At 32.8% G+C, this 107,863-nt stretch overlaps 12 protein-coding genes across 20 annotated transcripts; 6 read left to right on the top strand and 6 right to left on the bottom strand.

Moving 5' to 3' along the window:
* Window positions 1-1,929: 1,929 nt before the first annotated feature.
* Window positions 1,930-5,282, top strand: LOC114421111 (ABC transporter I family member 6, chloroplastic-like). Of its 2 annotated transcripts, XR_003668487.1 has the most exons (6): window positions 2,023-2,280; window positions 2,372-2,593; window positions 2,829-3,128; window positions 3,688-3,791; window positions 4,031-4,087; window positions 4,879-5,282. XR_003668487.1 is itself a non-coding variant. In XM_028386912.1 (5 exons), exons 1-4 carry the CDS (start codon window positions 2,023-2,025, stop codon window positions 3,775-3,777), a joined length of 870 nt encoding a protein of 289 aa, XP_028242713.1. In that variant the 5' UTR covers window positions 1,930-2,022; the 3' UTR covers window positions 3,778-3,791; window positions 4,031-4,048. The 2 variants fall into 2 exon arrangements, 1 of the variants encoding a protein (XP_028242713.1); XM_028386912.1 differs by lacking the exon at window positions 4,879-5,282 and having other exon boundaries at window positions 1,930-2,280; window positions 4,031-4,048.
* A 468-nt stretch (window positions 5,283-5,750) lies between these two features.
* On the bottom strand, window positions 5,751-14,420 carry LOC114421110 (homeobox-DDT domain protein RLT3-like). Its single transcript, XM_028386911.1, has 17 exons — window positions 14,288-14,420; window positions 13,724-14,059; window positions 13,189-13,247; window positions 12,878-13,105; window positions 12,681-12,758; window positions 12,382-12,598; window positions 12,160-12,260; window positions 10,779-10,865; window positions 10,517-10,648; window positions 10,227-10,367; window positions 9,511-9,633; window positions 8,964-9,416; window positions 8,406-8,774; window positions 7,610-8,227; window positions 7,107-7,211; window positions 6,801-7,002; window positions 5,751-6,217 (listed from the first exon to the last, which is right to left on the bottom strand). The coding sequence occupies exons 2-17, from the start codon at window positions 14,031-14,033 to the stop codon at window positions 6,195-6,197; spliced, it is 3,246 nt and encodes a 1,081-aa protein (XP_028242712.1). The 5' UTR covers window positions 14,034-14,059; window positions 14,288-14,420; the 3' UTR covers window positions 5,751-6,194.
* A 946-nt stretch (window positions 14,421-15,366) lies between these two features.
* Window positions 15,367-15,949, top strand: LOC114422499 (mitochondrial import receptor subunit TOM7-1-like). Its single transcript, XM_028388885.1, has one exon. The coding sequence runs from the start codon at window positions 15,422-15,424 to the stop codon at window positions 15,638-15,640; it is 219 nt and encodes a 72-aa protein (XP_028244686.1). The 5' UTR covers window positions 15,367-15,421; the 3' UTR covers window positions 15,641-15,949.
* Window positions 15,950-25,970: 10,021 nt separating this feature from the next.
* On the top strand, window positions 25,971-33,212 carry LOC114421109 (auxin response factor 19-like). Of its 3 annotated transcripts, XM_028386909.1 has the most exons (15): window positions 25,972-26,388; window positions 26,464-26,579; window positions 26,676-26,774; window positions 26,868-26,924; window positions 27,178-27,333; window positions 27,412-27,496; window positions 27,605-27,695; window positions 27,879-28,043; window positions 28,198-28,320; window positions 28,601-28,676; window positions 28,857-28,995; window positions 29,592-31,444; window positions 31,562-31,752; window positions 32,484-32,653; window positions 32,807-33,212. In XM_028386909.1, the coding sequence occupies exons 1-14, from the start codon at window positions 26,334-26,336 to the stop codon at window positions 32,617-32,619; spliced, it is 3,342 nt and encodes a 1,113-aa protein (XP_028242710.1). In that variant the 5' UTR covers window positions 25,972-26,333; the 3' UTR covers window positions 32,620-32,653; window positions 32,807-33,212. The 3 variants fall into 3 exon arrangements, with proteins under 3 accessions (XP_028242709.1, XP_028242710.1, XP_028242711.1); XM_028386908.1 differs by having other exon boundaries at window positions 25,971-26,388; window positions 32,484-33,212; XM_028386910.1 differs by lacking the exons at window positions 25,972-26,388; window positions 26,464-26,579; window positions 26,676-26,774; ... (1 more) ...; window positions 27,178-27,333; window positions 27,412-27,496 and having other exon boundaries at window positions 27,851-28,043; window positions 32,484-33,212.
* A 1,228-nt stretch (window positions 33,213-34,440) lies between these two features.
* LOC114421108 (DExH-box ATP-dependent RNA helicase DExH10-like) lies at window positions 34,441-43,564 on the top strand. The gene is made up of 16 exons (XM_028386906.1): window positions 34,441-35,511; window positions 36,609-36,923; window positions 37,005-37,109; window positions 37,199-37,267; window positions 37,476-37,643; window positions 37,733-37,804; window positions 37,908-38,024; window positions 38,302-38,484; window positions 38,598-38,756; window positions 39,297-39,386; window positions 39,489-39,581; window positions 39,874-40,027; window positions 40,126-40,274; window positions 40,347-40,442; window positions 41,415-41,507; window positions 43,066-43,564. The coding sequence occupies exons 1-16, from the start codon at window positions 34,555-34,557 to the stop codon at window positions 43,174-43,176; spliced, it is 2,931 nt and encodes a 976-aa protein (XP_028242707.1). The 5' UTR covers window positions 34,441-34,554; the 3' UTR covers window positions 43,177-43,564.
* A 2,940-nt stretch (window positions 43,565-46,504) lies between these two features.
* LOC114421106 (biotin carboxylase 1, chloroplastic-like) lies at window positions 46,505-54,157 on the top strand. Its single transcript, XM_028386904.1, has 17 exons — window positions 46,505-46,659; window positions 46,746-46,805; window positions 46,896-47,224; window positions 47,338-47,479; window positions 48,184-48,282; window positions 48,385-48,441; window positions 48,846-48,917; window positions 49,691-49,780; window positions 50,483-50,542; window positions 51,153-51,338; window positions 51,441-51,533; window positions 51,599-51,680; window positions 51,828-51,934; window positions 52,489-52,564; window positions 52,886-52,932; window positions 53,055-53,117; window positions 53,769-54,157. The coding sequence occupies exons 2-17, from the start codon at window positions 46,749-46,751 to the stop codon at window positions 53,826-53,828; spliced, it is 1,620 nt and encodes a 539-aa protein (XP_028242705.1). The 5' UTR covers window positions 46,505-46,659; window positions 46,746-46,748; the 3' UTR covers window positions 53,829-54,157.
* Window positions 54,158-54,503: 346 nt separating this feature from the next.
* LOC114421107 (U-box domain-containing protein 35-like) lies at window positions 54,504-58,407 on the bottom strand. Its single transcript, XM_028386905.1, has 10 exons — window positions 58,151-58,407; window positions 57,858-57,976; window positions 57,606-57,727; window positions 57,274-57,497; window positions 57,130-57,190; window positions 56,588-56,876; window positions 56,301-56,402; window positions 55,788-56,198; window positions 54,919-55,698; window positions 54,504-54,827 (listed from the first exon to the last, which is right to left on the bottom strand). The coding sequence occupies exons 1-10, from the start codon at window positions 58,326-58,328 to the stop codon at window positions 54,744-54,746; spliced, it is 2,370 nt and encodes a 789-aa protein (XP_028242706.1). The 5' UTR covers window positions 58,329-58,407; the 3' UTR covers window positions 54,504-54,743.
* A 1,876-nt stretch (window positions 58,408-60,283) lies between these two features.
* On the bottom strand, window positions 60,284-62,847 carry LOC114424682 (pollen receptor-like kinase 1). Its single transcript, XM_028391540.1, has 3 exons — window positions 62,063-62,847; window positions 61,350-61,943; window positions 60,284-61,238 (listed from the first exon to the last, which is right to left on the bottom strand). The coding sequence occupies exons 1-3, from the start codon at window positions 62,727-62,729 to the stop codon at window positions 60,601-60,603; spliced, it is 1,899 nt and encodes a 632-aa protein (XP_028247341.1). The 5' UTR covers window positions 62,730-62,847; the 3' UTR covers window positions 60,284-60,600.
* Window positions 62,848-63,966: 1,119 nt separating this feature from the next.
* On the bottom strand, window positions 63,967-68,811 carry LOC114421720 (tRNA pseudouridine synthase A-like). The gene is made up of 9 exons (XM_028387779.1): window positions 68,524-68,811; window positions 68,302-68,407; window positions 67,901-68,085; window positions 67,278-67,423; window positions 66,716-66,807; window positions 66,258-66,544; window positions 65,559-65,622; window positions 64,976-65,038; window positions 63,967-64,466 (listed from the first exon to the last, which is right to left on the bottom strand). The coding sequence occupies exons 1-9, from the start codon at window positions 68,721-68,723 to the stop codon at window positions 64,275-64,277; spliced, it is 1,335 nt and encodes a 444-aa protein (XP_028243580.1). The 5' UTR covers window positions 68,724-68,811; the 3' UTR covers window positions 63,967-64,274.
* An 8,399-nt stretch (window positions 68,812-77,210) lies between these two features.
* Window positions 77,211-82,387, top strand: LOC114421103 (26S proteasome regulatory subunit RPN13-like). 4 transcript variants are annotated; one of them, XM_028386902.1, is made up of 14 exons: window positions 77,211-77,387; window positions 77,544-77,603; window positions 77,950-78,042; window positions 78,137-78,196; window positions 78,478-78,516; window positions 78,598-78,672; window positions 78,764-78,830; window positions 79,186-79,252; window positions 80,281-80,381; window positions 80,469-80,492; window positions 81,021-81,115; window positions 81,188-81,265; window positions 81,354-81,408; window positions 82,034-82,387. In XM_028386902.1, exons 2-14 carry the CDS (start codon window positions 77,565-77,567, stop codon window positions 82,177-82,179), a joined length of 939 nt encoding a protein of 312 aa, XP_028242703.1. In that variant the 5' UTR covers window positions 77,211-77,387; window positions 77,544-77,564; the 3' UTR covers window positions 82,180-82,387. The 4 variants fall into 4 exon arrangements, with proteins under 4 accessions (XP_028242703.1, XP_028242700.1, XP_028242702.1 ...); XM_028386899.1 differs by having other exon boundaries at window positions 77,213-77,387; window positions 79,171-79,252; XM_028386901.1 differs by having other exon boundaries at window positions 77,214-77,387; window positions 79,171-79,252; window positions 82,037-82,387.
* A 724-nt stretch (window positions 82,388-83,111) lies between these two features.
* LOC114421102 (probable serine/threonine-protein kinase PBL17) lies at window positions 83,112-88,117 on the bottom strand. 2 transcript variants are annotated; one of them, XR_003668486.1, is made up of 7 exons: window positions 87,706-88,117; window positions 87,339-87,604; window positions 86,621-86,756; window positions 85,715-85,851; window positions 84,985-85,108; window positions 83,492-84,004; window positions 83,112-83,407 (listed from the first exon to the last, which is right to left on the bottom strand). XR_003668486.1 is itself a non-coding variant. In XM_028386898.1 (6 exons), the coding sequence occupies exons 1-6, from the start codon at window positions 87,782-87,784 to the stop codon at window positions 83,607-83,609; spliced, it is 1,140 nt and encodes a 379-aa protein (XP_028242699.1). In that variant the 5' UTR covers window positions 87,785-88,117; the 3' UTR covers window positions 83,112-83,606. The 2 variants fall into 2 exon arrangements, 1 of the variants encoding a protein (XP_028242699.1); XM_028386898.1 differs by having other exon boundaries at window positions 83,112-84,004.
* Window positions 88,118-90,066: 1,949 nt separating this feature from the next.
* LOC114421101 (lupeol synthase-like) lies at window positions 90,067-96,285 on the bottom strand. 2 transcript variants are annotated; one of them, XM_028386896.1, is made up of 18 exons: window positions 96,091-96,285; window positions 94,982-95,167; window positions 94,125-94,214; window positions 93,762-93,959; window positions 93,544-93,628; window positions 93,271-93,437; window positions 92,779-92,967; window positions 92,576-92,689; window positions 92,337-92,456; window positions 92,099-92,221; window positions 91,829-91,927; window positions 91,680-91,736; window positions 91,532-91,578; window positions 91,300-91,443; window positions 91,037-91,214; window positions 90,850-90,930; window positions 90,524-90,607; window positions 90,067-90,448 (listed from the first exon to the last, which is right to left on the bottom strand). In XM_028386896.1, exons 1-18 carry the CDS (start codon window positions 96,283-96,285, stop codon window positions 90,314-90,316), a joined length of 2,292 nt encoding a protein of 763 aa, XP_028242697.1. In that variant the 3' UTR covers window positions 90,067-90,313. The 2 variants fall into 2 exon arrangements, with proteins under 2 accessions (XP_028242697.1, XP_028242698.1); XM_028386897.1 differs by lacking the exons at window positions 94,982-95,167; window positions 96,091-96,285 and adding an exon at window positions 94,298-94,316.
* Window positions 96,286-107,863: the final 11,578 nt, after the last annotated feature.

Genomic DNA, 107,863 nt, shown 5'->3' with positions numbered 1-107,863 from the left:
CATTTAACTTTTAACATAATTATTATAAAATTTAATCCTTTTAAATATACAGTATCTTGTAACTGAACAACAATATAGAATTCTTTTATATTATCAATAAATTCCAATTAAATTCCTTTTACATTACATTCTCTTTGAATAAAATAGATAAATTTAAATATAAACATTTTTACATATTTTTTCCTTACTAAACAAGTATAAAGATATAAAATTTATGATGTACATGCATTATTATCCTAATATCTATCTATTTTACGCGATTTTTTTAATAGTATAAAATTAATAAGATGAGGTGAGATCTAGATAATGGCCTTTAATTAGGACATCTTCATTGGGAGTCGTTCTCCCGCTAGTACAAGTGGGACTCATTTATTTAAAATAGTTCGTTTGAAGAAAAAAAAAATAGAAGCATTTAAAATAATGAAAATGATATATAGTATTATAAAATTTTGTGTGTAGCGACTTGTCACTCACGTGAATTACATGATTAATATTTAATATTATAAAATGATATAATACCGATGTTATATTATATAAGATGTTTGATGTTTCTTGTTTCATGGGCTTGCTTGTTTTTTTTTGTTTTTTTTTTATATTTTAAAATTTTATTGAGCGGCTCAAGTTGATCACGCTGCTGATTAATTTATGAAAAATTGAATTTGAAAAAAAAAATTATCTAAGAATTCAACTCAAGTTATGCTCCAAATATACTTTAAAAGACTAACATTACAGTTGCTCCAAATGAAATTATGCCCAAATTTCTTAAACAAAATTTTAAATTAAGGTTTGTAGATAAAAAATATGATTAGAATAAAAGTTTCCACTGATCATGATAGAAATTAATTATTAATAAATTTCATAAATACTTGGTATTAAAAAATGTATTTTAAAAAACAAAGTTCGTAATTAATGCAATTAATGAATTCGAAATATTTATAATTTATTATGCGTGTCATTGACATTGTTCTTGAATATTTGATTTTTTTTATTATCAACAATTGCAATTTTACCGTCTACATTTTAAAATAAAGTTGATTACATTTTTAGTTTGTTTTTTTTTTTAAGTTTTAAACTAAATAAGCCATTTTGTTTTAAAATTAAGCAACTTTGATTTCTTGTTTTTCCCATAAAATCCTTAAATTATCATTTTCTATTCATTTTTTTTTACAAATTGAATAAATTAAATTAAACTAAGTCGTTGACAAAAAATAAAAATTACATCAAGTTTATCCGCTTCATTAGGTTTTCATTCTTTCTCATATTCACACAAATTTGAATATTCTCCTTGTATAAAGTGGTGATCTCCACTCTTTTTAGCATGCATATAGTATATCATTTTAGGCTTTTAAATTTAATATTAATTATATGGTTTAATAATATGTAACTAAATGCCATGATTCAATTTTCAATATGTATATTTTATCTTAAAAATTCAAAGATCCTAGCATTTTATAATTTATCATCTCTTTCAATTAATTATTTTCAACATCTTTTAATGAGAAATTCTTGTGTGGGCACAAGTGAAGAGAAATTTATATCTAATTAAATAAAATTAAAAAATTGCCGGTATGTAAAATCAGAAAATAAAAATTATTATTTTAGGAAATGAGTATTTTTTTTAAATCACTCAACTCAATTTAACCCAACTAACATGGTTACTAAAAATTAATAAGTAAATTCATACCAATTTAATTAAATTCAGGCTTAATTTTTTTTTAATTTAGTGTTTTTTTATTTTTATTATTATAATCTTCTTTCATTTTAATCATAGAATATAATTGTTTCATTTTTCAAAATACTTTTGAACATTAAAATAAGTGTTATATCAAGCCAGGAAAAAAAAACATAATGTCGGATTAGAACAATCTTTTTTTTTTTCAAAAACGAAAAATATAACCTTAAATTACATGAAAAAAGTGTATCTAAACCTTAAATTTAATTTGGATGGGTTGAAAGACTCAGACAAAACATTGAAAAGAATCAGAGCAAAAGAAAAGGGATTCTCTACGTATCAGTGCAGCGATGGCGTTATCCCTACTAATCCACTGTTCTCCCACCGTTAACCCTCTCCGACGATCCCCAAAACCCACCCTCCGCCGCGTCAACCACCGCGTCTGCGTGGCCAGCGCCGCCACTCCCCTCCTCCAAGTTAATGACTTGAGGGCCAAGATTGTCGAATCCAACGTCGACATTCTCCACGGCGTCAACCTCACCGTCAACCAAGGAGAGGTCCACGCCATCATGGGAAAAAACGGTTCCGGCAAAAGCACTTTTGCCAAGGTCACTGACTCACTTACTCACTTACCCTACCCTCTCTCATTCAATTGAAAAGAAAAAAGAAAGGATTTTTAAGTAATTGAACTGCATGCAGGTTCTTGTGGGGCACCCAGATTATGAAGTAACCGGAGGCAGTGTTGTTTTCAAAGGTGAGAATTTGCTTGAGATGGAACCTGAAGAAAGGTCTCTTGCGGGTCTCTTCATGAGTTTTCAATCCCCTGTTGAAATCCCCGGTGTTTCCAATGATCTATTTCTCGCCATGGCCTACAATGCTCGAATGAAAAAACTTGGTCGAGAAGAGGTTGGACCAATCGAGGTATTATATATGTTGATTGGATAAATTCAAGTCATTTAAGTGTTTGTCAAGAAGTTTATCCAAATAGGACTTTAGTATGAGGTCATTTTTCGTCATTGCATATTTTTTTTTTATTGTTAAATGTTAGTTTGTTAATTTTGTTAAAAATGTCATTGGGGGATTCGAACCCATGACTGGGCCAACCATATATCTCCTCATCATTGCATGTTATGATTGGGATTGGTTTTCGGTGCAGTTTTTACCTTACCTGATGGAGAAGCTTCAGCTTGTTAACATGAAGGCTGACTTTCTCAATAGGAATGTGAACCAAGGGTTCAGTGGCGGTGAACGCAAGCGCAATGAAATCTTGCAGCTTGCGGTTTTGGGGGCAGACTTGGCTATTTTGGATGAAATTGATTCTGGTTTGGATGTTGATGCGCTCAGGGATGTTGCCAATGCAGTTAATAGGATTCTCACCCCAGAAAAGTCCTTGTTGATGATAACTCATTATAGGCGGATTCTTGATCTTTTGAATCCTACACATGTCCATGTTATGGTAACTTTTAACTTACTATTGATCTTCAATATCATTGCAAGTTTTGAATTTGGAATATGTATGATACATGGGGTTTTCACTTTTGATTATTGGAATTAAGGTGCTGGTCCTATCACATTCTTTCTCCCCTTTTATTGGGATACTTTCATAGTTATCAATTCAAGTGAAGGATGAGCTTGACGAGGTAGATTTCCTAAAGTAGTTGACACAAACATGCTCTCTCTTCTAACTTTTCCAAAAGCTAAAAGGCATATCTTGATTTTAATTTACCAGAGAAGTTTAACTCATTTTACCTCACAATTTCTTCTCCTATAAGTATTAAGGACTTGTGATCTGTGAAGATGTTTATTCAAGCTTGGCTCTAGTGTAAAAGTCTTTGTTGATGTCATCTCATTTATGTACGTGTAAAGACATTTATAAGCCTTCTGATAGAATATTGTTTTTTCTTTCTTAGAAAGCAGCTCTAGACAGTGTATGGGAAACTGAATTTGTATATGTATTACGTCTATGGTGTGAAATAACATGAAAGGACTTCTCTTTTTCTTCTTAAAAAAATCAGGACAAAGGGAAAATTGCAAGGTCAGGCGACATATCGATGGTAGAAGCTATTGAGGCTGATGGATATGAAACAGTCTCTGCTTTAACATAATACAGCTAGTATCGGTATCTATTTGTGAATTTCCTGTCCTTGTTTCAGTTTAAATTAACTTTGATGTTGTTAATATTTGCATTAGTATCTATCTCAAGAGCATAGTTGGGAATTGACAGTATATAAACTTGGGGAAATGAACAAAAAATTCTTAATGGTAGTAGTGATATACTTTATTAATTGGTTTTATTTTCATGTTAATTTGAAATTTTTATTTGTTCTGGTTTGATTTTGGTTCTTGCTCCATACGCAGATGGCAGTATTGCATGGGCTGGCATTCAGTAGTTGCATCTAATGGAACTTTCTTCCGCAAGGATGAGTTTGGGAAATTTGATTGTTTCACTGCTGGATGTAGTTGAATAATATCTTTGTGTGAACTGGATATAATTTCATTTTGATTATTCAACCTGCCTTAGAAGTTAGAACAAAGCATGTTTCTAGGCAACAAAATTTTGTAATTTTCTATGGCTAGAATAGCAGATGCTGACCGTAAGGATGTAGATGTGGTGTTGATTACAATTAGTGAAGTCGTTCTTGTATCCATCTATCTAATGTTTTAGCATTTTTCCTGCAGTGTTAAGAATAGGGAAGCATTTAGCAACCAAATATTCTTTTATTTGCCTAATGCTTTATAAATTCATATTGAAAGGCCTGTTCCAAATTCTGAGCATTTCATTTAATTAGTTTGATCATAAAAAATTTCAAAAGTTTTTTTAATTTAGTTTCGTACTATGGACTTACTATAGATTGCTCAGTGTTTAATGATTACTGGTAGTGGTATTGGTAAATTTATTTGACTAAGCTAAATGATGAAACTTAGTAGTTGTTTTTGGCCCTTCAAACATTGGTTGATCTTATCAAGCAGTTTAGTATCGAGTTTGGCCGAGTCATTTGTTAAAGAAAAGTTGTCATGTTGCTAGTCTAAATCTGGATTGTAATTTTAATCATATATTCCTCTGCAAGACTTGTATATTAAAATAGAGTTTCTTTTTCTGATTATCTTTTTAAGAATGGGATGTTATAATAGTATATTTCAATTAATATCGCATACTTTTGATAAAATAAAACTTTCTTAAATTTCCAGTCTGTTTGTGTTGCACCTATGTAGTGAGGCAGTTGCACTAATATGCTGATGGCTCCTTTCATCTTTTCCCTTTCTTTGTTCCATTTTGAAAACGAGGAAGCAGACTGTCTAAAGCTCATGCTGACAGAGATGTTGATGTTTCTTGACTTGGGACGTATAGTCTTCTGGGTATTATTTCCGTAGGCTTTGATAGAGAAATATCGAAACTATTGAATTTTTCCTTTTTTTTTTTTGTTTTTAATGTAAGGGCCTTTTCATTGTTAAATATCAACTTGGGGCACACATGCCTCGTTTGCTGTAAATGCAGTAAGGATTGAAATAGCTGTCAAACTACATTAATATTAGCCACATTTTTGTTTTGGTATTGGCAGTTGGCCTAGCCTTTTCATGGGCATATTAAAAAACTTTAAATTATTGCTTTTAGAATATTCATCTATACACGTGATTTCAAAATATTTATGAATAATGATAGACAAGCTTCATCAGCATGCCCTTTTTGAGTTGTGAATTATTGCTTTGAGTTCTGATTTTTGCACACTTGCACGGTGCAAATATCCTATTAAATAATGATCTTTATATTATAAAGAATTCTCCCTCTACAACTCTTTCTTTTTAAAATTATTGCATCATATATTATAAATTGGGCAATATAAAAGTTTTACATTTTTTTATTTGGTTTTGCTAACTAGTGCCATAAGGGCAAGGCAATGGTTAAAAAAAAATGAGAAAACACTTATTGTGTAAATTATAGAAAAACACAAAAAAAAAATAGACAACACAATTTTATACATTTCAATTTTTTTTTCCTTTTTGGTTCCTTAACCTGTTCACTAAGGGCACTAGTCACTTGCCTTATTTAATTGAAGTTTAATAGATAAAAAAAATAGGATTGTTCCTTAAACTCTGTAATCCTCTCATAATATAAATTATTTTCAGTCAGTACATTATTCTGTAGGATACAAGGACAAAATTGATTTCTCGAACGAGAAGACTACAAACATCATGAAGCAAGAAAAATGGGTGACCTTGTAGAAACCAAGTGGGATTACGCACCAAAAAACTCGAGCTACCTAGTTTTTTTTTTATATATGGAAAAAATGTAAACCTATATACATCTGACCAACAAGATTGCCTGTATAAATCGGGGAGGGGAGGATAAATAAATAAATAAATAAAAAGCTTCGGCCAAATTGTAGTCGTTCTAAAAATTCAGAACCAAGTGAAGCCAGCACATGAATCGGGGCGTCAAGGAGCGGAACAGGTAGTTCCTTCATAGGTAGTTCTTTCATTTCAGTTCCAATATACGCATACACTTCAACAAACGTAAGTACAACTATCGCCAAGGACCATGCTGACCTGAAATAGAGAACCATGTACATATCTTAAGACCAGTTCGTTGAAAACATCTGTGACAACCCCAAATAAAATAAAAGGGGGAGAAAACACAATATAAAATAAATTACATTCCACCAGCATTTTTAAGTTTTCTTTTCTCTGATAAGATCTCTAATGACACCACAACAGTACGAATCACTATATAAAATTTTGAACATGAAAGCACCACAATTATCACCTAACTTCATATTTTTGAGCTTCCAAACAACCAAGAACAATTTGGCAACTTGGAATATTGACATGTCAGTAATTTTTCCAAGTAAAAAATACACACTGAAAGGGTACACACTTGGAAGTTGACAATTTTAAAGGAGGTTTCATCCTGCTATAGTTTATCATCTTCAAAATATCAGGATAGTGGGCAGAGAGGGATAAAGCAACAATCAGAAGCGCGTTAGGCATATATATCCTTAATTTTCAAGCAGATGTCCAAAAATCTAAACTAAGTGAAACTGTAACCAAAACAAAGTATAACAGCCTAAATGAGTATCTCGTGCCATGTGATTTGTTATTTCTTATAATATAGAAATTCTTTAACTCTTACTGGTTCCCTGTTTCTTCTGAAGATGGACTCTGTCCAGGTAGGGAGCAATTATGGCATCTAGCTTCACTAACCACAGAGCAAGGGCAGATGATGTATGGGGCATAGATGCAAAAGATGCAATGATTTCTTCAACCAGCCCATGCGGAAATTTGCATTGAAACAACCAGTCCTTATTGATGGCACCAACAAAATCAGCAAGAACCTATAAAATTTCAAATTCATAAGAAAATAGATTAAGTTAATTAAGACCAATAGAATTTTAGACGCTCCAGGAAATTCTATCAAACAGAAAGTTAAAACAAAAACCTGCAAAAGCTCCACTAAAGTTGAGGTGCGTCTGAGCCGTTTCACCCACAGTTTATGAGCAGACTTCCTCCAAGCACCAACCAGGGCATCTTCAGGCATAACAGACTGCACAAACAGTGGTGAAAGTAATGGGAAAAGATCATTAATCTTCAAAATGTCCACATGCTTGAAAAATATACATGTAAACCATGCGAAGTTTTCAATATAAAATATCAGAAAGTTGGAGCAAATAAAGAAATAGGGTATCACATTTAAGTATCAATTAATATCACGCTTATCTTGGATTAGAAGTAACATAAGTAAAATATTTTCTAGAACAGAGCATCCCTGTTCAAACAAAACCAAGTGGCACAAAAAATGAAGTATCAATTTTCCCGCACAAACCCCCAGCATTGCATATTTGCATTGCATTTGTGCCCTAAAAGGTCCAATTTAACAAAATAAGAAATCAATGCCAGTATGCAATGAATGATGAAAACTGAAGCATATGGATAACAACTCACCTCAATAGCATAAACTGCAGCTTTCAGTGATTGAATCTGTGATGGTAGCACTTTATGATTAGGAAATGTATTGCTGTCTTCTTTCTCCCTGCATGTGGCTATGTGGATTGCATATCTTTCTTCTAGATCAAAATCTAGCTCAAATGTCATATGGCAAATTTTACAGTGTCTCTCATCTCTCCAGTATAGATCATGACAACTCTTACATCTGGCAAGAGAGTCCAGATAAGACCTTTTACCATATTTTACAACATTGAGATCTGAATAAAAGGAATTCCAAATCCAAGTATCATATTCTTGAACACGGATCCATTTTTTAATTTGTTCCTCTCCTTTCTTTCCAGCTTTAATTACCACAGCCCCAGCAGATGGCAGAGAGTCTTTAGCAGTCTCAGTCAGGTTCAGGTTGTCTACATCAGATGCAGGAGAATAACTGTCATCAGTGACCATATCCAGTTCAGATTGATCAGAATGTGACATAGAACCCTTTCCAGTACTATTAACATTAATCCTGGACATAGATCTGCAAAGTGATGCTTGTCTCCTTTCCAAAGATTCAATAAGAAGAGCCTCCCGATTTCCTCTATCATCCAGAACCGACAATAAGGCACACAAGGCCTGCATACATACAGGTTAACCATATGCAAAAAAATTATAACACTAAAATAGTAATGCATACAATAGACACACTAGACAAATAAACATATGCATTTTTGGTTGTTTACTCTTCCATGTTTCCAATATATGTAACCAAAACATCTTCGCTTAGACAAATAAGAAAACCAAAGAAATTCACCTCCTCAGTATCAATAACCTCCCAGTGACCATCTTCAGAAGATTCAAAGTATATCCTCCTGTGGCCTGGATCATCTACATTACAAGGACCCAAGAAAAGCCAGTATCTATTGTACCGACGATCAGATCCCAAAAACACTGATTGAATAGGGTGCGAAATAGATGACCCTTTTCCCTTTTCAAAGGAAGCTTCACGACTATGGAGTCTTGAGATTAACGATGAGGAATCGACTGTACAGGGATCAGAATTCAAGTGTAATTTCTGGTTCCAAAGTGGCCCAGGTTTCTTTACTGCTGATCTCTTTATTTTAGCTCCAGACCCTTGTAATTGAATGCTAGAATTGCAATCAGCTGCAACTTTTGTCGAATCCTGTACGAAAAAGATAATTCAAAACTTAATATGATAAGACAACTTCATAAAACATCTTAGGGGATGTTTGGGAGTTGGAAGGGGAAGTGAGAGGAACGAAGACAATCCAAGGCCTATAACTTTAGTTTTATCAATTTAAAATTTCACTTTAATTTGGGGCGGGGGGTGCCTAGAAGTTTAGTATTTTACCTTCATCCTGATGCTGGATCCAGATGAAACAAGATCGGTTAAAGCCGCCAATGCATTCAATTTTTCTTCAATGTTCAAGTCCGAATATTCACTCTCCATCAGTCCTAATAGCCACGCTTCTCCTGGATGGCTCTCATCAATTTCAGTGTATACTTTCAGCATATTATTTTTATGACTGCTTGCACGCTTCAATTTTCTTATACTGGAGTTTATTGGATCACTTTCAAAATCGTCACCACTGCTACACGTATCAGTGTCATTAAGTTCATCATCAACACTACCAAAGTCCTCTGTATCTGAATGAGATTCATCACCATCCTTCATAACAGTGCTCATACGCAAACGGTATGCAGTTGACGAAATCTTTTCAAATAAAGTAATATCACTTGAAAGCGTGGAACATATTAAAGACTCGAGTTCCTCTGGGGTGCTGGCAAGGTTTAATTCAGCAATCTATATGGTATCAAAAAAACAGTTGAATTTTACCAGTAATATAGAGAAAGATTATAATCCAAATAAAATGAATCAGATAACAACAGTTAGTTACCTGCATTGACTTTGCCAGTTCAGCTACTTTGCATCCAATGTTTCCTCTCTCTGACAAGATGTTAAACAACTCACTCTTCAAGGTGCCAGGGCATAGACCATAGTTTACAAGAAGATTCAATTCCTATAAAACAAAAGCATAAGGCTAAACCTTAAAACCAAAGTAAGCACTAACTGAAAACTTGGACTGACATCCAAGAAAAGCATATTGAAAGCAACTGAACAACAAAAATTAACAAAACCTCCTTCAAGCATCTCTCACCATTTAAGATTAAATTTTGCACACTAGAAAATGCTGACTATTTATTCTCATTCCTAATAACTAGCCACGTAGATATTCATGATTGCATTTTTGAGATAAAGATACATGCCTTCATTGTTAACAGTTTTTTTTTTTAAAAAAAAAAGTGGCACTAAATAAATATCTTTTTTGAAACCTACTTTTTCCATGACTAAGTAAACATCTTGCATGTATTGCCTTTGGTTACATGACATATGATTCAAATATTATTTTACCTCAAAATCTGCCAAAGTAAACGACATACAAGAAAACAGATGTGCACCATTTATGATATGTCATAAGGCAGCTTATACAAAAATATGCACTAATCAAAAGCATCTACAATGTTTGATCTTATGCAAATACATACACATAATAATATAAACATATTCAAATCAAGTCAGATATAGAATAGGCTTGTTTGGACTTTGGAATACCTTGTTAAGGACCTCTCCACGTAAGGAACCTTGTTTTGAACCAAATCCAGAAGCAACCAGCACTTGATGGAGTATTTCTATCCAGGTAAGAGAATTTAGAGATCTTCTCCAGAAATCCAGGGAATATTCTTGACTTTCAACCTGACAAATCATTATTAAAATAAACACGCAATGAATTTGTATCTCAGCTAAAATAGATAAATGTTAGATTGTTGGTCATAATGTATTAAATATAGAAGACAAGAAGCATGTAATAATCCATAGCCTCCTAAGGAAACCCAGTAACTCACCGAGTGAAGCAATGCAAGAAAGTTACACGATTTATTTAAATGAGGTGAAAACCCATTAGTAAGCTCCACTTCAATGTCAGACACAAGAAGTGTGAGAAGGGCCACATGAATCTTGCCAAGTAACATTGAGTCCTGGAAAACACATGCAGTAAAGAGAGAGACATTTTGCATGTAACTTACAATTTCACATGACTCAGATAAGATTAAAATTAAACAAGAAAACTGAAAATGCTTCCAAAATGGGTCAAAGATGACATATTACCTTATCATGAAAGGCTTGAACAAACTCATCAAGGGTGAAGGGGCAAATATCAACAATTATAGCATATGTATAAATGAAGTGGAAAACCTGCCAAAATAGAAGTAGTTCTATGTCAAATTAAAGTTCTTTCAAAGAAATAACTTGTTTCTGTCACTTAACAAATAAATCCATCAGGGTAACTAATAAAATCCAAACATCAGTAATAATTCATCCAAGTTAAAACAAAAACCGGTAATGATTTGTCCGACAAATAACAAAGTGCTAGAATTAGGAAGAATTTCCTTCTCTTTCACATTATATAACCTATTATATTCATCATATGTTTAAATTCCAGAAGCCTAAACAAAATATAAAGAGAAGGAAGAATGTTGACCTCTAACCTTAGGTAGGTACTGTTAAAACAATAATGGTAGGAGGGATTCAAAAGAGGAGAACTAGTCATGGTCTCATACAGTGCAGAAGCAAGTACAATAACAGGAGGCGAGCAAAACCTCTTCCAATGGTGGGTTTGATGCTCCCCAGCATAAAAATTTCCAGGCATGGCTAGTTTTCAGTGGCAGGTGCAAAACACACCATGTGATCCTAGAAATGGAATCCCTCATCCCTCCTCCTTTATGATCAATAGCCTTGTAATTTTTTTAGGTGTTCTATGTGTTTTGGTGATGTCTGTCTCTGAAAACAGTTTAATTCCACCTAAAACACCTGTCAAATCTTTCACAGACAGGATGCAACAGAGGTGTAGGGCGCCCAACTCCAATGAGTTTCCAACTAACTCGAAACACTCACATACCTCTCCAAAATTCCCTTGTGTGTTCAAACCATCCAAATTATTAACAGACAATGGCTTGTTGGATTTCATGTGATCAGTGATTTCACCTTTTTAATCATGGCTGCAATGGAACTTTCAAAAGGAGGCAGAGAATGAGATGGTGATGGGAAGGTTGGGCTATGAGAGAAACCATCACCAGGAGAATCACAAAGAAAGCAAACCAATGCCGTGTAAATTTTCTTGAAAAATTATTTTATTTAAATTTTTTTATATAAACTACTACATCTTTTCATTTACTTTTACAAGTCTGTTGATTAAATTTTACATTTTTTCTAGCATGGCAACCTTTCTTCTGCATTGACCAGTATGTAATCCAACAAGAAACTACTCTGGATTTTGGATCTCCCACCATATAATACTGACAAAGGACAACACAGGTGAATTTTTAAGCTATTTGAGTAGTAAAAATTTATGTTATAGAAGAGAAACTTTAGTTGATGAGTGCATAAACACATCTGCACATAAGACAAGTACCACTATATAACAATTAAAAAATACATGTGCATTAACATAATCAGATCTTCCAAGTCATAACTGATTGATTATATGCACCTTAAATAATTTCTTCACAATTTCTGGAGATGAGTCCCAAGGTTGCAAATGGATAGGTTTCTTCATCTTGACAATATCTGGCGGAAACTTCACTAGCACATCTGTAAAAAGCCACATGCAATTAATGACTGGAATTAATCAGAACATTCCAGCTTCATAAAATCATTACTCATTTGAATATAACATAGAATACTGGTCAATTTCTGTTCCTTCCAAAATTACCTTTACAAAGTGAGCAGCCAACCATTCCACCGGCAGCAAGATGATCACAACACATAAACAGATTGGTTCCTTCTTGTAACTCCCTCAGCTCTAGCTCTTCATCATCAAATAACACTGAAATTCGATCAACTCCCTCCTCAGATATTGCACTATCCAAAGCTAGTTCACATTTTTCCTTTGGTGACTGATTCTGAGTCACATTTAGGTTCAAGTCCCCCTGCCAGATATGAGAAACTCAAAAAACTTGCCAAACCATTCAACAGTAAGCACAAAAATGCACATTCAACTTCTTTAATTACCACTCTTCTTTGCATGGTAAGTTTCCTCTTATCCTGCGATTTATTTCTCTTATTCTGCATTTTACTTTTTGGCGTTCCCTGTGCAGAAAGAAAAAAATCAAGATCTACTATTATAAACAAAAACTAGCATGCTCATTCATGTATTATAATAGGAAGAAAACAAAATGTGCATAATATTATGGGTTTAGATAACTCACATTCCTGTTTACTGTTTTCCATGACCTGTTCTCACGGACTGGTTTCGGTCCTGTAGAATTTGAGATTAGAGGAACTTCTTGGCCAGAAACGCCAAAACCAAATGGAAGGTCTCCAATATCAGGATTTGTTGCCCTCCAAACTGTCATCAGACCTTTGCCAATACCATGTTTCTTCACAGGTGCTTTCATATTACAATCAGCGAGACTTCGAGTTGCACTGTTGGGAACCTGAGGAAAGAGGACTTGTGACAAATGCAAAGGAATGTAAAAAGAAACATAAAAAAACTTTCTTGTTAAATACTAAAACTTACCTTCCTCCTTTTGGAGGACCCTTGGTCCTCTTCACAAGCAGAAATGAAATATTTGGGTCCTAATCAAACAAAGAGGAAATGGACAAAATAAGGCTAGTTATAAAAATTATAACAGTGAGACGTAAAAGACTAAAGAGAATAAAAGGAATACTTAGAATAATAATAGAAATGAAAGAAGAGGGAGAATGAGTATCTGTCAACCAAAAAACTATAGAATGGGCAGGTTTAAATGAGACTGGAAGGGTTGTTTGCATAGGTTTCGTAAACCTCTAAGAAGGTCAAATGCAATCTATTCTAAAATTTTAATTTCTAGACTTTATACTCCATACTGTACTGCTCGGGTTGTAATGCACAGTATTTTTAACAACTAAAGAAAAAAAAAATCCACTGAATCCGATCACCATTCATCACCAAAAAGGAATACCTTATGCCCCTATCTAATACCATGGTTCCACAACTATCTAATACAATAAGAGAAACAGAGGATTAAGTGTTGAGTACGAAGTATAATAACTATAAACCATTCGAAACGCACCAGAAGGAAGAAAATCAAATTCCTGACCAAGTGGAGGACCATCCTTCCGTAACACGCTGTTCACAATGTAATCGGTTGTAAACAGCTCCTGAAGGCCCTTACGTTTTTGCTTTTTCTTAACATTACTCGTCACAGCCATATCATATCTTGAAGTCGAAGAACCGTTTCTTGCAGCCGCAACAGCAGCAACACGCGATAGTACTTTTCCGCCACGTGGGCGAAATTCGTCGCGCGAACAAGCACGCGATGCCACTGTCAATCCATTTTCTCCCCTACCACTCTGCGCTATGTAACTATCATAGTCTTCCATCACCCTCAGTGTTCAGTGCTTCTCATCTGCGCCAAAATAAAAATTAGAAGAGAGTCGAAACTAGAGTTCAGAACTGATGCTGAAATGAATTTGCGGAGAAGATGTAATTGGTTGTTATGGCGATCAAAAAACGCTGGAAATCGTTGAATTCGGTTACGACAGTTGAGTGTTGTGGCGGTCTGTGGAGAAAGTGTGAAAGGAAAAAAATGGAAGGGAAAGAGAAGAGTGAATGGATAGAGATGTGAGAAACGTACCGCAATCAATTAGAGCTTCAGGAAACGAAATGAAATGAAGTGAAGTGAGTTGGAAGCAGAGGTGAGGATAATATACAGGAGAAGTAGGGTTTTGGGTTTTATGGAAGAAAGAGAAATATCTCTCTCATTTTACCAAACAACCCAGTCCCAGCCATTTTTTATGGGAACCAACCGAAATATCATACTGTTCTCTTTTATTGGGCTCCATTTCAGCCCACTCGACCAAATCAACGGCAATTACTTCCTACCCCTCCCATATTACTTCCTGCATCTAATTTAGAATGTCAAAATTTAAAGGTCTTTCTCTGAAATGTATATATATCTTTACATTTTGAAAAGACTTTTTCGGAATGTAATTTTATATTTCAGATTAAGTGTTTCAAAAGCTTAAACAACATTGAAGTTGAAAAAAGTAACTATCAAAATCAACTCATCACTAAACTTATAATAGCAAGAATAATTTAATTTAGACTAAGTAGTTTATCTACCACTTATAATAATTTTATTGATTTCTATTATAGTTAATAGTTACATGAAATATGTCAAATTTCTCCTAAGGGTCAACCTATAATTCAATATTAAGCTATTTTTTTCTTTTCCTCTCTCTCACCTTGATTTACTCACACCGTGCAAAGCAACTCCCTAATTATTTTAAAAGTTCTACCAACAATAATGTTTTAAACTTTTAATGATTGATAATGTTAAATGTATTTACATTGACAATACATGAATATTGAGCTCTTTAAGTACACTGATACTTTTGAAGATTGTTAATTTATCACTCTAGAAATAAAATGTAAGTAGAAAAGCAAAGATATTTAATTTATTAAAATATAAAATATACTCCGTATTTACCAAAAATTAGTAGGAGAGGGTTACCTTCACACTCAAAAAAAAAAGTGTTAAGTGCAAGCTTCTTTTATATATATATATATATATATATATATATAAAGCTTAAACGACGCAACCCCTGTTGTCGTATCGTATATATCATAGGGATATGCTTGGTTTAAAAACAGCCACAGTAAAGCGACAAGTCGTGTGACGTATACGACATAGCGGCTATAATTAGGGTTTATGGTATCGACCAAATAGACCGTTTTGGAGGGAGAGAAAGAAAAAAGGGGAATTTCAATGGCGTCAAGGGTTTCTCTGAAGGCGAAGGGGAAGAGTTCAAAGGGATCGAAGGCTGCGGAAGATCGATCCGCGAGCGAGTGCCTGAAGGAGTGGACGACATGGGCGATGCGAAAAGCGAAGGTCATCACTCACTACGGTTTCATCCCTTTGGTCATCGTCATCGGTATGAACTCTGACCCCAAGCCCCCACTTTCCCAGCTTCTCAGCCCCGTCTGATCCACCTCTTCAATTCTTCCACCATCAACGCGACGTCGTTCTTTTTTTCCTCTTATTTTGCCCCCTTTCTACATTTGTAAGTTTCTTTATGGATCAATTTTCACTTGCACATCTCATGTGGCATGGTGTGTTCAAAGTGGATTAGCTTGTCTGTTTTTGGATAATTTTGGAAGACGCAGTAGTAAATAATCCGTTTTTTTTATAATTATTACAATGTTCAAATATCGTGTTCCTGCGTTTTGGGTTGTTTATCTTGACGAATTGTGATTTTTATGATTTTGATGAATGGATGAAATGTGATTTTGGGTTGCTCTGTTTTTTCGGTTCATGTGTTTATGTTTGGTTGAGCAGGTGGAAAATTATTGTGTTCTGTACTTTAGGATATTGAATTTTGCAATTTTGTTTGATGCGTAAGATTGACTGGGTTTCTTAGGAAGAAAAAAACGCTATTCTGGTGCCATGATGATTTTCAGAATTTTAATTTGGTAAGGATTATTATTACTGCATTAGTTTGATGGTGATATTTTTACTTCAAAATAGCCTTGAAATTACAATTTACCCGCACCAAATTGGGGGTTTATGTTTCTTCTTTGATTAGAAGGAAGATGAAAGTTTTTTTTTAAGCTGATACTTATTTTCCAATTTCAGTAAAGAATAGAGACAAATATTTTTGGCTTGATTTGAATAAGATTTTAAGAGGGTTAACCATCAGAGCTTTCCTACTTTATGATTATGTGATATAGCTGCAGTACTGAGTTTTCCGTAAGTTTAAAGCAGGAAACTGCAAACAATTTAGAGAGATCATCTAAGGTCAAGATTGTGTGATTGAGAAAATTCCATGAAACTCGGTTTTAAAACCTCATTTGGTACCATATTGATTTTTATACGAAAGATATTGCTCTTATCAAGTCATTTGAGTTGAGCAATGCACTATATAAGTACTTGTTAATGTTTGGGATTTAAATTGATAGAAGCTTGTTTGGTTCAATTTTGAAACAAAAAATTATTCAGTTTTCAGTTTTCTTGGGGAACTTAAAAAAAACGTGATTTTTCTCATAATTAATCCATATTCAAAAGCATTTTGGTTCAACATACTTTATAAAGCAATGAGTGATTAATTCCCAAGTGTCTGTCATTTGAATTATTTATGTGATTAAATGATAGTTAAAGTCTTAAAATTATATAACAAAAGATAAGATTATTGATGAATGATAATTCTAGAGACTACAATGGCTTTTTAATAAATTTAGTTTATAATTTGGTGTATTGCTTTGAATTCATGATCATGAGATTTCTAGCGGGTGATATGAAGATATTTGGTAATTGGTGTGCAATCGATGCTGTTTACACTGTTGATAAATTTGACCAGTGTACATCTTCGATTTCATTATTTTCACTCCTAAAGTTTTAGAAAAAAAAATCATAATTGATCAGTAAAAAAACAAAATTAATGCCGTGTTATCCTTGTAACTCTTGCCCTGTTTGGTTTAAAAGGATATTTCAAGTAAAAAAATGAAAATTTACAAACAGTCTCTACTTTTTCTTTAAAACTTTTTTATTTTTAATTTAAAAATTGGTTTTATGTAGCAAAAAATAGACCTAACAAGACATTATTTGTCTCGCTTCAATTTTGTGTTTCTTTCCTATGATTAAGTGTATTTGGTTTTTCATTTTCAAACCTCAAATAAATGTCAAACATGAATTTATCATTAACGAAGCATTCATGCTCGACAGAAAAATAAACACCCTATCATGTTTCCACTTATAAATGAGTCCGTGCAAAGGAAAATGAAACCAAGTCATTTTGTTATGTTTGGATGTCAATTGAAAAAAATTTAAATGTACTTTTATTTTTAATGTAATAATTTTTTTCTTTGTTTTATGCCTTGAAATCCAGGAATTTACATTCAAAATATCAAAAAATGTTCTCCAATTTCATGTAAATACAATGCTGTTTGGGTTGGAAAAGATGAGCCAATAAAGACTAAATTAAATGAAGATGAGTATATATTTATATGTTATAGATGAAATTGATATGAAATTAAGATGTAACGCATTAAGTTTTTTCGCACCAAATCAATTAAATTTCTCACATAACATTCTATAATCATAAATATCAAAGCATATAAAAAGCTATTACATTAATAAATGAAACAAATAAGTATTCATGAATTTACATAATAAGGAAATACAACATGTTGTATTGTCATTAAGGATTCACCACCATTGTTTTAGCCAAATTTCTTTATATTAGTCCTTGGGTTTTTTTTTTCATTCTTAATGCTCTCAATGACAATTTTTGATTGAGTTTTAAGGATGAAGTGTCTGACCTTTTGGCCTGGAATCTAATCCTGAATACATGATAACAATGATTTTAGTAAATTTCACTTGATGTTTACTTTTCTTTAATGATGACAATATGTTGTTGCTCTTACCTATTTTTTGAGTTTTCATTGATGCCTTAACCTTATGTTTTTTCCCCTTGAAAATGATCTTTCAAGCCTTTCTCACCTGTAGTAATCTGACACAACTTGCAACTCCATTATTGCTTGACCTTATTATGAAAACTCTCATTGTCATCAGTTGTAGATGTTATCGCCTTGCACTTTCCATTGTAATGAGCAACATTTGGTCTAGCCTGCAATGGAAGAAACAAAATCTGTTATGCTCGCCGACAACTTAAGAGCTTTACCATGACAAAATATTAAGAGGACGTTCTCAAACAAGGTGACATTTTTCAATCAAAAACTAAAAGTGAAAAATATTTTTTCATAATCCATACAACACAAGAGAATAAGCATGCAAAGAAAATCAAAAATGAAAGAGAAAGATAAAGACACAAAGGAAGGGTAAATTAAACACAGGAGTATATACTAACAAATTGGATCACTTTATCATTGTTGATATGCGCAGAAGTTTGTCTATTATCAACCATGAAATATGAGCGTAATTTTGTAGACCCTCCAAACATGTTAAAATTGTTATGCAAGATCCCCTCCGATGTTTGCATTGGAATTTTGAATGCTCTTTTCGACACAATTTCCCTCCTCACTTTCTCCTCTTCAGGCTTTCATTGTGGTGCCAATGGGACCTGATTGGTTGTTATCTCTCTCTTAATCTCTTCTTTATCTAACTCTCGTTGGAATGCTTCATCGACATTGGTCAGCATCGCCATGCCCATGGGAAAAACTCTTGGTGCCGGAACATTGTTGGAAAAACTACCTAGTACAAACTCACAACCTAAAAAGAAAATAGGGAATAAGATGAAGTCACAGCAACAATACTTCTGTATTTTTTTAAACTACAAAACAAATGCGTATATATACCTTGAAAGAAACATGAAAAGAAATAGACACTAACTCGCAATGGGTATCTAGAAACATAAGGGGCAACAGAAAAAGTGTGCAATGGTGACAATGTTGTCATTCCATTTTGAGCATTCCAGACGTTAAGAAAAACAATCAAGTATCTATGAATTCAAAGATAATGTGAGTGTTTACGTGTAACATTGAGTTTGAAAGTCTGATTAAATAGTTTTTTGGTGCGATTTTGATTGGAAATTTCTTTCACTATTTTGATCAAGTTTGACTACAATAAAAAATATTTTTATTGATTAAGAATTTAATATTAATTTATTAAATATTCTTAAAATTTTACCATTTTTTATATTCACTAATATTAAATACCAAATGAAAAAAATCCTATTAAATATTTTTTTATCGCAGTCAAACTTTTTAAATTGGAATTTAAAACAGTAATTTTTTTTAAAGTATTTATTATTTCAAAATTTTCAGCATTAAATAATAATTGATTACATAATTTTGATATTTTTAATAAACTAACACACTCACAATTACACATAATTGTCATGGTTAATATAACCAGTATTTTTGTTTGTTAGTTCCATAGTATAATTCGTTATTTTTATATAATTATAACCTACAATCAATAAACATTTAATAATATATCGACTATATTATAATTAAAAAATATATTTTATGGAAAAAATATTTTGAATACATAAGTTATATTTTATACTCACATTAAATATTTTAAATAACATTTGTAGTAAAAAAAACATTTCATTTGGGCGTCTAAATATTAATTAAAGAATAATAAACTATTTTATTATAAATATATAAATTGATTAACAAATTTTAATATTTTTCATTTAAATTTTGTCTTTTACTTCGTGAACATATTAAAAAAAGAAGTTGAGATATTTGAAATTAGTCAACCAATTTTTTAGAAAGACATAAATTGATTAACAATTTCTACTATTTTCAAATGAAGGTATCTTATTTTTAATTAATTAAATGAATATAAATATTTTCAAATATACGACAATAAAAAAGAAGTTAAAATCTTGAGTATTAAATGAGAGCATTATTTTAATGCATTCTCCTTATGTTTGATAGCAATAATACCCTTAATAGTTTGTTATATTTGACAAATCTTTTTTTTTTTAATATTGTTATTGAAATAATAATATGTATTAGTAAAATATTAAATATAATGTTTTGAATGAAAAAAAAAATATTATAATATGAAATTATTTTACACCTTTAATTAATTACAAATTATTGTATGTAATAAGTTTGTTATTTTTATAATAATTAATTTAAAAATGATATTTAACAAGATTTTTAATTGATTAACGATGTAAAAAATTTATATATGTAAGTATAAAAACAAAATTTGTACTATTAATGTATTTTAATCAAGTTTATAATATATTTATATAATTTTCTGTATGATATAAAAAAGAGAAGAAAAGTTTGTGAAATAAGTTTATTAATGCAACAGAAATCAGTTTTTTTTTTTTTTAAAAAAGTGTTATAATTTTTTTTGTAAAAAGTGTCACATATGCATATTATAATTTTCATATAATTCGTGGGCGGTAGGACTTGATAGGATGTTCCATTATAATGCATGTATATTAGTAATAACTAATATGTTGTAATTTCGGTCTCTTGCAGATGACGACGTGTGCATGCACATGCACTGAATGAATAATACCTTTTTTATACAATATTTTGAATACACTTATTGTTAATATTTAAAATTTATAACATCGCCAAAAAATGTGTACCTATGTTAAAAAAAACCCAACATCGGTAACACTTTTATCTCCACTGAACTACTACCTCTCTCAACGATTGTAAAACAATCACCAACAAAGGAAATCGCACCATAATGACAAAACCAAACACAAATAACACAGTATTACCCTGTCATTTTAAAGAAAAACAGCTAAAGTTTGTGATTTTTAAAAAATACTGGATGCACCAGCAATAGTGTTGAGTGTACTTAGCAACACCCTAATGCATGTGTACTAATAATAATTAATAAGTGTTGTAGTTGGGGTCTTGCGGATGACGTACTGAATAATTTTTTTTTATATATAATATTTTAAACACACTTATTTGTTAATAATTAAAATTTATTAAAAATTATAAAAAATGTTAAATAAGGAATAAAACTTTAAAAAATTATATTTTCAATAAATTATAACTAATATTAACAAAATATATTAAAAAGGGTGTTACTTATTATACAATTTCACGTACTAGTAAGTAAAGGCTCAATTTGGGTCACTTTCTTTCAGCCCCAGTTATTATTATTATTGGAACCTTGGAAGAGTCAAACATTCTACTTTAAGGAGCCGGCCTAGCCTGTCAATGGTTGTGCAATGTAGATAGACGGTGAAAGACCGGAAGGTAGAATAGAAGAACAACTTCATTTGCACCATATGCATGTGCCTTCTCTTTAATTCTAGCTTTTGGGCTTCCCTCATCTTATACTATAGGATATCAATATCAATATATTATCAAACACAAACCACCACTTTAAATTTTATTGGTTAATCCCAGAAAAGTCAGGAACACATTAATTTTTTAATAGCGTTTGTTGAAATTTACTATAAAAAAATAAAATTCTGTTTCGGTTTATCAAATTTTATTCGTATTTTATAATTTATAATAATAATAATAATAATAAATATGTTAGAATATTTAAAATTGTCCTATTAACACCTTTGGCCTGCCATACATGTGTTTGACTTTTCTTTTATTGAAACTTTTATTGAAATGTTGAATCTAAATCATTCGAATTATGTTCTCCCTTTCAACTTTGCTATTGATTAGGCTGACGAATATCCACTATCGACATACTATTATTAATGCTTAAAAAAAACTTGCTATTTTCGCCATGTTTCATTTAGTCAGCATTACATTTTCATTGTCTTTCCTGAAAACTGAAAAAGTAGGTTGACATCATATTCTTTATCGGAATAATTAGGAGTACTAGTTTGGATAATCCAAAAATGAAAAGTATTGCTAGTCCAACGATTTATCATTTACCCCCTATTTTGTATTGCTTCTGTTCTCTATATTGAAATAATATGAGTTTGCTTCTGTCAAAAATAAAAAATAAAAATAGAAAGTGTTACCTTTTATTCTTATATAATTTCTGTTCCTCGGGTTGTTTTTTTTTACAGCTATTATTTAACAAGAATATTGACTCGCTATTTAAAGAATTAGAGTTTACCATATATAATCAGTAAAAGATGAATATAAATTGTTGTAAAAGATAAAAAAAAAATATATTGATACTAATTTTATTTACTTTATTTTTTAATTTTTAGTAAAGCTTATATAATTTTTTGTTTTAAAAAATATTAGACTATTTTTTGCCTTTATTAAAAAAAATTCAGGATCCACCACTGTATATAATGGAGACATCATATCACCAATGTTTGTAATATTTTTTCAGCACACTTTTGTAAAATTATAATATTTATTATTGATTAAAAAATTTATTAGGGTTAACAAAATTACAGAAGTTACATTTTCTATTTAATAGATTTCGTATATGACTTTGTTGGTCTTAATAAATTTAAGATAATATTAAAAAATTATTTGATTTGTGATTTTTTAGTATGATACACAAAAGGAATTAATAGTTTAATATTTGAGCTTACAATTATATTAGAGTAATCACTATTATTTTATTTAAATTTAAATTTGATCAAGATTAATTATTGTCACGTAACTATCTTTTGGACACGCTTCCTAATGATTCTGAATCTCTAGTGATCAACCTTTTTTAATAGGCTGGTAGTAATATATAATTAAATATTGATTTTTTAAAAGGAAATAATTAAATATTGATTAAATAAAATTAACAGTGTACAAATATTAAAACTAAAGGGAGCCCAAAAGCTCGCTTTTACGCACTTACGTTGCTTTTGCGCTTTCCACAGAATTCTCAACTGTATTGCGTCTATTTGGTTTGGATTTAATGGGTAGGTCCTATTTTTTCTTATTAGTATTTTTGTTTATTATCTTTTTTTTTTAATTAAAATTTGTTTTGATTCTTTATTTTTTTAAAACATTCATTTTTTTTTGTTTAATTAAGGTCTATGTTTACTTTTTAAAACAGTGATAATTTTAATTTTTATATACAATTTTAAATTTTTAATAATTTAAAATGTGAAACTTATTTTATAAAATTTAGTTGCATGAAAATTATAAATCTCAACTAACATTGAAACTAAAAAATAAAATAATATACGGAGTGAGTTGCATATAAATACTAATAGAATTCCATAATTTGCATGCGAGTGAATCTAATGAAATATTTTTAAAGTTTTAGAACAATAATAACTTAAATTTAGAAGATAAAAAATCAAAATGAATATTTTACAAAATAAGAGATTAAAATATATTTTAATCTATATTTTATTTACACGTACTTTTTTTCTTTATTTTTTTATTAACACATCACATCCATTATTTGATCTTTCACTTTCATTTTCTTTTGAATTAAACGTCCTTTCAATTCTCTTACCAAACACAATTCTTTGATTTGGTCCCCACCTAATTAAGTAGATGACTATTTTGATGATTTTATTTTCCTTTCAAAATAGTTCATTATGTTATTTCACGTTGTGCAGATATTAAAATAAGTTTAATATAATTATATATTGTTAATGTAGAATTTTAGGCCTTGTATTTTCAATGATATAAATTAAATATATTTTTTTCCTCTCTCGTTAATTATATTTGCCAACGTATTACCTAATTTTTAACCTCATGCTAACATTACCTTTTGAAGGCTAATATGACTAATGAACGTGATATTGAGATTATCATAACACCACACATGTATTAATCAAGTCAACATAAGAAAATGTGAATTCTAATATGTTATGTTAAAAAAATAAACATTAAATAGTGCACAATAAATTGACAAAAGGGATTTGATATTAATACTTGTGGAGTAATTATGGGATTCAATCAACACAATTAAAAATAAAGACATTAAAATTACACAGTCATAGTAATATATCGAGGAATAAATAGTTGAATTATAAGTTTTTTTTATCCGTATATATAATAATTTTTCATTTTCCTCAATATACAAAAATAAATAAATTAATTATCATATACACCAAAATACAATGTAAAAGCAATTAAAACAAAACAAAAGGTAAGCAAATTAGGAGAAACTTAAGCAAATTCATCCATAGACGGACAATTTATATGATTCATTTTAAGGACATTGTCCAATTAATATATCGTCTTACAAAGAATAAGGGCTCCTTAGAACTCAAACAAAGACCATCAGAAACACCCTGACATACATGTGGAAATGTCTGAATGAAGCTTATAAAGTTCATCTTAAAGATTAATATAAAATAACAAGTCTTACAACTCTCGTTTATTTTAAAGTTTCAGAATTTTTTTTACTAGATTCCAAATTCAAGTATTTTATCAACTTCTCTTTAAATAATTATTGTAGATTTTAGTTCATTTTAAATAATTTTTTCAAGGCTTTAATTGGTTTTTCATAAGAGTATTTAATTTCTTAAACATTTTATCTTTTGTAATTAATATTTAAATTTATTTAATTAATATCATATATAATAAATTATTTGTAAATCATACTTAATTTTTTATCAATAAATTTTTTTTCAATATTTTTAAAAATTATTTTTTTAAAATTTATTATATATTTATACATTTATGTATTTTTTTATCATTAAAATAAATTTATGTTGCTTTAATTATTTTTGCAAAATTATTTTATTTTTATAAATATATTCCTTCATTGAGAGATACAAATAGTTTTAAATAAAGATAATTTTGTATCAAATAGTTTTGTATTAAAATCTAAAAAAAAAGGAAAATTACCAAACAACTTACTTTATTTTTAAAGCTCTAATATTCTGAACTTTAACTTTAAAGAAAAAAAAATCCGGACGACTAAACATAACCTAGGCCAATACTTTAAAAAAGTCAAGCATGCTTTGAATAATTAGCATATGTTTAACAAATATGAAGACTTAATTAAGCAATATATATGAGAGAAAAATTAAGTTTAAACCTTATAAAACCTAAAATAATTGTATTTTTTTAGGAGAAAATAAACTACTTGTGAATTAGATGAATGCATTGCTTGTTCAAACTATCAAAAGGGAGATAAATCATGGGTAGCATATCCTATAGGGAACAATCTCTCGTACCAACAAATCTTGGATTTCTGACCCCAAAATTTGCATAATAATGATAAATTGATAATATTATCCTGTTTCTTAAAGCAAGTTACATACACTTTTAGACGTTTAATTGGGCCGGGAAGGACTACAAAATGATCAAATTAACTTTGATAAAATGTTATTATACCCAGACAAATTAATCGTGGTGGATCACTTGTTCAAGTTGTCGATCATATATAAGCACCTTGAGTTCTGACGGGGTTGTGGATTTGAGCCATGGGGAAGGTCAATGTTCTCGTGCTACTGTCACGGTAAAATACCAACACAGATGCATTTGACAATTGACATCTTGAATACACTAGAGTCCAATGTGCTTGCTCCTAGTAAATCAAAATGCAAGTGTTTGAAAAAGAAAGAGAAAATAAAGGCTGGGGGTGAATTTCCTTGGTTGCCAAACGAAAAGACAAAGGGATATAGTACAAACATTCCAAGCAATTCGAAATAAATTAAATTCAGAGCATGTATGATTGATAGAAAAAAGATGTTGATAATAGATGATCAAATTAACTTGTGCGCTTTAGGTAAAAATTAAGAGAAGGAAATGGTAGAGGCCAAAAGTTTAGGTAGAAAAAAAGAAGAAGCAAATGATCAAAGTTTTAATCTCCAATTCCGTACACAAGAAGGACATCTATTGAAAGATATCTTAAATAAACTTATTTAGAAATAGCAAATCTTTAACTTTGAGCTAGCCGAGAATATTTGGACATAAAAGAAGGAGTATTTGTTATCTATAGAAAATGAATAGAATGAGAAATGAAAAATAGCTCATTCCATACTGGATGATGTGAATGTATTGTGGGGAATATTAATAATTAAGGACAAGGATACTCCTCGAACCATCCCTGAGAAAAGAAACAGTTGTCAACCGTCTTCCTCTCACCACAACAACAAGAGAGACCAGTGTCTGTTTCGCACTTTTGACTCGGAGACTATCTTTGCCACCGCAATTTCCCGGCAATTCCTTTATTTGACTTCACTATCCATTCCGATTCCCTACCTCATTTTTTTTAATATTTTATTTCCTTTGCTTTTCACTTTTCACTCATTCCTCTTCTCGCTATATTCATCAATAATCACTACAAGAGAGATGCATCGCCGGTAACCTAAACAACCTCCACGGCGACCGAAGCAATGATCACGCAACCACCAGACGCTGCCCCCGCCGTCGCACCCAACTCCGGCGAAGGTTAACTCTCTCCCTCTCTCTCTCTCTGTTTACAACTTTGTTTTCTTCTTTAAAATGAATTATGACTTTATTTAGGAGGAGAGAAGAAAAGCATAAACGCTGAGCTCTGGCAAGCTTGTGCGGGGCCGCTTCTCAACCTGCCTTCGCCTGGAACTCACGTCGTTTACTTCCCTCAAGGCCACAGCGAACAGGTCACTTGTCGTTTACTTCACTTTTTCAAATTCTTCAGCTATTTGCAACCTGTTTGTCACCGTTTTTCTAAAGCCGATCGTTTTGACTTGCTTCAGGTCGCAGCGTCTTTGAAGAAAGACGTGGATGCTCAGGTCCCGAACTATACCAATCTCCCCTCCAAGATACCCTGTCTTCTTCACAATGTCACACTTCATGTATGCTTAATTTTCTGTTTTAAATCTCTGCCTCAGAAGAGCTTTTCACTTTCCTGTTCTAATTTTTTGCATTTCTCGTGTTTGTGTTCCCAGGCAGATCCAGACACGGATGAAGTATATGCTCAGATGGCACTTCGGCCGGTTCCTTCTGTAAGTAAACTCTTTAAAACAGTACTACATGCCACACATTGAAGTTAAACGTGCTGTATATTGACGAATTAGTCCTTGGCTTCTAGTTGCGGGATATCCTCGGTTCACCAATTAAAGAAAACATGCCCTGTTTGCGAAGATAAAGATTGGAAAAATTCTTCTTAGTTTTTGCAAGAAATTTGGAGAACATATTTCTGCATGCCCAGACCCAGAGTTTCCAATTTCATCTTATTTGTCAATGTTATGTGTGCAGTTTGATACGGATGCGTTGTTAAGATCGGATATTTCTCTCAAGTTGAGTAAGCCACAACCTGAGTTTTTCTGTAAACAACTGACGGCAAGTGACACGAGTACTCATGGAGGTTTCTCTGTACCCCGCCGTGCTGCAGAAAAGATTTTCCCCCCTCTTGTAGGCTACTTTCCTATTTTAGTTCCTCAAGTGTGGCTTTGGAGTTTGATTTGATTCTCTATTTTTTTCTATATACAGGATTACTCTTTGCAATCTCCTGTTCAAGAACTCGTGGCCCGGGATTTGCATGATAATGTTTGGAGATTCCGCCATATATATCGTGGTATGTTTACATACATCCATTTGTAAATGGAAACTGCTGTACTATCATACACTTATCCTGGCTGTAATTTTTTGTCAAGCCTACTTCTGAAAATGTTTTGCCTACTAGGAAAACCAAAACGTCACTTGCTTACAACTGGATGGAGTCTATTTATCAGTGGAAAAAGGCTTTTAGCGGGAGACTCTGTTTTGTTTGTAAGGTAAGAACGGTTATAATGCTTACCTTTGGTACTTTTGTTGTTGGAGTTTGTGGTTTACAAACTTCTCTACCATATGTTGATGCACTTCAAATCTTCAATCAAACTTTACTATTTAGGCTCAGTTTTTTTAAGCTAACAACTTATAGTTTTGCTAGATTTCCTGATTTGAATGTTTCTGGGCAGAGATGAAAAGCAGCAGCTTCTTTTGGGTATAAGACGAGCTAACAGGCAACCCTCCAATTTATCATCTTCGGTACTATCAAGTGATAGTATGCACATTGGAGTTCTGGCTGCTGCTGCTCAAGCTGTTGCAAACAATAGTCCCTTCACCGTGTTCTATAATCCTAGGTCAACATCTTTGATTTACTCCATTATAAAAGTACTAATGCACTATTTCTTTGACTATCAGTTTTCTTTCCTGTCTGTCAAATCAGATTGCAATGGCATATGAACCTGTATCCCCAGTTCCTAATTTTTTACTTAATCCTTCCTTTGCATGCAGGGCTAGTCCTTCAGAATTCGTTATTCCTTTAGCCAAGTACTACAAAGCAGTGTATAGCCACCATATATCACCTGGTATGCACTTCCGAATGACGTTTGAAACTGAAGACTCAGGAACAAGAAGGTGCGTCACTTTGGTACCATGTACCATATTTGAGAACTATTGATGCTAAGTTGAAAATAATGCCTTGATGGAGAGAACTGGGTGGTTGAATTTTATAATTGGAAATGGAAATAGTTTAGCTTGCAAGTTTGTTTCTGTCTTAAATAAAACTTTATTTCTTCATTCAGTTTACTTAGCATTGACATTTCATATAGTATTGCTGAGATGATTGTCTGGGAATGGAATGTTATCTTGGAAATATTTTTTTTTATTAAAAATACTACATTCAATTATATTGCAGATATATGGGTACAATCATAGGTGTCAGTGATCTGGATTCTGTGAGATGGAAAAATTCACTATGGCGTAATTTGCAGGTACAATTTGTGACATCTTTATCTTTTAGCAATTCAAATTTGAAAAAGGTAAAAGTTACCATCCATAAGTAGACGAACCTGGGATTGCTGGTACTTTTTAAAAATGTCCCCCCCCCCCCCCCTCCCCTTCAGTTTTTAGAATCATAAGCAGTCATATGTAAGTAACACATATATGTTCAGGTTGGTTGGGATGAATCAACTGCTGAGGATAGGCGTAGTAGGGTCTCAGTCTGGGAAATTGAACCCGTGACTACTCCATATTTCATCTGCCCACCTCCTTTCTTCAGATCCAAGAGACCTAGACTACTGGGAATGCCAGGTGATTAAATTTTTGGTGAATAACTTTTAGGAGCAAAAATGAAGTATGTTGGATTTTTCACTAGAAACCTCTGTTAGATCCTTTCATTCTTGACCTTACTTGTTTCCACCAAAACTCTATGTTTATAAAATTGGAGCATGCTAATGAGTGCCCTTAGGGCACTAGTTAAGGAAATAAAAGTAGAAAATATTTAATGAAAATAACAAATTTATAATATTGATAACACGAATCCTTCAGACTTGCATTTTTAAGTAATTTGAAGATTAAGAAAGTATATTAAATGTTCTTTAATCAATGCCCTTAAGCCAATTGATAGGCACTTGAGGCTTTGGTTAAGGAAACAAATGTAGAAAATATTTAATGAAAAATGAGAACACTTGTTGATAACACAAAAAAAATGCTGTACTTGCTTTTTAAGTAGATTGAAGCGTTAAGTAGAATATATTTAAGTTCTTTAACCAGTGCCCCTATGGTGATTAAATCATTAGCAAGAATGTATCCAATTTCTCAATGAAGATAAACTTGAATTCAGTATGAACATGGAAAATTTATTTAGTTTGATGTATTTTGTAAGTTATTTTTTACACCTTTTGCAGATGATGAGCCGGATTTCAACAACCTTTTCAAGAGTACAGTTCCTTGGCTTGGTGATGATATGTGCATAAAGGATCCCCAAGCTCTCCCTGGCTTGAGCTTAGTTCAATGGATGAACATGCAGCAAAATCCTGCTCTTGCTAGCTCATTGCAGCCAAATTGTGTGCCTTCCATGTCTGGATTGGTTCTGCAAAATCTTCCTGGTGCAGATATTGCAAATCAGCTGGGGTTTTCTACCTCACAAACCTCTCAATCAAACAATGTATCTGTCAATGCTCAGAATATACTTCAGACTTCCCAGCAACTTGATCACATTCAGAAGCTACCATGCCCATCCAGTGCATTGGGAGCAGTTACACAGCTGCCGCAGCAGTTGGCTGATATCACTCAACAACCAAGGAACTTGACAAATCAAACTTTACCACAGAATGAAGCTCACACCCAACTTCTGAATTCCCAGAGAGTTGTCCAAACTAACAATATTCTTCAACAGCAACAATCGTCCATTCAAAACCATCAACTGCTTAGAAGCCTGTCTCAGAACCCACCTCAGAAGGATCAACAAACTACATTCGGTCAGAATGAACGGCAAAATGTGTTTCAATCCCCTATGCCTGATCATTTTAATCAACAGTTACAGATGTCTGACAATCAGGTTCGGTTTCAGTTGTTACAGAAGCTTCAGCAGCAACAACAGACACTCTTGGCACAGCAGTCTGCATTGCAGCAGCCTGCTCTAATTCAAGTTCAAGACCAGCAAAGGCAGCTTTTAGATGTAACAAATAACTCTAGTTCCTTAATTTCTGGTCAAGTACTGGAAAATCCTCCTACACTTCAAAACTCACTCCCTGAGGCTAATTCTGTCACCCATCAGATAACAATGCCTAGTAGCCAGAAAAATTTTCATTACTCTCATCTATCTCAGCAACCTGCCTTGCTGTCTGAAATGTCTGGCCATGCTGGACTTCTCCCTACAGTTACAACCAATCCACTTTCTGCTTCTGGTGGAAGTATACTGACTGGTGCAGGGCAATCAGTAATTACTGATGATGTTCCATCTTGTTCCACTTCACCTTCCACAAATAACCGTGCCAGTGCACTTCCCCCAGTGGTAAGTTCCCAGATCCATAGGAGCACAACAATAGGGGATGATATGGCTCAGTCTGCTGTCACAATCTCGGGTCCAAGTACCCTAGAAACCTTGTCATCTAATGCAAACATGGTAAAAGATGTACGGCCGAAGTATGAAGTAAAGCCTTCTTCAAATATTTCAAAAAATCAGAATCATGGAAATGTTGCCCGTCAGATGTACTTGAATGGCGTTGTCCAGACAGACTATTTGGATTCATCATCTTCTACAACATCACTTTACCATTTTCAGAGTGATACTCATATGCATCAGAATAACAACCCATTTTCTTACAATCCACAGTTGATTTATTGTAGAGACAATAGTCAAAATGTTGAAGTTCAGGCTGATGCTAGGAGCAATGTTCCGTTTGTCAATGACATTAATGGCCAAATGGGAATGCCATCGAATCTAGATTCTCTTTTAACCAATGGCACTGTGGGGCTGGGGAAGGATTTGTCAAATAATTTCTCTTCCGGAGGCTTGCTTGGAGACTTAGAAAATAACAAAGGTGTTCAGCCAGAACTTTCATCTTCAATGGTTTCACAGACATTTGAAGTTCCTGATATGAGTTTCAATTCAATTGATTCTACAATAGATGGTAGTAGCTTCTTGAATAGGGGTCCATGGGATCTGCCGCCACCACCTCCACCTCCTCCTCCTCCTCCTCCTCCACCACCACCACAACAACAACAGCAGATTCAGCGGATTAGAACATACACCAAGGTTTAATATTATTTTTGTTGTTTTAATAATAAACATGCCTCAATGTTGGAAGTATGTTTCTTGATTAGTATGCTTGTTTATGGCCATTATGTTGTTCTAAGTCTTTTGTTCCTATAGGTATATAAACGTGGAGCTGTGGGAAGGTCCATTGACATAACACGATATTCAGGTTACGAGGAGCTTAAACAGGATCTAGCTCTTAAGTTTGGTATTGAGGGACAGCTGGAGGATCGAGAAAGAATTGGTTGGAAACTTGTATATGTAGATCATGAGAATGATGTTTTGCTTGTGGGAGATGACCCTTGGGAGTAAGTCCTATTATTTCTTTTCGTGTTAGATTTGCTTTTGCGCACATGATTAATCCTCACTATTTCTAAATTCAAAAGTAATTTTTTCTCCTTACTAGCCTACAAGCAACCCCAACAGAAACCTTTTCCCATGGGGTTGATTGCATGGATGAACTAATACTATAGTAAATCATGTCTTACTAGCATACCTACTGTAAAACTTTCCCAGTTCCCTATTTCTTGTATTGTATGAACATCAAGATCGTGAAAATTAGAATTAAAAACAAATTGTTTGGAATATTTGTATGATGTAAAATATCAAGTACCATAATAATTGGATAATGTGCTTCATGTACAAGGTGTGATTCCCCTGAATTTGGAGTATGAGCCTGTTTAGGTAAGCTTCTTTAGAAACACTTCTAAGAAAGAAAAAAAGAAGAAAAGGATATGAGCTTCTCCATAAGTTAAAATGAGTTCCCCATTAGCTAATTTGTAGAAGTTCTCTTATAAAACTTTTCTAAAAAATAAGAGAACATCTACAAATTAGCTAATGGTTAGCTTATGGAGAACCCATTTTAGCTTATGGAGAAACTCATCTCATTTTTTTCTTCTCCCAGGAGTGCTTCTAGAGAAGCTTACCCAAACATACCCTATTTAGTTGTATCCAATGTTGAAATTAGATCAATTCAGTAAGCCCTATTATTGTTATTATTATAATTTGATATCTTAATTGCTTGTTATGGATATTTCAGGGAATTTGTTAACTGTGTCCGCTGCATTAAAATACTTTCTCCTCAAGAAGTTCAACAAATGAGCTTGGATGGAGATTTTGGCAATGGTGGCCTTCAATATCCAGCAGGCAGCAGCTCTGGTGGTGGGAATGCTTAAATGGCATCCAGGAATCTGCTAATTATTCTTCCATGTTAGTAACTTACATCGATTTTAGGAGATATTCATCAGTGTTGTCCAAAAGGTTGTGGGGGCCTTTTGGCAGATGATTTTGTCCTGCTGCAGCAGGCTGGGTAATATTTGCAGTTATAACTTATAAGGAGAAATTTGTCTCTGCTATGTACAGGCGAATTTGAAGAACCAAAAGAAGAAAAGGTGGAGAAATTTGCTGCCCTCAATCTACGACTTACATTTAAGGTTGTTAACCTGGTAATGAATCAAATACTTGGACCACACGCACATGGCACATCCCAACAAAGATGTGTTAACCCATATGCATGTGATGATGTTGAAAAGTTGAGCAGAAGTTCTATTGGCAGCGTTTGAAATATGTATTAAATGCAGCGTATTGTAGAAAGAAAGGCTGAAATATGACGGCACAGTTCAGTGTATAAAAGTAGGTTTCTTGTGCGGTCTTAAAAGAGGAGTTATTGACATCTGAATTGAAAGGTGGCTTTTTGGTTGGTCCTTTTGTAAAACACTAAGCAGCTATATATATATATAATTTTTTTTGGAAGGCAAATATAATATTATATGATTGTTCTAAAAAGAAAATATTATATCATTGATCATCAAAAAATATACAAGTGAGTTGTACAAGATGTAGACTATGCTCTATCTCCAGCGAAGGAGTGACCAAAAAAGTCTAACCAAAAAGGAGTTCCTAGATAGGAATCAAAAACATCCCTTGGGATCAATACACCACGGTGAGAATGGGGGTGCCAGGAGGTAAAAAGCGATTATATAATAACCACTGCCATGTTAAGGTTTTTACTCGTGCTAACAATCCTGAGAAATCCTTCATTCCATTACGAAAGATGATGCTATTGCGCTGCCCAGATATGTATTGTATGATCAACTATATATTGAAGCATCAAATACAGAAAAACAATGGATGCAATGTTTTGCTGCAAAAATAGTTCATCAAATTAACAGGGGACTAAGGCTCTACTTGCATTTTTATTTTTTTTATAAATCATAGATGTACCCGATCAATCATGTTCTTCATCAGTTGACTATTCTTCATGTGATGGATTCTCATTCTAATTCTTGATTAGGAACGCCATCGTTATGCCAAATAAAGTACGAATGAAAATCAAAGAGAACCATAAAAGTTAAATTATTATATTATTATCAAGATGGTGAATTAGTTATCAAGTTATTCCAAGAATAATTTTGAATAAAATTATTCATTTTGTTTATCAATTACATATTAAACCAACCAAATTGCTGTTTTTTTTAAACATTATCTCAATGATGATGTATATCAAGTTTTAGATAAATATGATATCTATAGTTACATAATCTTATATTTAACATTTATTTATATTTTAAAAAGCATATTGTATGATTAATTAAATCTATTTAATGAAATATTAAATACTTTAAAATTTTTATAAAAGCATGTAGATGATATATTTAATAAAATTATTGATATTTAATATATAAAAATGGAATAATTTTAACAAGGGTCATGTTTAAAATAATTTCATATTCATCCATATTTATTTATATTATATTAAAGAATGATGAAGTTATTATAAGAGTAATTTTTTCTTATCTTCCTATTTATTTTCTTGAGATATAATATTTGTAATAGGTGACTAATCTATGGTTAGAAATTTAGAATTGATTTTTACTCATTATATTATTAATTAATATTATTTTCATGGTCTGGGCCTGTTGCTGTATTCAAGGCCCACGACGAAGCAAACTCGAAGGCAAAGAAACAGACACTAAAAAAACAAAATTGCGGACATACAGAAATTAGGGTTTTAGGTTAGGGGTTTGGCCTGAAAACCAAATACAATCACACTCAATCCGCGTGTTCTCTGCGAGGGGTAGTCTGGTAGCTGAAGCTGAAGCTGGCAGGAAATGGAGATAGAGTCGCCAACACTGGGAAAGCGAAGAGAACCCGAGCTCCCAGTAACAGAGACCACTTCAATGCCGAAGAAAGCTCGCAGTTCGGAACGCACGTGCGTGCACGAGGTGGCCGTTCCGAGCAGCTACGTCTCGAGCAAGGACGAAGAGCTCCACGGAACCCTCTCGAACCCTCTCCACAACGGTCCCATGGCTAAGTCCTATCCCTTCACCCTCGACCCCTTCCAGCAGGTCTCCATCGCCTGCCTGGAGCGCAACGAGTCCGTCCTCGTCTCCGCCCACACCTCCGCCGGCAAGACCGCCGTCGCCGAGTACGCCATCGCCATGTCCTTCCGCGACAAGCAGCGCGTCATCTACACCTCCCCTCTCAAGGCCCTCAGCAACCAGAAGTACCGCGAACTCAGCCAGGAGTTCACCGACGTCGGCCTCATGACCGGCGACGTCACGCTCTCTCCGAACGCCACGTGTCTCGTCATGACCACCGAGATTCTCCGTGGAATGCTCTACAGAGGATCCGAGGTTTTAAAAGAAGTGGCCTGGGTTATATTTGATGAGATTCATTACATGAAGGATCGCGAACGAGGCGTTGTTTGGGAAGAGAGTATAATCTTTCTGCCACCGGCGATTAAGATGGTTTTCCTTTCGGCTACTATGTCCAACGCCACCGAGTTTGCTGAGTGGATTTGTAATATTCACAAGCAGCCTTGTCATGTTGTGTACACTGATTTTAGGCCCACGCCTTTGCAGCACTATGTGTTCCCCATGGGGGGGAGTGGGTTGTATTTGGTTGTGGATGAGAATGAACAGTTCAGGGAGGATAATTTTTTGAAGCTGCAGGATACTTTCACGAAGCAGAATTTAGGGGATGGGAAGAGGGGTGGGAAAGGCGCTGGAAGAGGTGGTAAAGGTGGCAATGCCTCTGGTGGTTCTGATATTTACAAGATTGTTAAGGTTAGCTCAGTACTTCTCTGTCTTGTTTTTATTAGTCATCAAATGAGATGGTGTTCAGCATGTCAGTTTTACCAAGCACGAATATATGATTATGACACTGTTTGGTTAAAATTTGCTTATACATAAGTTCAAATGAGTTTTTTGAGAAGTTAAATGAGAGACCAGTTTCCCGAGTGACTTGTTGACAATTCGGTTTGAAACTAGCAGGAAAAAAATAGTTAAATGAGAGAGTTTTTATAAACGTTGAATGCATAAGTTGATTTTAACTTATGCCTGAATCTTAATTCATTTTACTTTTGAATTTTCTGAGAATTTATCCAAGCAATGCCTATATCTATATATTAAGTGTAGATATCATCTGTTATGTTTTTGACAGTTTTCTTTTTCTTTCTCAGTTACGGACTTAGGGTGTTTTCGGAAGAACTTATTTACAATTTATTTTAGCTTATCGTACGATATAGAGATAATTTGTGAAAATGACTGTTTACAGGTTATTTTAATAGGTTCTCTAGGATAACTTATTAAAACAACTGGCAACTTAAACACATTAAACAGAAAAACCCTACTTGAGTTGGGAATCTACATTTTTTTACTCCACTCACAAATGAATTGGCAGTCCTTCTGAGTCTCTTGATCCGTTTGGTTATGTTTTCTTGCAATTAATTTTAAAAAAATTCTTCTTAACTCTTTTGTTGTGTGGAAAAACATTTCACCTTATTGAATTTGTTGGACATCTAAAGCTTCCTCTAAGTTTTCTTGAATTTTTGGGAAAGCCTTTTTTTGTGGAAACAATTGCTTTTTTTTTCCTCCCAAAAACATTCTCAGGATGCTGTAACAAACAAAGCATTTTTGACTTCGAAATTGCCCAAACATGCAAGTAATTTTTGACTTTGGCTCCCTTCCATATGGTGTAAAGCACATGGCCTTTTCAAAGGAGTGTCCTTTACAGATGTGTTGAGAGATTGAGTAGCTTTACTATCAAGGTGTCTATTGTTCCTCATTTCCCTCTAATATTTTTTTCCTGTCTCAATAAACCTCTTCTATATAAACACTAGTGCTTAGGTTTTATTTGAGCTAGAATGTTTCTTGATTTTCAGATGATCATGGAACGGAAATTCCAACCTGTTATCATCTTTAGCTTCAGTAGAAGAGAGTGTGAACAACATGCAATGTCTATGTCCAAGCTTGACTTCAACTCTCAAGAAGAAAAGGATACAGTGGAGCATGTTTTTCAAAATGCAGTGCTCTGTTTGAATGAAGAAGACAGGAACTTACCTGCTATTGAGCTGATGTTGCCACTTCTTCAGCGAGGAATTGCTGTCCATCATTCTGGACTTCTTCCTGTCATCAAAGAATTGGTCGAGCTTCTTTTCCAGGAAGGTCTTGTAAAAGCCCTCTTCGCTACTGAAACAGTAAGATTTTATCCATCTTCTGTTTTCTTTCTTTTTCTTTCTGTTACTTTTGGAATGATTCTGAGATGCACTTTTCTTCAGTTTGCAATGGGTTTAAATATGCCGGCGAAAACTGTCATATTCACTGCTGTTAAGAAATGGGATGGTGATAGTCACCGTTATATTGGATCTGGTGAATATATACAGGTGAGAGATGACATATTTTTTGGGAGATGGTGGTTGTTAATTTATTCATTCTAGTGCCCACATTACTATTAGTGATTTGCTACCTTCAGATGAGTGGAAGGGCTGGGCGTCGTGGCAAAGATGAACGTGGAATTTGTATCATAATGATAGATGAACAGGTGAGTATACTAGGGGTCAAATTTGTTTTCTGTTGCATAATGTGTTTCATATTAATTTGTTATCATAATGATTGTTTATTTTTGTCTTATCTGTTATCTATACAACAGTCACATATTTGAAAACTAATTAGTTTTTCATTCATCAGCTTACTATTTATCTTGCTGATAAAAAAAAAAAGCTTACTATTTATCTGATTATTTTATGCAGATGGAAATGAATAACCTTAAAGACATGGTTTTGGGTAAACCTGCTCCTTTAGTTAGTACATTCAGGCTTAGCTACTACTCAATTTTAAATTTGATGAGCCGTGCAGAAGGCCAGTTCACAGCCGAACACGTAATAAGAAATTCATTTCATCAATTTCAATATGAAAAGGTTTCTACTAAACCATTTTCTTCAAAATTTTATTAGCATTGTTTGCACTTGGATCTATATCTTATTAGCATTTGCTTACTCTTGTTCAGGCCTTACCAGATATGGAGAAAAGGGTGTCAAAGCTAGAGCAGGAAGTAGCCTTGCTTGATGCTTCAGGGGAGGTAATGTTTGTTTTTGGGCACTCAGTTTAGATTTCTTAATTATATGTTTGGTATTCTATTAATATTTTGACATTTGATTTATTATAATTTATTATTTATGTAGGCTCAAGTATCTGAATATCATAAGCTAAAACTGGAAATAGCACAGCTGGAGAAGAAGATTATGTCAAAAATAATAAGGCCTGAAATAATTCTTTATTTTCTTGTCCCTGGTCGATTGGTAAGTGATAGCATGCATTGGCATGGAAATGATTTTGAATTATGTTTTGCTTCTCTAATTTTTCTTGAGCAATTGTGTGTAAATGAGTTTGTGACATCATTGACATGTCAATACTTATAAATTATTCGTAAACATTTCTTATTTGTTTGGTTTTTCCCCTTAAATGTCTTTTGCGTACAATTTTCCATTTTTTTTATCTTGTTTAGTGTTTAATTTGCCATTTGCTCCTTTTCCTTGTCATACTTTACTGAGTTAGATGGACTTATTAACCTTTCAGATCAAAGTAAGAGAAGGTGGAACTGATTGGGGCTGGGGTGTTGTTGTCAATGTTGTTAAGAAACCTTCTGGTGGTGGTTATATAGTTGATACTTTACTTCATTGTTCACCTGTTTCAAATGAAAACAGTTCTCGGCCAAAACCATGCCCGCCTCGCCCTGGAGAGAAAGGTGAAATGCATGTGGTAAGTTCACATTACAAACTGTTATGCGGTTTTTTTTTCATTGCTTTCTGTTGTAACTTCCTATATCTGAAAAACTTATGTTGCTTTCTCTTACCTGCTTCCTTCTGTAATAGGTTCCTGTTCAATTACCATTAATCTCTGCCCTTGGTCAACTGAGGGTATCCATACCTCCCGATCTTCGACCCTTGGAAGCAAGGCAAAGTATATTGCTTGCTGTACAGGAGCTGGGCAACCGTTTTCCCCAAGGTCTTCCAAAGCTTAACCCTGTAAAGGTAATTATTTTCCACACATGTCACATGTTGCTGGTATGTTATAAACAAAGAGTTAGGTAAATAAAAGTATTCAACATTTGACGTCAAAATTAGGGCTTGACTGTACTAGATTCTTTAGTGATTCACTTGCTAATAGATGCATGCATTTTACATAAACTATAAGACCAAATATTTTGTTAATTTATTGTTTGCTGGCATTCTGCCTTTTCACTGCAATTTTTTTTTTTGCTGTATTTACAGTTCATAACTGTGAATGGCCTTTCTGTGTCATATTTTCTCCTTCGTTGCCTTTGTAACTTCTCTATTTGACTCTTCTGTTTTTTAAAGGGTAGGATCTTTAACTACATGATTTCTATTAGTTAAAATAAAATATTTTTCTTTTTCTTTTTGGTAACCTACTAACCTCTAGTCATAGATTTTAATAGGCACGCTATTTTCGATTATTTTGGAGAACAAATCAGCAGACTATTGAGCTTGAGTGATCCTTGACAGAATCAGAACATTATTTATGGTTTGTATTCTCTAAAATAATATTTACAGGACATGGACGTACGGGACTCAGAAATAGTTGAACTAGTGAATCAAGTTGAGGAACTTGAGAAAAAATTGTTCACTCATCCTATGCATAAGGTTTGTTAAAATGAACTATGTTGTCCCTATTCTTTATGTTATAAATGCAATGTTGCTTTCCCTTCGGTTTGAGTGTTACCTTAATATTTTGTTACAAGTTAGCATCAAGATATGGATCAAATTAAATGCTTTGAGAGGAAAGCAGAAGTGAATCATGAAGTTCAGCAACTGAAGACAAAAATGCGGGATTCCCAGGTATTCACTTTCTTTGCTAGACTCGATTATTAAGCCAGATCAAATCTTGGAAGTTGGGAACTGAATGGGAGTCTGGTCAATGTCAGATATGCATTGTATTTGTGTGGAATGTCCATGTGACTCCATGTAATTTAACAACTCGACAGTTAGTGGATTGTTAATGTAGTGATTTTATTCATGACAACTGTACCCAGTACTCCTTTATTTAATTTATTGAAATCTTTTGTTGCGTGATTTCTTTGTTATGTTGATGGGTTCAATGGTTATCAAAATAAAATTGTTAAATTTTCAGCTACAAAAATTTCGTGAAGAACTTAAGAATCGCTCACGAGTCTTAAAGAAACTTGGTCATATTGATGCTGATGGTGTAGTTCAGTTGAAGGGACGAGCAGCCTGCTTGATTGACACAGGCGATGAACTCCTTGTCACTGAATTAATGTTTAATGGTGAATCAATATTTGTTTCCCCATTGTGTTTTCTGTATAGTTTGTAGTTCATTATTTTTTGTAACCTGTTGTTTCCTTCATTTCCTCCCCACCGTTAGGTACTTTTAATGACCTTGACCATCATCAAGTTGCTGCCCTTGCAAGTTGTTTCATACCAGGAGATAAGTCAACTGAGCAGATACAATTGAGAACAGAGCTTGCTAGGCCTCTGCAACAGCTTCAAGATAGTGCAAGAAGGATAGCTGAGGTAGGTATTTTTCACGTAACCTGAATTTATCTTCTGAATCAAAATATAAATTTTATCACCCTTTTGTCACAGATACAACATGAATGCAAATTGGATATAAATGTGAATGAGTATGTGGATTCAACCGTAAGACCATTCTTGATGGATGTGATATACTCATGGTCAAAGGTTAGTTATGCCATATTTTTGGTTTGAATGCCTTGTAGATTTTTAAGTCATTTACTTGGCCTCCTGCATTAAGGAGTATGTTAGAAATATATTATATAAAAACCATTCACGTGTCTTCACCCAATAGCTTGAGCTTTTGGATTGATGATTCATTACAGTTTGTATCTGCTGGATAAGTTTATTATTGTTATTATTTGGTTAAATTAAATACTTTCCCAACCCTTGACACCATTTTTTGTTTCAGGCCCTGCACAATTTTTTTTTTTTAACAATATATCAAATTGTCACACAACTGATTAAGAACCTTGCAGTGGAAACATGCCTGTTGCATTTACTGTCTCTCGATGTGTGATATTTTTTTGCCCCTTTATTAATAAAATTGAGTTGTGACGATAGGTGCTGAAACTATTCACTGAGCATGTCTTAGTATATACATTAACCAAAGGTAATAAATCAAGCAAAATTTGTAAAATTTAGTAATTTAAGTTGTGCATGATGAATTTATAAAATAAGCTGGTTGCCATGGTTATATTACATGTTCTGTGCATGGACAGCAACATGCACATCCGGACATGCATGTATACAAACTTTTATTTTTTTTATTTTTCCAATTTAGGTGTCCTAGACCCCAGTGACAGACCAGTGTGTGGTTTTTTATAACTTCCAATTTATCTTCTGAGCTTGAACGTTGATCCTACATTACGGAGTGAGAATTCCCCAGAATTGGTTAGAGTGACAAGTTCCATGGTCTACTGGTCTTTATTCTTTATCAAGTAACATAGTATCTTCAACATGGAATTATCTGCATACATTGTGGCACTAAAATTCATTTTATATTGTAAATTTGAAACCCAAGACATGTATAGACAGCTCAGCTGCAGTGAGACTAATGATGGATGAGAAAAGGAAAGATTTACTTGTTTTAACTATATATTAATTTCTTTGGTCTCTCCTTTCAAAATCTTCTCCCAGGGAGCAAATTTTGCCGATGTTATACAAATGACTGACATCTTTGAAGGGAGTATTATTCGGAGTGCTAGAAGACTTGATGAGTTTTTGAATCAGGTATGCGAATATCCACCCTCTAGAAAATAACCATGTGTTTCAATTTTTACTATGATTTTGTTTAAAACTTGCATCTTGCAAATAGGTCCTTTTTCTATTCAAGAGTTGGTAAAGAGCAAGTAAATGTGGTTAACTTGGGTGATTTGATGGCATGACTCAAAGTGTGCTATTGTAGAGTACTGCATTTTCAATTAGGTTTCATAACTTAATTCCTGATGCAATATTTGATATATGTTTGAAGTTTGAGGTGTTTTGCCACAAGTGAAAGTGTAATTTGCTAGAGTCAAAGTAAAAGTGGTTTAGTTGTATTCAGTGTTATCAAATGGCGGCCATGGCGGAAAGGCGTGGCGGATTTTTGAAAAAACGCCTCCGAATAGCGGTGGCGTGGTGGGTTGCGAATGGCAGCGCCATGGTGGTCATGGCGGCATGGCGGAAAATAGCGGATTTTTAAGTTTTTTTTTTCCACGGTAGGAGTTGGGCTGACCCGACCCAACCCTACCTGCTATTTTGTTCAAAAGCGCAGCCCTACCACAATGGACAGCACAGAACACAGCCCCTCCCACGCTACCCAGCCGCGACCCTGCACGCAGAACGTAGCACAACAGCGACGACCCCGTGTTCCCCCCGCACGACCCAGCAGCGACAACTCGACGAGCACCACGCACACGGCAACGACAACGACAACGACACTACAGTCTGCGACGGATGGCAACGTGGTTCTGTTTTTGTTTTCCTTTTTTTTTTTTGCTTGTTTTTGTTCTGTTTTTCTTTCTTTCTGTTTGATACCCCTTTTTTTCTGTTCAGCCCTTTTTTTATGATATTTTTCTGTTTGACACCCCTTTTATTTTTGGTTCTGCTTTTTTTTTTCTGTTCAGTCCTTTTTTATGATATTTTTCTGTTTTACACCCCTTTTTCTGTTTTTTATGCTTTTATCCTTTTGTTATTTTGAACTCTTGAATGAGTTTATTTGGTGTTGGTACTTGGTTATTATGTGAACTCATGAAACTTTTTTAGTTTATTTGAATGCAATTCATTGTTTTTTTTAATTTTTTATTTATATTTATTTTTTTATCTATTGTTTTGTTAATATATATATATATATATATATATATATATATATATATATTTGTCCGTCATGATGTTCGTCATTTTTCGCTACGCCATCCGCCATATTTTTATGGCAGATTTTTGACTTTCCGCCATGAGCCGCCATCTGCCATTAACAACACTGGTTGTATTTTGGCAATTGGTTTAGTGTTGGAAAACCTTTCCACCTCTTAAATATTAGCTGTTTTTGAAATTCCTTAACTACATAAAACCCGGGTTGACATAAATGTGCCTATTTGGGACAGAAGAAAATCATAGTGCTCCGGCTCAGTTCTTTGAATGTTACAAAATATTCAAATTTTAGCTTTTGAGGCTTGTAAAATAAACAATTGGTATGCTTGATCATTCTCCAAGTTAAGTTATCTTATTTCGGTCTAATTCAATATTTGGAAGTCAAAGATAACAGTGACTTGATGAATTTTATCAAGTTCTAATTTTATCTTCTTTCCAGTTGCGTGCTGCTGCTAATGCAGTTGGAGAGGCTGACTTGGAGAAGAAGTTTGCAGCTGCAAGTGAAAGCCTTCGACGAGGTATTATGTTTGCTAATTCTCTGTATCTGTGACTTGTTTTTCTCCAGGCCATAAGTTATATTCACGGTTATTCCGGATGCTGAAAGTTTACTTACACATCCAAGCTTTCTGGTGTAAATATTTCTATTCAAAATTTACGGTTAGGTTGTATGCTGTCACTAACTAATAGTGAAGGAAGTGAATATAGTGATAGAAAAATCTGGTCAATAGAAAGAAAATTTTCGTCCAGTAGAATGCCTGGTATGGTATGATTACAGATTACAACATTGGATCCATCTTATTCTGAGGGTCACAGATTATTTATTGACCTTCAGAACCTCTAGCCTGCCTGGGGCTTGAGGAGTAAGGTGCCGAAGATATTTGTTTGTAATTTGCTGAAAAAATTTAAATACAAATTTTGATTGACAGTTCATTGTTTCAGTGATTTATATCTATATTATTAGCTTTCCAGATGACTGAAGCGATAATAATTTCCTTCTGTTAAACGCGCCTTGGTCCTTGTGATGGTTGCATTGCGGTTAGTAGGCTAAAAATAATTTGATGGCTCGTGCTCAAATGCAACTTAGGTACCTTTAGTTTGGATTTTTATCTAATTAAGTCTATTTTTTTAAAACTAAGCAAATTCGGTTCTCTTGTCTATGTCTTTTTACTTAAAACTATCAAATTAATATTTCTTATCCATATACTTGGGGAATTGAGATATGAAATCATTTGAGGTTTAGAAACGCAAATTTTAGTTTAAAATTAGCAAAAAATTGAAAGATTTTATAAGATGACATGTTTGAAGGTGGAAATTTGTGTTTTATTGAGTATTGAGTAGAAGATAAATTAATTTAGTTTATTCAAATTTTGAAAAGAAAAATGAGAATTTGAAGATTTAATATAAGAAAATTGAACACTATATATTGGACTTGAGAATGTATTTTTATACTCAAGTCTAATATACAGTGTAGTTATTCAAACAATATATTTTTTTATAAATGACATTTTTAGATAGGAACAATTAAAAGTACAAGTTATTGTAGTAGTTTGAAAATCAAATTTAGTGAAATGAAAGTACAAAGATTTTGGTAATGTTTGATTGAAAGTATATTTGATTAGATTATTTTAAATTATAATAATATAAAATAATAAATTTAAAAATTACACTATTAGGCTTTAGTTCTTAAATTTCTTATTTTACAATTCATGTTGTTTATTAATTTTTATATATTTTAAAATTAAAATATAAGTGATAACTTAATAATTTATTTAAAGTATGTTAGCAAATACATTTTTTAAAAGACTTAATTAATGTTTTAGTCTTTCAATTTGAATTTGGAGTATCTGATTTTTTTAGTCCTGAAATTTAAAATACTTCTTTTAGTTCCTAAATTTTGAAAATTGTATTTTTTTAGTTTTTGATAAAATAAATTGACACTTTATGACAATTTTTAATTATCTTAAATTAATTTTTATTTTTTAACTATTTTAATTTGTATTTTGAAATCTGTCCCAAAGTATTAAAAAAAATCATAATAAAATATTTAAAAACTATCATAAAGTAACAATTTATTATGTTAGAAAAAAAAAATTCAAAATTTAGGGACTAAAATGTATTTTTAAATTTTAGGGACAAAAAAAATACATACTCAAATCCAAGGATTACAACAGTAATTAAACTTTTTTAAAATAATTGGAAAATTCCAACTAGGTAATGATAGAGGGACGTTTTTGGTCCTTTAAAATATTTCGGGATGTTAGTTTTAATCCCTAATAAAATTTATTAGTTGAATTGCAAAATTAAGGGAATATAAATGTTATACCTATTTTTTTTTTAAAATATACCATATATTATTTTTTTTAAATGCTAAAACTTTTCAAGTTACCAGTTCGTTTGAAATGATTTACTCGAAGAATTAATTAGGTCATGCTAGTTTTGTGACATCTTTATCCAACTATCATCTCAAATCAATTATTGGTGTATTTGAATAGAAATTAACTTCTATTCAATGTGGAATGAGTTTAGACATATGGATTCACGTTGAAATTGCTTTGAAAAGTGGGAATAACGGTTTAAACAAATAAACACGCACTATATCATTGGTTCCTAGTTGTAATCATTTGATAAGCCAATTGAGTTCAATTTTGATAACAATGTTTGTTTCTTTAATAAAAGTTCGAAAATTAAAAAAATCTGTGTTAAGATTAATATAACAAATGAAGTTATTGGGTGTGGGTAAGTTTTTATTAGAGGAATTTGAGTAAAAAAATGTAGATGCATGATGTATATAAATAAAACTTACAATCTATAGTGTGAAAAGGAACTTATTTTGGTGGTTGATCTATTGATGACCTTTATGTAAAATATAACTTCTTGTTATTTTTGAAGAATTCTTAATGTCTCGCTTGGAATTATTCACTATGCTCTTCATGAACAATTAGCCACTTCTTTCTTTTAAGGTGCAATTAACTACTCCCTCCATTCCTTTTTAACTGTGGAATTTTTGAAATATTTTGTTTCTATTTAGCTGTCATTTTCAGAGTTAAAGATGATATAATTTTTTCCCTCAATTATGCCCTTCTCTCCATAAATTATTTTTATATACTCTCAGGTTAGATAATAAACATTGTTAAGTTGAGAATTGTTACGTTTAGATACTCCCAAAACAGCTCGTTGAGATTTAGAGTACTTCAATAAAACAATACTTTGCATCTACTCCCAATTTAAAAAACTTAATTCCCAATAATGAAAAATTCAATAGTGTTTTTTGATCATTAAATCAGAATCATATATACCGCGTAAATGTTTGAGTAAGTTTTTTTGGTAGGAAAACAAAGCCTGATGCTATAATTCTTCAAATCAAATTTTTTGGTGGTAAAAATTTTAAGACTAAAAATTAAAGAGGGAATTTTTTTGTTGTTGAATGTGTTTAAGAATCAAATTATGAAGAATGAGAGGTTAAAAAGTAAACCGAAGAGATACTGGAAATTTGAGATAATAGAGTATTAAACCAAAGGAATAGTATGATGGAGTGGAAATACAATAAAAAGGAGAATCCGAGAGGTTGCACTAGAAGCCCGAGATTTTAGTTTCAAGAGAGAAAATTTGGAAATGTTAAATGTGAAAATAAAGAATTAAAGACAATTACTCCTTGAATTTAATGGAAAATAAAGAATTAAAATGGGTAAAATAAGAAATATATTTACAAATTCCCTTCAAATAAAAAATATTTTTGACTTTCTTGGTTATTTAGCTTTAACCTTAAACAACTCTTATTTAGAAACAGAGGGAGTATTAGACATTTTTCTTTAAAAAAACTATTAGAAATTTCAATATTCTGTGAAACGTATTTAACCATTAATGTTGCATATACAAATTGATATTGCTACGAGAATTTTAAAGAAGGGGATGAACTAGATTTATATTTAGGCGGAGCTTTCAATTTGGCACCTCCCTCGTTTACATCGACACCCGCATCAAAAGTCACTCCATTCCCATCAGAACACAAAACACAGCATTTCCCTTAGCGTAGGTAAAGCCATAGTATCCATCACTCACTCTTTCGCAAGCATTCTTTCTGTTTATATATTTCACTCACCAATGCCTTCATTGTGTTAGGAAATGGAAGTCACACTTTCAGCCTGCAAGTCCGTTAGCTCGCCTTCTGTTCCCGTCGCAGTAACCACTCGCTAATCACAATTACTAAACTAATTTTATTCATTTATATACTAACATTATTCCATTGCTCTGAATCTGATCCCAAACTAGGGTTTGTTTGCGGGGAATGGAGGAATTAAGAGCTCGCAATGCAGTTTCTTAGCGGGAGCGAGCAAAGTGAGGTTTCCTAGGCAAGTAGGTCAAGTTAGCCACCTTCGCAAACAGCGCCAAACGCGTCACTGCGGTGCTCTCCACGCGACTTGCAGCGGTGACAAGATCCTGATCGCGAACAGAGGCGAGATTGCCGTCCGCGTTATTCGAACCGCTCATGAATTGGGGATTCCTTGTGTGGCTGTGTACTCCACCATCGACAAGGACGCGCTTCATGTCAAATTGGCTGATGAAGCCGTTTGCATCGGGGAAGCGCCGAGTAGCCAGTCGTATGTTACACTGTCTTTTCCTTTTTCTTTTTCTTTTTCTTTTTTTTTTTTTTAATTTTGCTTGTTGTTCATGTTCATGCTTCTATCTAAGTGTTTTTGTTGTTTCTGTGCAGCTACTTGCTGATCCCGAATGTTCTGTCAGCTGCTATTAGCCGCAGATGCACCATGTTGCATCCTGGCTATGGTTTTCTTGCGGAGAATGCAGTGTTTGTTGAAATGTGCAGAGAACATGGAATCAACTTTATTGGGCCTAACGTGAGTAGATTATGCAGTTTGTTTGTTTGCTTGTAGTCTCGTAACTACGCTAATTTAGAGCTTTACAGTTGGCTCGACTGGATTGAATAAGACTTATTTAAACTGGCCCATTAAATCGTACAATTGACTTTGCTAATTAAGAGGCTACAATTTCTTCTGTCTAAAGTATCTTCAAGCCCGGTAATTTGATTGCTAGTTACTATAAATACACCAAGTCATAAAAATATCGTTAGTATATAGACACATAAAAAATGTATGAGGATTTCTATTTAGTGTTTAACCCCGGTGACCAACTTGAAAGATTGTAACTAGTAAGCAATGGTCGTTGAGCGTTACATGACTAAATTAAAGTAGCAATTTTGTTAACCAGTGTGCAAAATGTTCTTGCAGAGTTGTGTTTGATATCTGTTGTCTGTCTTTTAATTTTGAATTTTTTGTTGAAAATTGTTGGTGTACAGGTGAGGTTCAGTTTTTAAGTTTTTTCATAGCATAGGCGGGCCTAGTCTTTGGCTTGCAGTTGCAAGTTACCATCTGTTATTACATTTTTTATTTGATTTTAATGGATCAGTCTTAATTTTTAGTGTTTTCCCTGTTGAATGTATATAGCTTCTATAATTCATAAAGCTGTAACAGTATATCAATTATTCTAATATTTCCCTTTCAAATTATATGGTAATAACTGAATATTTAGTTAAAACTTTCAGCCTGACAGTATTCGGGTTATGGGTGACAAAGCAACTGCCAGAGAGACAATGAAGAAAGCAGGTGTTCCCACCGTTCCGGGAAGTGATGGCCTTTTACAGGTATTATATTAGACTCAAGTGTACAAGTAGCTTCAATGTAAAAGTTGGAGGCCAATATCATATTCTATGACATTAGTTTGATGAATTGAATTATTGTAACAGAGCACAGAAGAAGCTATCAGACTGGCAAATGAGATTGGTTTCCCTGTGATGATCAAGGTAGATTGCCTTATTATTTTGTATTTGTAACCTTGTCACTATTTGAAGCAAATTCAAATTTTTTGTATTGATTTAGATCATTCCACACATGCTTTATGCATACACACACAAAACATATATTCTCCTTTAACATTTTACATTCATTTAAAGAAAGAATATCTTATGGGGGCAACACTAATTTTTTTGTGGGGCAAAAATAAAAATAAATTTTATATATTCATGTAAAAAAAATATTCTCGCGGGGGCTTTTTCCCCTAGCCTTCAACGAAGATCTGCCAGTGTGTATAACCCTGTAGATGTTTTTATTGCTGATTAGAAAACTGTTTGAATGGTCCTTGTGAAGTTCTTGTGTACAATTTTCTTTAGCAACTTTTTTGAACTGACAAATGTATGGTGTTTCTTAGGCAACAGCTGGTGGTGGAGGACGTGGCATGCGTCTTGCTAAAGAACCTGCTGAGTTTGTGAAGTTTTTACAGGTATTTTTTGCCTGGACGGAAGTTCTTGTTATGTTGTCTGTACTGCAAGAATCTGATGAGTTTCTTATCTGTTGTAATAGCTATAGGGAAGAGCTAGAAGTGGTAAATTTGAAATACAAATCAAGTATATCAGCCATAATGATCAATAGTTTGTTTTGTCATATTTTTTTCATGAAAAATTACTTATATTTTGAAAAAAAAAACAGTTTATTTTTTTTTAAAGTAATCGGAATCTAAAACAAATCAGATTTCTAATTATTTTGAGAAGTTGCTTTGAGTATCTTCTCAAAAACACTATAATTTTTATGACTACCTTTTAAAATAAAATAAAAATGCTTTTGATAATAATAAGTGTTTTTCACAAATCTTTAGAAAAATAAATCATTTTTTTATATATTCTTAAAATCACCTTGTTTTAAGAGCTTCCAAAATCAGGTTAATTAAAAGAACTGAAGGAAGCAAAAATGCTTGCACCTTGAGGACACTCTTTTACCATATTTGTTTTCTAACAAAGCAATGGATCAATATTTCTTAGTAATTTGTTTGGGGCCACCAGGAAGAACAAGAGTTCCAGAAATTGTTATGAACTAAAAGCTTCTCTGCAGCAAAAACATGTTTTAGTGTTTGTTCATCATAATGGATTCTGATGAAAGTGAGATGATTTTATTGTGATCGTAAATAGTTGTAGTCTGGTATAGAGTTTATTCCACTGATGGGGAATAGATATATGCATGTTTGGTGATTTTTTTCCATTAAATTTGATTTATTTGCAGCAAGCTAAGAGTGAGGCAGCTGCTGCATTTGGCAATGATGGGGTTTATTTGGAGAAGTACATTCAAAACCCAAGGCACATTGAGTTCCAGGTAATGTTATCTTTTATTTCTTATTGAAATCTATAATCTGACTGATGCCTGGAGATTAGAAAACCTTGAGGAAATTTTATCTGTGAATTACGTAAGAACTTGAACTTTTGAATCTGAGCTACGTAATAATCAATTGCTTTTTGCTTACATCAAATTCAAATGTCCTGATTGTCTCAGAGGCTCTGAAATAGAAACCTACAGTATTTATTGATGACATTAATCCATTTGGTTAACTAAATCCAATCAATGATTAAGATGTTATTAACTCTTAACCCCAAAAACTTCACACTGTAGTTTAAATTGTTCATTCAAAAAATAAAGTCAATTTAAATTCCAGATTTTGTATTCAAGCCAATTTAAGGGATCACACAGTTAATTATTTAACCATGTAAAGCACCTTACAGCCTCCTGTTCTGGCTATGTGTTAGAGCATGTTGAAGAAAAGCTCTGCATTAGTGATTGAGTAAATTGACTGTCTTACAATTGATTTGACAGATTCTTAGTTGGTTTGGGTACTTAGGGCTTTTAGTGCAAGACCTGTATGATTTGAAATAATGAAATTAATTGATTGTTGTTATGAAGTGCTTAAGTCTTATTGAAGTACTTACAGCTTAATGCTTTTTTTATTGGTGATGATTGCTTGGATTTATAAATAATAATATTGTATTTAATTCATCTAACCCTTTGCTTCATGGTTGACAGGTTCTTGCAGATAAATATGGTAATGTTGTTCACTTTGGAGAACGTGATTGCAGCATTCAGGTACTGTCATCTAAATTCCTGTATTTCTCATCTGTCTGTCTATGTTTAGTTTGTCAATTAGTTGTTTATTTAAGCACAATAATACTCATCATCTCGAACATAGATTATATTAAAATGACATTGAATAAAGCAGAAAAACTGTGTTATTTAAACTTGTAATTTCTGGCCTAGGTGAATTTGAGATAAAAAAATTTGAATATAAACTGTTTAAAATATGTATGAGATGTGTTTCTGACTAATTTTTTTTTCTAAGTCTGCATTGTGAAAGATTAAAGCAATGTTTTAGGCAGTAATTGAAGCAACTGCCATCATCCTCATAATGGTTACTTCATTGTTTTTTCCATTATATTTTTATTTACAGTGGAATTTCAAATGTATATCGAGTATTGCATGATAGCAAATAATGGAGATACACGTGATAAAATGCAGAAAAAAACCCTTGAACTTGATTCATCTTGTAATTTCAATGTTACTAAACAAGTTTTATAGTATGATAGCAGTATCAAAAGTTGTTCTGAACTTCTGATTTGTTAGTTTCTCTTTTCTTAATTATGTTGCAAGAGATCCTACCTGAAGTAATGAGTTTTGTTGATTGTGTTCTTTAATGCAGAGGCGCAACCAGAAACTGCTTGAAGAAGCACCATCTCCTGCCCTGACCCCTGAGTTGCGAAAGGCAATGGGAGATGCAGCAGTTGCAGCTGCTGCATCTATTGGTTACATAGGTGTTGGAACGGTTGAGTTCCTTTTGGATGAAAGAGGTTCCTTTTACTTTATGGAGATGAACACTCGTATCCAGGTTGGAAATAATTTTTACTATACTTGTTTTATATGAAATGAACCTAGGTAAATGTTCAATATTTGTGAGTGAATAATTTCCATTATTTTATTCTTGTGTCAGGTTGAGCATCCGGTGACAGAAATGATTTCCTCAACGGATTTGATAGAAGAGCAAATTCGTGTAGCTATGGGAGAAAAACTTCGATACAAACAGGTAATAGAGGAGATATTTTACTTGTGATTTTTTAGAATCTTGCTCTTATTGTAGTTTTCCTACAGGAGGATATTGTCCTCAGAGGACATTCTATTGAATGCCGTATCAATGCAGAAGATGCTTTTAAGGGATTTAGACCAGGGCCAGGTATCTTGATCTATCAGTGGTGTATTTGTGCAAAAATATGTCTATAAAAGAAGCTTAGTGTTTGAATTTGTTGTGCCAAGTGCTTGCATTTTATGGTTTTGTTTTATTTTTTATTTTTAAGATTATTAATCTCCCCTCAAATAACAGGTAGAATTACTGCATACTTGCCATCCGGAGGTCCATTTGTTAGAATGGATAGCCATGTTTATCCTGATTATGTGGTTCCTCCAAGCTATGATTCCCTTCTTGGAAAGGTGTGCCAATCTGTTCTCTTTTATGGCATCGATTTGTCATCCTCATTTGGATTGCTATACTACATGATTTTAATTTATGTTTTTATGTTCCATATGAACTTCAAATTTGTGTAACTTGTCTATATCCTGTCTATATATAAAGTATCTTTGTTGTACAATTTGATGTAATAAATATCACCAATATTTAATACAAACATATATTAATCATCCTTTTAAACTCAATTGTATTTTAAGTTTGTTTCTCTTCTTGATGCTTGGGCTTTTGAATTTAAACAATGATAGATTATAAATGTAAATTAAAAGGTTAGTATATTTGTTAAAAAGGAGAATGTATTTTGCCTATTGGTGTGTTTTGTTCTCCCACACAAGTGGACATAATGAATGGATGTAAGAAGCGAAAAAAGGGTTCAAAATATTAAATGAACAGGGTGTAATATATTCTAAATGTAAGTTTCAATTTATGTTGTGAGGAGGCTTTTATGTAATAATTGCAACTATATGTGAAGTGCACTTTTTACTTCAAAGCTTGTCTTGACTTTGTGAATTTTTTGTAGCTGATTGTATGGGCTCCAACTAGAGAAAAAGCAATTGAACGCATGAAAAGGGCACTTGATGATACTATTATCACAGGTAAAATAATATGAATTTTTATGATTGTGATTATTCTGACTAAAAAGAATCAAATACTTTTTTTCCTTTGCACCTCAGTTAATGTACTTTGCTAAAAGAACAAAGAAGTTTGTTTAAAGAACTGGATCCTCTGTAGTTTGAAAAGAATTGCTGGAGGTTCTGTTTTTTGATCAAATGGATCATATTTGTTGAACTAATTTTGTCACAAAGATCTCTGCACTTTTAAACCTTTTTTTTTAAAGGAATGTGCAGATGATCTTGATCCTTATTTTAAACCCTTCACTTTGTAGGATATAATTAACAATTTCAATTTTGTTACAGGAGTTCCTACTACAATTGATTATCATAAACTTATCCTTGACATAGAGGTAGGTGTGCCTTTTATATGTACTTTTGGTAACATTTATCCTTTAACAATATTTTCTGTTGGTCAAAAGTCAGAGTTTAAATGACTAAATCTAATATATGTCATATCTTCGTTGTTTTCCAGGATTTCAGAAATGGCAAGGTTGATACTGCTTTTATTCCAAAACACGAGGAAGAGTTGGCAATGGTAAGAACCTAATATAACCTTGAAAATATTAATGTCCCTAACAATGGGTTTAAAAATTATTTTCGTTGTTGAAGCTGCTTCAGACCAATTTGGTAGGAAAACTCACTTGAACTTGCATGTAGAATCACTGAATACTTCAATACCACCTACCATGATTGATTGTATAGGCTAGTGAAGAGCTAGCACTCGGAGACCTGAATGATGGATGGTATTGAAAAAGGTCAGAAGGTCATGAGCATGTTTTCCTATAGTCTCATGAGCATACTGAGATTTATATGGTCCTATAGTCTCCCAACCTCTTGAACTAGCTTTTGGGTTGGTGGTTCTCCCAATATCTGACTTTTATTTTATTCTATTAGACTCTAGATAACTAAATCATTAAGTGCATGCGTTATGTCAAAATGGTGTGTATAAGATGAAGAGCAACCAGCAAGTTTATAAATTATAAAGATTTTATTGAGTGATCTTGCAGAATGAACGAAAACAAGAATTGCTGATAGTATTGAGCATCCTTGCTAATGTGTTCTGGAAGTTTCTAAACCTAAACGTTAAAAAAATTGTTTTCTTAATTATCCTATTGTATTGTAATTTTTGTTGACAATCTATTTTTCTTTTGTCAAGTTATTTGATTTGATATCCTTTTCAATGCAGCCACCGCAGAAGATGGTACTCGCTAACAGGGTGAATGAACTAGCTGGTTCAACTGCCTGATGAATATGATTGTGTGATGCCAGAATTGCTTTGTTGTAATCACCGTGTCGTTAGTGCCTTGAAGTCAATGTTTTATTGAAATTTTGATAATTAGTCTCGTACATTCCTATTTCTTCACATAATTATATTGTAATATCAATTAATTTCATCCCAAATATTAGTGCAAGGAATAAGGAATAACTCCTTGCATTTTTCTTCCAAAGTTAGTTGTCTAAACGGTTTAGAGGATCTTTGTCCCAAGGCTTGTTTGTAATTCTTGTATTAAGAGCTCGTTGCTAGATACACTAATAAAAACTTAACCTTATCCTAACAGCCTAGGTTTATTATTATATGGATCAATTGGCGTCCAATTGGCGTCGCTAGATGCTTAGAATAATTTTTGTTTAGATTATCTTTTTTCTATTACCCATTTTATTACTTGTATTCAACGTGAAGCGAGAGTTTCATGCAATCCTTCCCTATTCGTGACCAATCTTGGCATCAGCCATGGAAATTGTTGTCTGGGCTATGTCAGACATTGATCAATATTTGAAATTGCGGATAGCAATTTAGGGAATAAAGTACAGACGTGACTTGTGTTCATTGTCCTTAAAAACCAGCAAGTTATATGAAAAGATTTGTCCTTTAGTATATGCAACGAGGTTAAACCTTAGAAAACCACTGCATTCGGTTGAATAAAGTTGAAAGCTAATCAAACTTGGCCATGGATTTTTTTTATATATTGACAAAAAATCGCTACATACACTTGAGCAGTTACAGTTCTAGTTGGATACGTTCTCCAGTTTCTTCAAGACAAACTAAACTAAAACTAGGCTTGGAAGTGCTTGTTGCGAAGTCATCATGCTGCTGTTAAACCTGCTGCCTCATTGTCCACTTGTAACATATTTTGTGCATCAAAGCATTATTAAGTGCAGTTTACATTCTCCCTACTGACGATGAGCTTGAGTGGCTTTCATATCCGGACATTCCTGACATCGACTGGGATTCACTCATGGAGTCCTACAAAAAAAGAAAAAAAATGTGATGTTAATGACTGTAATATAAGGTGAAGAAATTAAACGACTTAATTATGAGTGTGATGGTGACTCACTTGAACTGAGGAAAAGGAGGAGTTTGAGTAATTGTAGTTGTTTCTGGGAGTGAATCCAGTGGGCATACCAAACAACATCATCATGGGCATGTTTTCATCAGCAAAATCTCTGAGTTTATTGAGCTCAGGCAACACAACTTTTCCAAGATCAGGTCTATCTTTTCTTCTCATCTCTGCACATGCCAATGAAAGCTTGGCGAAATGCAAGGCATGTTCAACTGGCCAGTCCTCAACGGCCGGGTCAAGCATATCCGCAAAAGTCCCGTTCTCAATAGATCTTCCAACATGGTGAGTCAAACCCATTGGTGGCTTTGCTGTTATCATCTGCAGAAGCATGATCCCAAGTGAGTAAACATCAGATTTGATTCCCAGCATGCCTGTTTGCTGATACTCAGGGTCAATGTAACAGAAAGTTCCAGCGGTTGATGTCATGCGATACTGTGTTACTGTGTCTGCGACTTTAGGAGGGACAAGCCTTGCCAATCCCACATCACTGATCTTGCTCACATAGTTACGGTCGAGCAAAATGTTTCCCGGTTTTAAGTCGCGATGCACCAGTGGTTCGGGCTTTGTCTGGTGTAGGAAAAGGAGTCCGGTGGCAATCTCCGCAGCAATTCGGAATCTTAGTTGCCAGGGAAGGGCTGGTTTGTTGCCTCTCCGGAAGAGGCAATCATCCAAACTTCCATTAGCCATGTACTCATACACTAAGCAGCCAAACTCTGGGCATGCTCCAAGGAGGAGAACCATGTTTGGATGCCTTATGCAACTTAGCACTTCAACCTGCATGCACCCAATGTCAAATTCATTGATTCAATTCAACTATAGGGTACAAATCATGTACTTGTTTTTATATATAGTCATTTTCATACCTCCTGCTGAAACTGTGAACGTCCCTGAGCTGCATCTGGTTTTAACACTTTTATTGCAACTGGCGTGTGGTCTAGTTCAGACCTGTAGACTGGTCCATAACCACCTTCGCCGATCTTGAGAGAGTTGGAAAAGAATTTTGTTGCTTCTTCTATCTCCTCTATGGTGTATTTTCTGTACCTGACTGGACTATGTGAAAGGATATCCACGTTCTTCTTCTTATGCTCAGATTCTACACTTATTCTCTTTTGTGCTTCCAACTCTGCAATTTTTCGAGATGTTTCTGCTGACTTCATGGCAGCCATACATTTTACTTTCTCCCTCTCAGCCATTGCCAATGCTGTTCCTTCAGCTAATCGTGTGTCTTCCAATTTCCTTTGTTCTTCCACTTTCCAACGCTGAAGTTCTAGTGCCTGTTGGAGAATAGTGTCAATTAGTCAGTAAGTGATTTGTAGATTACATTTAACAATTTTATGACATGGCAGTAATATTTTTAGAACTTGCATGTTAGGTACCTTTTGCTTTGCTGTCGTAGCTTCCTTACATACAGAACTGTACATTTCCATTGTCTGCTTCAGTTCTAGCTTCAGTCTCCTCACTTCAGCTTCCACTTCCTCCTATAATTTCAAACAAGACATTTGTTAAATCTTGTCCTGCTATGTAAATATCTCTAGAGTATGCCATAGAGCCTCAAACTTTATCTTGACACAGTTAGAAAGGCACGCAAAAGTCATGCTACACCAATCATGGGTGTTTTGGCATGCCAATAAGGTGGATGAGTTAACCATATTGATTAGCTTACCGAAGCTGAAAACATTGACGATGACATCGATGTCCCACTGTCTTGTGAACTGAATGAGTAGTCACCATGATCAATTGACTTGGCTCCTGAGAATGAAGAACCAAAGCTTCTGACATCAAAATCTGAGCCTGTTGAAAGCCTAGTGTTCATTCCAGAGTCCATATCATCATACATTGAAGGGAACAGCCTATCAACACTTGGCCTTCCACTGCTCACGAATGAAATATCAGAGTCGGGGATTGTGGACTCGTATCTGCAATTTCCTCTACCTGGTCTTGTGAATGGTGATCTGTTCATAGAATATCAAGTTAGTTCTCTCAGTAAGCCCTGAAATCTGTCTGAAGCTCAAAAATTCATCCATCTCCAACTCTCATGTACATCTTCATTGTAGAACATATTGATATTTGTAATTAGCATTCTTATGTTTCTTGCATGGTAATGATATCATTATAGCTTATGTGATTTTGAACTTTAAACATACAAGGTTTCTACTCCAATCACATAATTGTGTCACTCCAACTAAGGATTCATGAGGTACTTACATGATTTCGTCTTCATTTGATGGTAGCTGGCGAACGATGTATGATGGCTTCTCCGTTGATGCTGTCATAGATAAAAATAATGTTACCAAAAAAAAATTTTAAAAAAAAATTAAACAATGAGATATTAAAGAGAAATTGGCATACATCGTGGTGGGATGGGGTTACGTGTTATTTGTGTATCCATTCTCTCAGGAGTTTGGAAAGACTGCAGCGGCTGCATTGTATTGTTACGGGTTGAAGGTTTAGCAGTTAGTGGAGCGGTTGCAGTTTTCACAGATGAGATTTTTCCTTTGGCAATAATGTACACAGTGCAGAATGGTGGTGCCCCTTTGGACACGGCACTTGGAATATCAGATATTCTAAATCTTCTGTAATAAACAATTAAATCAAAATTAATGTTCTTCTCGAAACAAATAACACGTAATTCATCAAAAATAGGATGCTTCCGTGGTTTGATCAGGAAGGAACATTATTACCTCACAAGACCACTCCTTGAAGCTGCCCCGAGTACCAGAAGCTCCACCGAATACTTAGAAATACCTTCTATTAATCCCTTACTTATATCCATGTCCTCCAATAAGATTTCTTTGCATTGTATCTGTTGTGAATTAAAAAAAAAAAAAAGACATTGAAAAGGAAACCAATTAAGAAAAAAATAAAAGACTTATATGATAATTTAATTGTTGAAAGATGGAAATGAAAAGGAGTAATAATGTGTAAGAACCAACACTCTTTCTATTGCAGAAGACACGAAATGAAGCGAAAAGCTCCTTAGATTCATTGTCCATTTGTTGCATGTATGCTCTGGTCACATCATCGTTGCCATCAAGGGATACAAGGTTTCCCGCTGCATTCATAATCATTCAATTCAAGTCACTAATGTGTGTCGCAAAGTATTTATTTGGATTAAAAAGGCCTTAGAACATCAAACGACCAATGCTCATGTGCACATAAAGGTTACAAAATTGGCCTTCCATATTTGAATCAAGATATTATAGGCAGATAGAGATTTAATGATTACTTGGCGTAGGAATGGAAGATGCTTTTTGCCTGACATGGACCAATAGGAGAGCTTGGTCTTTTGGAAGAAGATTGTCAACTGCCCATTTCGCTGCATATTGGCTTGTTTTGTTGTTTTCAATTGCCACTGCCACAACACGTCCTGCACCTAGCTTCTTCTCTTGAATCAACCTTGACATCTTTGAATTATTTTCTAGCTGAAACAAAATGATGTTCGAGACAAATTGGCTAGAACAATTTGTCTCTGGAAGCCTTGGTTTTTCTGTTCGTGTTAGTTAGTTTTGGATTCTCCTGGAGATAGGTTATATACGAAGCTTTCAAAGACACAATTTAGTAATAAACGTAAGTGTACAAATTAACCATAACGAGTTGTGACTATTGTCAGCCCTATTTTAAGGAATCTTTGAAACTCTATTAGAAGTTTCAAGTTCTGTTGGCAGATTGCCAACCCTTTTATTAGCTTCGCACTTAATCGTTACCTTCCAAAATTATTGACTATTCCAGCGTACAACATCTTGTGTATGTTCCATCCATCACCAAGTGGCACACATTGCGATGATCTACAAAGGTTGACACAAAAGCAGCCATAATTAGTTTTAGGAATGAGATAGACATGCTTTATATAAAAGAAGAAAATGTTTAATAAAAAGAGATTAAGTTATAACTAAAACATATAAATAGGAGTATTAAAAGGTATAAGTTATTATTTATTAGATTTTATAATATTATATTATTTATTTAGTATCAACAAATATATGTGCACTTTTGATTTCTCGTGCATTAATATTATGTAATATATATATATATATATATATAAAGTCAAGTGACATAGTCCTTCTCATGTGTGTTTTATTTATTTATTGAAAGCAAAAACATGTATCAAAAGATTTATAACAACTCACATTTCATATTCAATCGATTGAATTAAACTCATTTAATTCTTATGTTGGTTTTGAAAAAGAATCATTGTTTTTGGAGCAAAATGACAAGGGACTTAATTGACATTTGGAGGAAAAATCGACTTATTGAACATGAGAGGTTCAAAGTTACATAATTACAATAGTTAAAGAGATCAAAAGTAGAATTAGTCTTTTTTTTTATTTTTAAAGCTAAAAAATCAAACCTTTTCATATAAGTATTTGTCTAGAATTTAAAAATATATTTAAATAATTCTATATTTGTCAATAAGCTCATGACTCTCCTAATCATATATCAATAATAATATATAATTACAATAATTTACTGTTGATCATTTATAAAATAAAATCAAGCATATAACCCAAAGGATTGACGAAGTAATATAAGATTCCGTTATATTCACTTGAGCGAGAACGATCTATTTAGTGAAAGAACTTGTGTTTGATTCTCATCATATACAAAATTTTCTTAGGTTAATAGCAATCATGTATACAAATAAGATTAGTCTTTAATCTAATGGATTGGGAAACACATGTGGTCTCTAAGATAAAAAAAAAACATTAATTTATACATATAATTAATCATGTTTTCAGGTGAATGTTAGGTGTGGACAAAACTTTGGTGGATGTTGATCTTTATTTAAGAAATAAGACGAGCCTTTGGTTACTCAATTTGAAAAATGAGTAATGTAGGTCATATGAGCACTCGACGTCCACCCAACACACGTAGTTTGTGTATATATATGGTTAATTTTGTTTTCCAAATAGTTAAGAGTTAATAAAGTTGATTGTGTAAAATTATAGATATGTAGTGAATAATGCCATATGTTATTGAAATGTCATATGGTAGTTAACTTTGTATCTTAAGTGGTTTAAGTGTCACAAGGTTATTAGCGATTATACGTGGTCAACCGTCAACACGTGTAAATACTATTACTTTAACCTCACAACTAATTAATAATAAATAAATTCGCATGGTTATACATAATTATTGATAAAATTTATAGTGCCGTGAGATTACTGAAATGTTTAATAATAGTGTTAATTTTTCCTCGCAATGATTAATTGATAATGTCATGTTTTTTTAAAAGTTATTGATAGTGTAGTAAAATTATCATTAAAATGTTTAATAGTGATTAACTTTATCTAGCTAAAAAATGCAGTTAAAAAATAAACGTTATTTATCCAAAAAATGGTTAATATTAACCACGTCCATATATAGTTGTATACAATCCTGTTCATCGGATAGACGCTGGTTATACAAAAATCCAGCAAAACCCTAATCATCAGTACTCATAATTCAACTTCAACATATCAAGCCCATATTATACCCTTTTTCATTCATTTTTTTTTCTTTCTTTCATTTCTTGCATTATGCATGATTATTATTACATCATGAAAGATCATAGCAGAAAGAAAAAAGTCCCAGGTATTCCATCTCCCATTCATGCCATGTGGCATTGTTTTCAAAAGGGACAGAAAATCTAGGAATCAATAACTAATTAAGGTACGTAGTCTCAACATACAATATTCTTCAAGTTGAAGACTTCATGTCTGCTTCACTAGCATAAGAAGTAAAAAAATCTTCTTGATCATTATCCCTCTGCTTGATCTCCAGGATTTTCTCTACTGCTTCTTTCAAATCCCACCTCTTATCCACATCCCCTTCAACACAATTCAAGGCAATCTTGAGAAGCTTCCCCATCTCTCCCTCACTGTTCATTGTTGCCCCCATTTCTTGATCAAACACATCATTTGTCCATTGTTCTGGGACAACTGAATGCACCCAACTTGCCAAACTCACCTCACTCCCTTTACCTTTTTGCAAGAAGTTTGCAGGGAACTTCCCAGTTAGAATCTCAAGAATTAGTATTCCAAGACACCACACATCAGTCTTCTTTGTGATTCTTCCTTGTTGCAAATACTCAGGAGACTTGTATATCACCATGATGTCCTGAGCCAGATCCTGGTTTATCACTGGGACTAAGCCATAGTCTGTGAGAAGTGGCTCAAATGATTCAGTCAAGAGAACATTAGAGGACTTTAGATTTCCATGGGGTGCAATTAGGCTTGGCATGTCCTTGTATAGATTTTCAAGACCTTTTGCTATGCCTTTCACTATCTTCAACCGGATTGGCCAATCAAGGCTTGGTTCTCCAATGGATTGGTGTCCTGAAACAAGTCAAAAGACTAAGCATGTTATTTCTACGTACCATAATCAAAGGGTCATTTAATTAATAATATATAAGTTTATTGACTTTTATAATAATTATTATTACGTACCATGAAGGCGAACAGCCAAGCTACCATTCTGAACGTAGTCTGTGACGACGAGCTTCTCCTCCTTTCTATAATAGTAAGCGACAGGAGGAAGCAAGTTAGGATGGGTCAACCTCCCTATCCTTCTCATGTGCTCTTGAAACTCTTCCTTCCCGACATTGTTCATCTGCTTGAACCTCTTCACCACTATTGTTGGGCCATTCAACAAAGCAGCCTTGTAAGAAGAGCTGAAGCAACCACTACCCAAAATCTCAGCAGAGGCTCTGAGCAACTCTTGCATATCAAACCTCTGCCTATCATCTCTCAGAAAAGACAGCTTCATTTGGTCCCCTCTTCTGCTGTGGTTGGAGCTTATTGACCTTGTTGACCTCATACTTTCACTACCCAATTCCCTCACACGTCCTTTATTACCCCCGAACCCAGAGGCTGGATTCTCTACTGACACTTGATTTTTTCTTCTTCTGTGAAGGCTGAATAATACTACTGCTGCGATCATAATCACTGCCACGCAAACAACCACCAAAGCCACAACAATGCTCAATGTCGAGGACTTCGAATTACATGCTCCCAATGGGCCTCCACATAACCTTTCATTACCTGCATGAATGCTCATCATTTAATTAGAATATTCATGCGATATATATGCTCTAGTGTCATGTCAACATATATGTTATATATTAATAATTGAAATGTTAATGAGTGACTATAGTACTGACCAGAAAAGGAAGAAACTGGCATGGCTCCAAGGGAGGCAGGAATTTGGCCACTCAACTCATTATTAGCTACGCTAAATGATTTCAATTTGTTATGGGAACTAAAATATGGAATGGGGCCATTGAATTTGTTTCCCTCCAACCTCAACTCTATGAGCCTCGGCAGCAACACGAGGGAAGTTGGAACAGCACCGGTGAAATGGTTGTTGGACAAATGAACCTTCTTCAGCCACTGCAACCCTTCAAAAGTTCTGGAAGGAATCTCCCCAGAAAACTTGTTGTTGGAAAGATAAATAGACTTGAGACCAATCAAATGTTGAATCTCTGGCCATGCACCCTCGAAATCATTGTTCATGAAACTCAACGTTCTGAGATAAGGCAAGCCCTTGAGAGAGTCAACATCAATGAGCCCTTTGAGCCCCATGTTCTCAAGCTTAATGCCCCACACTTTTCCTTCGTAGCAGAGAACCCCGCGCCAATTGGAATGGCCACCGGAACAAGGAGGAACCGAAGCGTTCCAGGAGGACAGTTGTTGATTGTTGGTTTGCAAGTTTTGCTTGACGTTAAGGAGCAATTCAGAGTCAGAAGCTCCAAAAGAAGGAAGAACAATGAGATGTGGTGAAAGGTAGATGAATAGTATTATCCAAGAATGCCAACCGCTTAGTGCCATAGCTAGTGAAGAGCTATAGGCACTAGGGGCGGCGTGCGCGCCCTGAAGAAGGGACAGCTTCGCAATGGGGAGAGAAGGTGATGAAGATGATGATAGGGGTGGAGAAGAAAAAGAAGAAGAAAAATGAAGAGTTGGGGCATGGAAAAGCTTTGATAGCATTGGAAATTAGAAAAGGAAAGCCAAGAATAGGAGATAGAAAAAAAGGAATAATTTCAGAGAGGGAGAGGTTGACCAAGTCCCTCATTGGCTGCATTGCATGAGAAGGACCCGGAGAGCCCTTAATTAAAACTTTGCGCAGCACCCTTTTCCATCCCTATTTTTAAGCCTTCCTTTTCTGTTCTCATGACTCTACTTTGACCAAACATCTCGCCCTACAACGTTACACTCCCTCCCACTAACATCATCAATCATCAAACCGTGCATGCATGCATGCATGCATTACAAAATGTTCGTCCAGGTTCATCTACAATTATATATATAAGCTTCATAATTATCTGATCCACTTAACCCTACTCTCTAGAACATAGTCCACTCCAGGACCAGGACCAAGCATTGGTGCACAAATAATAATTCCCATTTTCTATCAGCCAAACGTGGTAGGTAATGACAGTTATTTCTGATTACAAAAAGAATTAGTATGAAAAATTATAAATAGCCCCGGCCCACTGAAAAATATTTTGAAGAATATAATGTTTTTGAAGTATAAAATGGGTTATTTCTTTTAATTTTCAAATGGATTTTAAAATGTGTATATACAAAAAAGAAATAGAGAAATAATTATATAAAATATTATATCAATTTTTATATTAACTGAAAAACAATTTTTAGAGGGAGGTCATTGCTAGTGTATATGACACCTATCATTAATTAATCGTTACTCGTTAGTATTAAAATGTATAATATCAATATTTTCCTTGCACTTAGCTGGATTGGAATTTCAAAGCTGAAAATCAACACTCGCTGAGTTGATAAAAGGTGAAATGACCAATAACATTTCTACAATATATACTTGCATATACATTATCAAGTTAGTAAATACGCGTTTATACGAGTTTATTTCAAAAAGTTTTAAAAAATTCTGATAAAACTGGAAAAAAAAATATTTATCTCTAAAATTAACTTAAACTAAACATACCATCAATAACGTCTTAGATTTCCAGTAAAAAACCATTCCAAGTTATATAGTGCACATGAGAATAGAGGGACAAAACCATACACACATATCACAAGGAAAAGCAACTTAAAAAAGGCGATAATTTCAGCTGCATGCTTAAGAAAACAATAAATAAAAATGTAGGTGTACAGAAAAGGAGAGTCAAGATGCCAATTTTTAGTAATCTAATACAATTTAATCGCTGGAGCGACTCGTAATCATTACAAGTGGAAGATCCAATTGCATATTATTGCATAAAAAATGCAGCCCTGGATTAAACTCTGCAAATGTGTGACTGACTCTATAAACTTGGTTAGGAACCTAGTAGACATATGGGCTTAATTACCACTTGTTTCCATCAAATGAAAGATTTCTACGACTTCAGCGAAGCTTTACTCTATCAGAATGAAGCATTTTTGGGGCTCAAATTCAGTATAGCCTACATCAACTAGACATAAACCATCAGGGGGTGCTGGAGGAGCAGTAGCACGCCTACATGTGGCATCCATGAGCTTTATCAATGCATCATCTTCAGCACCAGCAGCAGCTTCTCTAATTGAGGTCGCCACAAGCACTCGAACCATCTATAAAAATATGATAAGCCTCAACTAAGTCAGCGAGTGAAAATAAACAAATAAATACACATGCCACAGAAGCGGCAAGTTTTAGCCCAAATTATCACGCCAATTATTTTACTGAGAGGAATTAAGACTGAGATTTTCACGAGAAAACATAAGAGAACGGTACTTTTGCAAATATTATTGAGGATAAAGGGACTATCGAAGACAAGCTATGTGCCAGAAAGCAATCAGGGAAATAGAAAAACCTTCTATCGGTAGAAGGATAAAGCTTGTGTCTTTAAATTGATTCATCTTTGTTTGGAATATCAACTTGTTATAATATCAAGCCATGTTAATATATCAACTTCTATTCATATTAAGTTACATTAACCTTGCAATCAAACTTATGGTGCTTTAGTTTTCATTTTTGCATTAACAATTTCCTTATATCTATATTTAGTAAAAGTTCCAAGAGAAGCCAAAACCTTCAATGTTTATGTTTCCGCTAAGGAAAGCAAAAACACAACAGTTACCTTACGCAAAAAGCGATTAGCTACCAGCTCAACGCACATAACATTTGTTTCTTCTCCATGATCCTAAAAATGTCACAAGTGAAATCAAACATAAATATAGCTTTTCTCTCAATAAACAAAGTACACAGTAAATCTAAGGAGTCAGTGAAATCATAGCTAGAAGTGATTGAATTACATTTGACATTAGGGGCGACAAATGATTTGAAAGACGTCTTAGATGATGCAATAAACACACATGTAGTTAAAGACACAGGAATTCACACAGCTTTTAAACAGCTAAACCCCAACATAAGGATAGTTTTTGATATGTTACTATATTTAATTAGAAAACCAGTGGAAAAACATTTTTGCTAAAACTACATGTGCTTGGGAAGAAAGTGAAGTGACAAATCATGTAAGTAACTAACTATCCATATTTGGGCCAAAGCAATGTAGCCAATCTGGGGTAAGCCACATCAACAAACTTAACCACACATACCAAGAGCCACACAAGCTCAAATAATTTCAATTATAGAATAACAATTGTGGGCAACAAAAAAAAGAGATAAAGGTAAGACCCAGAAAAAGGTTACATGGCACTCACAGTTGCAGGCAGTTTGACTTCCATAGCTCGAGCATGGTAAACAAAACACTCAGTTGGTGGACCACTGAAACAGAATGACAGTCATAAGCCAATTGAATAAATGATAATTTCCCTCTTATAAGTCATCATAACACCAACCAAATATGTTAGTGGTGTCATTCAACAGCAATCTCAAAAGCTTAAACTATTAGGTGAAAACACATGAATGATTTTTATATTATATTTCTAGCATGCTCCCTCACGCAAGAGCCCTTTCAGCCTTGAAGCATGGAAAATGAATAATTGCATGCATAGGCCCACCTACTTTGGGCTGAAATTAGACTTATTTTATTAGAAGAATAAGGGAAGAAAGAATTGAATTCTAGAGCTCTTGGTCATGAAGGCTTTGATGCGATCTTATGAATCAACTATCTCAAAAGCTTTGTTAGATGAAGACACATGAATGATTTCTATATATTATATTTCTAACATGTGGGCCAACTATTCCTTTAGTGCTCACAAACTAAAGCCAACCACTTAAATTTGTTTCATCTGAAATAATGGAAATAATTTAAGATTCAATTCCAAATAATAATCACACAACCATTAAATTTTTCTACCCCTCCCAAAAATATTATGTGGTAGTTTCTATAATGTGCACTGCAAATGAATGAGATAATGAAGTGAGCAGAGATAGAAATTCAAGAATAAAGTTCTTACTCATTTCTTGAAGCTTTTGTATCACGGGCAAACATTTTGTAGGATAACAATTTTCCTTCTAATTTTCGCAAAAGCCGATTTACCTTGCTTATGCTGAACGCATAGGATTTCTTTTCGTTTTCTAACTCATCCTTGCTGGCAGAATCATGAATTTCATTATATTTAAAACTGTCATAAAACTCCCCATTGTCACTACTTTGGTCAGTATACCCTCCATTGGTGAGTGGAAAAATATAAAGGTAACGCCTCCATTTGGCAGAGAAATTAGGATGAAAGACACGTGACACCTACAATAAGTCACACCTTATCAGATTAACTATTTTGCGAAGTGTGAAGATCAAAGAACTCAATTCTGCAAGCCATATTTTTATTTTCGTTTTCTTTTTTCTTTGGATTCAAGGCAATTGATAATTCTATTGAATATTAGCTTCACATTGCAGATTACTTAAGGATATTACCTCAGAAACTGATATGACCCTAAGTTTTCCTGGTGCTGCATGATTGATAGCATCCTCAATATCTCTTGGTTTAACATCCTTCTTCCAAGTGTCTGTGTATAATGAACCCTAGATCAGGGGCAAAAAGGCTTAACCAAAACCAAAGAATGATAAACATGAATCCACTCACCCACCAACCCTGCATGCCTCAATAGTTGGGAAAAAATTATGCAACTTCTGAACATTTTATTTCCTTTCATGGCATAACAATAATTTAATACATTGAAAAATATAGCCATGCATAATTAGAGCTACTTCCTCCAAGGCTATAACTTGTGTTCATGCAAAAATGCTTTAGTGTTCTTGATTCCATACATAAGAACATGGGAACATTCTACTGAAGAAATGAAGAAGGATTTCTTTGGTTCTTTCAAATTTGATACCAGGCTTTAGTTAGTATTTCATATGTTATAAATGATTTCTATAAAAAATTCTTACATGCTGAAATCAGAGGGTGTGACAATTCATATATACAAAGGCTTGACATAGCAAAAGCCTTGCTAAGAACAGGGAAATGACTTACAGAAAGAACAGACTTGTTGAAGGCCTGTCACTCCTTTGTCTGTACGACCAGCAACAATAGCACAACCTTCAATAGGCAAACCTTTGTCCTTGAGCAGTTGAGTTTTCTTTTCATCAACAAATTTACCAAGTGACCCTTCAACTATGCTGCATGAAGAAATGAGTACAAGAGCAAGAAGCATAATGATCATCCAATAAAAAGATAATTGACTAACATACTTGTTCATTTTGACTACCATACATGTTAATATAGTTACAAAATAAAAGGCATGTATGCTTAATCCAGAAGTGGGGGCATAAAGCAGTAAAGGAAGATACAAATGAAAAACTGTGTTCAATTTTATCCCAGTTTTCTCAAATATATCAATATGCAATGTAAGGATCAAATAATAGGTCATGGATTTTTTATACGCGTAACAGTAAAGTACAAACAGAGAAAGCTAATTGGTAAAGGCATGCTATGTGTAATGGAAACCACAATGTGCTTGTCTTTTAATTCTGTAACAAGAAAAAAGCATCACATTCAACTATTCGTAAGAGTCCTGCACAAATCAATGATGCTTCCTAAGATATGCCATTTGAAATATGCACAAGACTGTAGAATTTGTAAGAAGAGCAACATGCCTTTGGACGGTGTTCAAGCCTGGCTGCTTTTGCCACCCATCAAATGAACCCCCGTGATACGAAAGAATGATTTTAAAGGTTGTCCTTGCCCACCTCCCACTGCGATCCTCAGATGCAACACTTTCCAACTCACTTGAACCAGAAAGTGCTGCAATTCCAGTATCATTGTGATCAACAACAAGTGTCTGATAGAAAGTCACGAAATTAACATACAAAATAGTTAAAGGCAATACCCCACACACCTAATCATGCATAATTTTCAAGTACAAGGAGATAGCAGCATGCAGTATCACGATTCACGATCTTCAAAATAAGATAGCATTGCTTTTATATTGAAGACATGGAATCGAAATTAGAAAGTTAGGGCTCAAATGTTAAAAGAAGGAAAATTACAAAATTACCTGGGCTCCGAAGAGAAGTGGCAGAGACAAGTTGGCACGGACAATGTTCAAGTAAAAATCATTTACTCGTTGCCAAGGCCTTGCATACATAAATTCGAAGCTCTCTCTGTGAAACCCAAATAACACCAATTGCAATCAAATTAAAGAGAACAATTAGAAGGTTGGCATCAAATCAATGTCAAATTAATATAAAATGGAAATAAAAAGAAGAGAGTTAGTTACCTAGCGGTCCATCTTGCGTATTTGGAGGGATGAGTGTGGTTGTAATGCACGTGAGTTTCAGTTTGGCGTAGGTTATTCATGGAAATGGAGGAATGAAAGAGTAAGCGATATTGATGTTGATGGTGCTGAAGGTGTCTTGAGAAACAGATGAATATATGTTTGCCAATGCCAACAGAGTAAGCACTAAGCATAAAGAGCATAGGCAAAACAAACCTACAACCACGGTGCTGTGGATTCAAAAGGAATTCCAACCCTGAATCAATTTCGCTATTTTCTTCCACTTTTCTTTTATTTTTTATAGACACTTAAACCCAAGGTTTTACGATGCCTTTTTCGAGGAGGAAAAATAAATAAAATGAGAAATAGAGAAAAAAAATTGCATTATTTGTGACAGAGTTAAAAAGGAAAGAAGTAAAACAAAATGCTTAGATGAATACAAATAAATAAGTCATATTCAATTTTTTTTAATTATTTAAAAAAAATAAAGGATAAAGTTGCCTGGAGAAAGTAAAGATTAAAAGAGTGTATTACAATCCGTAACGATACACCCTTAGAAAATTATTTACATACAAATCATTGTATTTGCAACAGTGTTATCAACCCGCCACTCATTATTTTTGTTATTTGTTAGAGCATTTTTTTTATAACAGTAAGTTTCTTAAATTATTTTTTTTAATCTTGACTATGTTATTATTAAGAAATTCATATATAATTTTATTTTAATTATAAGAAATCATAGTGTATTTATTGACATTGATCAATATGAAAGTTTTCTTCTTTTGAGCTCCACGTGTATTTTGGCTTAGTATGGTAGCAACAAGTTTTTTGCCCACATAAAAGAAAGACTTCATTTTCGAAAATATTGTCCTATGTGATTGAGAATTTAATTTTATAGGACAATATTTTAAAAAATGCAGTTTATCTTCTGTCATTAGCCAAACATTTGTTATATACAAGGACAAAAAATCTTGCTAAAAAAATTGAACTGGGATGAACTATTTTTGTCAAACTGATTTGGAATCAAACTGCTTTTAAAGAATTGGTTCATAACTAAATTGGTTTTGAGCTGCTTTGGAACTATTTTTATTGTTCTACAAATCAATTCGATTCAAATCAAATTTATTTCGAAAAAATAGTCCAATTTAATTTCACCAAACCGGTTCGATTCGGTTAAAAAATAGTTTAGTTTTAATTGATTATCTTGTACTCCTAATTGCACATCTTCCTTAAATATTACAATATCAATGTTGTACTTGAAGTAATTTGCATGAGGTTTCGTTCGTGATAGACTATTATGAGAATTTGAATGAAATGAATGTTGTGGGTCTCATGCATGTGTCCGATGCCAATCACGAAGGGCTTGAGTGTCAAGGTAAAAAGATACATGAACGAACTGCCTTGTTAATATTTTTCCATACAACTTCGTTGCATCTACGTGAAATGCACCAAATTATTATAGCTAGGAGTTATTAATTATCTTGTGAAAGTTGTCATAGCAACAAGAATAAACACTCCTTCAAATCTGTCAACATCCTGAATTGTTTGTTAAATAATGGGACAAATACCTAACCAAACTATCATTTCATCATCACACCCAAAAAAAGATATGCAAGTCAAATTTCTGGGATTTTCACAAAAAAGCATGTTACCGGACACTAGACTCATTTTTTTTTCACAAAGATGTTGCCTTATTAGGAGACAACCCCTTGCCATCTTCTAAATTTGTATCTTCATTTTTTTTAGCACAAGGATGGGACTTTCCAAATACTCAACTTGTTGCCATCTCCCAAAATCCACTTTGTGTCATCTTTAACCACCATACATGAAGCTTGGATGATATATCAAATGAAATTGTACCAATGACTTTTAATAAATTGAATATCTGCAACATAATTTTTTTTCGGGATAAAATTATGTTAAAACTTATTGTAGTCTTTATTTTAAACAAATATTTTAGTCTACTACTTATATATTTATATTTACATTTATATAAAAAAATATGCAAATAATGAATGATATACATTTAACAACAAACTAACATATTGTACTTGTGCTTTGTATGATCAACGTACAATATTTATATTCCAGTAACATTTGTCTAACGGACATGAATCCTCTCTCGTCATCTTTTCAGTGAAGACAATTTTATGTTTATCTCTTTCCTCAAAGAGGAGGAGGTGAATGAAGTAATTAATGATTGTGGTAGTTAAAAGAGTTGACCCAGATGGTTACACTTTTCTATTCATCAAAGAGTTGTGGGAATTGTTAAAGGTGATATTATGAGATTCTTGGAGGAATTTCTTTCTCATGGTGTTCTTCCTAGAGGTACAAATTTGTCTTTCATCTCTTTGATCGCCAAATGTGATGTAATCCTCAAGGGTTAGGTGATTTTAGACATATCTCCCTTGTGGGTTGCATATACAAGATATTAGCTAAATTGTTAGCTAATAGGATGAAGAAAGTGTTGGGAAGAGTTATTAATCATAGGCAAAGTGCATTTATTGGAGGGAGACAACTTCTTCATAGTGTGATGATAGCAAATGAGATGGTCGATGATGCGAAGAGAACAAAGAAGTGTCTTTTTTTTTTAAAGTTGATTTTAAAAAGGCTTATGATTCGATATCATGGGAGATTTTATTTTATATGTTACCTCAATTAGGATTTCATGGTACATGGATTAATTGGATTAAGGGATGTCTTCAATCATATTGGGCTTTGGTGTTGGTGAATTGACGTCCAACTCAAGAATTCAAATGTTCTAAAGGATTTCATCAAGGAGACTCGTTAGCCCCCTTTTCATTTTTGGTTGTGGTGGAGGGATTGATTGAATTAATGAGGAAAGCTAGACACAAAAACTTGTTTGAGGGATACGTTGTAGACAAAAATGAGTGTGAGATAAATTTGCTATAATATGCCAATGACACAATATTCGTTGGAGAGGTGAATGTGACAAATGTTTTCACTATAAAAGTTATTCTTAGATTATTTGAATTAGTTTCCGAACTAGGTGTAAGTTTTCATCAGAGTAGCTTTGGTGAAATTGGATTGGACAAGGGAGTGGTGGAGAGGTATTCTAGTATGTTGAATTCCTTCCCATTTTCACATTTAGGGCTATTTATTAGGGTGAATCCTCATAGGACAATGATGTGACAACTCGTCATACAAAAATTTCAAATGAGATTAACCCTTTAGAAGCATAAAAATGTGTCTTTTGGTGGTCAGGCTTCCTTTGTTTTACCTCTTATTTTTTAAAATTCCTAAGGAAGTTAACTCTACATTAGAGGGAATTCAAAGAATATTTTTGTGGGGTGCAAATAATGATAACAAAAAAGATTGCTGGGGTGAAATGAGACATGATTTGCAAAAGCAAAAAAACGAGAGGATTAGGGGTAAATTTTTTTTGACAAATTCAATGAAGCACTTTTGGGAAAACGAAGATGGTATCTTTTTCATTGCGATGAAGGTCTATGGTGGGAAGTTTTAGCGTCTATATATGGTGATTGGCATAACATTTTGAGGGAGGGAAACTCTACTATGTAGAGTTTTGTGGGACCTTAAGAAAGATCGTGGTGGCCTTTGTAGACAAGGTTGGTTTGACAAAGGTATTTTTTGTAAAGTAGGGGTGACAAATAAAATTAGATTTTGGGAGGATACTGGCTTAATGGGGAAAGTTTGGCAAACCAGTTTCCAAGATTATTCCTTCTTTTGGAACAAAAGGAGGTGGTGGTGGTGGGAAAAATGGGTACGTGAAGGGAGGATAGGTGGTGTTGGTCATTTAGATGAAGAAGAACACCCTTTGGGTGAGAGAGTGAACTTATTTTACAACTTAACCATTTTTTGTGTAATGTGCAGGTACAAAAAGAGTTCTTAGACTCTTGGTTCTGGTTGGAGAATGCTTCAGGTAGTTAGTTATTCTTTAAATTCGACTTATAAATTACGCTTTGGAGATATTGAGCTAGAGAAGCTGGACTCTACCTTTGTGGAAGTGTGGGAGGTAGAAATATCCGCCAGAGTGGCTTTTCTCATTTGGAGATCTATAAGGGGAAGACTACTAACCAAAGACAACCTCTTCAAAAGAAATATTATTGGGAAGGAGACGATTTGTTATGTCCTTTATGCCTTCAACATCTTGAGTTTCTCAACATCTGCTAATTTCTTGCGACTTTATTGTCAAGGTATGAAATGCTTGCTACAGTTGGACATCACCAAACTTTGCCTACGCTGCACCGAACTTTGTAGTTGGTCACTTCTGGCTAAATTCAGATTTGGGGAGATCACACAAGGAAAGTCAGATTTGGAAGGTAGTGTGGTGCACAATAATTTTTTGCATTTGGAAAGAAAGGAACAGTCGTGTTTTTAATCAACAAGTTGCAAATTGGAAGCTTTTAGTCCAGGATATTATGTTTTAAGTTTGGTCTTGGTTGAGCTCTTTATCACCTTGGTTTAAATTCTCATATGTACAGTGATGTAGTAATATTCAAACATGCTTGCTTTCGTGCTAGGAGGAGGATAAATGGATTGGATGAGTTAAATGTACAGGGTGGGTATAAACAATTTGGGGTAGGGTGACTTTGTTTTGGAGTTGTTGGGTAGGAGGGGATAAGACTAAACTTTTGTTATAGTTCTCGGGTTAACTTATATTTACACATATATGTTGTTAATATGGGTTACCAAGGAGGTGATCTCCTGCATGATACTTGTATTTGGGTATCTCTAGTACCATACCTTATCAATATATTATACTTATTTGATGTTTATTTTTCAATAATCCTCTCCCGTTTTGGAGGCAACTGCATGTGTAACAGTCGTTTTTTTTAATAAATAAATAATACAGTAATAAGTTAATAAATAAATAAATAAATAAATAAAAATATAATTAGGTCATAAATCTCCACTATATAAACAAAATGTTAACCTAGAGCAGCTTTTACAAAACACTTCTGCCCCTTTTTCTTTTCTGACGCACAAGAACCCTAACAGAGCAACCAGAGGAGGAGCTCTAGAGAGCACCAGAGACGCCACCATTGCTAACAGAGAACATTTAAGCGACTACCTCGAGGTAAGGGATGAGTTACTCACGCTTGAGGATTAGAATGAACATGTGTAGGGATCCCTAGAGGATCAATTTTTGGGTTATTTTGGGGTGTTTATGAATTTAATTATGTTTTCATGTTTAATCGCGGATTGAGTGTGTTTGATGAACCAATTGGTGTTCTGTTGCGAGTTTGTTGTAGGATTGATGTGTTTCTCTGTTAGGTGTGTACCTTAGGAATTAGAATTCTTTATAATTAACATAAAAATTGTGTGGTGGTGATTTTGTTTATACCAGATATGTTGGCCTTTCAATCTTTTTCCTGTGCTAATGTATATTGTGTCCAGATAATTATTTTTACACCGCAGTGTATACGTGTACATATATATTGATACTGTTTTTTTTACAAACTGTATATTTTATTTCACGTGGGTAATTTCTTGTCATGAAATTCATAGGTGTAGGGATTGTTGGATAATTGAATTGGCTAAAATCATTTAAAGAAATTAACTAAAATTGTATTCACATTGTAATTAGGCATTTTCTTGATGTTGGCAACTTAGTTGAAATATATTTAAAATATAGGTATACATGTTGTTCATAGAAATCAATATGAGTATATATTTTATTGTTATATATATAATTTGTATTTACTTAATAATATATTTGATATTATTGTGATTACTTTATATTAATATATATTTAATACTTTTTATATGTTACATGTGATATGTACGTTTACGTTTACGTTAATATATATATTTTGTTATATATTTTGAATATAATATACTTATATATATATATATTACGTGTATTTTATAGTTACTTGTTTATAAGCCTTGAAGTTAAATATTGTATATTATTATTATTATGATAAATTGTTATCTAATTGTTGAGTATATTTTGTAATTAGTTAGAGTGTGAAATGTTAGACTGTAGACATGAAATATGGTTATGAATGAGTGTGTGATTGATATTTGTAGAGATATTACTTGTCATGTGAGTTATGAGTTATACAGTAACCCGACCAGTGTGTACCTTGAGAGAACTTTTATGCGCAGTGTTAAAGAAAATTGTAGGATTCCTAGTTAGGATCCTGAAGGGTTAAACTGTAGCGCATTTTGTTAAATATGTTGGAATATAAGAGTGAGGTCGTGGGTATTATATAACTCATAAACAGTGTCTGCGTGCAAATAAAAAAAAAATATATTTTAGGGGTTGGACCTGAATCAGGAAGGTGAGGCCCAAACGGATTCTTCGGAGTCTAGGCCTTGGGGGTAAAGATACTCGGTTTGAGTGCTCCTTTAAGCCCATGTTGATCCCATGTGGTTGGGGCATTCTCGCAAAACAGAGTAACCCTGACTGGTCACCTTATGATGTTACTTAGTGAGAATGACCGAGTATACCCATTGTGTGGTGTGCTTTGTCATGTACTCCTAAGCGCCCCAGTGTTGTTTTTCACTGACATGGTACCACATTGCATATAGGCTTGAGTCTTAGTATAATTGTTGCATAACGCTTGTGTTTGAATTTCATTGAGTTAACAATTGTGGTTGATGTTATTTTATGGAGTGTGTAAACTTGAATGGGTGTGAATAATGTGTGCGATTTTGTGCAGTAATGCTATTTATATAAATTCAGCTTTAAGTATTATATGTTTCACATGCTCTAATGTTTTATTATATACGAATGTGATAACTCACTCCCGGTGTGTGTTTGTGTTTGGGCTGATTGCCACTTTGTTTCAGGTGAGCCTTCATATGATGAGTCACATGCTAGAGATGGAGAGACTTAGTCTGTGATAGGGATTATGATTTACTGAATGATATAATTGTGTTATACTTTTCTTCTTTAGTTTCTTTTTATTATTTATTTAGAGTGAACGGCCTTGTTTTGAGCCGGGATAATCTTATCTCTTATTAAAAAAAAATATATTCTATTATGTTTTCACTAAGTGGATGTGAACCTTTACCCTTTTGAATTGATTTAAATTAAATGTGTTTAAAAAGAAAAATTATTAATTAATTTTGCATTTTTTTTCTTCTTTTATTATTATGTGTTTATAATATTTTAAATAAATTTTGTATGATTTATTTAATTAGTTAGTTATAATTGTAAGGGTAGAGGGTGTCACAGCATGCCCAGTTAAAAATATTGTAGTCGTTAGATTATACGAATCAGTCGAATTTCTTTATGTGTCCTTTTTTTCACTTTGTTTCTCTCCATTTGTAAATGGACACACACACAAATATGTTCTTTTCTCTCTCACCAAATCGCATGTGTGTGTTTGGATTATAGTTTGTAAAGTTAAGTTTAACTTAAAGTAACTTTTTAACTTAAGGTTAAGTAAAAATAAATTGAATGTAACTTGTTTTATGTTTGAATACTTTATTGTAAAAATACTTTTTTCAAAATAAAACTTGTTTGGATGATTTGGATGAAAAGTAGGATTATTATATAATGACTAAATTAGACATAAAATTTGAATAGAATTTAATTAAAATATAATATTATGATTTATTTCATTATTTTTTTAAGTACATTGATAATATATTATTACATCTTGTTAAAAATTGAGGGTGTATTATAAATTAAAAAACATAGAGTTTGCAAAAAAAATTATTAAAATATATACATATAAAATACATTTTTAATTAATATTAGAAATAAAAATTAATATAAAAAATAAAATTAAATACATACAACATATTTGAGGCGAAGAAAAATTAGAGAGCGTTGAACGGAAAAGTAAGCCACATAGTGCTTTGGATTAAAAGTACGTTTTCACTATAATTGCATTCAACGTAACGGAAAAAAAAATTGTCAAACACATGAGAGTGGCGTTTGATGCTCCCTGAATGGCCGTTTGGAACTCCAAACGGGTAAACAAACATACCCCAGGTGATTGCCTTGAGAATTGCAAGCTGTCACCGGAACGATCAACCTCGTCCTTAACCATTGCTGACTCCTTTCTCTCTCTACAAATCCTAAGTTGTCACCTTGAGAATTGCAAGCCGTCACCGGAGCGATCAACCTCGTCCTTCACCATAGCTGAGGAGAGGGAGTTTCATAAGCGAAAGTGACTGGTGACGTTGGTGGTCTTGGAAGGCTGGTGGTTGAGGACAAGGTTGTTCCGGTGAAGCTCACTGTTCTCCGACAACCTACTTTGCAGAGAGAGAGAGAAAAATATTTTCCGTTTTTTTTAAGTCTCATTTACGAAGAGAGAATGAAAAAGAAGACGAAAGAGACACGTGGAAATATCAAATTAATTCATAAAATCAAAATGACTATAAATATTTTAATTGGACCTGCAATTGCCTCCAAAACAAGAAATAATTCGCGCGCGCGTCAACTTTTGGACTGTTTTTATATAATTATAGATAATAAAATTCACATTTTTCTATGTAAATAATTTAATAATTCATACAGTCACTGCTTATATGGTTTACCTTTTTATTTCTTGTATATGAAAAACACGACTTATTTTATTTTAGTACCATGTTTTTTTTTAAATCTGAAATTACTTTGATAAAATTCAAACTGAATCACACTATTTTATTTTGGTAACAAAATCTGCATTTTTTTTTATTTTCTTAGAAAAGAAAAGGAAATTAATTAATTAATTAATGATTAAAAACAGCGGTGGATGAGGATGTCATTCTCGTAGTTTATTTTGAAGACGAAGATTGAATGGGAAAAAGCAAAGAAGCGTTAGAGAAGTGAACAGAAAAGTGTAAAATAAATTAAGCGGAACCCTCGATTTGTGCTTTTCAATTTTCTTCCCTTTCTCTTGCTTTGCGTTGAGTTGAGTAATACTATCAACTAAGCACTTGTAAGTACATATTTCTTCCTTTAGGGTTTTGTTTTTTCGCGGCCTTTCTGAACTTATAGTCGCTGCTCATAAGTAACGGGTATTATGCATTCATTTATTATACATGTATGCATGCTTTTCTGGTTTTGTTTTTTGAAATTGATTCATGTTATGTAGTTCTGTTTGCAATCTGGAGCTATGAGTTCGTCTTCGGCAGATGTTTTTCCAGCAATTCTGGTAATAATAATGCCTCTGGATTGAAATTTTTGTCTTCTGTAGATGTTTCCCTCCCTTTTATTCGCTCATGAAATTTTCTCTATGTTGATTTGTGAGAAAGCCCATGGTAGGGTAGTGCCGTGCTAGAAAGTTTATTGCATTAAGGATCCCCATTACTTTAAATGTAGATGATGATGTGTGCGCGGCTTAGTTGCAATGTATGGTTTGCTATTTGATATAAAGTTAACGGTAAATTTGTTTTGAATTCAATGAATAAAGTCAAAGAGATCTGGGATCAAAGTGTTAGGGTTTTTTCATTTGTGTTTTTTCCTCTGTTTTTTCATTGGATGAAAATATATATTGACAGGAAGTTATGCTGGAGTTCCGTGCTGGCAAAATGTTTCTTGAGGAAAAAAGGGTTGTTCCTGATACACGGAAAGGACTTGTTCGAATTGCTAGGGTATGGTTTAATTGCATGTCGAATACTTCATTATTCATTGTGTTTTAAACCCTTTACTGCAACTGGATTTTTAAAGTGATTGCTTCTGTTTCAGGGTGAGGAGGGATTAGTCCATTTTCAGTGGCTTGATCGCACACAAAATGTTGTTGAAGATGTATCCTTTGTTTTCAGTGGCTTGGTAATCATCATTTAAGGGGATGCACAATTAGGTTCCTTCTTTTGTTCAGGAGTTTTCATTTATTTTACATGTTTAATTCAAAGTGTAATTTGATTATTATTCTCAAATTCAATGTTTTCTGAGTTTTTCTTCCTGCTCCTTTCTGAGCATTATTCTGCTGATTATCATTTTTTATACTGTATCTCAATCACAATGATATATATTATGTTGCTTCCCGCTGGATTTAACTTGATCTTTCTTGACCCAAGCTAACACAGGATCAGATAATATTTCCCAACGAGGCTATTTTTGAGAAGGTTCCATTGCTTTACTCTCAATCATTTTGGTTATACTATTTTGTTTGATGATTCTTACAGCTCTAATTATTGGTTGCATAGGTTAATCAAACATCCGGAAGGGTTTACATATTGAAGTTTAATAGCGATGACAGGAAGTTCTTCTTCTGGATGCAGGTTGGTCTTATTACTCATTTCCTCTGATCTCCTAAGTGCTTACCTGTATGATTAGCTCTTACATTTCTACACGATCCTTCATTGTGTCTAGGAATCAAATGCTGATGATGATTCACAACTGTGTAGCTCAGTGAATGATTACATTAATAGACCATTAGGTAAGTTGCTTCCTCTTGGTAGCTTAAGCCTCCTGTCACTGGATAGTCCTGCTATTCTGCTTAAATGTCACGGTGAAATAGATTTTTGTTCCTAATAAAAATGAAAGGAAAGTAGTCATGACAAAAATTGTGTCTGTCAAATTTTAAATAGTTTTAGAAAATATTCAAGTTTGCTTCCATTTTGTATTGATTTTTGGATCAGAAAAAATTAATACATTGGAAACCACTTCTTTTCAAGAAGTATACATATTTATTTGTAATTCAACTCTATTTATTGACAAAAGTTTTCAGAATACATGAAAACCATTGAATGCGCTTCAAATTATATACTGATTAACAGAGTTGCTTGGTGAAGAGGAGCCTGATGGATCCCTTCCACTTCAAGTTTCTGAAGATATGGCTGAGGATGACATCTCGTCTAGGTACTGATGTATTTTGGATATTTAAATGTTTGCAGATGCTATGACTTACAAAATTAATGAGTTTTGTTTCTTTGTTTGTTTTAATCTTGTAATTGGTGAAGGTAGTTTGCACTTCTTGCTACAGATGAAATTCTGGTAAAGTTCCAATCAAAGTGGAAAAAAATGCATGTTCGTGCATTTTCTGTGTTTATTTTCAGATCTTCTCACTCTGTACTGTCTATTTTATTTACTTCCCATTTTTTACCCATTTGTTAGATACCTCCATTCTGTAAGAGATTGTGCACTGGCCAAATCTAATATGGGTGGTTTTGCCAGTAGAATTCAGTGTGTATCCTCTTCTTTTAGAAGGATTTATATTTTTTTTGTGCTAGGCTGATTGATTCAAAACAGAGCTACTCTATCATGGCTATGAATTTTGTACCCTTGCCTTTTGCAAGTTCAATGAATTAGTTGAAAACAGAATCATCACTACTCTGGAGCTTAGAACCAACATCAAGTAGATTGGGTTGGATGTAATATATGCTGCTTTTATAGTAAATGGTTCTTTAGTGAAGAGAAAGTAAAGGCCTGAAAATGTTGTCTTTAACTACCAAATTCTTTCATTAGCAAATTGTCTCATCTCAGCCAGCCAATGTTTTAAGTACTAAATGGCACATGGCTTCATATTCATCTCACTGCTAAATATCTTTGATTTTTCTTTTCTAAACATGAAATAATGTTATTTAAGGTTGTAGTGAGTTGTGACTGTTCTTCCTTTGAGATTTGATTCCACTAAAGTGAAGGTTGCATTTTATAGGGTAAAATGTAGAGTTATGACCATTGATGGGAAAATAAATAGTTGGGATTGTGATAAAATACAAACATATGTATAACTATGAAGTTGTTAAAATCTCAATCCTTTGTTTTTATTTGGTGTGGTCATGCATTTTGGGAGGTAGTTTAGTTATCAAAGGGTATCTAACCCTTGTTGCTTTCTCTTATCTATAGCCAACTGGACACTAAATGCATTGAATTTTGTTGTTAAAAAGAGCTGCAAACTTGGGCGTGGAAGCAACGAGTGATGTAACATCTTCTGGTCCAGTTAAATTGGAAGATCTCCAAAGAATATTGAGTAACATTGGGCCTGCAGGTAATAAGTTCAATTGAAAGAGATAATATTGTGTGTACTTTTTAATTATTGAGACCTGACCTGTTATTTTTCTAATGATGTTTGCAGATAGTATTGTTGATCCTGATGGAGGTAATCATCTGATACTATACTCCATTCCTGGTTATCTATGAACACAGTAATAAAGATGTGTGTCAACAGAAAATATTGCATGCTATTACATTCAAAGTTCAAACTAGAGATGTATAGGCCATACTGAAGTACATTTTTCACAATGATGATGAGAGGGAAATATATGTCAACTAACCAGGATACAAAATTTTATTTGCCTAGTTATGAGTTACAATGTTTGGTTCACCACTGGAGTGGTAGTATTTTTTTTTTTTTTGGGGGGGGGGGGGGGATCATTGTCTAATATGTATGTGCATTATCATAATATCCAAAGTTTGATGTTTATTGCTAGTTATCATTGCTGGAATCATGCTTTTTGATTTAGAACTTATCATTGTATTCTTTGAAAACTTGAGCCATCCACATACAAAACTGTTTCATGATGAAGTGGATTAATTGGAATAAGCTAGACTTTTTTCCATCTTATTTTGGGGTAAAATCTTAATAAAAGATAAATATACTTTGACAATTTTCCTGTTTTTTTATTAGGCTTGGGACTTGGGGATATATTGAAGCCTGATCTAATAATGCCATTGATGGATACATTACCTTTGGAGCAGCGTTTAGCTCCCTACTTACCTGAGGTACATGACAATGTGGTGTTTGAGTTTTAGTATTCTTTCATTTACAGATTCATGCAATATTCTTTGATGTAGGGTGAATGGTCTCCAGAAGAGATATTGGAGTTGTTGCAGAGCCCACCTTTCCGTCAGCAAGTAGATTCGTTTACTTATGTGAGAATGCAGTGCCTCACTACTCTTATTTAACATTCTTTTCAAAATATACTAATAAAGGTTTTTATGCATGTATTTATTGCCGTAGGTACTTCGAACAGGACAGATAGACTTGTCTCAGTTTGGAATTGATCCAAGTAAATGTGAGTAGTACTTTCTTGTTTTTCGTCTAGCCCAAGTATTAAGTCCTATTTGCGTTTTTAATGCCCATTGTAGTTTTCTTCTCTCATCTAGCTTGTTCTATGACATGTATAATGGGTGCTGATGTTTTTTTTCCCCTTTATTCCCTTTTTCTATTTGGTATGGTAGGTAGGGGTTTCAGTACAATTTATTTTTCCCGCATGTTTGGAGTGGGTGGTAGAGTGGGAAAAGGGAATTGTCATTGAACACAACTCAGACTATTTTCTTCCAAACTTTCATGTCCTTTTAGGGTTTAAACGTCTGATGCATGTCTGTCTTGTATGAAATCGGTAGTTTTATCATATTAGAGATATAGATTAGTTTAGTTGGTTACAAGTTAGTTTAGTTAGTTAAAAATTAGTTAAGTTTAGCTATATAAGACTCAATGTATTTATATAAAAATTGATTTGCTCATTTGAACATTATCCAAAGTAATATTCAAGTTTCTCTTTTCTCTTTTTTCCATCTCTCTACCTTGAATTTTATCATACCATTTCATGTGAAGAACATAAAATGAGAAAAAGTGTTAGAAACTATTATCAGATTATTGGTTGATGATTTAATATTGATTTTTTTTTTCTTTCTTAGCAGACAAGTTCACAGTTTTGTCTTTTCTTGAGGCTCTTGAGGATTCTGTTTCTAAGTCGGTTGAGTCTGAAGAGGCTAGGCAAGATGATCGGGATTTAAGATCTCAATCTTGTAACCGTCATGACCCAATGGATGAATCTCAGTAGCGTGGTTCATTCAGCTTGTTCTTTTTTCTATAGATACAAGAAAACATCTCGTGTTTTTATTTTTATTTTTTGAGACATTTTCTTCTTGAAAAAGGAAATTTAAAATGCAGTGAGAAAAAAAGTACAAATATCATTTGAGATCTTTTAAGGCTATATAGTGAGTTATTGATTAATAAAGTCGAAGCATTTGTTTCCCCTTTCTTCAAAATGTTTATAATTTATAATCTTTATAATAACGATTCTTTCTCTATCTTTATCCTTACTTTGGTATTTTTTCACCAAAACTGGGTTTTGCATGATCGATAAGGATGGACACGTGCAGGGGATGGGTATACCTGGTACCCGCTGGGAATGGGGGAACCAAAAGTCATACCTGCCCGGGATGGATTTTGGGGAATGGGAAATCTTATATCCAGCCTTGTCCTGTTGTCATGTCTACTCCAATAGCCAATGCTTCTCATTAGATTATTGCTCAAAGCGCAGAGTCACATAATGAGTTTCAATTGATAATGCATTTTGGTGTATAAACTTGGAAAAGTGTTTTCATTATATCTGAATTGCGTATAAGCAGCTTAGTGCTTAGCATTTTTTTCCCGTTGGTATTGTGGTCGGACAATGGACAAGTGCATGGTTGGTTTAGAGTTGAGTTAAATATAATTGATTTTGGAAAAACTGACAAGTATTGAAACGCGGTTGTCATTAAACAAAAAAATGTGGAAATTGAAATGGTCTAATTTTGAGCACTTGGGATTGGTTCTCCGCATGTGAAAAATTTGCAGAAAACCACGTTGAATGCAAATCAGTCAGTCCATACAACCATTATTTCTCGAACAGTATGCTCGAATACGTCGTCCTTATTGATTCTTCAATGTTTATAGTCTTGAGCAAGGTTGCTGAGGGTTTTGATCGTGAAGTAGGTTACAAATAATCACTTTCAACAATGACTTTTAAATGACCTAACTTAAACTAAACGTGAGTTCGTTAACAATTCGTCTGATCCATTGACATCCCCACTATTGATTTGACGCAGAAGATGCTTTACTGAATACAAATCGAATGCAGAAAGTAGTTTAAAAAATGTTTTACAATAGCTCTGTTAAATGTTCCAATAAACAGCGTCCTCATCACTCAAAATTGGAATAAAAAGCAACATAGAATGCATAAGCCACATTGCCTTCGCCAATTCTGCTCAAAGCAAACACACATCTGGAAACACCAACGGATCCACCTGTGAACATTTTGTACAAGTTTAATTGCCATCCACATTAGTGAAACTTCAACTTCTGGAAGAAGACTTATCTCGAGCACAAACCTTGGTGAAGGAACTACATAAATCAGAGTCATTTGAAGGCTGGTTCAGCTTTTTTCTTTTCTCACCAACCTTTGCTCCTGTAAACCTCGTCGTCATTTGTAGTTTGGTATTAGCCCTAAGTTGGAGTGTCATTGCTGCCCTTAGGAACCTCATAAAGGGTTACGCTGGTACCGCCAGTTTGAAGCATTTGATCTTCCTCATTCCCCCCCTTTGACTGAAAGTTTTCGAGAATTTCAACAACCTGGCTCATTAGCGGTCTACCTTTCGGGTTTTGGCTAAGACACTGGTATGCTAAATGGGCCACCTTCAATGCAGTTTTACATGAATATTGCCCCTCTAGTTTTGGGTCTAGGATTTTCAAAAGTTTTTTGTTATGATTCAATAGTGGACGGGCCCACTCAACCAAGTTGTGCTCTCGGCTAGGCCTGCTCTTGTCTAATGCTCTTCTACCGATAAGCATTTCAAGTAGCACCACCCCAAAACCATACACATCACTTCGAGCTGTCAAATGCCCTGATCATAATGACAATCAGGTTAGTTAACAGATGTAATCTCATACGTACATGTCAAAATAGTGGCTTGATCATCAGTTTAAGATTGAAAGGACTATCTACAAGAATAAATGTAGGTTTCCTACACCATAAATAGTTAATATATGCCAAAAGTTAGAAATAAAAAAGGAGAGACAAGTGCACAAAGCTCACACTTGTTTAGGTGATCACAAGGCAGCAACCTTGTTGCCAAGGCTCACTCTCATACTCTGAATGATAAAAATAAAGTACTAAATATGTTGTTAGTCCTTACATACAAATAAGATAAAATTCGTTTGTAGTCCCTCAAAAATCAATTATCTCTTTTTGGTCCCTTATTTATAAAAATGTCATGTGATTCTTGTCTTTCATAAATAATTGTCTATTTTGGTTCCTCGTGTATGGAAATCAGGACAACAAATGACACATTTCCATGAGGGACCAAAAGGAAACAATTTTTTTTAGAGACTAGAAACATATTTAGTCCTAATTTATTACGTCTCCGAGTACTTGGTGGAATGTTACTTCCACCTTTTCATTTATCATTAAATTGTTTATCTAGATAAAGAAAAATGAAATACAAAAGCAGAAGTTGTGATATATTATGATCTCATCAAAGAAAAAAAAGTTCACATATCACATAAAATATCATACCAATTCTAGATTTCTATTTTGTCATTAAACTCCAACCACGGACAGAAATCTAGAATATAGGAATTGACATACTTGTTTCTAATATGTTGAATATGTTAATGCAATGCATGCCAGCTTTCATTTCCAACAATGCGCACAAAACGGATCAGACATGTCTAATAACAGTTGTTTATGTCAATTCACAATTGTGTAAATTACATAAAATATGAGAGTAATTGCACCTTTTTTATCGTTTATGAATTCTCCATATTTCTGAGAAATTAGAAATGAAATGGAAAAATTCACCATCAATAGCTTCGGGTAACTCACCAGTCATGACATACTCAGGAGCAGCGTATCCATATGTGCCCATTACTCGTGTTGAAACATGGGTTTGGTCCCCCATCGGACCATCCTTTGCAAGGCCAAAGTCCGAAAGCTTCGCATTGAAATCCTGCAGGTTTATATACCTTTATTAAATTCACTTGTTTTATAGTGGCACACAAGTAAACATTTTAAAAAAATTACAGCCTGTTTTTCTACTATACTATTTTCAAATTTGCTTATTAGAAAAGGAAAATACTTTGTTGGAAGATTTGCAATGTGATCATGAAAGTCTCCTTTGTCAAATCAACAAAATAATAAATTTTGCTAGAAAAGGAAAATAGAGAAATAAGCAGCTGAGGATAAGAATCCTCCAAAAAGAATCAAGAAAATACAAACAACGCATTAAAACAAAGACATATCAACTAAGCAGTGCTCACCAATCTCTCTGCATTTTGGCCATTGAAACTTGAAAGCCCTCTAAAGAAACCATTAGCTGAGCACCACAAAGATGCTAAAATAAAATTTTATACCAGGTATATTTAAAATTCAAGGGTAGCAAGTCAGGTTGAATAGTTAGAGAAGATCAAAGCAGTTTCCTTTTCCTTTCAAATTTTGCAGAAATATCTACTGATGTTTAAACAGAAGCTCGTTTTGAAGAAGCTACAAATCTCAGTCTCTAGTAAAAAGCTGACAACAAAAACTATTTTCCAGAATAAGATAGCAGACAACAAACCGCATCTAGCAAGATATTTGAAGTCTTGAAGTCACGATATATAATAGGCCTTTCTGCACCATGAAGAAAAGCGAGCCCCCTTGCAGCATGTAAAGCAATCTTCATTCTTTTTGACCAAGTCAATGTTGAGCCCACTCCTAGCATTGATAAACAGTGTGATGATTAGGATGGTAAAATAGAGGCAATTTCCTTACACGTTTTTTCTTTTAGTTTTTAGTTACAGTTGCCTATGCAATGCACTTAAGGAATTGAATGGTAAGAATAATGAGTTTATTCAAGGTTTCCATGTCAAAAGGGAGCTTTGACGAAAGATGAGATACTCATTACATGAATTGATGACAAGACTGGTAGCTTTATTTGATTATTAGCAGGTTAAATATTAAAGAGGACATTTACAAATGGATCAGTTTTTTCAACATTTTGTTTGGCTATATAACTAACACATCATGCTAAAAGCCATATAGAAGACATATGCAAAGGCCAAGTACTCCAGTATCATGCAGAAGGTTAGAGGATAATATATTAATGGTGTTAACAAATTTGAGACCTTCGGTGCCCCCAAGCAAACTACATTTGAGAAACAGCCACCTACATAAAAGGGAGAGATGGCCAGAGGGGGAGGACAGGAAGGTGGAGTACACTGTACACCATTTTGAAGCTCAAAGAAGGCTTCCTGCCTCCAATCCACAAGGCGTTAACATAATTGAGCTAGTCTTTCAGATAAAGAGATAAATATGTAAGCCTTAGTAAATAACATGATAAGGTACAAACACAACCTCCCTGGTACAAACCCAATTGCAGATAACATATTAATTACGAGAATAATCTGATCCCGGTACATATAACCTTGGTCCAATTTAAAAATTAAAATTTTAGATACATTTGCAAATTCCATGTAAAGCTTACTGCGAAAAAGATGTTTCTCCAAGCTCCCACTTGCCATGTATTCATACACCAATAACCGGTGGTCATCCTCACAGGAATATCCAATGAGCTTCACCAGATTTGGGTGACTGAATTGACCTAAATAGTTAACTTCCGCCTGCAAAGTAAACAAAACCATGCGGCTAAGTTCAGTCCTGTCCAGTCTTTACTTGCATAAACTCCTTTCCACTCTAACAGTCAATTCTCATTGTTCAAACACCAAATCAAACTTAACCACATGCAAACATGGTTCAAAAGTGGTTAAAAATAAATAGAAGTAATTGTATAGAATTATCAATTTGTACCTATGGCACGATTGGTTTAATATATCTTACAAGTGGTTAATAATGTCAAGATTTTTGAAATGTCTAATGGTGATTAACTTTGTCTCACAGGTAGTTAAGAGTAAATGAACGTGTCTATATAATTATCAATATGTACTTGCAACACTAATGGTTAATATGTCTTACACGTGTTTAATAGTTTCGTGAGATTATTAAGATGTATAATGGTGATCAACTTTACCTAACTAGTGGCTAATAATAAATGAATGTGTGCATACAATTATCAATATGTACTTATGGTACTAACAGTTAAATATGCTACGACCTCATTAATTAAAATGTTCAATGGCAATTAACTGTGCATTAAAACGAGTTGAATGCTACAAGAGAAGTAAGGAAAAGTAAGAGTTACGTACGAGCCATTCTCTATCTCCTTGAAATCCTTCGCGATTAAGTTCCTTAATGGCGACTTCAGTGGACATGTAACCCGACCTCACGCTATGGTCTATGACGCCTTTATATACAACTCCGAAGCCTCCTTCTCCCAAGATGAAATCGGGACGAAAGTGCTTCGTCGCGAGCCTAAGCTCTTCGTACGTGAAAATATCCACATTGCTGTATCCAGCACCTTCGCGGAGATCTTTGATATTCATGGAAGCCAATGGAGCGCCAGATTCATGACCTACTCATCAAATTTTTCATACGACGATTGATTAACGTTAATCGATGAAGGCAAAGAAAACGGTTCGTTTGGGTTTGGATCGAATCGGAAATTGAAGTTACCTGCAGGTTTATTAGGCTTGGCGTTCGAATCGGAGATGGAGAGGTTGTTTGGGTCTTCAATGCTGAAGCAAATCCCCATGAATCTGGATCTGAATCGAAACCGCACAGAAGCGCATTCACATTCACATTCGCATTCGAGTACATTTACATTATGTGGTGGCGGATTTGAGATGGTTCGTCGGAAAAGAGAACCAACTCACGAGGAATTGGAATTGCAAGTTGAATTTGAAGAAAGAAAGAGAGAGAAAAAGGTTTGACTGAAACGAGTGAAGAATGATTCAAGGTTCAATGGCGTTGGGTTCACCGATGGGCGTAGAAAGCGCCAAACTAAGGGCTCTAATCTTCTTTCGTTTTGGTCCCATCTCTGTTGCGCAAAATACCCCCAAACTCTACACTATTTTCACCCTTGCCATTTCCGTTGTTATTTATTTATTTTCCTTGGTCCGGTTAGTAAGTAATTAGTCCCTGAATCAGGTCCAATATTATTACATCTGTATATGTCGCATTGACGATTCTCACATTTTCAAATCACTTCTCCAAGTCCATTCAACTCACAAGAAAATAAAAAAATTCACACTTGACTACATGATGTGAATAATGGCGTGTCTAATTGACTAATTCCTACAGCCAACGACATTATTACATTTTCATTGTTTATGGGTTTTTTTATCATAGAAATAAACTTTTTTTTATTTATAAATTACATGTATTTTCTAGTTAAGAAAAAATTATTTGAGCCGAATAAAAAATACTACTCCCTTCGTAAGAAGCAAATTTAAAATGATATATATTTTCTATTAGATTCAGCATATAATAATTTTTATTAATTATTTTTAGATTAAAAATATCTCTTATTAATCAAAAAAAGAAAAAATATTAAGAAATCATTAAAAAGGAGAGAAATATTAATGACAACGATAATTTTAAAAAAAAGTTATAAATTTAATATATTTGTTAGTATCAACTTAATTAACAATCTTTTTTAATCTCTAAGTAATTAAGTCTTATATATAAAAATAGAAAGATTGAATGTATTAAATTCTCTTTTCAAGTATTTAATGCATTTGTATACCTAGGATTGAATTCTCAATCCCACTAGATTAAACTGAACTAATCTTACGTCAATTTATCTACTTTTTATTATAATTTACATTTTATTTGAACATAAAGAGAATTAATAAAAAATAAATAAGATTTTCTTACTATTTAAATTAAAAAAATGAAATAATAATTTATTTCTTGTTTATTTTGAAAAAGGGGGAAAATGTTAACAGTAATTAATTAATTATATCCTTTAATATAACCATAGATAAATAAATATAATTTGCATGAAATTTTATAAACTTAATGTATGTAGAATTTTTTATACATTTGATGTCAATTAATCTCATCACAACATTTTAATAGGTTTCATAGTTTAAATCACTAGAATATTAATGAAATAGAATGATATTTGATGGAATAAATTTCATCCTATTCCATTTCAATTCTCCAGTTTTTGTTCTCTAACTTAGGGTTACAGGATGAAATCAAAATAGTTTTAGTCTTATAAGTAGTGAATTACCACCTTATCCTATCATTAGACACACTAACTCTCATTTCATACATGTTTTTTATTCTTCCTCCTTTCTTGCTTCTCAATCCATCCACGGTTCCAAACCCTACGGCAGCACAAGTCCAACAGTCCTCGGTCATTCAAGAGAAATTAAAATGCAGCATTACTAACATAATTATCTATAAGACTTCAATCTGAAACTCTATTAACAAATTTAAGTTTATTAATTTCTATTTGAACTAATCACATGTTGATACATAATTGTTCTTATATAAATATAGTTTATAATTAAAAAATTATTTTCAATTCCAAAACTTTATTTCCAACGTGAACACACTTATTTGATGCATGTTTGGTTTTATATTTCATAAATGATTGAGTGCAAAATTAATTTTAGATAAATTTTTACATGTTTAATTTTACGTCAAAAAAGAATTTAAAATTGATTTTGAGTCCATAATTATTTCTGAGTTAGATAAAAAAGTTTATATCAATTTTTACTTTTAACTTATTTTAAAAACAAGATATTTAAACATAAATTATATTACTTTAAGATTAATTTTAACCAAAATCAATTTGATTTAGAATTAATTTTACTAACACCGGACCAATCTATTTTACCTATACCCAGGACTTGGTACGGTAGTGTCCAACCTTGCTTTTGTTTGTCTCAGTCTACCCTCTGATATAGAAAAATGATTTATTTTAATGTATATTTATTATTTTAAAATTAATCTATAAATGAATTATTATCTTGTTAAAAAATAAATAGAAAAACACAAAATAATGAAATAACATATGAGTCGTGAGACTAATGAGAGACATTTAAAGTTTTTGAATAGTTTCACCATTAAAGTTTTTAAATATAATGTAACATGAGATAAGACCTATAAAAAATGATAAGAACTAAAGTGAACAAGCATCATGGCAGATACCCTTGCAACATGTGCTGTGTTTACAAGGGCGAAGGGTGGCTCCGCAAAAATTGCACTGCGCTTAGTTGCTAAGTATAATAATGGGTGCATTGAGGCAACAAAATGAGTTGGATTGGAGTTAGGTGGAGCTAAGTATTTGACTTTTATGCGTAAAGACACGGCGACGATACTCTCCCAGAGCCCATATGAGAAAAATGTTTCGATATGAAGAATAGTTCAGCGTACAATTCCTCATGAATACTCCAGTGATCTCCTGTAGAGTGTAGATTATAAATTGATGAGAAAAACATATATGTGCTCGCTTTATTTGACATCACATGAGAGTTACCTGTTGTGGAAAGTCTCCATCTTCCATTTGAGAATTTATTAATAACCTTATTCCACGCTCTACGGGTGTTGGATCTATCTCAACCTTTTTGTCAGAAAAAAATAATCATTTTTAGCACAATAACATACTACATCTGTGTGGAAACCTTGTTCTATCCTTTGATCAATCTAATACTTCATATCATTTTGTTATGAAAGATAAATTTGTTGATTTTTATAATAACTACTCTAACAATCATCACATATTATTTCTGATTGATAAAGTGAATGACAATTAAACTCATACAATATAAGTACTAAAATACTTGAAGATTTTTGTTTACTAACCTGCCCTGCATCAATGAGGGACATCAAAGCCCATGAAGTTTGAACTAAGTTTGCCCTGTTGCCTTTTAGATTTGTGTAAACCTGTTTGGCAAAGAAAGCATCCGATATATTTGTGTAGATAGAAATTTATTAACACTGACCTCTTTTTTCAGAGTCTAGTGTGCTATTCAAGCAATAATATATATACCTTGTTTTGGCTTGACAAGTAACTCTCACCCCATCCTCCATTAGGAAGCTGCTTTGACAACAAAAATTTGCAAGCTTTACGCAAGGCAGGACTATTACGGTAGTTTTTTCCACAGTCTGTTAACCCTTTTACAGAAAACAATGTACCATAGGTATAGCAAATTCCCCAACAGCCAAACCTGAAAAGTGTTAGGTTTTTTAAAACAAAAGTTGAACCAATCATTTGCTAAATATACAAATACCAATAAGAGAAAAAGTAAATACCATGATCCATCAGGATTTTGTGTTTTTTCAATGTAACGGATTGCTTTAGAAATACAGAGATCGACTTCCTTTCTTCTGTGTTTTGGATATAACTTTCTAAACAAAGCCAGGCCCTGCAATGCCGATGATGTGCACTCCACATACCTATTTCAAAACATTGCACACTGTAAGTAACGAGAATTGGCGAATCTAGTGCAACAACGATACGTTTAATTTGGCAGTGTTATCTTACTCCATCTCAATGAGAGTGTCTTTGAAGATTTCCGTTGGATTGAACTTCTGCACCAGCAGACACGAGTTATCACTTGTCTCTTAATTAAAACAATGTTGTGAAGTATAATATTTCGTTTCACCAATTGAAAAAAACCATATTTTCTTACCTCTAACCAACGGTACGCTCTTTGAGGCTCCCAAGCAGGGAAGCCGCCATTGCCGCTCTGTAGTTGAACCAAATATGTTAAAAGTGTGTTACAGACTCAAAGTTGCTGTTAGAAATTGCATGCAACATTCTAATTAGAGAAAACCATACCTGAAGAGATAAAATCACATCAACAGCATCATAGAACCTCTCATCTTCCATTTTCTCGCCTATTAGGTCAGGAGACATTTGTGACAATAGAAGTGCAGCCTGTATTTGCAGTATGTCAAATTCTGATCAGTGTTGATAATTAAAATAAGTGCATTTCTCTTATGGATTTTAAAAAATAAATAAAACTATTCTTTTAAAATAAGAAATTGTTTTTTCTAAAATAAGCTGAACTAAGCATGCTCTAAATTAACGAGTAGAATATGCATGAACCTTTAATCCTTCTGCTGTGCAGTCAGAGACTTGCCAACCCTGATCCTGCATTGAGAATGTCCATGCTCCTTTGGATATGTGTCGATGCATTGCTTTGAAATTACCTGATGGATTTTCAAGCACCTTCAATAAAAAAAAAAAAAAAAAAAATTGGCATTAACTCTCTCATCATGGTTCTGATTCTTAGCTTCTTAGGATTCTTCACGTCTTAGTATGCAATATGCATATTAAGTCTAACCTGGGAAGCCTTGACAAAGTGGTGTGCTTTACGAAGTGTAGGTCCATACTCTTCACTCAAATCACATGATATTATTGCTTGTATAGCTAATGTAGCATCCCACAGTTGAGAACCCAAACTCTGCAATTTTTTAGTGAAGTAACTTAAGTGCATTTTCCTATCTGTTATTTTGTGACAAGCAGTAACTTTTCCAATTTTTAGATTTTGATAAATAATATAAAGGTGATAGTTATACTAACCTGGATTTTCAATCCATCTTCTGCAAGCCAAAAGTAATCAGGGATTCTGGCTAAATGAAGCTTGTATGCCTCTGAGTTTGGATCTTCGACCCAACGTGCAATCAAACACAACACCTGACATGTGTGACTAACTCCATTTAGAAATCAACCTCTAAATAGTAATAATACTGTTATTTAATGGTTAAGCTTGTTATTATGTTTACCTTCTCTACACTACCAATACAAAGGTATCCACTGTTCTCGTCCTCATAACGAATATGATCAATTGCGACTTCTAGTGCCTTCTCTCTCAGCATGGAAAAGGGCCAGCAATTCAGAAGAGGCTCTGCCACGTGATGAAGAGATGCCCATAACATATCTTGAATCAGAGGATGTGGGTAATAGAGATCCTCCTGAAATTGCATATTGACTAAGTTCAATAAATACGAACATCAAATAGTTGCCTTCCCTTAACAAGTCAAAAAAAATTATCCAAAGTATTATTCAGGTGAAAAGCTTAAATACAATTTCTTTTACTCTCTGATTAGAATTGAAGTATCATCTTGATAATTCATGTAAGGTATGCATTGAAGATTACTATTGACTACCAAGATAAAACTGTAATTCTAATGAAAGAAAACTAAAAATATCCAAAAAACTGCATCTAAATTTTGTCCAAATAAAAATTGCAGATATTTTGAAGTGGGAAATAAAACCTTGGCAACTGTGCTTCGGGCGTTATTCCAATCGATTTGATCATAAGGCTGGTTGTACATTTCTTCTCTTAGAGATATGATTAACCCGGTAATTGGACCCACAAATCTCTTCCCAAATAAGTATGACATGGGCATGTAAACTAAGCGACAGTAGCATAACATTTTCCCTGTACAATATATTATTTGGCAAATGACGTTATTATATTATATTCTATGTACAAGCATATAGTTGCTTGATTTAATTATGATTAATTAGGTGGTAAGGTAGTAAACCTGGATGAATGGGGGCGTACTTGGGCAAAAGCCATATCTCTGGTGGAAGTGGGTTGCAGCCTGACCACTCATAAACTCCAAGTACCTGTACAAAGCAACATAATATGTATATTGCATGCGTGTTTATTGCTTAATAGTTAATATGGTCTACACTTGTATATATTGTAGCGTTTACCACTACAAGTTAATTACAAATGATATAGTATTTATTTAGTTACCGTGACCCAGAACTTTCCCCAGGATGGAATAGCTTCCAAACCACCGTGGTCGAGGATCCATTTTCTGCCTCTAGCCATTGCCCTGTCTTCACCATCTTCAGGCCCTTCTCCAAGAATTCTCAAGGCAATGTAGCTCAACGCTGACCCAAACATTGTGCTGTGACTCTCTATATGCAATCCCCAACCTCCATCTTCGTTCTGTCTCATCATGCAATGCAACAACCAATAGACTCATAGGTTATTCAGTTGGAACTAAATTAAAATTTCATGCATAAATCTTACTTTTAGTTGCCGGAGCCTGAGCTAATGTTATTTTCATTCTTGTATGCATTACATTACTTAAGAAACAAGATAAAAATATACCTGATGATTATACAAATAACGAATAATTTCCTTCTGGTGTTCTGGTCCTAAAACATCATTTAGGGACCCTGTAATATAGAGTGCCATTACCTGCATACATGGTAATATCAATATCAGAATATACGATGTGTATAGAGGGCATACCTTCAGAAAAGCAAGCTTCTATTGACTACCAAAATTACGAGTTTAATAATCTTCAGGTTCAAATACGTGGTACTATAATTCCGCTAGTTATCAAACTCATTAAATAATATAGCAATATAATATTGAACTAACTAGGGTGGAAAATTTTCTTACTATAAAATTGCGTTAAACTTTAACTCTAAACTAACAAGTATATAAATAAACTAACGAGTATATATATTATGGTGTCAATATTTTTAATTTTAAGTAAAATTTAAAAGGTATAAATAAAAATAAAAATGTTTAAATTTATAAATAGAACATGTTTCACACTATATAAAAAATAAAACAATTAATTTGAGCATTTTAAAAAAATTACTTTTCAACAGTAAAGCCACATGTTGAAGAAAGAGATCATCACTTTTAAAACCAGACATTTATTTTATTATACAAAGGACAATAGAAATACAACACGAAGAAAAATCATTAAAGCAAACAATTGCTATATATTGTATGGTTATGCCTTGTGGGTGTGGTATCGTTCAAGTATTTAAGAGTGATTGATTATATGATAGATAACATCAATTAGAAAAAATACTTTTTTTTTCGTAAGCCAATTAGAAAAATACTTGACAACCTACAACTTAAGTGGTAGTATTCAGAAAAAGTAAAATAACATTAGTGCAAAGCCTTTCATGAAAGGGGAAAAAAATGCTGAAATTGAACATGCTCACCAAAGGTTGAAGGAAAAACAAAGGGCCAGCAGATTCTGCTGGCCAGTGGCCATCATGGGCTTGAATAGAGGAATAGAAATTGATAGCCTTTCTCATTGTAGTGATCAATGCTTCCTCCGTTACGTTTTCCGTGTCTTTCACGTTCACTCTTGCTAGAATGGGCCCACACGTGTTCTCCTTTGTGAGCTGACAGTCACCACATTTCAATTAATTATCAAACAGCAGTCGACTTAGTTGGGACAAATAAAAAACATAAACAGACAATCCTCAACGATCACATTTAAAATTTGAGAATGGACTTCCATCGGAAGTTGAACAAACTTGTTGAATTGGAAAAGTATTATTATATAAGTTTACTTTTTGTTGTTGCTTTATATAAGTTTATTTGATACCATATATATATATATATATATATTTGTTATATGGGTTTATTATTTTTTCTAAACTTTTTAGATAAGCTTTTAACTCTTAAACTTTTTCTCGGTTACTACTTTTAATTTTTGTTGTTAAGTAACACAACTTAACTAATGATAAAAAACAAATATTGATAGTTCAATAATATGTGAATAAGATATTAAAAATACAGTTTATCAAAAAATTTATACATGACCAGGTTATTAATATTGTTGTTACGCTCATTAGTTAACGGTGTTCGAAATAAAAATTAAGAATTTTGGCCGATCAATATCTAAATAATGAATTAAAAGCAAAAATCTAAAAAAAATTAAGGACAAAGACAAAAATAAATTACACACACACACACACACATATATATATATATATATATATATATATATATATATATATATATATAATTCTGTATGAACAAATTTATTTTAAGAAAGTGAGTTATAAAATTGTTGTGATATGATTACTGAGGTATGTTGGTAAAATTTCAATATACAATTCTAAATTCAAATGTTTAAAACGAAGAAACAATAATCTGTTGCTTTTAATTGTAGAAATGCTGTTAAAGTCTCTACTACTATTTCATTGCATTAGTTTAGTGTACCATCCTACCTGCAGGTGTATTAGTTTGGTGTATCATCGAAACAAGCATTTAAAAGTCACATGACATGTATGATGTATTAGTTTGTGTAGCATCGTACCTGCATTCTCATGAGTAGGTCACCGCTTTGCTTAATGCAAAACCGGTTCTTTTTGTATTCCTCTCGTACCCTTTCAACTTGAGCACGTTCTTGTGGAGTTCCAGCATTAGGATCAAACTCCCAGTGTTGACGTCCAATGAAATTGTTCACAGAGATTAACCCATCTCCTCCTTCTGCTATCTTCAACTTCCACATACTACTGACCCAAAATTAAGAAGAATATGTATGTTTCAAACTTCCGACAGCTACAGACAGAAAAAAACTCGTCCAACGTGTTGATTTAAGTCTTTGATAACAAAGTGTATGGATGGATCTAACATTTATTAACACTTTCATATATATAAATACCGAACGAGGTTCACCATTCCTCGAGTTTGCGTCCACACCTAGTCAGATAAACAATGCTGGTGGTTGACTGTGCCAACTGTAGTTTAATCTATACCCACTATATTTAATATTTCATAGGACACACGACGTCTCTATAATAATTCAAGCATAATTTTAAAATTTTGTTTTCTAGAATTATCTTAAAATAATACTAGTTAACTAGTTTAATATATAATTCAGCGTGAGAAATTATTATAAATATTTTTATATTATTATAATTTTAAATATATTTTTTTAAAAAAAATATTCTAATAATTTTAAGTGTAAATAGATTAAAATTGATCGTATAAAAATATTGAGGGCGGAAACTTATACATTAAAGTCACAAAAAATATATGTAAGTATTTTTTATAAAATTTAATACAATATGTAATAACAAATAAACGATGTTTAATCTTTACATTTAAATTAAAAAAATAAAATAAAATGAGAAATTAAATTTTTAAACTGAAAAAGGGAATGTATTTTTTTGAAATACTATAAAAAAAAATGTATATGAACAACATAACATAAATATGTTCTTATAAAATAATTGATCTTTTTAGGATTTAGGTTTAAGTCCTAGCTTGGCCCATCACTCAACAAACATTCTGAAACTCATTTTAGGAGAAGTGTTGTTAGGTGCATCTAGTATTCTTTAAAAATGGTAAAATTACACCTGCTAATTTATCTTCCTATGAATTAAGTTGATTCGTATTAATTTTTTAAGATTTACGAATCAACTTGATTCATAAAAAATATTTTTGTCTTTTCGTGATTAATGTTAGATGCACCACTGTTAATGCTAGGTGTACCTAGCCGCACTCTTTCCGGAAATGTCAATTGTACTTTTAATCGACCCACTATATGATCTATATTTCATAGGAACCCACCAGACGTCCTTGGGATAATATATTCAAGCACGATCTGGATAAGTATTATCAAATTTCACACTTTCAAGAATTATTATAATAATATTTAATTAAACGATTAAAACGTGTCGATCAACAGTTTTAAAAAAAAACACTTTAAAGAATAATCTTAAATAATAAACGAATGAAACGTCTCCGCAATAATTCAATACTAGTTAACTACCTGTTAGTATCATAATTAAAAGTGGTCTCGATCCATGCCTAACCGTTAATTAGGTACCATGTCTAAATGCAAACGGTATATATGGTGCGGGACAGAGGCCAAAAATGAAGTAGACTCTTAACAAACCAAACACTTTCTTAAGGTGGGAGGTAGATTCAATTTTAGCAGAGGCAAGATTAAAATTAGAAATAAATGTTTGTCCTTGATCATCAGTTTGAGTGTTCCTAATTGATCGGGACTCATATATATATAACATAAGATGCATATATAAGACGTGTGGCTCCCTATTTTTTAAAATTTATTAAATTTGTAAATAAAATCTTATATTTTTATATTTTATTTTATTTATATTTATATAATTAAACTCACTAAATTTATTTTTTATAATTTATACCCACTAACTTAGAGTATTGAATTCCCTACTGTGTGTGCCATTATTTATTTACTTTTTTTCTATAATGCATTCAGTATCCAGAAAGCCATTGCTGCTTGTGGAGGTACTCTGACAGAATTATATATTAAATGCTTCTATTATAATTTGGAGCCTTAATTGACATACAAATACAATACAACACGTTATATATCTTTGATAAGATGGACTCTTTTGTTGCTGTCCAAATCATACAGACGTACTGGACAGTTTGGTTGGTTCTCAGAGTTTGGCTCTTTTGGTTAGAGCGTTTGATTGTGGGAGAAGAAGAGATAAATAAGAGATTTTAAAAAAAAATAAACTTAGTATAAATCTCATAGTTTTTATTTATTTTAATTTAAAATTTTCATTTCAATTCTATTTCTTTACAGAACGGTATCTTTGGGATATATATTAATCACTGCTCTACTTCCCTTGTCCATACTCTTTGCGAAGTCAACCAATGTGCGGCTTATTTGACTAAAATGGGTCACGGTGCTACTGCCCAGTTAATGTTTTATTTCATCGTTCTCCCATATGTTAGATTTAATTTGTTGGTTCCAGCTGATGCTAGAGGCTGTTCTTTTATGTCTTTGATGGCGCTGTAATTTGACTTTCTTTTCCTTTGATAATAATATATAAAAAAAATACCATATGGTGTGATGAATTCGGTATCCAGGAGGAGGTATTTAATACCATTTATTTTTTAAAATTCAGTAAATTTATAAATAAAATCTTATATTTTTATATTTTATTTTATTTATATTTATATAATTGAATTTACTGATTTTATTTTTTATAATTTACATCCATTAACTTAAGTTCTTGAATCCACCATTGATTATGTTTATCCATAGACCTGTTTGGGTAGCCTTTCCTTTTGCACATAAAACAATTGATAAAGCAAATATAAATTAAATAAAATTCTTTTGGTACATTATTTTTGAAGATTTTTTATTTTGATCCTTTATATTTTAAATTTTTTATTTTTGTATATTAAATTTTAAATTTTTTATTTTAATATTTTATATTTTTAAAAATTTTTTATTTTAATATTTTATATTTTTAAAAGTTATAATTAAATACAAATAAAATAGTTAATTTAAAGTTTGAAATGTTTAATATTATTTTAGTTGTCATTATTTTAAATTAACTATTTTATTTGTATTTAATTATTTGTCAAAATTTAAAATATCAACGAAACATTAATGTTTTTAAATGAAATAAATGATCAAAATAATATTTTAAAATATAAATCATCAAAATGAATTTTTAAAATTTAGTGTACTAAAATTAAATTTTCAAAAATATAAAAAATTAAAGTGAAATTTTAAAAGATACCAATATAAAAAAATAAAACATAATAAACTAAAAATAGTATTTAACCTAACAAAACATCACGGTCTGTAAGCCTGTAAAATAAATGTAATGTTAGCGTGGCGCCGTCTTTGCTTTTGAACACACCACTACTAGTTGCCCCCTTTCTTTTTCTTTGGGGTTTTTTAACTTTGTGTTTGGAGAACGAGTTGACCACAATTTTCTTTTGACACCATTTACGCAGAAAACTTTGCATGAATTTAACGCGCTTAACTTGAATACGGAGTACATGATATTCTTCCTTTTTCTTTACCAATGTCTGCATCTAGATATACGTACAACAAACCACGACAATTCTCTTTCTACACTACTGTTTAAGTTGTTTGCATGAACCTGCTTGCGTTGGATTAAATGTGAATAGGTGTTTTGTTTCTTTCCATTGAGTTCAAACCTAAATTGATGCTTGACAGATAACTGTCGATCTGTACGTGACAAGGGATAGTTGGTGTAAGAGGAAAGGGAGTGCCGACATGGATCCCACGGGTGTGAAGAGAAAGTTAGTGGAACAGGAAAGGGAGTGCCTACACCAACATGCATGTGATTTTAATTAATAATGTATCTTTTCATCTTTGTATTAATGAATGGAACTTACAGTTTGCATGAAATAGGTCAAGTTTTCTCAGCTTTTTTTTTTTTGGCTTGCTCTTGTTTATTGCAGCCAGAAGACTTTTAAGGGCAACTTTCGTGCTTTCACCTTACGGAAATGCGGAATGTATACCCATGGGATTGTGTGTTATTCCATCTGGTCCTTAATAATTTATTATAAGGTAATTTGAACATCACTCACACATATCAGTAAAAGTTAATTTAATTGATTTTATCGATTTTTTTTAGAGTTACCCCCTTTGTCTTACAATAAAACAAGTGTTTTTTAATAAATTATTTTACACAAATCAACAAAAACTAATAAATATTTTTTTCAGTCTCGATTATAAATATAAAAATACATATTCCACATTTATCAAGAAAACTAGTTAACTTTATTAAATTATGTCATTTTTAATTAAAAAATAAATATTTTTTCTAAAGTATTTTTCATTGAAAGTTGATATTAAACATAAAAAAAGTCTTTGACACCATCAAATGAATGGTATTTTGGAGATAATTTTATTAAATAGAACATAAATAATTAAAATTTGTTTATATTTGAGACAAAAAAATAAGAAACTTGTATTGTTTATATTTGAGACTAGAGAAAGTATATGAAAGAGGACAGTGATTTTAAAAATTAATCTTAGTATTAATATTACGTTAAAAAACTAAAATACTTCTTCCGATCTCAAATATAAAAAAATTAATTTATATCAATTAAAAAAGTTAGTTAATCAAATTTAATTACATTAATTCTAATTAAAAAATAATTTTTTTCAACTTATCCTTCATTGGAACTTGATATAAAAATGAGTCATTAAAATTAAAATTTCAATTACATGAAAGACATTTTAGAGATAATAACATTGATCTAAATTTTGGGATAAACTTTTTTTTTTTCAAATAGATACTTATTTTGGGGGGAGAAAGTACTAATGTATCAATTATGACCTTATTAATAATGACCAGCCTATTACTCCCTCCAAACTTAAATATAAATAAATTTAACTACCAACACATGGATTAAGGAATCCAATTAATAACATTTAATTCAAAAAAAAAAATTAAAATACCCTTCATATAGTACTTGCTAAGAATAAATGATTCACGGGAAATAAAATTTTATTAAATGAAGAACATAATAAGAATACTATCATTAAATAAGATAAAAATTAATTAATATTTGCTTATATTTAGATTTTTTTTTTTGCTTATATTTAGATTTGGAATAGTATGTGTTATGTAAAAACATTAAAGTTCAAGAATATTATACACTACTATTAATAAAAAAAAAGTACAAATACTATGGTGGATTTGATTTAAAGGAAAGATGGAGGTGTAAAAGTACATTGAGATGAAAAAAAAGAAAAATATTTAAATTAAAGTTAATTGTACTGTAGAGGCGTAAGATCACACAAATTTTTAAGACTTTTATCTCAAATTAATACACAAAATTAGTGTAAATACCTTAAAATTAGAATTTGAAAACAAATTTCTTTAAATGCGACACTTATCTCCCCTGAAAGAATCACTTTCTATATATATATATATATATATAAAAATCACTCATTGAAACTTCTAAAGTGTTAGTAAGCTTTTTTCAAGAACCAGAATTCGAAAATAATCTGACCGCCTTTGATAATTAAGGACATTTTATGCAGGGCAAATATAACTGCATGGGGGCTTTAATTATACAACACGTAATTGTCTTTGGTACCTTTGCTACCCTGTTAATAATTATTTTTTTGGCTGAAAAAAAAACCAAAATTTTGTTTCTTTAGAAGCAATTTGAAACTGTTTCTTTGGAAAATCCATTAATTATGATAAGATCTGAGAGAGAGAAATCAAAGTTTTGTTTTTTTTAATGATTTTTTGGTTGTTTAAGCTTTTTTTTCATTAAATAATCACTTATATAAGAATCTCTTAAAAATAAATCATATTTTTAAAAGAATAAACAAATATGCCCCAGATGAATCCTTTGCCTATGTTTATTATTAACATTCAAACTTTTTAATTATTAATTTTTTAGCTATTTCACTTTTAGTGTGAAACTTTTATACTAAAAGTGAAATAACTATTATTAAAATCATTTGTTTTCGTAGTAGAAAATAATATTAAAATATTTTAAATAAAAAAAATAGACGAGTTCCAACATGATGCTTTGTTGATGATCAGTATATTTCGGGGGGAAGAAAGCCGATTATGATGGTATGATGATTATAAAAAAGCAAAATTTTCATTTTGAAAAAAAAAACATTTTAAAGAAAATGAATTAATTCAAGTGCAACAGCCCGTGAACTCTGTGTTATTTTTTTGAGAAAATAATCATGTGGTTCTAAATTCTCCAAGATACACATGATAAGAGATGTGGTTACTCAGCTCGTTGTCAAGGTCAATAATTATTTTCAAATCCCCTTTTTTTTATATAAAAGTTTCATTAAAAAATTTATCCATAACTAAAAAGTATACATTTCTTTCTTTTTGAATAAATAAATAAACTTTATTTTTTTACCAAGCAAATGAATGAAAGAAAATTATAATTATTCTCCACATTTAATTAAGAAAAATTGATTTTTTTTAAAGAATGTCACAATATATTAAAGTAATGATATCTTTTTCTGTATGTACTTGACTCTTAACAAAAATATGATTTAAAATATTGTCCGAAAAAAATATTTTACCAATATCTTCTTTAAACTAAATAAAGTTTTTGCTTGCCACTTTTTTTTTATTCAATTCGTCTGCGTTACTTGTAATTCCGTTGTGATGCATGGACCGTGTGGAAGAAAACATTTAAACATATAAACATATCATGTGTGGAATTAAAGCAAGTGTTGCATGTGTTGTACGGCAGTGGAAGAAAACATTTAAACATATCATGTGTGGAATTAAAGCATGAAAGTTTAGGTCTGATTAATAAAAAAAATAACCATGGTTTATATATTAAAGTTTATATCTTAAAAAAATTATGCTAGAAACTCAATTTAATAATTTATCTGCTTAATTATTTTCCCTGCATAAGTGTTGATGTGAAAAATTAATCAAAAGGGGCATTAATTACTTTTTCTTTCGTGGAATTTTCCTTAAATTATATTTTGAATTTATTAATATAATATTGAATAATTATTTTAATACTAAATAATAATCTACAAATATAAATATGTATTTAATATGTGATATGTAGAATTAATTTTATTTATAAACTATGCATTTAATTTTTATAATTCAGTAACTGAAAATTTCACAATTTACAAAAATAATTTAACAGTATCAACAAAATTTTACGCATTTCCATAATAAATATATAATAAAATACTTATCATAAATTTATTGATAGAATAGTCGATCTCCTTCAAAATGCTATCCATTTTAGTATACAAAAATACAAAATATATATGTAATACAAAAAACATTTTCATACAAATAGTAAAATCTATAACTTAATCTCTCTCTTTCACCCAATACCAAACTGTTAATATATGATTATTCTTTTGCAGTAAGTGAAAATAAAACTAAGAGGTTTATTATCATCTTAGTCTATTTTTGCAGGATATGACTTTCATTAGATAGGCTACAAACACATGAATACACGTAATTGAAGACGTGGACGCAATGATGAATTAATTTTATGGTGCATCTAACTCTCCAATCGATCCATATCTTTATGCTAGCTAACTAGCTAGTTAGTAACTATCAATTTTAGATAGATATTACTATAACTTGTGCCGTTGACATAGAAAGCAATCCAACAGTAAATTAATGGAGTAGTGTTTCTTATGGACAAAAAGTTAATGGAGTAGTCTGTTTCTTGTATAATTAAATATATTGATATTCCTCGTCTTCATATCTTGAATACGAGTAGAAAATAATGCAAATCATTCATTGTCGTTGTAAATGAGATTGACGGGCTTTGCTATGAATTTCCTTCAAGAGCCCTTCGAAAATGAATACGTGCATTGTACCGTAAGGAGGGTTAAGTTGAGTTTTTTCTTTCTTTCTAAATTAATGTATTTTTTATGGGAGAATTGTATTTAAGCATGATAAAATTATTATGAATGTTAAAAAATTTCTCCTAATATTTATTGTAATTACATACTAAGAACTTAATTTCAAAAACTCTAATTAAATTAATAAAATATCATGTCATCCATGTACGTGTTGAATGAATTAGTCTAAATAAATGATTTAAATGCGATTAGTAGTTTACAATGTGAAGAATCAAGATTTTAATTTCTATTGAAGGAAGTGTCTATATCTAATATCTTACTATATCTTAAACATATTATCTTCAAATTAAGGATAATAACAATATGAAATTGACCAAAAAAAAATTATACGTTATTCGATATTCCAAATTAATTTACCAACTTGGCATGTTTCGTGCTGATCGAGTTTGGTTGCAATAATTAATATCTTCATTTCCTTTTTTTTTTATATAAAAAAAGCTATATAGGTTTTTGAGATAGAGTAGTATGCATTATTTTCAACAATATCATACCGTGATGAGAAGATCTAGCTAGCTAATTGGTTATAACCCAACCTGTGTGCATGACGCTTGGAATGATGCCTTATATTAGTGTTGCTGTTTGCAACGAATTGGACCCTATATATGGATACATAGAAATGATATTATTTTGAGTGGGTCAGCCTTGAATTTTGACTTAGTATGGGATTTGATTGTGTTGAAATCCTGATTTTGGTTATCATGCAAGGTGAAAAACTTCTCTTATATACTATAGGTGCAGCTGGTCTTTATATCTTTAGTTTTTGTGTTTTATCTTGGGCTGAGTTATGTTGGGAAAGTGGCTTTGTTGTCAAGTGCTTTCTCTTGTGGTAACTTAGTTTCAATGTTGTGGTACCACAGGTACCTTTTTAATGAAAGTTTTTATTTGGCTGATAATAAAAAAAATATTGTTGTTGTAAGCTAATGCTTATATTAAAGGTCAATTGTCTTTGGGTACTAATTAATAATCTTCCCTCACGCAAATTTATTGCGATTCAATTTGTGACTAACTAAAATATGTTCTTGTTTGCTTCCAAAATTCGTGAGACACAGAATAACGCGGAACTGGAAGATTCACATGCATGACTGTTTAATAGTTTATACATAGGGCAATATTAAGAATTAATGTCTCATGTGAGAGACATGTGACTTATGTAAGGACTAATAAGTAAATAATTAACGATTAAAGACTAAATTGTAATTGGGCATAATAGGAGAAGTTTCTAGAACTAACTGCTACTTGATGGGAGTAGTGGTTATAAAATGAGCTTAATACCCACTAACGTGAAATAAGGCCTCCCTTTCTTGACCAGAAAGTGTTTTCTCTCACTCATAATCATCACTAACGGAGAGAGACAGAAAAAAAAGGTCAAAGGAAGTGAAATCTTATTTCTTTCATTTTCCAAGGAAATCAAAGTACAGCAGAGAGATGTTCTTATGAAGAAAGATATCAGTCTTCCTATGGAGAAAGGTACACATCATTGTTTATTGATTATTTGTGAGAATCATAGGTTTCAAGATCCTGTTGTTTCCTATAATTGATAGTCTAGAAAATCCCTTAAGAATTTTTACATGTGGTATCATTTTTACATGTGGTATCAGAGCATGTGTTATGAAATTTATGATTCTCCAAGAATGATTTAATTTTTCCCAATTATGCATGAACCCTAATTATGAAATTTAGGGATAATTTAATTTCTTCAAATTATGCATCAAACCTAATTATGAAATTTAGGAATTTTAATTTCTATTACATGTATTTTCAATTAAAGTACATGTTTGGATAGTGTGTTTTTGGCATTAATTATGTTTTTCCACTGCAAAGTATGAAATTTTGTATGAAAGAAATATTATACAAAACTTCAAAGAGAAAGCTTTTGCTGCCAATTTTATTTCTAATGGAGAAAGTTGTCTTTCCATTAACGTTATTTATATATTAAATTATGGAGAAAGAATGGCGCGCTATGCTGTGAATTGGTTTTGTAAAGTTGTGCAAATGCATGTACCTTTCTTTTCAATTCCAATTGAACTTGCAACCCATTTTGCTATTTCCAGTCCCACTTGTGTTTTTTTTCTGGAAATTATTATTAAACGTAATTGAATGATTGAAAGTTTATATCCTGTAATTAAATTAACGTGAATGCTTTGAAATTATTGGTAGCGGTAAATATATGTATATGCTACATATTTGCTTGAACGTGTTTGAATGCAAAAACATAAATAAATACAAATATTATTTTATGGCCTGGAACGAAATTAATAGAATGACTATGAATTGTTAGTAGCAATAAGTATGTACAGGCCATATATATTTGGCTGGAATTAAATGCATGTTGAATTTGTTAGTCACCAAAGTGACCAAATTTGTAAGGTTATTTAATTCCAAATTAATGATTATTTCAATAATATTTGGTTGGAATTAAATGTATGTTGAATTTGTTAAGTCACCAAAGTGGCCAAATTTGTAAGGTTATTTAATTCCAACTTAATGATTATTCCAATTACTCAGAATAATGGATGCTAAATTATATGATTATTGGTTTATGGGTAATTGAAATTCATTGTTATAAGACATTTATGGATCGCCCAAAGGTTGATTAGTTGTTCTTATAATTAATGAATATAATTGTAGGCAATTTGTGTGTATCATTAGTTTTATTTATATGCCCAAAGGAAATAGATACTACTAATTGATGCATACTTAATTGCCAAATAATGTTAAAATTTTATTAGCATCATTATGTTTGTATGTTGTATGTTGGTGTATCATCCAAAGGAGAACATCAATATACATTGTCCGTTATCTGAATGAATCATATGTATGACATGTATTTTATGTCTCAAAACACTTATGTGAATTTTATTATGTAATACATGTTTTGAATTCATTGGATCTTATGTATCATCTGAGCCAATTTTAATGGGCTTAACTTCTCTGACTGAAATGAGCAAGTCCAATTTCACCTCGGTGTTTTGGATCATGATCTTGCTATGTTGGAAGAGAAGTTTGTTACTATTATTGATGTTAGTAGCAATGAAGAGAAAGTTCATTATAAAACTTAGGAAAGATCTAACAGACTCGGCCTAATGTTGATGAGAATGACTGTTGCAGACAATATTAAGACAACTCTCCCTAAAATCAAAAGTGCTAAAAAGTTTATGGGATTAGTGGGAGAGTATTCTCAAACAGCTGATAAGTCTGTTGTTGGAACATTAATGAGTACATTGACCACTATGAAGTTTGATGGTTCACGTACTATGTATGAACATGTCATTGAGATGATAAACATTGCAGCAAGACTTAAAACCTTGGGAATATAATGGCTGTGAATGAGAACTTTTTTGTTCAGTTTATTCTAAACTCATTGCCGTCTGAGTTTGGTCTGTTCTAAATGAACTATAATACCATGAAAGATAAATGGAATGTGTATGAATTGCACAGTATGTTAGTTCAGGAAGAAATGAGGCTTAAGAATCAAGGAAGTCACTTAGTTCATTATGTTAGCCACCAAGGGAATCAATGAGCTTGAAAAGAAATTTATGAAGAAGCATGATAAAGGCAAAGGGTAATTAAAGAACAATGACGACTCTTTGCAAATCCAGAAGAAAGGTATCAAAGGACAATAATTGTCATTTTTGTGAAATTAAGACATTTCCAAAAGGATTGCCTAAAGTGTAAGTCTTGGTTTGAAAAGAATGGTGAGCTTAATGCTCATGTATGTTTTGAATCAAACTTGACTGAAGTTTCCCATGATACATGATGGATTAATTCTGGATGTATGACTCATGTTTCTAACATTATGCAGATATTCCTTACAATCCAAATCATAAGCCCAAATGAGAAGTTCATTTTTCATAGGGAATGAAGTGAAAGCTCTAGTGGAAACAGTTGAGACTTATTGTTTAAAGCTCGACACTGGACATCGTTTAGA

This window comes from Glycine soja, chromosome 8, assembly GCF_004193775.1.
Source record: "Glycine soja cultivar W05 chromosome 8, ASM419377v2, whole genome shotgun sequence".
Classification (NCBI taxonomy): domain Eukaryota; kingdom Viridiplantae; phylum Streptophyta; class Magnoliopsida; order Fabales; family Fabaceae; genus Glycine; species Glycine soja.
This window is presented reverse-complemented; position numbering and strand designations above follow the sequence as displayed.

Excerpts from the sequence above, each read along its gene's own strand:
- LOC114422499 (XM_028388885.1), top strand. The coding sequence starts at position 15,422 with ATGGCGTCAAGGGTTTCTCTGAAGGCGAAGGGGAAGAGTTCAAAGGGA.
- LOC114421110 (XM_028386911.1), bottom strand. The coding sequence starts at position 14,033 with ATGGAAGACTATGATAGTTACATAGCGCAGAGTGGTAGGGGAGAAAAT. Across the intron at positions 13,248-13,723 it reads ATTTGATTTTCTTCCTTCTG|GACCCAAATATTTCATTTCT; the intron begins GTGCGTTTCGAA and ends TTGTTTGATTAG. Across the intron at positions 9,634-10,226 it reads GTGGAGAGGTCCTTAACAAG|GAATTGAATCTTCTTGTAAA; the intron begins GTATTCCAAAGT and ends TTTGTTTTATAG.
- LOC114421102 (XM_028386898.1), bottom strand. The coding sequence starts at position 87,784 with ATGGGGATTTGCTTCAGCATTGAAGACCCAAACAACCTCTCCATCTCC. Across the intron at positions 87,605-87,705 it reads CAAGCCTAATAAACCTGCAG|GTCATGAATCTGGCGCTCCA; the intron begins GTAACTTCAATT and ends TTTGATGAGTAG. Across the intron at positions 85,852-86,620 it reads GGAGAAACATCTTTTTCGCA|GAGTGGGCTCAACATTGACT; the intron begins GTAAGCTTTACA and ends TATCAATGCTAG.
- LOC114421109 (XM_028386908.1), top strand. The coding sequence starts at position 26,334 with ATGATCACGCAACCACCAGACGCTGCCCCCGCCGTCGCACCCAACTCC. Across the intron at positions 27,497-27,604 it reads ATTCCGCCATATATATCGTG|GAAAACCAAAACGTCACTTG; the intron begins GTATGTTTACAT and ends TTTGCCTACTAG. Across the intron at positions 27,696-27,878 it reads GACTCTGTTTTGTTTGTAAG|AGATGAAAAGCAGCAGCTTC; the intron begins GTAAGAACGGTT and ends GTTTCTGGGCAG.
- LOC114424682 (XM_028391540.1), bottom strand. The coding sequence starts at position 62,729 with ATGGCACTAAGCGGTTGGCATTCTTGGATAATACTATTCATCTACCTT. Across the intron at positions 61,944-62,062 it reads GCCAGTTTCTTCCTTTTCTG|GTAATGAAAGGTTATGTGGA; the intron begins GTCAGTACTATA and ends GCATTCATGCAG. Across the intron at positions 61,239-61,349 it reads CTTGGCTGTTCGCCTTCATG|GACACCAATCCATTGGAGAA; the intron begins GTACGTAATAAT and ends GACTTGTTTCAG.
- LOC114421107 (XM_028386905.1), bottom strand. The coding sequence starts at position 58,328 with ATGTCAAGGTTGATTCAAGAGAAGAAGCTAGGTGCAGGACGTGTTGTG. Across the intron at positions 57,498-57,605 it reads TCAAGGAGTGGTCTTGTGAG|AAGATTTAGAATATCTGATA; the intron begins GTAATAATGTTC and ends TGTTTATTACAG. Across the intron at positions 56,877-57,129 it reads TCAAATGAAGACGAAATCAT|ATCACCATTCACAAGACCAG; the intron begins GTAAGTACCTCA and ends TTCTATGAACAG.
- LOC114421720 (XM_028387779.1), bottom strand. The coding sequence starts at position 68,723 with ATGCTCTTTATGCTTAGTGCTTACTCTGTTGGCATTGGCAAACATATA. Across the intron at positions 65,623-66,257 it reads ACAAAAGCTTCAAGAAATGA|TGGTCCACCAACTGAGTGTT; the intron begins GTAAGAACTTTA and ends ATTCTGTTTCAG. Across the intron at positions 65,039-65,558 it reads AAGTCAAACTGCCTGCAACT|GATCATGGAGAAGAAACAAA; the intron begins GTGAGTGCCATG and ends TGACATTTTTAG.
- LOC114421106 (XM_028386904.1), top strand. The coding sequence starts at position 46,749 with ATGGAAGTCACACTTTCAGCCTGCAAGTCCGTTAGCTCGCCTTCTGTT. Across the intron at positions 48,283-48,384 it reads GAAGTGATGGCCTTTTACAG|AGCACAGAAGAAGCTATCAG; the intron begins GTATTATATTAG and ends TTATTGTAACAG. Across the intron at positions 50,543-51,152 it reads AACGTGATTGCAGCATTCAG|AGGCGCAACCAGAAACTGCT; the intron begins GTACTGTCATCT and ends TCTTTAATGCAG.
- LOC114421103 (XM_028386899.1), top strand. The coding sequence starts at position 77,565 with ATGAGTTCGTCTTCGGCAGATGTTTTTCCAGCAATTCTG. Across the intron at positions 78,043-78,136 it reads GACTTGTTCGAATTGCTAGG|GGTGAGGAGGGATTAGTCCA; the intron begins GTATGGTTTAAT and ends CTTCTGTTTCAG. Across the intron at positions 79,253-80,280 it reads GAGGATGACATCTCGTCTAG|AGCTGCAAACTTGGGCGTGG; the intron begins GTACTGATGTAT and ends GTTGTTAAAAAG.
- LOC114421111 (XM_028386912.1), top strand. The coding sequence starts at position 2,023 with ATGGCGTTATCCCTACTAATCCACTGTTCTCCCACCGTTAACCCTCTC. Across the intron at positions 2,281-2,371 it reads GCAAAAGCACTTTTGCCAAG|GTTCTTGTGGGGCACCCAGA; the intron begins GTCACTGACTCA and ends AACTGCATGCAG. Across the intron at positions 3,129-3,687 it reads CTACACATGTCCATGTTATG|GACAAAGGGAAAATTGCAAG; the intron begins GTAACTTTTAAC and ends TAAAAAAATCAG.
- LOC114421101 (XM_028386896.1), bottom strand. The coding sequence starts at position 96,285 with ATGTGGAAGTTGAAGATAGCAGAAGGAGGAGATGGGTTAATCTCTGTG. Across the intron at positions 92,690-92,778 it reads GTATTGGTAGTGTAGAGAAG|GTGTTGTGTTTGATTGCACG; the intron begins GTAAACATAATA and ends CACACATGTCAG. Across the intron at positions 90,931-91,036 it reads ACTTGTCAAGCCAAAACAAG|GTTTACACAAATCTAAAAGG; the intron begins GTATATATATTA and ends TTTGCCAAACAG.
- LOC114421108 (XM_028386906.1), top strand. The coding sequence starts at position 34,555 with ATGGAGATAGAGTCGCCAACACTGGGAAAGCGAAGAGAACCCGAGCTC. Across the intron at positions 37,268-37,475 it reads TCATAATGATAGATGAACAG|ATGGAAATGAATAACCTTAA; the intron begins GTGAGTATACTA and ends TATTTTATGCAG. Across the intron at positions 39,582-39,873 it reads CAAAAATGCGGGATTCCCAG|CTACAAAAATTTCGTGAAGA; the intron begins GTATTCACTTTC and ends TTAAATTTTCAG.